Raw genomic sequence first — 144,179 nt, forward strand, 5'->3', positions numbered from 1 at the left:
AGCGGGGCGTAACCATGAGACTTTTGGCGAAGTGGAACGGTCCATAGAAAATGTGTGAAATCATCAAGAATGACTAGAAAGTATTTATTGCCAGAAACACTCAAAATCGGTGAAGTTCAAAGATCACAATGCACTAACTCGAATGGACGAGTGGTACGAGTAGTAGAAGAAGAAAATGGGAAACGTACATGACGTCCTAGTTAACACGTCGCCGAAGCTCGCTTCTACAGCTGCTCCTCCAGTGGTCGATCCCACTGAATACTGGAGTCTCACCAGAGCTCTCCAGTACCTCACTTTTATGCGCCCTGACATTACGTATGCCGTTCAGAGGGTTTGTCTTCATATGCACGACCCTCGTGAGTAGCATCTAGCGGCCATCAAGCGCATCTTGCGCTACGTCAAGGGCATGCTCTCTCATGGCCTTCACCTCTACTCAACCTCACCGGAGTCCATGATCGCCTACATAGACGCCGACTGGGCCGACTGCCCTGACACTTGGCGCTCAACGTCGGGCTTCTGTGTCTACCTCGGTGACAACCTCATCTCTTGGTCGTCCAAGCGACAACACGCGGTCTCTCGCTCTAGCGCTGAAGCTGAGAACCACGCTGTGCCAACGCCTTAGCTGAGGCGAGTTGGCTTCGGCAACTTCTCCAGGAGCTTCATCGACCATCTCCTCCTGCGACAATCGTCTTCTGCGACAACGTCAGCGCCGATCTACATGTCCACGAACGCAGTACAACATCAGCGTACCAAGCACATCGAGAATGATCTCCACTTCATTCGCGATCGTGCTACATGTTCCATCGCCACACCAGTTCGCTGGTATCTTGACGAAGGGACTCCCGTCGCCGTTGTTTCTGGATTTTCGGTCCAGTCTCAATGTCCGCTCTCCTCCAGTTGTGACTGCGGGGGAGTGTTAGACTAATATGTCACGTATCGTGACATATCTCCTAATTCCCTAAATCGAGGAGTATCGATATTATTGTGATCTCCCATTTGGTTAGGATTGTAAATCTGCCTATATATTAACATATAAAGGAAAAGCCCAAGTGTGACAAACATTGCTAAGTCTTTCACTATGCTTTGTTTTCTTTTTAACTACATCGATCGTAGACTCTTAGGTAACCGGCTGGTGGATCAATCCGAACAAACAACTACTCCTGCATGTAGCACGTACTTTTTGTTTATTTGGGAATGTTCCCTCCGTTCCTTGATATAAGGTGTATAGATTTTTGAGAAAAAATCCGAAATATAAGGTGTATTGCAATGCACCACTCGTCTGGATAATGTTTTTAGTGAATTTATTACATTTCAATATATTAGGCTAGCTTCTCTATTTTCTCATGTCAATTAGTTAGGTGTAATCTCGCCTAGAACTTGTGAAATTTTTCCTCCACATGCGTTCTTTAATTTCCGTGCCATCTCTTCGTGCCTGGATCGTCCATCTGTAGTACTTAAGCACGTTATCCCTTCGCGCATGCATCGTTGGATTCTTCTTACAAATCCTACTACGTACCTGACCAGCCAACCTCGAAATAACTAACAACCGTCTAGAAAATCAAGAGACCAGGCGTCGAAACTAGGGCACGTGTACGATGGCCGACGGCGGCGACCAGGAGCTTGAGCAACTGGCAGCGATCGCGACGGCGGAGCCCTAGGAGTGTAGCAGGTGGGCGATCATCTGCATTTTGGGATGCACGGGAGTCATGCTCTTTGGCCTAACCTTCTATGTGATGGACGATTTCAAGAGCTCGCATGCAACTTTCCTCGTCCTCCTCCTCGCGTTTCTGTTTGTCCTCGTGGGAGGCTCATGTATAGCTGAATGCATTATTCTTGTGTTTGAACAATACACCGGTGGCAATGCAGTTGGAGTAATGAACGTAGATAGATTGTTGTCGTGGTAGCCAGTAGCAACTGGTTATCTTGTGTAATAACTGTACTCCCCCGGTCCTTTTAAGTCTACATATAAATCTTGTCCAAAGCCAAAGTATCCCAATATAGCAAGTCATATCTGTAGTGCATGATGTATAATTCATGACATAGTGACTTTTCAAATTTTGTTTGCATGCACTACAACCAGTCATCGTCAATGATTGCTTTCCATAAAAATAATAAATTACTGATCTACCCCTTTGAGTCTTTTTCATTGGTGTAGATGCATGCATTGCAACTTATGGCTTCTCTTAGTTTCTCGGCTTAAAAATACTATGTTCTTATTTTGGATGATATTACACTCATTATTCTGTACCTTCCCCTCCGTGCCAAATCCGATACATGTGCTACGTTCCAACGTTTCTTTGTGTTTATACTAACTCAATTTGTACTCGAAGAGGGCGGCCCCTGCTCGTTTTCGCAGTAGCCGCCATCTTCATCGGATTCGGCGCCTCCCTCCGCTTCCCTTTCGCGACGCCATAAGTAGCTCAGACGAGAGCCAACCCTAGCTGACCTGCAGGGACAAAAAGCACAGTCGCTTCTTCCACCGCCACCTGTGTGCACTGCCACCCCTAGCAAAACCCTAACTCTAGCAGTCCGCCTACCAATCAACGACGCGGTCACCTCTTGGACACTCGTAGGGTTTCCATGGTGGACATGCGTGCCATATGTTACATTTGGAGGGTTGCCTACATGTATTGTGTACTTACATGTCATAGATAATATACATGGTTAATTCAGGCTATATAAATAACTCGGTGTTGGGATAGGCCCTGAAGCAAAAATATTATGGATATCAACAGTTATATGAAAAAAAAATCAACTTTTGTCCTCAGTAACCACATGGATAATAATATTTTTATGGAAGACTCATCACTGACAATGTTGTAATTGCCTATGAATGTGTTCATAAAATCAAGAATACTAGGGCAGGGTAGGCAGTAGGACTTTGTGCAGTCAAGTTGGATATGCATAAGGCCTACGGCCGAGTGTAGTGGATTTTCTTGAGAAGTATGTGTTGGAAATATGCCCTAGAGGCAATAATAATATGGTTACTATTATATTTTCTTGTTCATGATAATTGTCTATTGTTCATGCTATAATTGTATTAATCAGAAACCGTAATACATGTGTGAATACATAGATTGTAATATGTTCCTAGTAAGCCTCTAGTTGACTAGCTCGTTGATCAATAGATGGTCATGGTTTCCTGACCATGGACATTGGATGTCATTGATATTGGGATCACATCATTAGGAGAATGATGTGATGGACAAGACCCAATCTTAAGCGTAGCACAAGATCGTGTAGTTTGTTTGCTAAAGCTTTTCTATAATGTCAAGTATCATTTCCAAAAGTGTCTGTTGGGTTGGCAGGAATCGAGACTGGGATTTGTCACTCCGTATGACGGAGAGGTATCTCTGGGCCCACTCGGTAATGCATCAACATAATGAGCTCAATGTGACTAAGGAGTTAGCCACATGATGATGCGTTACATAATGAGTAAACAGACTTGCCAGCAACGAGATTGAACGAGGTATAGGGATACCAACGATTGAATCTTGGGCAAGTAACGTACCGATAGACAAAGGGAATTGTATACGGGATTGATTAAATCCCCGACATCATGGTTCATCCGATGAGATCATCGTGGAACATGTGGGGGCCAATATGGGTATCCAGATCCCGCTATTGGTTACTGGCCGAAGAGATGTCTCGGTCATGTATGCATGGTTCCCGAACCCATAGGGTCTACACACTTAAGGTTCGGTGACGCTACAGTTGTTATGGGAAATAGTACGTGGTTACCGAAGGTTGTTCGGAGTCCCAGATGAGATCCCGGACGTGACGAGGAGTTCCGGAATGGTCCGGAGTTGAAGATCGATATATTGGACAAAGGGTATTGGAGTCCAGAATTGTTCCGGGGGTACCCGGTGATGAACAGCGTGTCCGAAAGGGGTTTCGGAGGTCCCGACAAGCGTTGGGGGCCTTACAGGCCAAGGGGAGGGGGCACATCAGCCCACTAAGGGGCTGAGCGCCCCTCCCACCCATCTCACGTAACCTGGAGAGGTGGGGGCGCCTCCCCTAGGGAAGCCACCCCTCCCGGCTTGTGGGGGGGGCAAGTTTCCTAGGCGTGGGGGCGCCCAAACCCATCTAGGGTTTCCCCTTTGGCCGGCGCACCTCCCCTAGGGAACCCTAGGGTGCCTCCTCCACCCCCATCCCCCGATATATAGTGAGGGAGAGAGAGGACAGCCGCACACCCTCCCCCTGGCGCAGCCACTCCCCCTCTCCTACACCTCCTCCTCCGTAGCGCTTGGCGAAGTCCTGCCGGAGAACCACGAGCTCCATCACCACCACGTCGTCGTGTTGTCGGAGTTCTCCCTCAACTTCTCCTCTTCCCATGCTGGATCAACAAGGAGGAGACATCCCCGGGATGTACGTGTGTTGAACTCAGAGGCGCCATTGTTCGGCGCTTAGATCGGAATCGACCGCGATCTGAATCGCTGCGTGTACGACTCCACCAACCGCGTTCTTGTAACGCTTCCGCTTAGCGATCTTCAAGGGTATGAAGACGCACTCCCTATCTCTCGTTGCTAGTCTCTCCATAGATTGATCTTGGTGATGCGTAGAATTTTATAATTTCTGCAACGATCCCCAATAGTGGCATCATGAGCTAGGTCTATGCGTAGATTCTATGCACGAGTAGAACACAAAGTAGTTGTGGGCGATAATTTGTTCAATTTGCTTACTGTTACTAGTCTTATCTGCAGAGGTGGGGCTGATGAAGCTATGTACCTAGGGTAGGGTCATGGACCAGTCCAACATACCCTCCCCAAGGACATCTCTACAAAGAATCAGAAGCAGTCGAAGAGAAACCATCATCCACTCGACCGTGGAGACGCGCTCACTCGACCACCTTGAAGACACTCGACCACCAGAAGATGAGGAACCCTCCACTCTGCAACGGTCAAGACTTAAACCATAGCATTATGAGCATTTATGACACTTTACTATAGACGTTACCAGTAATGCCTTTCCTTTATGAGCATTGAACCCTGTGTAACGGAGGGTAGCTGGGGTCCTGGCGCACTCTATATAAGCCACCCCCTCCTCTGGGACAGGGGTTCGCATCTTTTGTAAACTCACACACACACACGTATAATCTAGTCGACCGCCTCAGGGCACCGAGACGTAGGGTTGTTACTTCCTCCGAGAAGGGCCTGAACTCGTATAACTCACGTGTACAACTTCTTCATAGCTAGGATCTTGCCTCCTCATACTTACCCCCGCATTCTACTGTCAGTCTTAGATCCACGACAGTTGGCGCCCACCGTGGGGCAGGTGTCTTAGCGACTTATTGGAGAAGCTGCAATTTTTTCCGATCCCCATCACCATGATTCCAGACGGAGGATTGGCTGAGGGCCGCGAGATCCGTCTCGGCGCGCTCGTGTTTGTCGCCGACGACTCCACTTGGCTTCAGGAGGCACCACTCTACGTCGACGCGCTCCCCGCCCGCAGGGCGACGCACTTTCACGCGTGCGTCCGCGCGTCCTTCTGCGGCAACCGTCGACCCAGTACCAATCGACTCCAACGGCTTTCCGCCTCCCTGCGACCCGCCGGAGCAAGCACACCGGCCGGTCGAGACTTCAACGGTGGGTGAAGCATGCGGTGGCCTGCCAGTCCGCCACCCCTCAAGTCGCGGTGATCGAGCCCGACGAGTCTCTCTACGTCCTATTCGATCTATCGACTGGCTCCGTAGAGCCTGCATCCGAGTGCGGCAGCAACGACTCGGCAGCGGAAGTCCTGGTGGTCAATGGACCACGCGGCCCTCCTGGCTTCGATCGTGAAGACGGAGGCGACGGGAACGCCGATCCGTCGCGCGTTCACGAGGAGTACCGCACCGAGCCTCTCTCCTCGCAGCAGAGAGAAGAACTTCGTCGCCGAAACAAGGATGCCCTGCATACTCCTATAGTTGGAGATACACCCGAGGCCCAGGCCTTGGAGCAGGCTCGCTTGGCCAATCTGGCTGAGCGCACTCGACAGAAGAACCTCCAGCGCGCACTCGACGATCACGCTCGTCAACGTGCTCCTGAGTCCAGCCGATGCCAACTTTTTCCACCTCTGGCTCTGGTATACCGAACACCGATCCAAAACCTAGCAGCTGTTGCCCGGATAGCAGAGTCTATTCAACCTTCCCAGTCAGAAGCTGGCCGAGGTCTGGCGCAGATCAGGGCCTTGCTCCGGGCAGCAGGAGAGCAGAATACGGCCGTGTCTCAGTCGCAGGATAGGATCCATAGCAGATCTGTGGTCGCAGATACGGTCCATTCGGCCCATAGCCCGAGGTCGCCCCCGAGGCGTGAGGGACGTGGAGAGCGGCGTGATCAGTTCAGAAACCAGGAGCAGTATGATCGTCAAGCCGATCGCGATGGTCGCTGTCGAGCGCCCACGCCTCCTCCAAGGAGTGGGTCATACGTGCCACGGCCGCATGAAGACAGGCACCCTAACAGCGTCGGAAGAGGTATTCCAATTGACCCCAGGGAGCCAGGCTTTGATGCGAGATCTATTCTTATGCAGGGCTTGGTCGACAGAAACAGAGCTCACCGAGATGGCCATGACAGAGGCCCGCAAACCAGCAATAGGGTGCATGTCTTTGGCCTAGAGTGCTTCAGCAGAGCTATCAGAGCTGCAGTGATTCCCCCCAACTTCAGGTTGGCAACTGGAGTCAGTAAGTTCACCGAAGAGTCCAAGCCTGACACCTGGCTCGAAGACTACCGAGTGGTTGTCCAGATTGGTGGCGGAAATGATGAGGTGGCCATGAAACACCTTCCTCTGATGTTGGAGGGCTCGGCTAGAGCATGGCTGAATCAGTTGGCACCTGGCAGCATCTATACTTGGGAAGATCTCGCCCGAGTGTTTGTCAGAACGTTTGAGGGTACTTGCAAACGGCCAGCAGGTTTGACATAATTACAGTGTTGCGTCCAGAAACCGAATGAAACTTTGAGAGATTATATCCAGAGGTGGATCACCCTGCACCACATGGTGGAAGATGTGTCTGATCATCAGGCAATTTGTGCTTTCAAGGAATGCATCAGGTACCGGGAGTTGAATCTGAAATTCGGTCGGACAGGAAACATGACTCTGACTCGGATGATGGAAATTGCCACCAAGTATGCCAATGGTGAAGAGGAAGAGCGACTGTGGAGCAGCAAGCACAAAGCAGTTGCCCACGAAGCCAGAGGAGGAAACTCCAGTCAGAAACAAAAACGCAAGGCCGAACCAGCTGCTCCGGGTGAGGCCTTGGCTGTAGTTCAAGGAAAGTTCAAGGGGAAGCCCAAGGGGCCGTGGAACCCCAAGAAAGTAAAAGATCAAGATGGAAATGACGTGTTGGATCTGCCATGCCATATCCACACCAAAAAAGATAAAGAAGGTAATTTAATTTACCCAAAGCATACCACTCGACAGTGTCGGCTCCTGATCCAGCAGTTCCGAGAGAAACAGCCCAAGGAAAAGGAGAAGGAGGCAGACAAGGCTGAGAGTGAAGGAGAAGATGATGATGGTTATCCTCACGTGAATTCCACTCTGATGATTTTTGCTGATGTTGAAAACAGGAGTCGATTGAAAGTCATCAACAGGCAAGTGAACATGGTCGCTCCGGCGACACCCAGTTACTTGAAATGGTCGCAGACTGCCATTACGTTCGACCAGTCTAATCATCCAGCGCACATCGCCACCCCTGGGAGGCAAGCGCTGGTGATCGACACGGTGGTCGAAGGCACTCGACTGACAAAGGTCCTGATGAACGGTGGCAGTGGCCTGAACATACTGTATGCAGAAATGTTGAAAGGAATGGGCATGCCAGCTTATGCACTTCTGGGCAGGCCAGCTTATGCACGATTCATGGCTCGACCTTGTTACGTGTACCTCAAACTGAAGATGCATGTTCCCAGAGGAGTGATCACTATCTCTAGTAATCGGAAAAAGGCGGAAGAGTGTTTCCAGAAGGGCTCAAAGATCGCCGATGCCCAGATGGGCATGGTAGAATTACAAGAATACCAGAAGAATGCAGACCGGAGTGACTTTTTGCGAGCCAAGAAGCCAGCCACGGATTCAGCATTCTAGTCGTCTAGCGAGACGAAGTCTGTTCACATTCACCCGACGGACCCAAATGCAGCTCCGACCCACATTTCGACCACACTCGACTCCAAATAGGAAGAAGCGCTCATCCAGTTCCTCTGTGAGAACTGGGACATCTTTGCATGGAAGCCTTCTGACATGCCAAGTGTTCCCAGGGGACTGGCAGAGCATCGTTTGCGCGTCGACCCGAAAGTGAAACCAGTCAAAGAGCATCTTCAACGGTCCGCCGTCCAAAAAAAAGCAATCGGCGAAGAGGTGGCTCGGCTTTTGGCAGCTGACTTTATCCGAGAGATTTACCACTCTGAGTGGTCAGCCAATGTTGTCATGGTCCCAAAGAAAGATGACTCACTCCGCATGTGCATCGATTTCAAGCATATCAATCGGGCCTGCCCGAAAGATCACTTTCCTCTCCCTCGCATCGATCAGATAGTCGATTCGACTGCTGGGTGCGAGCGTTTGTCCTTTTTGGATGCCTACTCCGGGTACCACCAGATCCGTCTGTACGGACCCGACGAAATAAAGACAGCTTTTATCACCCCGTTTGGGTGCTTCTGTTATGTCACAATGCCATTCGGCTTGAAGAATGCCGGAGCCACATTTATGCGGATGATTCAGAAGTGCCTGCTCACTCAGATCAGTCGGAATGTGGAAGCATACATGGATGACATTGTGGTCAAGTCACGTAAAGGTTCCGACCTACTGACCGACCTCGCTGAAACCTTTGCCAACTTCCGAAGGTATGATATCAAGCTCAATCCATCGAAGTGCATGTCTGGAGTTCCACGCGGCAAGTTACTCGGTTTTCTTGTTTCCAAACAAGGAATCGATGCTAACCTAGAGAAAGTAGGCGCTATACTCCGAATGAAACGCCATGTGCGTGTGCATGATGTCCAGAAGCTCACGGGTTGCTTGGCCGCCCTCAGTCGATTCATTTCTCGCCTCGGTGAAAAGGCGCTGCCCCTTTACCGACTGATGAAGAAATCAGATAAGTTTGAGTGGACTCCAGAAGCTGATACAGCATTCGCAGAGCTAAAAGCCCTGCTTTCCACCCAGCCGGGGCTTGCCGCTCCAGTCAGCAAAGAGCCTCTACTGCTTTATATAGCAGCCACTGGACAAGTCGTCAGTATAGTACTTACGGTCGAGCGGGAAGAAGGAAAAGCGTACAAAGTCCAACGCCTAGTTTATTATATTTCTGAAGTCTTGACCCCATCAAAGCAGAGATATCCTCACCATCAGAAGCTTGTCTATGGAATTTACATGACCACGAAGAAGGTTGCACACTACTTCTCAGATCACTCTGTTACAGCCGTCTGCGACGCTCCATTGTCAGAGATTCTGCCCAACAGAGATGCAACTAGTCGAGTGGCAAAATGGGCGATTGAACTCCTTCCCTTGGATATCAAGTTTGAAGCAAAGAAAGCTATCAAGTCCCAAGCAATAGCAGATTTCCTCGCCGAGTGGATCGAACAGCAACTGCCAACTCAAGTTCACTCTGAGCACTGGACCATGTTCTTTGATGGATCCAAGATGTTGAACGGTTCTGGTGCTGGAGTAGTTCTGGTATCCCCCCTAGGAGACAAGCTTAGATATGTCCTCCAGATTCACTTTGATTCCTCCAACAATGAAGCGGAATATGAAGCAGTCCTGTATGGGTTGCGCATGGCCATCTCACTCGGCACCCGTCGCCTCATGGTCTATGGCGACTCAGATTTGATAGTTACTCAAGTGATGAAGGAGTGGGAGTCAAAAGTCCAGCCATGACTGGTTACTGCAATGCGGTGAGAAAGCTTCAGAAGAAGTTCGAGGGGTTAGAACTCTACCACGTCCCCCGATTGAAAAATCAAGCAGCTGATGAATTGGCAAAGATAGGTTCCAAAAGAGAAGAAATTCCTAGCAATGTGTTCTTGGAGCATGTTCACACTCCGACAGTTCAGGAAGACCCTTTCACTGAAGAGCCCCCGCAACCCAAGAGCGCCACGGATCCGACTGAAGTCAAGGTCCCAGCTGTGGTCGACCTGATCATGGAGGTTCTGGCCATTACTCCTGACTGGACGGTGCCCTACATTGGTACATCCTCAGGAAAGAGCTCCCAGAGGATGAAGAAGAAGCTCGACAGATCGTCCGTCGATCCAAAGCTTTTACTGTGATAAGAGGGCAGCTGTTCAGAGAAAGTGTGACTGGAGTAGGTTAGAAGTGCATAACACTAGAAGAAGGTCGAATGATCCTCAATGACATCCACTCGGGGACCTGTGGTCACCATGCGTCCTCTCGGGCCATCGTGGCTAAAGCATACCGAGCTGGATTCTATTGGCCATGAGCAAATGAGATGGCGAAAGATATAGTCAACAGATGTGAAGGCTGTCAGTTTTACTCCGATATGTCTCACAAGCCAGCGTCAGCCCTGAAGACCATCCCCCTCGTCTGGCTCTTTGCTGTTTGGGGACTGGATATGGTTGGACCGCTGAGAACCGGCTTCACTCACATGCTCGTTGCAGTCGACAAGTTTACCAAATGGATCGAAGCCAAACCTATCAAGAACCTTGATGCTAGCACCACTGTCAGTTTTATCAGGGAATTGACATTCACATATGGAGTCCCACATAGCATCATCACGAACAACGGGTCGAACTTCGATTCCGATGAGTTCAGAGCTTTCTGCGCCTCTCAGGGCACTCGAGTTGACTATGCTTCTGTCGCTCACCCGCAGTCGAACGGACAAGCAGAAAGAGCCAATGGCCTAATTATCAAAGGACTGAATCCCCGACTGATGCGTGATCTCAAACACGCAGCAGGTGCTTTGGTTGATGAACATCCATCAGTTCTGTGGGGTTTAAGGACAACTCCTAATCGGTCGACTGGGAGAACTCCTCTCTTCTTAGTCTATGGAGCCGAAGCTGTTCTGCCAAGTGACTTGCTCCACAATGCACCCCGAGTTGAACTCTTCTCCGAAGCGGAAGCAGAGCAGGCCCGGCAAGATTCAGTCGATCTCTTAGAGGAGGAAAGAGAGTTGGCCTTGATCCTCTCGACCATTTATCAGCGAGATTTGCGTCGATTCCACGCCAGGAATGTGAGGGGTCGGGCCTTTCAAGAAGGATACTTGGTTCTTCGAGTGGATCAGCAGAAACCACACAAGCTCGCTCCAACTTGGGAAGGCCCCTTCATCGTCACCAAAGTTCTCCACAATGGAGGATACCATCTTTATAGTATTGAGCATCAGAAAGATGAGCCACAGGCTTGGAACGCGGAGCTGTTCCGCCCCTTTTATACTTAAACACTCACTCGAATAAAATGTAATAAGCAACACCTTTTGTAATTCATTTATCAAAGACAAGAGCTTACGGTTCTCTCATTCGATTGTGTTGTTCTTATTTACTTTTGAAATCCCCTAGTGGGTGGGCTTAGTCGCGAATCCGTACCGCCTAAGTTCAAAAAAATCCTACCGAGTGGAGAGCAACCCTCCCACTCGGGGGCTTAGCTGCATTCGAGCAGTCTCCTAAGTTCTCTCACTAAGAGACTTAACGGCAGTCGAGCACTCGCCAAAGTTTGAAAAAATCCCACCGCGTGGAGAGCAACCCTCCCACTCAGGGGCTTAGCTGCGGTCGAGCACTCGCCTAAGTTCTCTCACTAAGAGACTCCAAATTAAGTCCCACCGAGTGGAGAGCAACTCCAAATTAACCAAACTAGTATCCAAATTAAGTCCATTTGAACCAAGGGTTCAAATGCCATTTTAGTGTTTCACCTATACAGCAGGTATAACTTGATTTTTCATGCATGAAACTGGTACAGATGGATAGATTGAATTTTTCCGATAATTTTTCATATATAAATTATTTCAATCTGAGCTACGGTTGAATTTCTATGAATCTTTGAAGTTTATATCATTTTCTGGAATTTCCTGATTTATTTTAATAGCAGAAAAGGATTAATTGCGTCAGCACTGCGTCATGCTTGCGTCAGCAAGTCAACAGCGCTGACCATGTCAAACCTGACGTGTGGGGTCCACACGTCAGTGACTCAGTTAGTTAACATGGGGTTTAGTTAGTCTAATTAGGATTAGTGGGCGCCGGGCCCACTGGTCAGTGACTAACTAGGTAACTAACTTAGATTAATTAGTGTTAATTTAATACTAACTAAAGATGTCAGGGGGGTGCCCCACGCGTCAGTGACACAAGGGGGAGGGTCAACCCTGGTCAGCGGGTCAAAGCCACCGGCGGCTTGACGCCGGCGAGCCAGACGCGGCGGAGGGCGTCAGAAACGCGTCTCCGGCGACCAAATGGGCCGCGGAGACCATCTCCGAGGAGCTGGTGCTCGCACGCATCCACTGGTGCCCTCCGTTTCACCGGAGATGGCCAAAATCGACGGCGGCGACCACTTGGGCGGCGGCCGGAGTTCGGGCGCGAGCGGGATCGGCCTGCGGGGCACGGGGAGGCAGGGGAGAAGGGGGGGTTCGACAGCGGGGCTCACAGCGAATCCAACGGTGTCGTCGGCGAGCTCGAGGAAGGCTTGGGGCAGCCGAAGCAACGACGGCGATCTCGTCGGCCGAAGCTTGAAGACGACGGCGATGGCGATGAAGCGGAGCTCGCCCGGGTTGCTCGGTGAGGAGGGAGAGGGGGTCGCGGCGGAGCTGGGAAGCGCGTCGGGGAGGCGAGGCCGTGGCTGTGGGCGCGGCAGAAGTGGCCGGTGGCGACGGTGGCGCTCGGCCGTGAGAGAGAGCGAGGGAGAGGAGAGGACTGGGGAGAGTGAGAGGGGTACGGGGCGGCGCGTGGCGATGTCCAGGTGTTCCAGGGCGACGAGGAGGACACCAGGCAGGCAGCTGCGTGCCAGCGCGCACGGCGTCGGGCATAGCTTCCCCTCTGCCTACTGGCAAGAGGAGGAAGACGGCCATGCCCCTGGTGGGCTGGGCCAGAACAGAGATGGGCCGGCCAGAGGCGCCAGGTAAGAAGCCCAGGTAAGGTTTTTTTTTCTATTTTTGTTCTGTTTTCTATTTATCTGACATTTGTTCTGATTTAGTAATAATACTAAATCAATTTATTTTCTTCTAAAAATTAATGTAGGAACTTAATTGGATTATTCCAAAGCCCCACAGTAGAAATCAGAATTATTGGACAATATTTCATATATAATAAAATATTTCCCCAACGCAAATAATTATTGGATTAACTCAAATGGCCAAAAATAAATACTTCTGAGCTCCCAAAAATATTGGTTGGGATTTTACCTCTGGCCAATATTTTTAGAGAAAATCAGGAACATTTTCTTGGGCCAAATTGAAACAATTTTTATCTGGGTCATTTCCAGAAATGATTTCTGAGGGTTTCACAAATCCCCATTTCAAATTTAAATGGAATTTAAACATGATGCACAACTGACTAGCTGGTCTAGGTCATACCAGAACTAGGGATGTGACACGAGCACTCGCCTAAGTTTGAGAAAATCCCACCGAGTGGAGAGAAATCCTCCCACTTGGGGGCTTAGCTGCAGTCGAGCACTCGCCTAAGTTCTCTCACTAAGAGACTTAACGGCAGTCGAGCCCTCGCCTAAGTTTGAAAAAATCCCACCAAGTGGAGAGCAATCCTCCCACTCGGGGGCTTAGCTGCAGTCGAGCACTCGCCTAAGTTCTCTCACTAAGATACTTAACGGCAGTCGAGCACTCGCCTAAGATTGAAAAACTCTCACCGAGTGGAGAGCAATCCTCCCACTCGGGGGCTTAGCTGCAGTCGAGCATTTGCTTAAGTTCTCTCACTAAGAGACTTAACGGCAGTCGAGCACTCACCTAAATTTCAAAAAATCCCACCGAGTGGAGAGCAATACTCCCACTCGGGGGCTTAGCTGCAGTAGAGCACTCGCTTAAGTTCCCTCACTAAGAGACTTAACGGCAGTCGAGCACTCGCCTAAGTTTGAAAAAACCCCACCGAGTGGAGAGCAATCGTCCCACTCGGGGGCTTAGCTGCAGTCAAGCACTCGCCTAAGTTCTCTCACTAAGAGACTTAACGACAGTCCAGCATTCGCCTAAGTTTGGAAAAATCCTACCGAGTGGAGAGCAATTCTCCCACTCGGGGGCTTAGCTGCAGTCGAGCACTCACCTAAGTTCTCTCACTAAGAGACTTATCGGCAGTCCAGCACTCGCCTAAGTTTGGAAAAATCCTACCGAGTGGAGAGCAATCCTCCCACTCGGGAGCTTAGCTGCAGTCGAGCACTCGCCTAAGTTCTCTCACTAAGAGACTTAACGACAGTCCAGCACTTGCCTAAGTTTGGAAAAATCCTACCGAGTGGAGAGCAATCCTCCCACTCGGGGGGCTTAGCTGCAGTCGAGCACTCGCGGAAGTTCTCTCACTAAGAGGCTTAACGGCATTCCGGCACTCGCCTAAGTTTGAGACCCACCCCCATCCGCAAGGATGACGAGGTGCAGGTCGACTGCAACCTTCTCCTTCGGAGCTGCGGCACAAATACAACGTCCGCTCCCATCCGCAAGGATGACGAGGTGCAGGTCGACTGCAACCTTTTCCGTCGGAGCTGCGGCACAAATACAACGTCCGCTCCATCCTGATCCGCAAGGACGACGAGGTGCAGGTCGACTGCAACCTTTTCCTTCAGAGCTGCGGCACAAATACAACGTTCGCTCCATCCCGATCCGCAAGGACGACGAGGTGCAGGTCGACTGCAACCATCCCCTTCGGAGCTGCGGCACAAATACAACGTCTGCTCCATCCCTATCCGCAAGGACGACGAGGTGCAGGTCGATTGCAACCTTCTCCTTTGGAGCTGCGATACAAATACAACGTCCGCTCCATCCCTATCCACAAGGGCAACGAGGGGCAGTGAGCAAAGTCCATCCGGAGGCAAACACAAGCACATTCGGAGATAAACCAAATTCAAATAAATCCTAAAAGATTCCAAGCAGCAAATCAAAAGTACTCGGGCACCAAGCCCGAAGGAGTTTAACGGTTACAGAAACCACTCGGCATTCCGAGGCAAATTTAAAGCATATCCAAGTTTCACGAGATTATTCACTCGGCCGGAGGAGGGCTGGCAGGCTCCACGAATGAGTCCAGATCGATCCCATCAGCAATCCGAGTGGCGGCAGCAATGTAAGTCTCCATGAAGGACTGGAAGTCGTGCTTTTTGGTGTTAGCAACTTTGATTGCAGCCAGCTTGTCTTCACGAGCCTCCTTGCAATGGACTCACACCAAGGACATCGCCACATCACCACCACACTGGGCGGAGGATTTCTTCCATTCTTGCACTCGGTCCGGGATCTCGTTCAGACGAGTCATTAGAGATTCCAGATCATTCTGAGGCGTCGCCCCCGGCCAAAGCGTCGAGTCGATTCGAGAGACAAACTCCTTCAGGCGTGCAAGGTAGCATGTGGCGCTGGCGATACGGGACTCTAGTCGGAGCATGTTCATCGCAGTTTCATCGCAGACTGGAGAAGCGATAGGGCCCAGACCCGTCTCGACCCTTCCAGTTTCTTCGTCGAAGCCTTGGCAGAGTTATGCAGCCAAAAGCCAGTCCATCAACCGAGCAAGACCCAATTGCAAGCATCAACACAATCGGATTAAAAGAAATACCTTCCAGCACGAGATAAAGCTTCTTGGCGAGGGTCCTCAGATAAGCTTTTGTGTCATTCCTCTTGCGGATCGTAGATTCCAACTTTTCATTCAGGACGACCTTATCCTTCTTCAGGCTGGTCACTTCGCGGTTAGCTTCATTAAGATAAGATTTCAGTCTATTCACCTCTCCTTCAACCGTTCCGACTGAAGCAAGCTTCTTGTGTGCGAGAGCGGTTTTGTCTTGGGCTGCTTTTTATGCGGCGGCGAGGTCCGAGTCCTTCTTCTCCAGAGCGAACTTCATTTTCTCTGCAAAAGAAATAATCGAATCAAAGAAGGGATCAAAGAGATATATTGAAATTCAGTCGGCAATCAGTTACCTTCCATACCTGCGGCCTCATCTTAAGCTTTTTTCAGATTTTGCCGAGCCAATTCCAAGTATAAGTTGAGTTGCCTCTGCTTCTCTTCGAGTTTGGCAAACATGGAGATAAGAGTACAAGACTTCTGCAGGAGGCAAGAGACAGATCAATTGATAGGTTCGAAGACAGATCATTTCCGAGTGAATAAAACCTAAAGAAGTGGGCAACAAGCTGTTCAGACCCCAGTCGACTGCCGGCAGTCGACCGCGGTCTCGGGGACTAGACCCAGTGGGTGCACTTGGCGTGCCCCCACCGGTTCTGATCCGACTCGACCGGCCCGCCGGAGTCGAGTGCAAGGAGTAAAAAAAGGAGAGAAAGAACAATTGCGCCGTCAAGAAAGAAGAACTCAGACCACAGTCGACTGCCAACAGTCGACTGCAGTCTCGTGGACTACACCCAATGGGTGCACTTAGAGTGCCCCCACCAGTTCTGGTCCCACTCGCCCAGACCGAGTGGAGGAGCGAAACTACCAAAAACGACAGCGACACCCAGTGGGTGCTCTAATTCGACGCGAACAACAGAAGATTGTGCAGAAGAAGATTTTTCGAGAACAAAAACAGTCGGAAAGTCTACTCACCTGGATATTGGCCCGAAGGGCAGCACTAGCGTCGTAGGCAGCCTGACTGCTCTCGTGCACTATCTTCACCCGCTCCATCATCATATCAGCCTGTCGGATGGCTTCTGCAGCCGCTTCCGACTGGTTGTCTGGGATGGGGTAGCTGGTGAAAAAGTGTGCAGACGACCCAGGTGTGGCTGCTTGAAGCTCCGTGGTGTGGAGTTGGATAGTTGAAGGAACCACAGGCGCGGTCGACCGCGTGGGATGCCCACTCGGCAAGGGTGCAGTGAACGTCACAGTGGCCTTGCCCGCGTCTTCAGCTTGACGGACGGGAGGCGTTGTAGTTGGTTCTTGCCGAGCCATCCTGCCAGCTGTTACCTTCTTGCTCTTCCTAGGCTTAGGAGCCACATCTTCGTCGTCATCCGAAAGATCAATGATGTTGGGTGGAGCTGCAAGACAGAATATTCGACCCCAAGTGAACCACTCGACCCTAAAAGGATCAAGAATCGAAATAGCAAGAGTTTATACCTAGGTTGGAGGTTACCGCATCCTCCATTTCCTCGTCCCGGTACTGGTATGAAGAGGTCCCTTACGTAGCAGCATTGCAAAGGCCAACATTCAATCGGTTACACCCAGTGGATCGAATCCGCATAAAGGACAAGTCAGATGGTTACACGGAGATAGTAGGAACGGTCACTTTGATCCTGGGCAATGCTTTTGGCAGTTTGGAGGAGATGGCTTTCAACACTTTCGGCGCGGGGGGCGGCGCGACCTTAGATTGCTTTGGAGCCTTCTCAGTCGGCGTCGGGGAAGACGTCCTGGGGCACTTCGAGGACTGCCCGATTGGCGCAGCCACCAAGTCCGGAGCGTTTGCCGGGTCATGAGTGTGCTTGGACCTCCTCTCCCTGCGAGGAGGCGAGTCGGCTTCTTCCTCATCAGTCAATTCATCGATCTCCTCGTCCTCCTCGGCTTCGGAATGCTCCTCGCCGCTCTAGCCCCCGCTCCCTTCTTCTTCAGCGCCTGGGTCCTGCACTCTGTTGGGCATCGAGTACATTTCAATGAGAGCCTGAAAGGATAACAATCAAAGGACATTCAGTCGACCACAAACAGGACATCACATGGTGAATAGGAAAGATACTTGATAAAACAGAAATATACCTGCTCCGGCTGGTGCGAGTTGTCGAATGGAATCACCCTACTGGATCCCCGAGGGTTGTCTTTGTTGCCAGTGATTCCCCTCAACCAGTTCTCCAAGATATCCTCGCTAACCTCCTCCGGGTGGATCCGAGTGGTATCCTCGAGCCCAGAGTACATCCACATCGGATGATCGCGTGCCTGAAGAGGTTGGATGCGTCGACCGAGAAAGACCTCTAGCAGATCCATCCCGGTCACTCCGTCGCGGACAAGCTGGATGTCCCGTTCAACCAGCTCCTTGACCTGCGCCTTCTCTTCCGGAACTACCTTAAGGGGAGCAGACTTCTCCACTCGAGCCAAGGAAAAAGGAGGAAGTCCAGTCGACTGGCCAGGGGTCGGCTGATCCTTGTAGTAGAACCAAGTCGACTGCCAGCCCCAGACCGAGTCAGGAAGGATCATGGCTGGGAAGGTACTCTTGCTCCTCATCTGGATCCCTAGACCACCGCACATCTAGATCACCCGCGTCCTCTCGTCACTCGACTTGGCCTTTTTGACCGACTCGGAGCGGCAAGTGAAGATGTGTTTGAAAAGCCCCCAGTGCGGTCGACAACCCAATAAGTTTTTGCACATGGACGTGAAAGCGGCCAGATAGACTATGGTGTTCGGAGTGAAATGGTGGAGCTGAGCCCCAAAGAAGTTCAAAAAACCCCGAAAGAAAGGGTGGGGAGGCAGTGAGAAACCGCGATCTACGAGGGTGGCGAGGAGGACACACTCACCCTCTCTAGGTTGCGGCTCGGTTTCGTCCCCCGGGAGCCGAGCGGACATGTGAGGGATCAATCCCCCCTCCACCAGGTCGTCGAGGTCACCCTGCGTGATTGCCGAGCGGATCCAGTCGCCCTGGATCCAGCCCGCCGGCAGGCCGGACCTCGACGAGGATCCGCCACGGTTGGTCCGCTTGCCCTTCGCCTTCGCGGTCGCCTTCTTCACGCGTTCCAGCGCCGCCGTCTTCTCCTTCCCCATGGTGGTGGATCGAGCTCGAGCAGAGGTCCGGCGATGAGGCGGAAGCGAGAGTGGCGGAGGGATCCAAAGGAAGAGAAGAGAGAATGGGAGCGTGCGGAGCAGAGGCCTGGCCCGAGACCTTTTATAAGGCCTTTCACCGAGTGGCTGACTAGTGGACCCAAGCGATCTAAACAAACCCGCAACAGTCGCGCGTGTAGTACGTGGCGAAAAAGGTGGCGCGGGGATCGAGGAGACTTGCCTAATCCGTCCCGATAACCTCGGTTCCGCCCGTCTGGCGCACTTCCCAAAATTCGAATCCCGCTAGATCAGCGGAGAGCGGAACAACTTGTCAGACTGAAGACAAACACCTTCTACGTCATCATTCAGAATTTTACCATGAAAATTCACTCGACAACAACCAAGAATGGACCAAGGCGATTGAGAAAGGAGTCGATGTCGTCACCTCAACTCATTGTTCCAGGACAAGGCATATTCATAGCACAAAGAGTGGGTCGGAAGTGTACCTAGGGTAGGGTCATGGACCAGTCCAACATACCCTCCCCAAGGACATCTCTACAAAGAATCAGAAGCAGTCGAAGAGAAACCATCATCCACTCGACCGAGGAGACGCGCTCACTCGACCACCTTGAAGACACTCGACCACCAGAAGATGAGGAACCCTCCACTCTGCAACGGTCAGCACTTAAACCATAGCATTATGAGCATTTATGACACTTTACTGTAGACGTTACCAGTAACGCCTTTCCTTTATCAGCATTGAACCCTGTGTAATGGAGGGAAGCTGGGGTCCTGGCGCACTCTATATAAGCCACCCCCCTCCTCTGGGACAGGGGTTCGCATCTTTTGTAAACTCACACACACATGTATAATCCAGTCGACCGCCTTAGGGCACCGAGACGTAGGGCTGTTACTTCCTCCGAGAAGGGCCTGAACTCGTAAAACTCGCGTGTACAACTTCTTCATAGCTAGGATCTTGCCTCCTCATACTTACCGCCCCCCCCCCATTCTACTGTCAGTCTTAGATCCACGAAATGAAACCTTCAGGAGCGTTATTGTTGTTTTTGCCTATTTTAGATTTTTGCCGAAAAGGAATATCAAACAGAGTCCAAACGGAATGAAACCTTCAGGAGCGTTATTTTTGGAACAAACGAGATCCAGGAGACTTGGAGTGGATGTCAAGAAACAATCGAGGGCGCGCCCTCCACCCTCGTGGGCCCCTCGTTGCTCCACCGACCTACTTCTTCCTCCTATATATATCCATATACCCCGCAAACATCCAGTAGGAGACCACACGCGAGTCACCTTGTACCAAATTGAAGAGGAAAGGGTTTTCCCACGAAAACCAATGCAGTGCTCAAGAGGTAGCAATATGTTTGATTCCATGCAATAGTTTGGCGATATAAAGATGGTAATATTGGAGTCATGCTAGTGGGTAGTTGTGGATTGTAGAAATACCTGTGTTGAGGTTTGTGATTCCCGTAGCATGCATGTATGGTGAACCATTGTGTAACGAAGTTGGAGCATGAGGTATTTATTGATTGTCTTCCTTATGAGTGGCGGTTGGGGACGAGCAATGGTCTTTTCCTACCAATCTATCCCCCTAGGGGCATGAGTAGTAGTACTTTCCTTCGAGGGCTAATAAACTTTTGCAATAAGTATATGAGTTCTTTATGACTAATGCGAGTCCATGGATTATACGCACTCTCACCCTTCCATCATTGCTAGCCTCTTCGATACCGTGCATTGCCCTTTCTCACCTCGAGAGTTGGTGCAAATTTCACCGGTACATCCAAACCCCGTGATACGATACGCTCTATCACACATAAGCCTCATTATATGTTCCTCAAAACAGCCACCATACCTACCTATCATGGCATTTCCATAGCCATTCCGAGATATATTGCCATACAACTTCCATCATCATCATATACATGACTTGAGCATTTATTGTCACATTGCTTTGCATGATCATAAGATAGCTAGCATGATGTTTTCATGGCCTGTCCGCTTTTTGATGTCATTGCTACGCTAGATCATTGCACATCCCTGTACACCACCGGAGGCATTCATATAGAGTCATATCTTTGTTCTACTATCGAGTTGTAATATTTAGTTATAAGTAAATAGAAGTGTGATGATCATCATTATTAGAGCATTGTCCCGAAAAAAGGCCAAAAAAGGAAAGGCCAAAAAAGGCCAAATAAAAAAGGGAAGGCCCAAAAAAAAGAAAAAAGGGGACAATGCAACTATCCTTTTTCCACACTTGTGCCTAAAAGTAGCACCACGTTCTTAATATAGAAAGTCTCTTGAGTTATCACTTTCATATACTAGTGGGAATTTTCATTCTAGAACTTGCCTTCTATATTCCAATGATGGGCTTCCTCAAATGCCCTAGGTCTTCATGAGCAAGCAAGTTGGAAGCACACCCACTTAGTTTCAGTTCGAGCTTCCATATACTTATAGCTCTAGTGCATCCGTTTCATGGCAATCCCTACTCCTCACGTTGACATCAATTGATGGGCATCTCCATAGCCCGTTGATCAGGCGCGTCGATGTGAGAATTTCTCCTTTTTTGTCTTCTCCACATAACCCCCAACATATTATTCTATTCCACCTATAGTGCTATGTCCATGGCTTGAACTCATGTATTGCGTGAGGGTTGAAAAAGCTGAAGCCCGTTAAAAAGTATGAACCAATTGCTTGGCTTGTCATCGGGGTTGTGCATGATTTGGATATTATGTGTGGTGAAGATGGAGCATAGCCAGACTATATGATTTTGTAGGGATAACTTTCTTTGGCCATGTTATTTTGAAAATACATGATTGCTTTATTAGTAGGCTTGAAGTATTATTGTTTTTATGTCAAAAGATAGACTATTGCTTTGAATCACTCGTGTCTTAATATTCATGCCATGATTAGATTATGTGATCAAGATTATGCTAGGTAGAATTCCACATCAAAAATTATCTTTTTTATCATTTACCTACTCGAGGACGAGCAGGAATTAAGCTTGGGGATGCTAATACGTCTCCATCGTTTCTATAATTTTTGATTGTTCCATGCCAATATTCTACAACTTTCATATACTTTTGGCAACTTTTTATACTATTTTTGGGACTAACATATTGATCCAGTGCCTAGTGCCAGTTCCTGTTTGTTGCATGTTTTTTGTTTCATAGTAAATCCATATCAAACGGAATAAAAACGGATGGAGAATATTTTTGGAATATTTGTGAAATATGGGAAGACGAATCAACGCGAGACGGTGCCAGAGGGGGCCATGAGGCAGGGGGCGCGCCAACCCCCTGGGCGCGCCCCTGACCCTCATGGGACCCTCGTAAGGCGGTTGTTGTGCTCGTCTTTGGCCACAAGAAAGCTAATTTTCGGACAAAAATCTGGGTGAAGGTTTCAATCCAATCGGAGTTATGGATCTTCGGATATATAAGAAATGGTGAAAGGGCAGAATCCCAGAACGCAGAAACAGAGAGAGAGAGAGACAGATCCAATATCGGAGGGGCTCTCGCCTGTCCCTCACCATGGAGACCATGGACAAGATGGGAAACCCTTCTCTCATCTAGGGAGAAGGTCAATGAAGAAGAAGAAGGGGAGCTCTCTCCCCCTCGCTTCCGGTGGCGCCGGAACGCCACCAGGGGCCATCATCATCATCGCGATCTGCACCAACACCTCCGTCATCTTCAACAAGATCTCCATCACCTTCCCCCATCTATCTACAGTGGTCCACTCTCCCGCAACCGGCTGTACCCTCTACTTGAACATGGTGCTTTATGCTTCATATTATTATCCAATGATGTGTTGCCATCCTATGATGTCTGAGTAGATTTTTGTTGTCCTATCGGTGGTTGATGAATTGCTATGATTGGTTTAATTTTCTTGTGGTTATGTTGCTGTCCTTTGGTGCCCATCATATGAGCGCGCGCGTGGATCACACCATAGGGTTAGTTGTATGTTGATATGACTGTGTATTGGAGGGCAAGCGTGACAGAAACTTCAACCTAGCATAGAAATTGATGCATACATGATTGAAGGGGGACCAATATATCTTAATGCTATGGATGGGTTTTACCTTAATGAACGTTAGTAGTTGCGGATGCTTGCTAATAATTCCAATAATAAGTGCATAGAATTCCAAGTCAGGGATGACATGCTAGCAGTGGCCTCTCCCACATAAAACTTGCTATCGTACTAGTAACGTAGTCAATTGCTTAGGGACAATTTCGCAACACCTACCACCACTTTTCCACACTCTCTATATTTACTTTATTTCTTCTTTATCTAAACATCCCCTACTTTTTATTTACGTGCTCTTTATTATCTTGCAAACCTATCCAACAACACCTACAACGTACTTCTAGTTTCATACTTGTTTTAGGTAAAGCGAATGTTAAGCATGCATAGAGTTGTATCGGTGGTCGATAGAACTTGAGGGAATATTTGTTTTTACCTTTAGCTCCACGTTGGGTTCGACACTCTTACTTATCGAAAGAGGCTACAATTGATCCCCTATACTTGTGGGTTATCAAAGTCGTACTGACATGGAGCATCGCCGGGTCTCCCTTGCCGTGATGGAGCATCATTGGTGCTACGATGGCCACCGGAGCATCACCGGTGCTGCGATGGAGCATTGTCGGGCCGTCGGAACCCTCATGGGTTCTGCAATGGAGCATCATGTGCGGGCCGCCGGAGCATCGTCTGTGCTATAACGGAGCATCATCGATGTTGCGATGGAGCATATCATCGGGTAGCTGAAGCATCACCGATGCTACGATGGCCACCGAAGCATCATCGGTGTTGTGATGGAGCATCATCGGCCCGCCGGAGCATCACCTGTGCTACAATGGCCACCAAAGCATCATCGGTGCTGCGATGGAGCATCGTCGGGCCTCAGGAACCCTCACAGGTGCTGCAATGGAACATCATGCGGGCCGCCGGAGCATCGCCGGTGTTACAATGGAGCATTACCGGTGCTTTGATGGAGCATCATCGGGCCTCCGAAGCATGACCGGTGCTGCAATGGAGCATCGTGGGATGCCGAAACCTTGCGGGTGCTGCAATGGATCATTACCGGGCTGCCGGAGCATCACCGGTGCTGCGTTGGAGCATTGCCGGGCCACCTGAGCATGGTTGGTGCTTCAATGGAGTATCGCTGATGCTTCAAGGTATGGTCGCAATAGCATGATTGCTGCAACTCGTCGCTACAGCAGTGGTCATGCTTGGCGAGTCGGTCGGCGTTTTTTTGTGAGATGACCGGTGTGAAATGGCTACTGCGGCCTGAGCTGTGGCTGTTGCATGTTGGTCAATTACGATGCTCATCATGCGGGAAGCGAGGCCGCTGTGCACGTACCCAATGGTTGGTTGTGCAGTTACCCGATGGCTGGCTGGAGTGGATGCGGAAGAGATGTGTGCATTTTTGGATAGAAGCATTGGCACGATCAAGCGGCCCAAATCAACGCAAATTAGAGGCTAGCCAGGCAACTGATCTTTGAAAAAGATCAACCAGCTGACGCCTAGTCCAATTTGGAAAATTTCTAAGTGTTAGACTAATGTGTCACGTATCGTGACATATATCCTAATTCCCTAAATTGAGGAGTATCGATATTATTGTGATCTCCCATTTATGGTTAGGATTGTAGATCTTTCTATATATTAACATGCAATGGAAAAGCCTAAGTGTGGAAAACATTCCTAAGTCTTTCATGGTATCAGAGCGATGATGATGCACTGGGTAGTGAGATCCATGCACCGACATCCCTTATGACGAGAAGAATAGCCAGGAAAAATGCAAGCACTCGAACACGACGACAGTTTATGTGGCATAGTAGAGGCGGTGTTGGGATAGCATAGGCAGCCGGAGATGCATAGCGACAAGTAATCGGGATGGGTCTTGTGAAGGGCAAAATATGGAGAAGAGGTGCTGATTGTTTTTGTGGGAAGACGGTTGAGGACGTGAGTGGTGGCGTGAAGTGCTTCGGCCCAAAAATGAGGTGGTAAGCTAGCCTGAAATAAGAGAAAACGCACAATGTCATTAACAGTGCGAATAATGCGTTCGACTTTACCATTTTGTTGGGATGTGTATGGGCAAGAAAAGCGAATATGAATAAGTATGTGGCGACGAGAGAGTGGAGTTTGTTATTGTTGAACTCAGGACCGTTGTCACATTGTATGGACACGAGAGGTAAGCCAAACTGAGTATGAGCGAACACGCGAAAAGCGGAGAGCGGGGCATAAGCATGACACTTTTGGCGAAGTGGAACGGTCCATAGAAAATGTGTGAAATCATCAAGAATGACTAGAAAGTATTTATTGCCAGAAACACTCAAAATCGGTGAAGTTCAAAGATCACAATGCACTAACTCGAATGGACGAGTGGTACGAGTAGCAGAAGAAGAAAATGGGAAACGTACATGACGTCCTAGTTAACACGTCGCCGAAGTTCGCTTCTACAGCCGGTCCTCCAGTGGTCGATCCCACTGAATACTGGAGTCTCACCAGAGCTCTCCAGTACCTCACTTTTATGCGCCCTGACATCGCGTATGCCGTTCAGAGGGTTTGTCTTCATATGCACGACCCTCGTGAGTAGCATCTAGCGGCCATCAAGCGCATCTAGCGGCCATCATGCACGACCCACGTCAAGGGCACGCTCTCTCATGGCCTTCACCTCTACTCAACCTCACCGGAGTCCATGATCGCCTACATAGACGCCGACTGGGCCGACTGCCCTGACACTTGGCGCTCAACGTCGGGCTTCTGTGTCTACCTCGGTGACAACCTCATCTCTTGGTCGTCCAAGCGACAACACGCGGTCTCTCGCTCTAGCGCTGAAGCTGAGAACCACGCTGTGCCAACGCCTTAGCTGAGGCGAGTTGGCTTCGGCAACTTCTCCAGGAGCTTCATCGACCATCTCCTCCTGCGACAATCGTCTTCTGCGACAACGTCAGCGCCGATCTACATGTCCACGAACGCAGTACAACATCAGCGTACCAAGCACATCGAGAATGATCTCCACTTCATTCGCAATCGTGCTACATGTTCCATCGCCACGCCAGTTCGCTGGTATCTTGACGAAGGGACTCCCGTCGCCGTTGTTTCTCGATTTTCGGTCCAGTCTCAATGTTCGCTCTCCTCCCGTTATGACTGCGGGGGAGTGTTAGATTAATATGTCACGTATCGTGACATATCTCCTAATTCCCTAAATCGAGGAGTATCGATATTATTGTGATCTCCCATTTGGTTAGGATTGTAAATCTGCCTATATATTAACATATAAAGGAAAAGCCCAAGTGTGACAAACATTGCTAAGTCTTTCACTAAGCTTTGTTTTCTTTTTAACTACATCGATCGTAGACTCTTAGGTAACCGGCCGGTGGATCAATCCGAACAAACAACTACTCCTGCATGTAGCACGTACTTTTTGTTTATTTGGGAATGTTCCCTCCGTTCCTTGATATAAGGTGTATAGATTTTCGAGAAAAAATCCGAAATATAAGGTGTATTGCAATGCACCACTCATCTGGATAATGTTTTTAGTGAATTTATTACATTTCAATATATTAGGCTAGCTTCTCTATTTTCTCATGTCAATTAGTTAGGTGTAATCTCGCCTAGAACTTGTGAAATTTTTCCTCCACATGCAATCTTTAATTTCCGTGCCATCTCTTTACGCCTGGATCGTTCATCTGTAGTACTTAAGCACATTATCCCTTCGCGCATGCATCATTGGATTCTTCTTACAAATCCTACTACGTACCTGACCAGCCAACCTCGAAATAACTAACAACCCTCTAGAAAATCAAGACACCAGGCGTCGAAACTAGGGCACATGCACGATGGCCGACAGCGGCGACCAAGAGCTTGAGCAACTGGCAGCGATCGCGATGGCGGAGCCCTAGGAGTGTAGCAGGTGCGCGATCATCTGCTTTTGGGATGCATGGGAGTCATGCTCTTTGGCCTAACCTTCTATGTGATGGACGATTTCAAGAGCTCGCATGCGCCTTTCCTCGTCCTCCTCCTCGCATTTCTGTTTGTCCTCGTGGGAGGCTCATGTATAGCTGAATGCATTATTCTTGTGTTTGAACAGTACACCGGTGGCAATGCAGTTGGAGTAATGAACGTAGATAGATTGTTGTCGTGGTAGCCAGTAGCAACTGGTTATCTTGTGTAATAATTGTACTCCCCCGGTCCTTTTAAGTCTACATATAAATCTTGTCCAAAGCCAAAGTATCCCAATATAGCAAGTCATATCTGTAGTGCATGATGTACAATTCATGACATAGTGACTTTTCAAATTTTGTTTGCATGCACTACAACCAGTCATCGTCAATGATTGCTTTCCATAAAAATAATAAATTACTGATCTACCCCTTTGAGTCTTTTTCATTGGTGTAGATGCATGCATTGCAACTTATGGCTTCTCTTAGTTTCTCGGCTTAAAAATACTATGTTCTTATTTTGGATGATTATTACACTCATTATTCTTATACCTTCCCCTTCGTGCCAAATCCGATACATGTGCTACGTTCCAACGTTTCTTTGTGTTTATACTAACTCAATTTATACTCGAAGAGGGCGGCCCCTGCTCGTTTTCGCAGTAGCCGCCATCTTCATCGGATTCGGCGCCTCCCTCCGCTTCCCTTCCGCGACGCCATAAGCAGCTCAGACGAGAGCCAACCCTAGCTGACCTGCATGGACAAAAAGCACAGTCGCTTCTTCCACCGCCACCGGTGTGCACTGCCACCCCTAGCAAAACCCTAACTCTAGCAGTCCGCCTACCAATCAACGACGCGGTCACCTCTTGGACACTCGTAGGGTTTCCATGGTGGACATGCGTGCCATATGTTACATTTGGAGGGTTGCCTACATGTATTGTGTACTTACATGTCATAGATAATATACATGGTTAATTCAGGCTATATAAATAACTCGGTGTTGGGATAGGCCCTGAAGCAAAAATATTATGGATATCAACAATTATATGAAAAAAAATCAACTTTTGTCCTCAGTAACCACATGGATAATAATATTTTTATGGAAGACTCATCACTGACAATGTTCTAATTGCCTATGAATGTGTTCATAAAATCAAGAATACTAGGGCAGGGTAGGCAGTAGGACTTTGTGCAGTCAAGTTGGATATGCATAAGGCCTACGGCCGAGTGGAGTGGATTTTCTTGAGAAGTATGTGTTGGAAATATGCCCTAGAGGCAATAATAATATGGTTACTATTATATTTTCTTGTTCATGATAATTGTCTATTGTTCATGCTATAATTGTATTAATCAGAAACCGTAATACATATGTGAATACATAGATTGTAATATGTTCCTAGTAAGCCTCTAGTTGACTAGCTCGTTGATCAATAGATGGTCATGGTTTCCTGACCATGGACATTGGATGTCATTGATAATGGGATCACATCATTAGGAGAATGATGTGATGGACAAGACCCAATCTTAAGTGTAGCACAAGATCGTGTAGTTTGTTTGCTAAAGCTTTTCTATAATGTCAAGTATCATTTCCAAAAGTGTCTGTTGGGTTGGCAGGAATCGAGACTGGGATTTGTCACTCCGTATGACAGAGAGGTATCTCTGGGCCCACTCGGTAATGCATCATCATAATGAGCTCAATGTGACTAAGGAGGTAGCCACATGATCATGCGTTACATAATGAGTAAACGGACTTGCCAGCAACGAGATTGAACGAGGTATAGGGATACCGACGATTGAATCTTGGGCAAGTAACGTACCGATAGACAATGGGAATTGTATACGGGATTGATTAAATCCCCGACATCATGGTTCATCTGATGAGATCATCGTGGAACATGTGGGGGCCAATATGGGTATCCAGATCCCGCTATTGGTTACTGGCCGAAGAGATGTCTCGGTCATGTATGCATGGTTCCCGAACCTGTAGGGTCTACACACTTAAGGTTCGGTGATGCTAGAGTTGTTATGGGAAATAGTACGTGGTTACCGAAGGTTGTTCGGAGTCCCAGATGAGATCCCGGACGTGACGAGGAGTTCCGAAATGGTCCGGAGTTGAAGATCGATATATTGGACGAAGGGTATTGGAGTCCAGAATTGTTCCGGGGGTACCGGGTGACGAACAGCGTGTCCAAAAGGGGTTTCAGAGGCCCCGGCAAGCGTTGGGGGCCTTACAGGCCATGGGGAGGGGGCACATCAGCCCACTAAGCGGCTGAGCGCCCCTCCCACCCATCTCACGTAACCTGGAGAGGTGGGGGCGCCTCCCCTAGGGAAGCCACCCCTCCCGGCTTGTGGGGGGGGCAAGTTTCCTAGGCGTGGGGGCGCCCAAACCCATCTAGGGTTTCCCCTTTGGCCGGCGCACCTCCCCTAGGGAACCCTAGGGCGCCTCCTCCACCCCCTTCCCCCGATATATAGTGAGGGAGAGAGAGGACAGCCGCACACCCTCCCCCTGGCGCAGCCCCTCCCCCTCTCCTACACCTCCTCCTCCGTAGCGCTTGGCGAAGTCCTGCCGGAGAACCACGAGCTCCATCACCACCACGTTGTCGTGTTGTCAGAGTTCTCCCTCAACTTCTCCCCTTCCCATGCTGGATCAAGAAGGAGGAGACATCCCCGGGCTGTACGTGTGTTGAACGCAGAGGCGCCATTGTTCGGCGCTTAGATCGGAATCGACCGCGATCTGAATCGCTGCGTGTATGACTCCACCAACCGCGTTCTTGTAACGCTTCCGCTTAGCGATCTTCAAGGGTACGAAGACGCACTCCCTATCTCTCGTTGCTAGTCTCTCCATAGATTGATCTTGGTGATGTGTAGAATTTTATAATTTCTGCAACGATCCCCAACAGTGGCATCATGAGCTAGGTCTATGCGTAGATTCTATGCACGAGTAGAACACAAAGTAGTTGTGGGCGATAATTTGCTCAATTTTCTTACCTATACTAGTCTTATCTTGATCCGGCGGCATTGTGGGATGAAGCAGCCCGGACCGACCTTACACGTACGCTTACGTGAGACTGGTTCCACCGACTGACATGCACTTGATGCATAAGGTGGCAGGCGGGTGTCTGTCTCTCCCACTTTAGTCGGATCGGATTCGATGAAAAGGGTCCTTATGAAGGGTAAATAGAAATTGGCATATCACCTTGTGGTTTTGCGTAGGTAAGAAACGTTCTTGCTAGAAAACCATAGCAGCCACGTAAAACATGCAACAACAATTAGAGGACGTCTAACTTGTTTTTGTAGGGTATGCTATGTGATGTGATATGGCCAAAAGGATTTGATGAATGATATATGTGATGTATGAGATTGATCATGTTCTTGTAATAGGAATCACGACTTGCATGTCGATGAATATGACAACCGGCAGGAGCCATAGGAGTTGTCTTAATTTATTTATGACCAGCGTGTCAATGAAAAAGCCATGTAATTACTTTACTTTATTGCTAACTGTAAGCCATAGTTGTAGAAGTAATAGTTGGCGAGAAAACTTCATGAAGACACGATGATGGAGATCATGATGATGGAGATCATGGTGTCATGCCGGTGACTATGGTGTTCATGCCGTGCCTCGAAGATGGAGATCAATGGCGCAATATGATATTGGCCATATCATGTCACTTTATGATTTGCATGTGATGTTTGTCATGTTTACATCTTATTTTCTTAGAACGACGGTAGCATAAATAAGATGATCCCTCACTAAAATTTCAAGAAATATGTTCCCCCTAACTGTGCACCGTTGCAAAGCTTCGTTGTTTCGAAGCACCACGTGATGATCGGGTGTGATAGATTCTAATGTTCGCATACAACGGGTGTAAGCCAGATTTACACATGCAAAACACTTAGGTTGATGATACATCTCCAACATATCTATAATTTTTGATTGCTCCATGCTATATTATTTACTATTTTGAATGTTTATGGGCTTTATTATACACTTCTATATCATTTTTGGGACTAACCTATTAACCCAGAGCCTAGTGCCATTTTTTGTTTTTATCCTATTTTAGGGTTTCGAAGAAAAGAAAAATCAAACGGAGTCCAATTGAACTAAAACTTCACGGAACTCAGTTTTGGAAGGAAAGAAGCCCAAAAGACTTGGAGTGCATGTCGGGGGATCTGCGAGGAGGTCACGAGGCAGGGGGCGCGCCCACACCCCTGGGCGTGCCCTCCACCCTCGTGAGCCCCTCGTGGCCCCCCTGACGTACTTCTTACGCTTATATATCTCCATATACCCTAAAAACATCCGTGAGCACAATAGATCAGGAGTTCCGCCGCCAGAAGCCTCCGTAGCCACCGAAAGCCAATCTAGACCCGTTCCGGCACCCTGCCGGAGGGGGCAATCCTTCTCCGGTGGCCATCTTCATCATCCCGGTGCTCTCCATGACGAGGAGGGAGTAGTTCTCCCTCGGGGCTGAGGGAATGTACCAGTATCTATGTGTTTGATCTCTCTCTCTCTCTCTCTGTCGTGTTCTTGAGGTGGCACGATCTTGATGTATCGCGAGCTTTTCTATTATAGTTGGATCTTATGTTTCTTCTCCCCCTCTACTCTCTTTTAATGAATTGAGTTTCCCCCTTGAAGTTATCTTATCGGATTGAGTCTTTAAAGATTTGAGAACACTTGATGTATGTCTTGCCGTGGATATCTGTGGTGACAATGGGATATCACATGATTCACTTGGTGTATGTTTTGGTGATCAACTTGCGCGTTTCACCCATGAACCTATGCATAGGGGTTGGCACATGTGTTCGTCGTGATTCTCCGGTAAAAACTTTGGGGCACTCTTTGAGGTCCTTTGTGTTGGTTGAATAGATGAATCTGAGATTGTGTGATGCATATCGTATAATCATACCCATAGATACTTGAGGTGACATTGGAGTATCTAGGTGACATTAGGGTTTTGGTTGATTTGTGTCTTAAGGTGTTATTATAGTATGAACTCTAGGGCTGTTTGTGACACTTATAGGAATAGCCCAACAGATTGATTGGAAAGAATAACTGTCGGTGTCAAAACCAGCGGATCTCGGGTAGGGGGTCCCGAACTGTGCGTCTAGGCCGGATGGTAACAGGAGGCAGGGGACATGATGTTTTACCAAGGTTCGGGCCCTCTTGATGGAGGTAAAACCCTACGTCCTGCTTGATTTATTCTTGATGATATGGGTATTACAAGAGTTGATCTACCACGAGATCTGAGAGGCTAAACCCTAGAAGCTAGCCTATGATATGATTGTATGTTGTCCTATGGACTAAAACCCTCCGGTTTATATAGACACCGGAAAGGGCTAGGATTACACAAGGTTGGTTACAAAGGAGGAGATATGCATATCCGTATTGCCTAGCTTGCCTTCCACGCCAAGTAGAGTCTCATCCGGACACGAGACGAAGTCTTCAATCTTCTATCTTCATAGTCTAACAGTCCGGCCAAAGGATATAGTCCGGCTGTCCAGAGACCTCCTAATCAAGGACTCCCTCAATAACTTTGAGGTGGTTTCGTACCCTACCATAATCTCTTCGTTCGTTCTCCGCTATTAGTGACTTTGGAGTGACTCTTTGTTGCATGTTGAGGGATAGTTATGTGATCCAATTATGTTAGTATTGTTGAGAGGACTTACACTAGCGAAAGTATGAACCCTAGGCCTTGTTACCTAACATTGCAATACCGTTTACGCTCACTTTTACCATTAGTTACCTTGCTGTTTTTATAATTTCAGATTACAAATACCTTTATCTACTATCCATATACCACTTGTTTCACCATCTCTTCGCCGAACTAGTGCACCTATACAATTTACCATTGTATTGGGTGTGTTCGGGACACAAGAGACTCTTTGTTATTTGGTTGCAGGGTTGCTTGAGAGAGACCATCTTCATCCTACGCCTCCTACGGATTGATAAACCTTAGGTCATCCACTTGAGGGAAATTTGCTACTGTCCTACAAACCTCTGCACTTGGAGGCCCAACAACGTCTACAAGAAGAAGGTTGTGTAGTAGACATCAGTTGACTTAACGAGCCTAGCATGTACAGACATGGCCTCGGAACATGAGAGACCGAAAGGTCGAACATGAGTCGTATAGTAGATGCGATCAAAATGGAGATGTTCACCGTTGATGACTAGTCCATCTCCCGTGATGATCGGACACGGCCTAGTCGTTTCGGATCATGTATCACTTAGATGACTAGAGGGATGTCTATCTGAGTGGGAGTTCATTGAATAATTTGATTAGATGAACTTAATTATCATGAACATTGTCTAAATTGTCTTTGGAAATTATGTTGTGGATTTATAGCTCGCGCTTTGGCTCTTTGTTTTTTAATACGTTCCTAGAGAAAGACTAAGTTGAAAGATATTGTAAGCAATTGTGCGGACTAGGGCCATAATCCGAGGATTGTCCTCACGGCTACATAGAAGGCTTCTGTCCTTGATGCACCGCTTGGTGTGCCAACCCCTCTGGCGTCGTCTGTGGATGTTGTGAACATCTGGTAGACACGTTATGATGACTACCTGATAGTTTAGTGCGCCATGCTTTACGGCTTAGAGTTGGGGCTCCAAAAGCATTTTGAATGCCATAGAACATATGAGATGTTCAAAGAGCTGAAATTGGTATTTCAGGCTCATGCCCGTGTTGAGAGGTTGAGACCTCTGACAATACCTTTGCCTACAAGATGGAGGAGAATAGCTCAGCCAGTGAGCATGTGCTCAGAATGTCTGGGTACTTCAATCACTTGAATCAAGTGGGAGTTAATCTTCCAGATAACAGAGTGATTGACAAAAGTTCTCCAGTCGCTATCACCAAGCTACTAGAGTTTCGTGATGAACTATAACATGCAAGGGAAGATAATCCCGGAGCTGTTCGTCGTGCATAAGGCCGTAAAGGTACAAATCAAGAACGAGCATCAAGTGTTGATGGTTAACAAGAGCACTGGTTTCAAAGAAGGGAAAGGGAAAGAAGGGAAACTTCTTGAATGGCAAGCCAGTTGCTGCTCCAGTGAAGAAACCCAAGAACCCAAACCCGAGATAAAGTGCTTCTATTAGGGGAACGGTCACTAGTAGCGGAACTGCCTCAAATACTTGGTAGATAAAAAGGCTGTCAACTTCAACAAAATTATATTTGATATATGTGTGTTATTGATGTGTACCTTACTAGTACTCCTAGTAGCACTTGGGTATTAGATACCGGTTCAGTTGCTAATATTGGTAACTCGAAACAAAAACTACGGAATTAACGGAGACTAGCTAAGGGCGAGGTGAGGATGTGTGTTGGAAGTGTTTCCAAGGTTGATGTGATCACCATCGCAAACTCCCTCTACCTTCGGGATTAGTGTTGAACCTAGATAAATGTTGTTTGCATTGGTGTCTGCGTTGAGCATGAACATGATTAGATCATGTTTATTGCAATATGGTTATTCATTTAAGTCAGAGAATAATGGTTATTTTGTTTACATGAATAATACCTTCTATGGTCATGCACCCAATGTGAATGGTTTATTGAATCCCGGTCGTAGTTATACACATGTTCATAACATTGATGCCAAAATATGTAGAGTTGATAATGATAGTACCACTTTCATGTGGCACTGACGCTTATGTCATATTGGTGTAAAGCGCATGAAAGAACCTCCATGCTAATGGACTTTTGAAGTCACTTGATTTTGAATCACATGACACATGCAAACCATGCCTCTTTGGCAAGATGACTAAAACCCCGTTCTCTGGAACAATGGAATGGGCAAGTGACTTGTTGGAAATCATACATGCTGATGTGTGCGGTCCGATGAGTGTTGACGCGCGCAGTGGATATCGTTATTTTCTCACCTTCATCGGTGAATTGAATAGATATGGGTATATTTACTTAATGAAGCATAAGTCTGAAATGTTTGAAAAGTTCAAGCAATTTCAGGCTGATGTTGAGAATCATCGTAACAAGAAGATCAAGTTCCTTTGATCTGATCAAAGGGAAAGTATCTGAGTTATGAGTTTGGCAATCACTAAAGACAAGGTGGAATCCTTTCACAGTTGACGCCGCCTGGAACACCATAGTATGATGGTGTGTTCGAACGTCGTAATCGAACCTTATTGGATATGGTGTATGGTGTCTCTTACCAATCTGCCTCTATTTTGGGGGGTTATGCATTAAACACAATTACATTCACTTTAAATAGGGCACCATCTAAGTCCGTGGATACGACACCATATGAACTATGGTTTGGCAAGAAACCAAAGTTGTTGTTTCTTAAGGTTTGGGGCTACGATGCTTATGTCGATAGGCTTCGGTCCGGAAATCTCGAACCCAAAGCGGCAAATTGTATCTTCATAGAATACCCAAACAAGACGATTGGGTATACCTTCTATCTCAGATATGAGGGCAAAGTGTTTGTCGCTAAGAACAGGTCCTTTCTTGAGAAAGAGTTTCTCTCGAAAGAATTGAGTGGGAGGAAGACAGAACTTGATGAGGCTGTTGAACCTTCACTTCAACCAGAGAGTAGCGCATCACAGAAAGATGTTTCTGTGGCACTTACGTCAGTTGAGGGGAAAGCTAATGATGATGATCATGAAGCTTCAGATCAAATTACTATCAAACATCATAGGTCGACAAGGGTGTGTACAACTTCTGAGTGGTAACCCTGTCTTAAAGGTTATGTTGTTGGACAATGATAAACCTATGAGCTATGAAGAAGCGATGGTGGGCCTAGATTCCAACAAATGCCTGGAAGCCATGAAATCCGAGATAGGATCCATGTATGACAACAAAGTATGGACTTTGGTGGACTTTCCCGATGATCGGCAAGCCATTGAGAATAAATGGATCTTTAATAAGAAGACAGACACTGATGGTTATGTCACCATTTATGAAGCTCTACTTGTCTCAAGGAAGTTTCCGACAAGTTCAAAGAGTTTTCTGTGATGAGACTTTTATCAATCATAGCGATGCTAAAGTCTGTTATCAGTTGCTGCATTTTGCATTTACGAAATGTGTCAGATGGATGTCAAAACAAAGTTTCCTTAACGGTCTCCATGAGGAAAGGCGGTATGTGATACAACTAGAAGTTTTTGTCGATCCTAAAGATGCTAAAAGGTATGTAAACTCCAGCGATCCTTCTATGGATTGGAGCAATCATCTCGGAGTTGGAACATAAGCTTTGATGAGGCGATCAAAGCATTTGGGTTTATACAAGTTTGCAAGAAACTTGTATTTGCAAGAAAGTGAGTGGGAGCACTACAACATTTCTGATAGGTATATATGGATGACATATTGTTGATCAGAAATGATGTAAAATTTCTAGAAAGCATAAAGGGTTGTTTGAATGGAGTTTTTCAAAGGAAGAGCTATGTAAAACTACTTACATGTTGGGTATCAAGATCTATAGAGATAGATCAAGATGCCTGATAAGACTTTCACAGAGCACATACCTTGACATGAGCTTGAAGGAGTTCAAGATGGATCAGTCAAAGAAGGAGTTCTTGCCTGAGTTGTGAGGTGTGAAGTTAAGACTTGATGTGTACCCTATGCCTTAGCCATAGGCTCTATACGATATGCCATGATGTGTACCGTGATGTGCCTTAGTAGCAACATCTACAATATGAAATCGAGATTTGCGAAGAACACACGGATCTGAATGTTGCAAACCCGTTGACTGACACTTCTCTCGTAAGCATAACATGATCAAACCCTAGAACTCATTGAGTGTTAATCACATGGCGATGTGAACTAGATTATTGAATCTAGTAAACTCTTCAGGTGTTAGTCACATGGCGATGTGAACAATGAGTGTTAATCACATAACGATGTGAACTAGATTATTGACTCTAGTGCAAGTGGGAGACTGTTGGAAATATGCCCTAGAGGCAATAATAAAATGGTTATTATTATATTTCCTTGTTCATGATAATTGTCTATTGTTCATGTTATAATTGTATTAACCGGAAACCGTAGTACATGTGTGAATACATAGATCGTAATATGTCCCTAGTAAGCCTCTAGTTGACTAGCTCATTGATCAATAGATGGTCATGGTTTCCTGACCATGTGTCACATCCCTGCTTTCATGTTATGCATTAGGGTTGGCTGAACTTGTGCATCATGTTTAAATTTCTTTTAAACTTGAAATGAGGGCTAATCAACCCCAACACCCCCCTGAAAATGCTAATTTCCAACAATTGGAATTTCAATGAACCCAAAATGCCCTTCATAAAAGCCCACCATTTCTGGTCTTGATTAAAACCTCTGCCAAAAATGGTCTTGCAATTTATGGAGCCATTCTGGATTTTTGAACAAGCCATAAGTATTTGAATTTGGGCATTTTAAATGCTATAAATATTTTAAAGTGCTCAAATAATCTTGGAAGCATTTTTAGGCAGTTGAGAATATTCTCAAATGTGCCTCTGAATATTTCCAGAGTTTTTGGAAATGAAATAGTATTTATTCTATTTCAATACATAGAGCAGGAAATATATAAAAGAGAAAACAAAAAGGACCAGAGACTTACCTGGAAGCCCACCAGCCGGCCCACCTAGCTGGCCGGCCCAGTAGCCGCTCCACGCAGCTGCTTCGCCTAGCTAGCGAGGCGAGCAGGTGCTCGACGGCGAGCACAGCAGTGCGCCACGCAGCACCCTGCCTCCTTGCCTCACTCCCTCGCCGCCCTGTCGACGTGGGACGAACCCCCTCTCTCTCCCCGACCTCACAGACACTCGCTCTCCTCTCTGGCTCCTCTCTCTCGCCCTCCTCGACGTCGCCCGAGACGTCACCGTCGCCGCCACTCGCCGCAGCCGCGTCCAAAGCTGTCCCTGCGCCCTCTCACCATGTCCGGGCGGTTCGCCGTCGTCGACTACGTCGACCAGTCGAGCTGCACGACGCCGGAGCCCCTGCATCGTCCCCGCCACCGCCGTCTTCAACCTTCGGCCGCCGTCGATCGTCGCTTCGATCCGCCACACCCGAGCTTCCCCGAGCACGTTGACCGCCTTCGCAGCTTCCTCGTGAGCTGCTGAACCTCCCCGTACCTTTTGTTTCGCCCCTAGAACATCATAGACGCCGCGCCTCTTGTGCCCGAACGCGCCGCCGCCTGACCACGTCGCCGGTGATGCTCCGGTGACCATTTGGTCGCGGGCTTGTGCCCGTCACACTCCCCGCGCCACGTAGATGATGTAGGCGCTTTCGCCGCATCGCCTAGGCCATCGCAGCCACGAGCACGAGCACACCCGAGCCTCGGCCTCCGACGAGCTCATCGCCGGCGATGCTCCGGCTACTCCCCGGCCACGTTGTCACCGTGGTTGGATGCGGGCGAGCAGCAGCTACCCGTAGCTGCTCTCCGCGCGCCAAATGGTGCCCTGTGGGCAAATCCCACAGCGCGCCGCCGCGTCTGGCCTCGCCGGCGGCTAAACGCCGGCAGGCTTTGCCCCGCTGACCGGCAAGGTTGACTCTGCTGACACGGGTTGAGCTCCCCCTCTCTCTCACTGACATGTGGGCCCCGCCCGACTAATTACTCTGTTAGTGCTAACTAACTAGGTTAGTTTAATTAGTATAGTCACTGACTAGTGGGCCCTGCCCAGTTAATTAGGCTAACTAAACGTAGTTAGTGCACAGAGTCACTGACCAGTGGGCCCCACCAGTCAGGTTTGACCTAGCATGGCGCATTTGACTCGCTGACGTCACAGTGATGCAGTGCTAACGCAATTATTCATTTTCTGGATTTATTTTTATATAGGAAATTCCAGAAAATAGCCTAAACTTCTAAAAATCATAGAAAATAAACCATAGCTCCAAATCAAACAAATTATATATGAAAAATGATCAGAAAAATTCAGTCTATCCATCCGAAATGGTTTCATGCATGACAAAACACTTTAACCTTGCTGTTTAGGTGAAACAAGCTAATACACTTATTATGCATAAGAGCTTAAGCTTTCATTTGAATCTTTGTTTCAAATGGAACCATTTCAACTTGTTTCACATTGCATTAGGCAGGACACATCATTTTGCCATGTCATAGCATGCATCATATTGTTGCATATTGCCATGTGTTGATTATACTCTGTAGTGTCTTTCGTGGTAGGTTCTCCCTCCGAGTATATCTCCGAGTATCCAACTGAAGGGAAGTACCCTACCACCACTCCATCAGGCAAGCAGCCCCATTGATCATATTGATACAATCCCATGTTCTCGCCTCTGCTCTCATTTACTGCATTAAGACAACAACGTTTCAAACTGCTGTGTGCTGCGGTAGTTGAACCCTTATCCTCTGCATGACCTGTCATTGCCACAGTAACTAGATGAAACCCACTAGCATGTGTAGGAGTTGATTGAGCCATGTATGTGTTTCCTACCTTGCTATGCCTGCTATGCTTAGAGTTGTGTCAGGTCTGGTTCATCTGGGTGATGGAGTAGAGTGAAATGATTATGTCGGTAATGTGAGGAATGTGTTGAACATGATTTGGTAAAGGTATCGATGAGAGGCCATGTAGGAGTACATGGTGGGTTGTTTCATTGAGGCCGTCCATAAGAACTGAGATCTGTATGTGTGATTTAAGATTCAGTTACTACCATACATTGGGCCCGAAACCAATGGACCCTCTCAGCTTATTAATCACCCTAGTACTCTGTCCAGGAGTTGCAATTAGTTTCTAGTATTTGTAGGTTATGTGTTGGCGGCCATGCGTAGCGCTGACCCTTGGGGTGGGCTATGTTGCGGTAGATACACCGTGGCCGGGTATGCCGGGCGCCCGTTTGGCGTCTCGGGACCCTGTTCACATCGTTTGGGGCTGTATGTGGAACCCTCGGCCGGACCTCCTGCGGATGGAACCTGGATAGGCGATAAACCTGGACTAGGGACTTGAGTGTTTAGGTAGGTCGTGGCCGACACCCTCATTGGGCTTCCGCTTGAAGGTTGCCGAGTACATGTCGTGTAAACGGTGGTAAGTGGTGAGAGCGTGTATGAAGAAGTACACCCCTGCAGGGTTAACATCATCTATTCGAATAGCCGCGTCCATGGTAAAGGACTACTTGGTTGCCTATACAGTTCATAGACAAGTTAATGGTTACTACTAAAAGACTCAAGATAAGTGTGAGTACCGAGGATGGCTCTCTCGTAGGATGATGAGAGAGGATCTCCAGTGGAGTATTGTGTTGGTGATTAGTGGACTCGTGTGCGAAAACTATTTTACTAGTGGTGTCTCGTAGGATAGCTTAGCCAAGAGTCAAAGCTGGCTTGCTGCAATAACGCCACCACCTTCTTGAGAATGAGCATGTATAGTAGGTTCTGATGTAAGACTTGCTGAGTACCTTTGTACTCATGTTTGATTAATTACTGTTTTCAGACGACAACACCACCCCTCCGATGGGTTTTATGTAGATCTCGACGTCGATGAGTGACTTGCCACCCAGGTGGTGATCCTGGCAATGGAGGGCCCTATGTAGATAGACAGGCTTCGGGAAGCCTTCTTTCTTTCTAGTGTCTGTACTCAGACTATTTGCTTTCGCATGTGCTTGTATGCTTGTATGACTTGAGTATCGGGTCATGTGACCCCTACCTGTATGAACATGTTATGTATGGCTCTCTGGAGCCTTTAAATAAAGTACTTGAGTTGTAGAGTTTTGTTGTGATGCCATGTTGTATTTGCACATATCGAGCATATTGTGTGTATGATTGAAATGCTTGGTATGTGTGGGATCCAACAATCTAGTTGTTTATCCTTGGCAGGCTTTCTTATGGGGAAATGTAGTCTAGTGCTCCTCGAGCCATAGTAGTCCGCTACAGCCCGGTTCACCAGAGTCCTGCTAGCCAAGCACTACTGCTCAGGACACTTGACTGGCAGGCATGTGTTTCACTTCGTTCCTATGTCTGTCCCCTCGGGGAAATGTCACGCGGTGACTTTCGGAGTCCTGCCTAGCCTGCTACAGCCCGGGTTCCCCGGAATCCTGTTAGCCCAGTGCTACAGCCCGGATTCACTCGCTGAAGACCGACTTGCTCGATGTGATTCATGTACGCATGTCTCCATAGGTCTGTGCCGCTTTGGGTTCACGACTAGCCATGTCGGCCCGGGTTCTCTGTCATATGGATGCTAGCGACACTATCATATACGTGAGCCAAAAGGCGCAAACGGTCCCGGGCCATGGTAAGGAGACACCCGTGGGGATACCGTGCGTGAGGCTGCAATGTGATATGAGGTGTTACCGGCTAGATCGATGTGACTTGGAATCGGGGTCCTGACAGCGTTGGCATCAGAGCCGGACTGCCTGTAGGTTCGTTGAGCCAAACTGGTCGATGTCGAGTATAGAAATGCTTTAGTTATATGTAGGGGAATTGATTGTGGGAGGGAACGTAAGGCTCTTTTACTCCTTTACCTTATGCCCTCTGATCTGAGTCATTCTCTTCTCATTCAACGTGGGTTAAGGACTAGGCTCTCTTCTTCTATCAGGTTCACGTGTTACTAATCCGTAGTAGCTTATAGGATTGTTGCTACCAGCCACAGTATAGTTTCTACTACTTTTAGTATGTTACCAGTTGAATCAGAACCTTGATATGATGTTGTTGAGTGGTATTGCAAACTGTTATGGATGTCTCAAATCTTTTTCTGAGCATTTACAGCCGATATGCTGTCCGATTTCCCCTAGAAAATTCTAATGGCTTTGCATTATTCTGTCCTTTCAGATGGCCAATAGTTCACAGAACCAAGTGGTTCATCTGACCCGGTGCCTAGATGTGCCCGGCCACACGGCCATGTTGGTTCGAGTGATGGTCGAGTCAGGCTATCGGTGGTATCTGAAATATACCATCGAGGAGCAGTTCAGAGACTTCAACCAGAGCCAGTACCTCTGTACCGTCAGGATATATCCCTCTTATCCTGGAGCCACTGAGCCCCTTCACTGTTCCTATGGACTTGGGGTCACTGTTGAGATGTCTGTGCAGGATGCAACCTATTAAATGATGACTATCATTCAAGCCAGGACTGCCTTGCTACAGAACACCGATTTCCGTTACATGCCAGCCTCACTTCCTGGAGCACAGGGGTACTATGAGGCTTTGTACTATGACTCTTCACATGAGGAGTCACTACTCCGCACCACTGCCAAGATGCTCGAGGATAAGGACCGCGAAAATTGGGTGTCGGTGTCAAAACCGGCGGATCTCGGGTAGGGGGTCCCAAACTGTGTGCCTAGGCCGGATAGTAACAGGAGACAAGGGACATGAAGTTTTACCCAGGTTCGGGCCCTCTCGATGGAGGGAAAACCCTACGTCCTGCTTGATTAATATTGATGATATGGGTAGTACAAGAGTAGATCTACCACGAGATCGAGGAGGCTAAACCCTACAAGCTAGCCTATGGTATGATTGTTGATGTGTATGTTGTCCTACGGACAAAAACCCTCCGGTTTATATAGACACCGGGTAGGGTTAGGGTTACATAGAGTCGGTTACAATGGTAGGAGATCTGCATATCCATGTCGTCAAGCTTGCCTTCCATGCCAAGGAAAGTCCCTCCCGGACACGGGACGAAGTCTTCAATCTTGCATCTTCATAGTCCAGGAGTCCGGCTGAAGGTATAGTCCGGCCATCCGGACACCCCCTAATCCAGGACTCCCTCAGTAGCCCCTGAACCAGGCTTCAATGACGACAAGTCTGACGCGCATATTGTCTTCGGCATTGCAAGGCGGGTTCCTCCTCCAAGTACATCATAGAAGATTTTGAACACAAAGATAGTGTCCGGCTCTCCAAAATAAGCTTCCACATATTGCCATAGAGAGAATAATATTTACACAAATTAATCTGCTGACGTATTCCATAATGTGACATCACACCACGACCAAGCTTTTATTCGAACCGTTTTACTGTCCCATATTAGCGCGTTATGCGAGGCGGTTTCCTTGGCATGTCTTGTTAAAGCAGAGATCGTGTCCCCTTATTCTGGGATTCTCAACAATACGGGAGTGGGTAACCCAACCGCTTCTAGGACTCCTAGATTATAGGCAAGTCCAAACGGACACAGAGAGGACGCTTGATATTCACCCTCTTTATAAAGGGGACAAGGCTTTTATTTTTTCCTCCTGTGCTCAATCGAATCCTTCCCCCACCTCAAGCTCAAACGCCCGAAGTTCAGGTTAGGCGCCCCGAACCTTCAATCATGTCCGGATCTAGCCTTCAAGGCCGATGGATGCCTTCCTTCGTCACGGAAGAAGACATCAAGAAGTTGAGGGAGGCCAGATATCTAACCGCCGAGATTCTGCATCGGCTGCCTCCTCGAGGACAGGCCGTCCCCACCCCTGAACCCAACGAGAACGTCATGTTCGTTTCCCACTTCCTTCGAGGCCTAGGCCTTGCCCTGGATCCTTTCGTCAGGTGTTTGATGTTTTACTACGGACTAGATTTTCATGATCTAGCTCCTGACTCCCTTCTTCATATCACGACATTTATTATCGTGTGCGAGGCCTTCCTCCGGGTTCCCCCTCACTTTGGCCTATGGCTCAAGACCTTTGAAGTGAAGCCGAAGCTGGTCGAGGGGGAGCATGCAGCGTGTGGAGGTGCCTCAACACGCAAGATGACGGGAGCTCCGTGGCCCAAAGGTTCCACCCCAGAGGTGTCTGAATTGTGGCAACATCAGTGGTTCTACATCACGGCTCCTAGAAGTGTCAAGTGGGCGGCCCCCCTGTTTTCCGCTCGGGCCCCCCACCACAACTGATGTCATGGATCAGCAGAGGTCTGAGCTGGGGTCCAGCCAAGGACGTGCCTATACTGCAAGGCCGCATTCGAGATCTCTTCAATGGAGATGTCAGTTTGGTTGCGGTGATACAAGTTATGCTGGTTCGTCAAGTCCAGCCTTGCAAACGCCAGCCTCTTTGCCTGTGGGAGTTCAATCCTGAGGGACCGTGTGCCATTCAAAATTTTCTCGGCCTGACGCACGAGGAGATGTACAAGTCATTCTTCGGACCTCAGACGGAGTGTCCGGAAATCACCGAGGACGTGGGCCTGAGTAGCAACCGCACCACCGAACAGGTAAGGCATCTTCCGGCCGAACATACTTTCTCTACTTTGTTACGAAGTTATCTCTGAGGGTTCACTTTTTGACCAGGACTGGCTAACAAAAGCAAAGTTGATTCGGTGTTCGGCCCCCCTCCCTGAGGGTTTGGAAATTCCGGTATTGGAAAAGATGCTCCAGACCGCACCTTGACTGGAGCCCTTGAAGGAAGATACTGTGGAGGATAATGCGGGTGGACGCGGGCCCCCAACGCTGCCCACTATAACCGAGGGAGCGAGCGTCTCCATAAAGGAAGGCGACCAGAAGAGGAAAAGGACTGCGCCCAGGGTTTCGGAAGCCGAAGCTTCCAAACGGGAGAAAAAGTCTCCCACAGAGGGTCCTACCTTGGGGGGCGTTGTTGCCGCAGAAAGTCCATGGGGGGATCAATTCTCCCGTGAGTCGTAAGTGACCTAAAATACTTTAACAGTACAGATATGCCATCTTTTTCTTTTGAGAAGATAACCACCGCATATATTTTTGCAATTCGGGCCTTAGCCCCTCTCAAATGAGCTCGTCTTCGGGGGAGCTTCTTCTAGAGATGATGGATAGCAAAACGCCTCCTCTGGACTCCTCCGCTCCGGAAGCGGGCGACCCTGAAGTGCCGTCGCGGAGGGCCTCTCCGAGTCCGGTGAGGCCAGAAGATAATCCCATTGACCCCCAAAGCTCCCAGTGTCCAGCTCCCGAAGAGAGCAGACAAAAGAGTCCAGCACCGTCTAGTGTGCGATGGGATGTTCTGAGGGAGTTGGTGGGGTGAGCAGCCATCTCAGATGAACACCGTGTGCTGATGAATACGGTGATGGAGAGAATATGGTCCGCCGAAAGCGGATTGCATGAAGCTTTTATGAGTCTACTAAGAGGCTTTGAGGTACGTAAAAGAATGTATGGTAGTCCTGCACATGCTCGGTGTGCCCTGTGTAGATAGTAGCCCCTGAGACTCTGGTTGTTGTCGGAAACAACGACGAACAAAGGATCATATTCCCAGGAAATAACCATACTGCCTCTATGTGCAGGTGATGGAAGCTCCGGTGGCTAGCCGGACTAGCGAGTTTGCCCACTTAGAACGGCAGTTGGATGCGGCAGACGCCGACATCGAGCTTGTTAACAAAAGGCTTGACGAGGCATAGGGTAAATGTCATTATCTGGTAAACACCACAATAGGAAGAGCAGTATGATGCCAGCATCTTTAATATGTTGTGACTGCAGACGGAGCTGCCACTGTTGAAGCCTTGCGGGTAGAACTTGCCCGACGCAAGGAACAAGCGAGGTTGGGTAATGCGGCTGCCTTGATGGCGTCCGAAGAGTTGCAAGCCAAGAAGGCCACGCATGGCGAGAGCCGAGACAAGATGGCCAAGATGGCTATAGAATTAAAAGCCGCCGCCGACCGTTGCCGGGTTCTTGAAAAAGAAAACCAGGCGAAGGCATCGGACCTTGAAGAGGCTGCTGCGACGAAAAAGGATCTCCGCTCTGCTATGAGGGCAAAGATGGAGGAGCTGCGGGAAGCCGGGGATATTGTAGCTGGGAAATCCTTTATGTTGCGGAGGAAATTCGGAGATCCACGATATGCCCCTCTGGATCGGTTGTGGAGTTCGGAGGATGTGTATATGGATTTGGCGGCGAGCACTGCCGATGCGGCCAAGTACTTCCAGGGTCAGACGGACCATGGAGTAGACCAGCTGTTTTGGAGAAAATTCCATTCTCCCGAGCATCCACTTTCATTGACTGACCAATTAGCCGAATGGGCCGAACTAAATAGGTTGTCCGGACTCTCCATGAGGTCTATTGTGGATCAGTTATGGTTGGAAAGGTCAAAACCGAACAGCTATTTCAGCTTGGTGCAGGAGTTCCTTAACGTGGTGCCGTGCATTAATGCGATGAAGAGGTCGGCGCGCATAGAGGGCGCACGGATGGCCTTTGCCCGTGTTAAGGCATACTGGGCGGAGATGGATGCTACCAATGTTGCAGCACGGGATTCGGCCATAGGTCGAAAGGCTGCTGAGCACTATTTTGAAGAGTTCTTGAGGGTGCCCGTTTCATAGAGACCTAGTGCTCAAAACATATTATGTTTGAGTGATATGTAATCTCATTGTAAGCGAAATGCTTTTATAAATTTTTATAAGGCTATTTTTATACTTTTTCCTGAAAGTAATATGATGCCTCCTAGGCGGCCGTTTATGTATACATGTGTATAACCTGAAAGATTGCAGTCGTTGGCTTCAGCCCCCACGCATATAATGCGGAGGTGCTCGCAAAAACACGTGTTCACACTTAACCCAACGTCTTGGTCCTATTAAGGAGGTGATAGCAGAGCGAGCGAGGCAACCGAACTATAATGCTTTAGCACTTTCACATAGCCATAGGAGTTTGGCAGTGGGGCTACTAGATAGCCCCTGGTGGCTCCGCACTCTCCCGGTTTCGGGGTGCGTACATGCCTGGCCGGAAAACGGCCCTTCGTTAAGGCGGAGGAATTCTAACATTCCCACAGGTCATTGAGTGGTTGACCAGTCTCACTCTATATCATGACAGTCAGTTTTCGGCTTTCTCTACTGAGGTGCTCGTCCGGATGAACAAGGGCACAATCGCAGTAGTTCTCCTGGTGCTACCTTAGCCGGTAAAGCGGAACGTAAAGCACCAAAACACGGGAGCCGGGCAAACCCAACATTTGACCAAAGACAATGATTCGGAGCTGATGCATATAGGGCCAAACTCACGACGGCGAACACTCCCTAAGGTATTCGGTCTTTGTGGTATAAACCGGGCCTAGATAATGGCCTTTGTAAGAAGCCCCTTGTGTCTAGGTACGTGCATTGTTCTGGCATGGCCACATGCCAAGACGTCAGCATCCTTCTCAACGGTGGATATGTATCAACAAGAGAAGTAAAAAAGGTTTACTCAGGGTCCTAATCTAAAAAGAATCCTTGGAGCGGGTCCCTGCTACACGTCTGCGCCTGTGTCTCTGCTGTGCCGTATCCTGGACGGGTGTAGCACGATGATCGTCTGTAAAAGAGAGGAAGTTAAGTGAAAAAGTTGTCGTGCAAAAAGGATAATTTTTAAAGAAACCATGTGTAATTCAAGATGATAAGAAATTGCCACTTGTCTGCGTGCGTTGAGCCCCTTGTATTGACAAATAGGGGTGTGACCACTTATTTCCGTATAAATAGCGGCGCCGGACTTGATTAGTTGTATCTTAGGTCTTGACGACCTATTAGGTGCTTTCGTTTGTCCGGGCGCTTTTAGTGTGCGGCGGCCAAGGCAGCCTCACTCTCTTCGGCGCGCAGAGATCGCTTGATATTTCCGTGCACTGTAATGATGCCACGTGGACCGGGCATCTTGAGTGTGAGGGAGGCGTAGTGCGGTATTGCATTAAAGCGAGCGAAAGTTTCGCGTCCGAGCAGTGCTATATAGCCACTTTGAAACGGAGCGATGTGGAAAGTTAAATGCTCGCGACCGAAGTTATCGGGAGAGCCGAATATAACTTGTAGTAAGAGGGAGCCCGTACAACGAGCCCCTGGGCCTGGCGTTACTCCTTTAAAGGTAGTATTGCTATGGCGAATTTGTGTTGGGTCTAACCCCATCCTGCGGATTGTATCCTGATATATTAGGTTTAGGCTAGTGCTGCCATCCATCAAGACCCTTGTGAAGTGATATCCACCAATTACTGGGTCTAATACCAGGGCAGCCCATCCTGCGTGTCGGATATTTGGTGAGTAATCGCGATGGTCGAAAGTGATCGGTTGAGATGACCAGTGGCAGGACTTCGTAGTGATAGGCACTTGGGTATACTTTCCTGGGAGTGCCGTATTGTTTTTTCCCTTGATTATGTGTAACACGTTTACTGTTTTGACTTCTGGTGGAAATTTCTTTTTGTTTGCCGTGTCTTGCTTGGGAGGCTCGTCCTCGTCTTCACCTGGTGTATCCTCCCCCTTATGTACGGCGTTGAGCTTGTCGGACTGCTTGCAGACCCAACATTCTCTGTGGGTATGATTAGCAGGTTTACCAGGGGTACTATGGATCTCACATACTTGGTCTAGAATTTTGTTGAGGCTGGACAGTTCATCCCTGGTGCCTTTAGGCGGCTTTTGACCTGGCCGAGAGATTTTGAATCCGGCGTTTACTGTCGCGCCCTTCGTGTCGTCTTCTTTATTTCGGCGTTTGTTATTGCTGTTGCGCCATGATTTCCTGTTTCCATCTCTAACTTCAGATGTACTGGGGTCGCTGGTGCTGCATCTGGCTAGCCAGCTGTCCTCCCCCGCGCAAAAGCGGGTCATGAGGTTTGTTAATGCGGCCATCGTTCTCGGCTTATTTTGGCCGAGGTGTCTAGCGAGCCATTCATCACGGACGCTATGCTTGAAAGCTGCTAAGGCATCGGCATCTGGACAGTCGACAATCTGGTTCTTTTTAGTAAGAAACCTGTTCCAAAACTTTCGGGCTAACTCTCCGGGCTGTTGAGTTATATGACTCAAATCGTCCGCATTCGGAGGTCGGACATAAGTCCCTTGAAAATTTGCCCGAAAGGCATCTTCGAGCTCTTCCCAGCTTCCTATGGAGCTTTTGGGGAGGCCTTTGAGCCAGTGATGAGCTGGCCCTTTGAGCTTGAGGGGGAGGTATTTGATGGCATGGAAATCATCGCCGCGGGCCATGTGGATATGAAGGAGATAATCCTCGATCCATACCGCAGGATCCGTTGTGCCATCATATGATTCGATGTTTATGGGTTTGAAACCCTCGGGGATTTGATGATCCATTATTTCGTCTGTAAAGCAGAGCGGGTGTGCGGCGCCTCTGTACTGGGCTATACATAGCTCCAATGAGCCTTGTCTACTATGTTCAGCCCCGCCGAATTTGTGACCGGCGTGACGGTTACCGTCTCGAGCCGTGGGGCGCCCACACGATCCGTAGATCGATCTTGTTTGCCTTGCCTTGTCCTCCAACATGTCTCGTATGTCCGGCGCATATTCCCGTGCCTTGGTACGGGGTGCGGCTTGAGTGGAGGGCCGAGAGGCCTCTCTGTCGCGACCACGAGGTGGCCGGTCGGCCGCATCAAGTGCTTCCTCCTCTAACCGGGGTAGCAACCTGCGCTTTCGGTAGCTCTTGGAGGGGCGTTTGAGTTTATGCTCTTCGGCCGGAAGGACTTCAGTCCATCTGTCGACTAGCAAATCTTGATCAGCTCTAAGTTGTTGCTGTTTTTTCTTGAGGCTTCTTGCCGTGGTCATAAGCCTGCGTTGAAAACGCTTTTGCTCAATGGGATCCTCTGGCACGACGAATTCGTCGTCGTCGAGGCTTGCCTCGTCTTCGGAGGGAGGCATATAATTATCATCCTCGACCCCTCTGTCTACCGCTCTCTCATGAGGGCTGGTTTCTCCATCCTCCTGTGCTAAATCTTGCTAGAGGGGGTTTTCTTCGGCGCTTTCCGGAGTATTATTATCTCCCGTGCTGGAATCATTGTGTTTGTTTTGGCGGGATTTTGAGCGGTGCCGCTGACGCCGGCGCTTAGGCTGCTTCTCGGAGGGGTCATCCTCCGCTGTTTCATCGCCATCTCCCTCTTTTGGGGTGTCCACCATGTATATGTCATACGATGAGGTGGCTTTCCAGGGCTTAGTAGGCGCTCGTTCTTCATCATCTCCTTCATCGGCGTCCATACCGTCGATGATATCTTTGGAGTCGAAGTCGAGCATGTCGGTTAAGTCGTCGACAGTGGCTACAAAGTGGGTGGTGGGTGGGCTTTGAATTTCTTCATCGTCCGTACCACAACCTTGTTGACCGTAGTCCGGCCAGGGCTCTCCTGATAAACAGAGAGACTTCAGTGACTTCAGGATATCGCCGAAAGGAGAGTGCTGAAAGATGTCTGTGGCAGTGAACTCCATGATCGGCGCCCAATCAGATTCGATCGGTAGCGGCACGGAGGGTTCGGAGTCCGGAGAGGAGTCCGGCTCCTTGGAGTCACGAGTCACGCAGAGTACGGGGCTGGTGCTTGGCTCAATCGTTGTTGAGGTCGCAGCCCCCGAGGTGGCACCCAACCGCCCATCCTCGATAGGCGTAGTTGGCTCCGAATTAAGGGTCGGGGCTGATGTGGGTGCGGCCTCCAGGGCACTGTTCGGCGGAAGAGCTAGATCATGCTCGTCGTGACAGTGCGGCGCACTCAGCAGTGGCTCGAATCCGTCGAAGATCAAGTCCCCGCGGATGTCAGCCGTGTAGTTTAAATTTCCAAATCTGACCTGATGGCCAGGGGTGTAGCTTTCGATCTGCTCCAGACGGCCAAGCGAATTGGCCCGCAGTACGAAGCCGACGAAGGCGAAGATCTGCCCGGGGAGGAAGGTCTCGCCCTGTACTGCATCGATATTGATGATCGTAGGAGCCATCGAGCCCGACGGCGACCACACAGAGGAACTCTCAATGAAAGCACCAATGTCGGTGTCAAAACCGGCAGATCTCGGGTAGGGGGTCCCGAACTGTGCGTCTAGGCCGGATGGTAACAGGAGACAAGGGACACGATGTTTTACCCAGGTTCGGGCCCTCTCGATGGAGGTAAAACCCTACGTCCTGCTTGATTAATATTGATGATATGGGTAGTACAATAGTAGATCTACCATGAGATCGAGGAGACTAAACCCTAGAAGCTAGCCTATGGTATGATTGTTGATGTGTATGTTGTCCTACGGACTAAAACCCTCCGGTTTATATAGACACCGTGTAGGGTTAGGGTTACATAGAGTCGGTTACAATGGTAGGAGATCTGCATATCCATATCGCCAAGCTTGCCTTCCACGCCAAGGAAAGTCCCTCCCGGACACAGGACGAAGTCTTCACTCTTGCATCTTCATAGTCCAGGTGTCCGGCTGAAGGTATAGTCCAGCCATCCGGACACCCCTTAATCCAGGACTCCCTCATTGGGCCTTGCGCATGGAGCTTTTCCACACTCGTTCTGATCATTGGGCCACTTTGACTCGATTTGCACCTGCGGTATAGGCAGGATACATGGACATGAGGGACTTGTACCCTGTACGGTCTGGATTGCCGGATGGTATGGAGTGGCGCGATGTAGGAGGCATCACCCCTCCTCGTGGTCCTCGTCTGCCACCACCTGTGGGACCGAGGCCACATCTGAGTCCCTATGGTCCGTAGGCTCCGCAGGACCGTCTGTTCCCAGATGATCATGTTCCACTTCCAGGCTTTGGTGGCGACTTCTATGAGGATTACTGCGGAGCCGTCTGAGCTAGTAGTAGTATCACTAGTACTGTAATAGTTGTATTCTCCATAGTCCTGCGTGACTGTGGGATACGACTTGGTGTGTATCACTCTCCGGAGGTGTAGAAAAATAATGTATAGGACCTTGGAATGCCTTCGATGAGATGTAATGTCTTTCACCATAGTTGTACTTTAGCATGGGCTTGTACTAAACTATGTACGGTGTGTATGACCAATGGTATATATGTGGCAGTTTCTATATTACCATGTCGTGCAATGAACATCTTAGCATTCCATGTTATCCATTACATTCTGCACTTCCTTGCTAAGTTTGTGCCATCCTTATCTAAACCGTTGTCTTGTTTCCTCCTAGGATGGTCAACACCCGCAGCAACCCAGCTGCCCCGGAGCAGGGGGAAGCCAGTGCAGCTAGGGGTGAAAATCTTCCGCACCCGCCTTCTCTGGCCGAAGTGATGCTGGAGGCGGAAAGAAACAAGCGTGAGACTAACCGCTTGCTAGAGCGGATTGAGCAGAACACTCCACGTCATCAGCGCAATGACTTGGTGTTAATCAATGACATCATCAAGTTGTACCCACCAAAGTTCAATCATTCCGTCGAGCCCCTCGACGCAGATGACTGGCTCCGCAGCATCACACACAAGCTTCGTTCTGCTAACGTAGCCGAAGCTGATAAGGTTACCTATGCGGCCTATCACCTCGAAGGCCCTGCTAGCCTTTGGTGGGAAAACTTTGAAGCTATGCGCCCGGTCGGCCAAATCACTACTTGGGCTGAATTCAGTGAGGCTTTCCGTGAGCATCACATCCCGGAAGGTCTCATAGATCGCAAGAGGGAAGAGTTCTGCAATTTCACCCAAGGAAGACTGACTGTGGATGCATATAGTTGTGAATTTGGGAATCTGGCATGATATGCTCCTGAAGAGGTATCTACCGACGCTAAGAAGAAGGCAACGTTCCGCAAGGGACTTAGCCCTGAGCTTCGCCGCGATCTTCGTCTGCACGAGTGCACCTCCTTTCAGAAGTTGGTCAATAAAGCCATCAGTGCTGAGACATGCCAATCTTACTATGACGCTTCACGCAAGCACTCTCGTGATTTTGGCTCTTCATCCGGCTCTGGATCTCAGAAGCGCCGGGTGTGGATTCCAAGCACGGCACTGCCACACCTAGGTTCATTCTGAGGCCATCCTTTGAGGCGCGTCGTCCCAACCAGCAGTTTGCACTACCCAGGCCCTACGGTGGCCCTGCTACTAATGCTGCTCCACGCCCCAATGTTGTGACATATTTCAAGTGTGGAGATCCGGGTCACTATAGTCGAGAGTGTCCCCAGAACAACAACCCCAATCAGTCTGGAAAGTCCGTTGGCCGTGGTAAGCCAGCGGGAAAGACATTCTACGCCAAGCCGGTCACCACTGCACGTGGCCATGTCAACTATGGCTCAGCTGAGGAGGCTCATGAGGATCCTAACATCGTCCTTGGTACGCTCCTTGTTAATTGCCATCCGGCCTCTGTTCTTTTCGATAATGGAGCATCTCATTCATTCATATCTGAGAGCTATGCTCGATTGCATAACACAACATTCTGTGACATGCCCACTACCATGGAAATTCAAACCCCTGGCTCTAGATGGCAAACTTCTAGAGTAAGCCATGGGAATGAAATTCTTGTCGATAGACTTGTCTTCCTTGCATCCTCAATAGCTCTCAAGTCCTCGGACATAAACATCATCTTGGGTATGGACTGGATGTCAGCTCATTATGCCAAGATTGATTGTGCCACTAGAACCGTTCAACTTACTCACCCATCGGGCAAGACAGTCAATGTCTTAACTCGAGTGGCCAAGCGCCAGCTTTACTCCCTAAATGCCACCCCCCTTCCAGACCTCGAAGATATTCCGGTAGTCCGAGACTTTCCCGATGTCTTTCCAGAAGAACTGCCAGGTGTTCCACCTGATAGGGATCTCGAGTTTGTGATACACCTTGTTCCAGGAACCGTTCTGATTTCTAGAAGACCCTCTAAGATGGCACCCTTAGAACTAGCCGAGCCGAGGAACCAACTCGATGAGTCCTTTAAAAGGGGTTTCATCCGTCCTAGTTCCTCTCCTTGGGCTTGCCCCGTCCTCTTCATCAAGAAGAAGGATGGAACGGATCGGATGGTTGTAGATTACCGACCTGTCAACTTGGTCACTATCAAGAACAAGTATCCGCTTCCCAGGATCAACGATCTGTATGATCAGCTCGCTGGATCCTCAGTCTTTTCCAAGATGGATTTGAGGTTGGGCTACCATCAAATCAAAATCAGAAACGAGGACATTCCCAAAACGGCCTTCGTTACTCGTTATGGCCAATACAAGTACACCGTCATGTCCTTCGGTTTAACCAATTCCCAGCCACTTTCTCTCAGTTAATGAACTCAGTCTTCATGGAGTATTTGGATAAATTCGTCGTGGTATACCTCGATGATATACTCATCTACTCCAAGAATGAAGAGGAACATGCCGAACATGCTCCGGGCAGCAGGAGAGCAGAATACGGCCGTGTCTCAGTCGCAGGATAGGATCCATAGCAGATCTGTGGTCGTAGATACGGTCCATTCGGCCCATAGCCCGAGATCGCCCCCGAGGCGTGAGGGACGTGGAGAGCGGCGTGATCAGTTCAGAAACCAGGAGCAGTATGATCGTCAAGCCGATCGCGATGGTCGCTGTCGAGCGCCCACGCCTCCTCCAAGGAGTGGGTCATACGTGCCGCGGCCGCATGAAGACAGGCACCCTAACAGCGTCGGAAGAGGTATTCCAGTTGACCCCAGGGAGCCAGGCTTTGATGCGAGATCTATTCTTATGCAGGGCTTGGTCGACAGAAACAGAGCTCACCGAGATGGCCATGACAGAGGCCCGCAAACCAGCAATAGGGTGCATGTCTTTGGCCTAGAGTGCTTCAGCAGAGCTATCAGAGCTGCAGTGATTCCCCCCAACTTCAGGTTGGCGACTGGAGTCAGTAAGTTCACCGAAGAGTCCAAGCCTGACACCTGGCTCGAAGACTACCGAGTGGTTGTCCAGATTGGTGGCGGAAATGATGAGGTGGCCATGAAACACCTTCCTCTGATGTTGGAGGGCTCGGCTAGAGCATGGCTGAATCAGTTGGCACCTGGCAGCATCTATACTTGGGAAGATCTCGCCCGAGTGTTTGTCAGAACGTTTGAGGGTACTTGCAAACGGCCAGCAGGTTTGACATAATTACAGTGTTGTGTCCAGAAACCGAATGAAACTTTGAGAGATTATATCCAGAGGTGGATCACCCTGCACCACACGGTGGAAGATGTGTCTGATCATCAGGCAATTTGTGCTTTCAAGGAACGCGTCAGGTACCGGGAGTTGAATCTGAAATTCGGTCGGACAGGAAACATGACTCTGACTCGGATGATGGAAATTGCCACCAAGTATGCCAATGGTGAAGAGGAAGAGCGACTGTGGAGCAGCAAGCACAAAGCAGTTGCCCACGAAGCCAGAGGAGGAAACTCCAGTCAGAAACAAAAACGCAAGGCCGAACCAGCTGCTCCGGGTGAGGCCTTGGCTGTAGTTCAAGGAAAGTTCAAGGGGAAGCCCAAGGGGCCGTGGAACCCCAAGAAAGTAAAAGATCATGATGGAAATGACGTGTTGGATCTGCCATGCCATATCCACACCAAAAAAGACAAAGAAGGTAATTTCATTTACCCAAAGCATACCACTCGACAGTGTCGGCTCCTGATCCAGCAGTTCCGAGAGAAACAGCCCAAGGAAAAGGAGAAGGAGGCAGACAAGGCTGAGAGTGAAGGAGAAGATGATGATGGTTATCCTCACGTGAATTCCACTCTGATGATTTTTGCTGATGTTGAAAACAAGAGTCGATTGAAAGTCATCAATAGGGAAGTGAACATGGTCGCTCCGGCGACACCCAGTTACTTGAAATGGCCGCAGACTGCCATTACGTTCGACCAGTCTAATCATCCAGCGCACATCGCCACCCCTGGGAGGCAAGCGGTGGTGGTCGACACGGTGGTCGAAGGCACTCGACTGACAAAGGTCCTGACGAACGGTGGCAGTGGCCTGAACATTCTGTATGCAGAAATGTTGAAAGGAATGGACATGCCAGCTTATGCACTTCTGGGCAGGCCAGCTTATGCACGTTTCTATGCTCGACCTTGTTACGTGTACCTCAAACTGAAGATGCATGTTCCCAGAGGAGTGATCACTATCTCTAGTAATCGGAAAAAGGCGGAAGAGTGTTTCCAGAAGGGCTCAAAGATCGCCGATGCCCAGATGGGCATGGTAGAATTACAAGAATACCAGAAGAATACAGACCCGAGTGACTTTTTTCGAGCCAAGAAGCCAGCCACGGATTCAGCATTCTAGTCGTCTAGCGAGACGAAGTCTGTTCACATTCACCCGACGGACCCAAATGCAGCTCCGACCCACATTTCGACCACACTCGACTCCAAATAGGAAGAAGCGCTCATCCAATTCCTCTGTGAGAACTGGGACATCTTTGCATGGAAGCCTTCTGACATGCCAAGTGTTCCCAGGGGACTGGCTGAGCATCATTTGCGCGTCGACCCGAAAGTGAAACCAGTCAAAGAGCATCTTCAACGGTCCGCCGTCCAGAAAAGAAAAGCAATCGGCGAAGAGGTGGCTCGGCTTTTGGCAGCTGACTTTATCCGAGAGATTTACCACTCCGAGTGGTTAGCCAAAGTTGTCATGGTCCCAAAGAAAGATGACTCACTCCGCATGTGCATCGATTTCAAGCATATCAATCGGGCCTGCCCGAAAGATCACTTTCGTCTCCCTCGCATCGATCAGATAGTCGATTCGACTGCAGGGTGCGAGCGTTTGTCCTTTTTGGATGCCTACTCCGGGTACCACCAGATCCGTCTGTACGGACCCGACGAAATAAAGACAGCTTTTATCACCCCGTTTGGGTGCTTCTATTATGTCACAATGCCATTCGGCTTGAAGAATGCCGGAGCCACATTTATGCGGATGATTCAGAAGTGCCTGCTCACTCAGATCAGTCGGAATGTGGAAGCATACATGGATGACATTGTGGTCAAGTCACGTAAAGGTTCCGACCTGCTGACCGACCTCGCTGAAACCTTTGCCAACTTCCGAAGGTATGATATCAAGCTCAATCCATCGAAGTGCATGTTTGGAGTTCCAGGCGGCAAGTTACTCGGTTTTCTTGTTTCCAAACAAGGAATCGATGCTAACCTAGAGAAAGTAGGCGCTATACTCCGAATGAAACGCCATGTGCGTGTGCATGATGTCCAAAAGCTCATGGGTTGCTTGGCCGCCCTCAGTCGATTCATTTCTCGCCTCGGTGAAAAGGCGCTGCCCCTTTACCGACTGATGAAGAAATCAGATAAGTTTGAGTGGACTCCAGAAGCTCATACAGCATTCGCAGAGCTAAAAGCCCTGCTTTCCACCCATCCGGGGCTTGCCGCTCCAGTCAGCAAAGAGCCTCTACTGCTTTATATAGCAGCCACTGGACAAGTCGTCAGTATAGTACTTACGGTCGAGCGGGAAGAAGGAAAAGCGTACAAAGTGCAACGCCTAGTTTATTATATTTCTGAAGTCTTGACCCCATCAAAGCAGAGATATCCTCACCATCAGAAGCTTGTCTATGGAATTTACATGACCACGAAGAAGGTTGCACACTACTTCTCAGATCACTCTATTACAGTCGTCTGCGACGCTCCATTGTCAGAGATTCTGCACAACAGAGATGCAACTAGTCGAGTGGCAAAATGGGCGATTGAACTCCTTCCCTTGGATATCAAGTTTGAAGCAAAGAAAGCTATCAAGTCCCAAGCAATAGCAGATTTCCTCGCCGAGTGGATCGAACAGCAACTGCCGACTCAAGTTCACTCTGAGCACTGGACCATGTTCTTTGATGGATCCAAGATGTTGAACGGTTCTGGTGCTGGAGTAGTTCTGGTATCCCCCCTAGGAGACAAGCTTAGATATGTCCTCCAGATTCACTTTGATTCCTCCAACAATGAAGCGGAATATGAAGCACTCCTGTATGGGTTGCGCATGGCCATCTCACTCGGCGCCCGTCGCCTCATGGTCTATGGCGACTCAGATTTGGTAGTTACTCAAGTGATGAAGGAGTGGGAGTCAAAAGTCCAGCCATGACTGGTTACTGCAATGCGGTGAGAAAGCTTGAGAAGAAGTTCGAGGGGTTAGAACTCTACCACGTCCCCTGATTGAAAAATCAAGCAGCTGATGAATTGGCAAAGATAGGTTCCAAAAGAGAAGCAATTCCTAGCAATGTGTTCTTGGAGCATGTTCACACGCCGACAGTTCAGGAAGACCCTTTCACTGAAGAGCCCCCGCAACCCAAGAGCGCCACGGATCCGACTGAAGTCAAGGTCCCAGCTGTGGTCGACCTGATCATGGAGGTTCTGGCCATTACTCCTGACTGGACGGTGCCCTACATTGCGTACATCCTCAGGAAAGAGCTCCCAGAGGATGAAGAAGAAGCTCGACAGATCGTCCGTCGATCCAAAGCTTTTACTGTGATAAGAGGGCAGCTGTTCAGAGAAAGTGTGACTGGAGTCGGTTAGAAGTGCATAACACTAGAAGAAGGTCGAATCATCCTCAGTGACATCCACTCGGGGACCTGTGGTCACCATGCGTCCTCTCGAGCCATCGTGGCTAAAGCATACCGAGCTGGATTCTATTGGCCATGAGCAAATGAGATGGCGAAAGATATAGTCAACAAATGTGAAGGCTGTCAGTTTTACTCCAATATGTCTCACAAGCCAGCGTCAGCCCTGAAGACCATCCCCCTCGTCTGGCTCTTTGTTGTTTGGGGACTGGATATGGTTGGACCACTGAGAACCAGCAAAAGCGGCTTCACTCACATGCTCGTTGCAGTCGACAAGTTTACGAAATGGATCGAAGCCAAACCTATCAAGAACCTTGATGCTAGCACCGCTGTCAGTTTTATCAGGGAATTGACATTCACATATGGAGTCCCACATAGCATCATCACGAACAACGATTCGAACTTCGATTCCGATGAGTTCAGAGCTTTCTGCGCCTCTCAGGGCACTCGAGTCGACTATGCTTCTGTCGCTCACCCGCAGTCGAACGGACAAGCAGAAAGGACTGAATCCCCGACTGATGCGTGATCTCAAACACGTGGCAGGTGCTTTGGTTGATGAACATCCATCAGTTCTGTGGGGTTTAAGGACAACTCCTAATCGGTCGACTGGGAGAACTCCTTTCTTCTTAGTCTATGGAGCCGAAGCTGTTCTGCCAAGTGACTTGCTCCACAATGCACCCCGAGTTGAACTCTTCTCCGAAGCGGAAGCAGAGCAGGCCCGGCAAGATTCAGTCGATCTCTTAGATGTGGAAAGAGAGTTGGCCTTGATCCTCTCGACCATTTATCAGCGAGATTTGCGTCGATTCCACGCCAGGAATGTGAGGGGTCGGGCCTTTCAAGAAGGAGACTTGGTTCTTCGAGTGGATCAGCAGAAACCACACAAGCTCGCTCCAACTTGGGAAGGCCCCTTCATCGTCACCAAAGTTCTCCACAATGGAGCATACCATCTTTACAGTATCGAGCATCAGAAAGATGAGCCACAGGCTTGGAACGCGGAGCTGTTCCGCCCCTTTTATACTTAAACACTCGCTCGAATAAAATGTAATAAGCAACACCTTTTGTAATTCATTTATCAAAGACAAGAGCTTACGGTTCTCTCATTCGATTGTGTTGTTCTTATTTACTTTTGAAATCCCCCAGTGGGTGGGCTTAGTCGTGAATCCGTACCGCCTAAGTTCGAAAAAATCCTACCGAGTGGAGAGCAACCCTCCCACTCGGGGGCTTAGCTGCAGTCGAGCACTCTCCTAAGTTCTCTCACTAAGAGACTTAACGGCAGTCGAGCACTCGCCTAAGTTTGAAAAAATCCCACCGCGTGGAGAGCAACCCTCCCACTCAGGGGCTTAGCTGCAGTCGAGCACTCGCCTAAGTTCTATCACTAAGAGACTCCAAATTAAGTCCCACCGAGTGGAGAGCAACTCCAAATTAACCAAACTAGTATCCAAATTAAGTCCATTTGAACCAAGGGTTCAAATGCCATTTTAGTGTTTCACCTATACAGCAGGTATAACTTGATTTTTCATGCATGAAACTGGTAGAGATGGATAGATTGAATTTTTCCGATAATTTTTCATATATAAATTATTTCAATCTGAGCTACGGTTGAATTTCTATGAATTTTTGAAGTTTATATCATTTTCTGGAATTTCCTGATTTATTTTAATAGCAGAAAAGGATTAATTGCGTCAGCACTGCGTCATGCTTGCGTCAGCAAGTCAACAGCGCTGACCAAGTCAAACCTGACGTGTGGGGTCCACACGTCAGTGACTCAGTTAGTTAACATGGGGTTTAGTTAGTCTAATTAGGATTAGTGGGCGCCGGGCCCACTGGTCAGTGACTAACTAGGTAACTAACTTAGATTAATTAGTGTTAATTTAATACTAACTAAAGATGTCAGGGGGGTGGCCCACGCGTCAGTGACACAAGGGGGAGGGTCAACCCCGGTCAGCGGGTCAAAGCCACCGGCGGCTTGACGCCGGCGAGCCAGACGCGGCGGAGGGCGTCGGAAACGCGTCTCCCGCGACCAAATGGGCCGCGGAGACCATCTCCGAGGAGCTGGTGCTCGCGCGCATCCACTGGTGCCCTCTGTTTCACCGGAGACGGCCAAAATCGATGGCGGCGACCACTTGGGCGGCGGCCGGAGTTCGGGCGCGAGCGGGATCGGCCTGCGGGGCACGGGGAGGCAGGGGAGAAGGGGGGGTTCGACGGCGGGGCTCACAGCGAATCCAACGGCGTCGTCGGCGAGCTCGAGGAAGGCTTGGGGCAGCCGAAGCAACGACGGCGATCTCGTCGGCCGAAGCTTGAAGACGACGGCGATGGTGATGAAGCGGAGCTCGCCCGGGTTGCTCGGTAAGGAGGGAGAGGGGGTCGCGGCAGAGCTGGGAAGCGCGTCGGGGAGGCGAGGCCGTGGCTGTGGGCGCGGCAGAAGTGGCCGGTGGCGGCGGTGGCGCTCGGCCGTGAGAGAGAGCGAGGGAGAGGAGAGGACTGGGGAGAGTGAGAGGGGTACGGGGCGGCGCGTGGCGATCTCCAGGCGTTCCAGGGCGACGAGGAGGACGCCAGGCAGGCAGCTGCGTGCTGGCGCGCACGGCGTCGGGCATAGCTTCCCCTCTGCCTACTGGCAAGAGGAGGAAGACGGCCATGCCCCTTGTGGGCTGGGCCAGAACAGAGATGGGCCGGCCAGAGGCGCCAGGTAAGAAGCCCAGGTAAGGTTTTTTTTTCTATTTTTGTTCTGTTTTCTATTTATCTGACATTTGTTCTGATTTAGTAATAATACTAAATCAATTTATTTTCTTCTAAAAATTAATGTAGGAACTTAATTGGATTATTCCAAAGCCCCATAGTAAAAATCAGAATTATTGGACAATATTTCATATATAATAAAATATTTCCCCAACGCAAATAATTACTGGATTAACTCAAACGGCCAAAAATAAATACTTCTGAGCTCCCAAAAATATTGGTTGGGATTTTACCTCTGGCCAATATTTTTAGAGAAAATCAGGAACATTTTCTTGGGCCAAATTGAAACATTTTTTATCTGGGTCATTTCCAGAAATGATTTCTGAGGGTTTAACAAATCCCCATTTCAAATTTAAATGGAATTTAAACATGATGCACAACTGACTAGCTGGTCTAGGTCATACCAGAACTAGGTATGTGACACGAGCACTCGCCTAAGTTTGAGAAAATCCCACCGAGTGGAGAGAAATCCTCCCACTTGGGGGCTTAGCTGTAGTCGAGCACTTGCCTAAGTTCTCTCACTAAGAGACTTAACGGCAGTCGAGCCCTCGCCTAAGTTTGAAAAAATCCCACCAAGTGGAGAGCAATCCTCCCACTCGGGGGCTTAGCTGCAGTCGAGCACTCGCCTAAGTTCTCTCACTAAGAGACTTAACGGCAGTCGAGCACTCGCCTAAGATTGAAAAACTCTCACCGAGTGGAGAGCAATCCTCCCACTCGGGGGCTTAGCTGCAGTCGAGCATTCGCTTAAGTTCTCTCACTAAGAGACTTAACGGCAGTCGAGCACTCACCTAAATTTCAAAAAATCCCACCGAGTGGAGAGCAATACTCCCACTCGGGGGCTTAGCTGCAGTAGAGCACTCGCTTAAGTTCCCTCACTAAGAGACTTAACGGCAGTCGAGCACTCGCCTAAGTTTGAAAAAACCCCACCGAGTGGAGAGCAATCCTCCCACTCGGGGGCTTAGCTGCAGTCAAGCACTCGCCTAAGTTCTCTCACTAAGAGACTTAACGACAGTCCAGCATTCGCCTAAGTTTGGAAAAATCCTACCGAGTGGAGAGCAATTCCCCCACTCGGGGGCTTAGCTGCAGTCGAGCACTCGCCTAAGTTCTCTCACTAAGAGACTTATCGGTAGTCCAGCACTCGCCTAAGTTTGGAAAAATCCTACCGAGTGGAGAGCAATCCTCCCACTCGGGAGCTTAGCTGCAGTCGAGCACTCGCCTAAGTTCTCTCACTAAGAGACTTAACGGCAGTCCAGCACTTGCCTAAGTTTGGAAAAATCCTACCGAGTGGAGAGCAATCCTCCCACTCGGGGGGCTTAGCTGCAGTCGAGCACTCGCGGAAGTTCTCTCACTAAGAGGCTTAACGGCATTCCGGCACTCGCCTAAGTTTGAGACCCACCCCCATCCGCAAGGATGAGGAGGTGCAGGTCGACTACAACCTTCTCCTTCGGAGCTGCGGCACAAATACAATGTCCGCTCCCATCCGCAAGGATGACGAGGTGCAGGTCGACTGCAACCTTTTCCTTCGGAGCTGCGGCACAAATACAACGTCCGCTCCATCCTGATCCGCAAGGACGACGAGGTGCAGGTCGACTGCAACCTTTTCCTTCGGAGCTACGGCACAAATACAACGTCCGCTCCATCCCGATCCGCAAGGACGACGAGGTGCAGGTCGACTGCAACCATCCCCTTCAGAGCTGCGGCACAAATACAACGTCTGCTCCATCCCTATCCGCAAGGACGACGAGGTGCAGGTCGATTGCAACCTTCTCCTTCGAAGTTGCGGCACAAATACAACGTCCGCTCCATCCCTATCCACAAGGGCGACGAGGGGCAGTGAGCAAAGTCCATCTGGAGGCAAACACAAGCACATTCGGAGATAAACCAAATTCAAATAAATCCTAAAAGATTCCAAGCAGCAAATCAAAAGTACTCGGGCACCAAGCCCGAAGGAGTTTAACGGTTACAGAAACCACTCGGCATTCCGAGGCAAATTTAAAGCATATCCAAGTTTCACAAGATTATTCACTCGGCCGGAGGAGGGCTGGCAGGCTCCACGAATGAGTCCAGATCGATCCCATCAGCAATCCGAGTGGCGGCAGCAATGTAAGTCTCCATGAAGGACTGGAAGTCGTGCTTTTTGGTGTTAGCAACTTTGATTGCAGCCAGCTTGTCTTCACGAGCCTCCTTGCAATGGACTCACACCAAGGACATCGCCACATCACCACCACACTGGGCGGAGGATTTCTTCCATTCTTGCACTCGGTCAGGGATCTCGTTCAGACGAGTCATCAGAGATTCCAGATCATTCTGAAGCGTCGCCCCCGGCCAAAGCGTCGAGTCGATTCGAGAGACAACCTCCTTCAGGCATGCAAGGTAGCATGTGGCGCTGGCGATACGGGACTCTAGTCGGAGCACGTTCATCACAGTTTCATCGCAGACTGGAGAAGCGATAGGGTCCAGACCCGTCTTGACCCTTCCAGTTTCTTCGTCGAAGCCTTGGCAGAGTTCTGCAGCCAAAAGCTAGTCCATCAACCGAGCAAGACCCAATTGCAAGCATCAACACAATCGGATTAAAAGAAATACCTTCCAGCACGAGATAAAGCTTCTTGGCGAGGGTCCTCAGATAAGCTTTTGTGTCATTCCTCTTGCGGATCGTAGATTCCAACTTTTCATTCAGGACGACCTTATCCTTCTTCAGGCTGGTCACTTCGCGGTTAGCTTCATTAAGATAGGATTTCAGTCTATTCACCTCTCCTTCAACCGTTCCGACTGAAGCAAGCTTCTTGTCTGCGAGAGCGGTTTTGTCTTGGGCTGCTTTTTATGCGGCGGCGAGGTCCGAGTCCTTCTTCTCTAGAGCCAACTTCATTTTCTCTGCAAAAGAAATAATCGAATCAAAGAAGGGATCAAAGAGATATATTGAAATTCAGTCGGCAATCAGTTACCTTCCATACCTGCGGCCTCATCTTGAGCTTTTTTCAGATTTTGCCGAGCCAATTCCAAGTATAAGTTGAGTTGCCTCTGCTTCTCTTCGAGTTCGGCAAACTTGGAGATAAGAGTACAAGACTTCTGCAGGAGGCAAGAGACAGATCAATCGATAGGTTCGAAGACAAATCATTTCCGAGTGAATAAAACCTAAAGAAGTGGGCAACAAGCTATTCAGACCCCAGTCGACTGCCAGCAGTCGACCGCGGTCTCGGGGACTAGACCCAGTGGGTGCACTTGGCGTGCCCCCACCGGTTCTGATCCGACTCGACCGGCCCGCCGGAGTCGAGTGCAAGGAGTAAAAAAAGGAGAGAAAGAACAATTGCGCCGTCAAGAAAGAAGAACTTAGACCACAGTCGACTGCCAACAGTCGACTGCAGTCTCGTGGACTACACCCAATGGGTGCACTTAGAATGCCCCCACCAGTTCTGGTCCCACTCGCCCAGACCGAGTGGAGGAGCGAAACTACCAAAAACGACAGCGACACCCAGTGGGTGCTCTAATTCGACGCGAACAACAGAAGATTGTGCAGAAGAAGATTTTTCGAGAACAAAAATAGTCGGAAAGTCTACTCACCTGGACATTGGCCCGAAGGGCAGCACTAGCGTCGTAGGCAGCCTGACTGCTCTCGTGCACTATCTTCACCCGCTCCATCATCATATCAGCCTGTCGGATGGCTTCTGCAGCCGCTTCCGACTGGTTGTCTGGGATGGGGTAGCTGGTGAAAAAGTGTGCAGACGACCCAGGTGTGGCTGCTTGAAGCTCCATGGTGTGGAGTTGGATAGTTGAAGGAACCACAGACGCGGTCGACCGCGTGGGATGCCCACTCGGCAAGGGTGCAGTGAATGTCACAGTGGCCTTGCCCGCGTCTTCAGCTTGACGGACGGGAGGCGTTGTAGTTGGTTCTTGCCGAGTCATCCTGCGAGCTGTTACCTTCTTGCTCTTCCTAGGCTTAGGAGCCACATCTTCGTCGTCATCCGAAAGATCAATGATGTTGGGTGGAGCTGCAAGACAGAATATTCGACCCCAAGTGAACCACTCGACCCTAAAAGGATCAAGAATCGAAATAGCACGAGTTTATACCTAGGTTGGAGGTTACCGCATCCTCCATTTCCTCGTCCCGGTACTGGTATGAAGAGGTCCCTTACGTAGCAGCACTGCAAAGGCCAACATTCAATCGGTTACACCCAGTGGATCGAATCCGCATAAAGGACAAGTCAGATGGTTACACGGAGATAGTAGGAATGATCACTTTGATCCTGGGCAATGCTTTTGGCAGTTTGGAGGAGATGGCTTTCAACACTTTCGGCGCGGGGGGCGGTGCGACCTTAGATTGCTTTGGAGCCTTCTCAGTCGGCGTCGGGGAAGACGTCCTGGGGCACTTCGAGGACTGCCCGATTGGCGCAGCCACCAAGTCCGGAGCGTTTGCCGGGTCATGAGTGTGCTTGGACCTCCTCTCCCTGCGAGGAGGCGAGTCGGCTTCTTCCTCATCAGTCAATTCATCGATCTCCTCGTCCTCCTCGGCTTCGGAATGCTCCTCGCCGCTCTCGCCCCCGCTCCCTTCTTCTTCAGCGCCTGGGTCCTGCACTCTGTTGGGCATCGAGTACATTTCAATGAGAGCCTGAAAGGATAACAATCAAAGGACATTCAGTCGACCACAAACAGGACATCACATGGTGAATAGGAAAGATACTTGATAAAACAGAAATATACCTGCTCCGGCTGGTGCGAGTTGTCGAATGGAATCACCCTCCTGGATCCCCGAGGGTTGTCTTTGTTGCCAGTGATTCCCCTCAACCAGTTCTCCAAGATATCCTCGCTAACCTCCTCCGGGTGGATCCGAGTGGTATCCTCAAGCCCAGAGTACATCCACATCGGATGATCGCGTGCCTGAAGAGGTTGGATGCGTCGACCGAGAAAGACCTCCAGCAGATCCATCCCGGTCACTCTGTCGCGGACAAGCTGGATGACCCGTTCAACCAGCTCCTTGACCTGCGCCTTCTCTTCCGGAACTACCTTCAGGGGAGCAGACTTCTCCACTCGAGCCAAGGAAAAAGGAGGAAGTCCAGTCGACTGGCCAGGGGTCGGCTGATCCTTGTAGTAGAACCAAGTCGACTGCCAGCCCCAGACCGAGTCAGGAAGGATCATGGCTGGGAAGGTACTCTTGCTCCTCATCTGGATCCCTAGACCACCGCACATCTGGATCACCCGCGTCCTCTCATCACTCGACTTGGCCTTTTTGACCGACTCGGAGCGGCAAGTGAAGATGTGTTTGAAAAGCCCCCAGTGCAGTCGACAGCCCAATAAGTTTTTGCACATGGACATGAAAGCGGCCAGATAGACTATGGTGTTTGGAGTGAAATGGTGGAGCTGAGCCCCAAAGAAGTTCAAAAAACCCCGAAAGAAAGGGTGGGGAGGCAGTGAGAAACCGCGATCTACGTGGGTGGCGAGGAGGACACACTCACCCTCTCTAGGTTGCGGCTCGGTTTCGTCCCCCGGGAGCCGAGCGGACATGTGAGGGATCAATCCCCCCTCCACCAAGTCGTCAAGGTCACCCTGCGTGATTGCCGAACGGATCCAGTCGCCCTGGATCCAGCCCGCCGGCAGGCCGGACCTCGACGAGGATCCGCCACGGTTGGTCCGCTTGCCCTTCGCCTTCGCGGTCGCCTTCTTCACGCGTTCCAGCGCCGCCGTCTTCTCCTTCCCCATGGTGGTGGATCGAGCTCGAGCAGAGGTCCGGCGACGAGGCGGAAGCGAGAGTGGCGGAGGGATCCGGAGGAAGAGAAGAGAGAATGGGAGCGTGCGGAGCAGAGGCCTGGCCCGAGACCTTTTATAAGGCCTTTCACCGAGTGGCTGACTAGTGGACCCAAGCGATCTAAACAAATCCCGCAACAGTCGCGCGTGCAGTACGTGGCGAAAAAGGTGGTGCAGGGATCGAGGAGACTTGCCTAATCCGTCCCGATAACCTCGGTTCCGCCCGTCTGGCGCACTTCCCAAAATTCGAATCCCGCTAGATCAGCGGAGAGCGGAACAACCTGTCATACTGAAGACAAACACCCTCTACGTCATCATTCAGAATTTTACCATGAAAATTCACTCGACAACAACCAAGAATGGACCAAGGCGATTGAGAAAGGAGTCGACGTCGTCACCTCAACTCATTGTTCCAGGACAAGGCATATTCATAGCACAAAGAGTGGGTCGGAAGTGTTCTCTACCCCTTCCTCACTCAAACCCTTATCCATTCGGGGGCTAATGATGAAGCTATGTACCTAGGGTAGGGTCATGGACCAGTCCAACATACCCTCCCCAAGGACATATCTACAAAGAATCAGAAGCAGTCAAAGAGAAACCATCATCCACTCGACCGAGGAGACGCGCTCACTCGACCACCTTGAAGACACTCGACCACCAGAAGATTAGGAACCCTCCACTCTGCAACGGTCAGGACTTAAACCATAGCATTATGAGCATTTATGACACTTTACTGTAGGCGTTACCAGTAACGCCTTTCCTTTATCAGCATTGAACCCTGTGTAATGGAGGGAAGCTGGGGTCCTGGCGCACTCTATATAAGCCACCCCCTCCTCTGGGATAGGGGTTCGCATCTTTTGTAAACTCACACACACACGTATAATCCAGTCGACCGCCTTAGGGCACCGAGACGTAGGGCTGTTACTTCCTCCGAGAAGGGCCTGAACTCGTAAAACTCGCGTGTACAACTTCTTCATAGCTAGGATCTTGCCTCCTCATACTTACCCCCCCCCCCATTCTACTGTCAGTCTTAGATCCACGAAATGAAACCTTCAGGAGCGTTATTGTTGTTTTTGCCTATTTTAGATTTTCGCCGAAAAGGAATATCAAACAGAGTCCAAACGGAATGAAACCTTCGGGAGCGTTATTTTTGGAACAAACGAGATCCAGGAGACTTGGAGTGGATGTCAGGAAACAATCGAGGGCGCGCCCTCCACCCTCGTGGGCCCCTCGTTGCTCCACCGACCTACTTCTTCCTCCTATATATATCCATATACCCCGCAAACATCCAGTAGGAGACCACGCGCGAGTCACCTCGTACCAAATTGAAGAGGAAAGGGTTTTCCCACGAAAACCAATGCAGTGCTCAAGAGGTAGCAATATGTTTGATTCCATGCAATAGTTTGGCGATATAAAGATGGTAATATTAGAGTCATGCTAGTGGGTAGTTGTGGATTGTAGAAATACTTGTGTTGAGGTTTGTGATTCCCGTAGCATGCATGTATGGTGAACCATTGTGTAACGAAGTTGGAGCATGAGGTATTTATTGATTGTCTTCCTTATGAGTGGCGGCTGGGGACGAGCAATGGTCTTTTCCTACCAATCTATCCCCCTAGGGGCATGAGTAGTAGTACTTTCCTTCAAGGGCTAATAAACTTTTGCAATAAGTATATGAGTTCTTTATGACTAATGCGAGTCCATGGATTATACGCACTCTCACCCTTCCATCATTGCTAGCCTCTTCGGTACCATGCATTGCCCTTTCTCACCTCGAGAGTTGGTGCAAATTTCACCGGTACATCCAAACCCCGTGATACGATACGCTCTATCACACATAAGCCTCATTATATCTTCCTCAAAACAGCCACCATACCTACCTATCATGGCATTTCCATAGCCATTCCGAGATATATTGCCATACAACTTCCATCATCATCATATACATGACTTGAGCATTTATTGTCACATTGCTTTGCATGATCATAAGATAGCTAGCATGATGTTTTCATGGCCTGTCCGCTTTTTGATGTCATTGCTACGCTAGATCATTGCACATCCCTGTACACCACCGGAGGCATTCATATAGAGTCATATCTTTGTTCTACTATCGAGTTGTAATATTTAGTTATAAGTAAATAGAAGTGTGATGATCATCATTATTAGAGCATTGTCCCGAAAAAAGGCCAAAAAAGGAAAGGCCAAAAAAGGCCAAATAAAAAAGGGAAGGCCCAAAAAAAAGAAAAAAGGGGACAATGCTACTATCCTTTTTCCACACTTGTGCCTAAAAGTAGCACCACGTTCTTAATATAGAAAGTCTCTTGAGTTATCACTTTCATATACTAGTGGGAACTTGCCTTCTATATTCCAATGATGGGCTTCCTCAAATGCCCTAGGTCTTCATGAGCAAGCAAGTTGGAAGCACACCCACTTAGTTTCAGTTCAAGCTTCCATACACTTATAGCTCTAGTGCATCCGTTTCATGGCAATCCCTACTCCTCACGTTGACATCAATTGATGGGCATCTCCATAGCCCGTTGATCAGGTGCGTCGATGTGAGAATTTCTCCTTTTTTGTCTTCTCCACATAACCCCCAACATATTATTCTATTCCACCTATAGTGCTATGTCCATGGCTTGAACTCATGTATTGCGTGAGGGTTGAAAAAGCTGAAGCCCGTTAAAAAGTATGAACCAATTGCTTGGCTTGTCATCGAGGTTGTGCATGATTTGGATATTATGTGTGGTGAAGATGGAGCATAGCCAGACTATATGATTTTGTAGGGATAACTTTCTTTGGCCATGTTATTTTGAAAATACATGATTGCTTTATTAGTAGGCTTGAAGTATTATTGTTTTTTATGTCAAAAGATAGACTATTGCTTTGAATCACTCGTGTCTTAATATTCATGCCATGATTAGATTATGTGATCAAGATTATGCTAGGTAGAATTCCACATCAAAAATTATCTTTTTTATCATTTACCTACTCGAGGACGAGCAGGAATTAAGCTTGGGGATGCTAATACGTCTCCGTCGTTTCTATAATTTTTGATTGTTCCATGCCAATATTCTACAACTTTCATATACTTTTGGCAACTTTTTATACTATTTTTGGGACTAGCATATTGATCCAGTGCCTAGTGCCAGTTCCTGTTTGTTACATGCTTTTTGTTTCATAGTAAATCCATATCAAACGGAATAAAAATGGACGGAGAATATTTTTGGAATATTTGTGAAATATGGGAAGACGAATCAACGCGAGACGGTGCCAGAGGGGGCCATGAGGCAGGGGGCGCGCCAACCCCCTGGGTGCGCCCCTGACCCTCATGGGACCCTCGTAAGGCGGTTGTTGTGCTCGTCTTTGGCCGCAAGAAAGCTAATTTTCGGAGAAAAATCTGGGTGAAGGTTTCAATCCAATCGGAGTTATGGATCTTCGGATATATAAGAAATGGTGAAAGGGCAGAATCCCAGAACGCAGAAACAGAGAGAGACAGAGAGACAGATCCAATATCGGAGGGGCTCTCGCCTGTCCCTCACCATGGAGACCATGGACAAGATGGGAAACCCTTCTCTCATCTAGGGAGAAGGTCAATGAAGAAGAAGAAGGGGAGCTCTCTCCCCCTCGCTTCCGGTGGCGCCGGAACGCCACCAGGGGCCATCATCATCATCGTGATCTGCACCAACACCTCCGTCATCTTCACCAAGATCTCCATCACCTTCCCCCATCTATCTACAGTGGTCCACTCTCCCGCAACCGGCTGTACCCTCTACTTGAACATGGTGCTTTATGCTTCATATTATTATCCAATGATGTGTTGCCATCCTATGATGTCTGAGTAGATTTTTGTTGTCCTATCGGTGGTTGATGAATTGCTATGATTGGTTTAATTTTCTTGTGGTTATGTTGCTGTCCTTTGGTGCCCATCATATGAGCGCGCGCGTGGATCACACCATAGGGTTAGTTGTATGTTGATATGACTGTGTATTGGAGGGCAAGCGTGACAGAAACTTCAACCTAGCATAGAAATTGATGCATACATGATTGAAGGGGGACCAATATATCTTAATGCTATGGATGGGTTTTACCTTAATGAACGTTAGTAGTTGCGGATGCTTGCTAATAATTCCAATAATAAGTGCATAGAATTCCAAGTCAGGGATGACATGCTAGCAGTGGCCTCTCCCACATAAAACTTGCTATCGTACTAGTAACGTAGTCAATTGCTTAGGGACAATTTCGCAACACCTACCACCACTTTTCCACACTCTCTATATTTACTTTATTTCTTCTTTATCTAAACATCCCCTACTTTTTATTTACGTGCTCTTTATTATCTTGCAAACCTATCCAACAACACCTACAACGTACTTCTAGTTTCATAGTTGTTTTAGGTAAAGCGAATGTTAAGCATGCATAGAGTTGTATCGGTGGTCGATAGAACTTGAGGGAATATTTGTTTTTACCTTTAGCTTCACGTTGGGTTCGACACTCTTACTTATCGAAAGAGGCTACAATTGATCCCCTATACTTGTGGGTTATCAAAGTCGTACTGACATGGAGCATCGCCGGGTCTCCCTTGCCGTGATGGAGCATCATCGGTGCTACGATGGCCACCAGATCATCACCGGTGCTGCGATGGAGCATTGTCGGGCAGTCGGAACCCTCATGGGTTCTGCAATGGAGCATCATGTGCGGGCCGCCGGAGCATCGTCTGTGCTATAACGGAGCATCATCGATGTTGCGATGGAGCATATCATCGGGTAGCTAAAGCATCACCGATGCTACGATGGCCACCGAAGCATCATCGGTGTTGCGATGGAGCATCATCGGCCCGCCGGAGCATCACCTGTGCTACAATGGCCACCAAAGCATCATCGGTGCTGCGATGGAGCATCGTCGAGCCTCAGGAACCCTCATAGGTGCTGCAATGGAACATCATGCGGGCCGCCAGAGCATCGCCGGTGTTACAATGGAGCATTATCGGTGCTTTGATGGAGCATCATCGGGCCTCCGAAGCATGACTGGTGCTGCAATGGAGCATCGTGGATGCCGAAACCTTGCGGGTGCTGCAATGGATCATTACCGGGCTGCCGGAGCATCACCGGTGCTGTGTTGGAGCATTGTCGGGCCACCTGAGCATGGTTGGTGCTTCAATGGAGTATCGCTGATGCTTCAAGGTATGGTCGCAATAGCATGATTGCTGCAACTCGTCGCTACAGCAGTGGTCATGCTTGGCGAGTCGGTCGGCGTTTTTTTGTGAGATGACCGGTGTGAAATGGCTACTGCGGCCTGAGCTGTGGCTGTTGCATGTCGGTCAATTACGATGCTCATCATGCGGGAAGCGAGGCCGCTGTGCACGTACCCAATGGTTGGTTGTGCAGTTACCCGATGGCTGGCTGGAGTGGATGCGGAAGAGATGTGTGCATTTTTGGATAGAAGCATTGGCGCGATCAAGCGGCCCAAATCAACGCAAATTAGAGGCTAGCCAGGCAACTGATCTTTGAAAAAGATCAACCAGCTGACGCCTAGTCCAATTTGGAAAATTTCTAAGTGTTAGACTAATGTGTCACGTATCGTGACATATATCCTAATTCCCTAAATCGAGGAGTATCGATATTATTGTGATCTCCCATTTATGGTTAGGATTGTAGATCTTTCTATATATTAACATGCAATGGAAAAGCCTAAGTGTGGCAAACATTCCTAAGTCTTTCATGGTATCAGAGCGATGATGATGCACTGGGTAGTGAGATCCATGCACCGACATCCCTTATGACGAGAAGAATAGCCAAGAAAAATGCAAGCACTCGAACACGACGACAGTTTATGTGGCATAGTAGAGGCGGTGTTGGGATAGCATAGGCAGCCGGAGATGCATAGCAACAAGTAATCGGGATGGGTCTTGTGAAGGGCAAAATATGGAGAAGAGGCGCTGATTGTTTTTGTGGGAAGACGGTTGAGGACGTGAGTGGTGGCGTGAAGTGCTTCGGCCCAACAATGAGGTGGTAAGCTAGCCTGAAATAAGCGAAAACGCACAATGTCATTAACAGTGCGAATAATGCGTTCGACTTTACCATTTTGTTGGGATGTGTATGGGCAAGAAAAGCGAATATGAATAAGTATGTGGCGACGAGAGAGTGGAGTTTGTTATTGTCGAACTCAGGACCGTTGTCACATTGTATGGACACGAGAGGTAAGCCAAACTGAGTATGAGCGAACACACGAAAAGCGGAGAGCGGGGCGTAAGCATGAGACTTTTGGCGAAGTGGAACGGTCCATAGAAAATGTGTGAAATCATCAAGAATGACTAGAAAGTATTTATTGCCAGAAACACTCAAAATCGGTGAAGTTCAAAGATCACAATGCACTAACTCGAATGGACGAGTGGTACGAGTACTAGAAGAAGAAAATGGGAAACGTACATGACGTCCTAGTTAACACGTCGCCGAAGCTCGCTTCTACAGCCGGTCCTCCAGTGGTCGACCCCACTGAATACTGGAGTCTCACCAGAGCTCTCCAGTACCTCACTTTTATGCGCCCTGACATCGCGTATGCCGTTCAGAGGGTTTGTCTTCATATGCACGACCCTCGTGAGTAGCATCTAGCGGCCATCAAGCGCATCTTGCGCTACGTCAAGGGCACGCTCTCTCATGGCCTTCACCTCTACTCAACCTCACCGGAGTCCATGATCGCCTACATAGACGCCGACTGGGCCGACTGCCCTGACACTTGGCGCTCAACGTCGGGCTTCTGTGTCTACCTCGGTGACAACCTCATCTCTTGGTCTTCCAAGCGACAACACCCGGTCTCTCGCTCTAGCGCTGAAGCCGAGTACCACGCTGTGCCAACGCCTTATCTGAGGCGAGTTGGCTTCGGCAACTTCTCCAGGAGCTTCATCGACTATCTCCTCCTGCGATGATCGTCTTCTGCGACAACGTCAGCGCCGATCTACATGTCCACGAACGCAGTACAACATCAGCGTACCAAGCACATCGAGAATGATCTCCACTTCATTCGCAATCATGCTACATGTTCCATTGCCACGCCAGTTCGCTGGTATCTTGACGAAGGGACTCCCGTCGCCATTGTTTCTGGATTTTCGGTCCAGTCTCAATGTCTGCTCTCCTCCCGTTGTGACTGCGGGGGAGTGTTAGGCTAATATGTCACGTATCGTGACATATCTCCTAATTCCCTAAATCGAGGAGTATTGATATTATTGTGATCTCCCATTTGGTTAGGATTGTAAATCTGCCTATATATTAACATATAAAGGAAAAGCCCAAGTGTGACAAACATTGCTAAGTCTTTCACTAAGCTTTGTTTTCTTTTTAACTACATCGATCGTAGACTCTTAGGTAACCGGCCGGTGGATCAATCCGAACAAACAACTACTCCTGCATGTAGCACGTACTTTTTGTTTATTTGGGAATGTTCCCTCCGTTCCTTGATATAAGGTGTATAGATTTTTGAGAAAAAATCCGAAATATAAGGTGTATTGCAATGCACCACTCGTCTGGATAATGTTTTTAGTGAATTTATTACATTTCAATATATTAGGCTAGCTTCTCTATTTTCTCATGTCAATTAGTTAGGTGTAATCTCGCCTAGAACTTGTGAAATTTTTCCTCCACATGCAATCTTTAATTTCCGTGCCATCTCTTCGCGCCTGGATCGTTCATCTGTAGTACTTAAGCACGTTATCCCTTCGCGCATGCATCGTTGGATTCTTCTTACAAATCCTACTACGTACCTGACCAGCCAACCTCGAAATAACTAACAACCCTCTAGAAAATCAAGAGACTAGGCGTCGAAACTAGGGCACGTGCACGATGGCCGACGGCGGCGACCAGGAGCTTGAGTAACTAGCAGCGATCGCGACGGCGGAGCCCTAGGAGTGTAGCAGGTGGGCGATCATCTGCATTTTGGGATGCATGGGAGTCATGCTCTTTGGCCTAACCTTCTATGTGATGGACGATTTCAAGAGCTCGCATGCGCCTTTCCTCGTCCTCCTCCTCGCATTTCTGTTTGTCCTCGTGGGAGGCTCATGTATAGCTGAATGCATTATTCTTGTGTTTGAACAGTACACCGGTGGCAATGCAGTTGGAGTAATGAACGTAGATAGATTGTTGTCGTGGTAGCCAGTAGCAACTGGTTATCTTGTGTAATAACTGTACTCCCCCGGTCCTTTTAAGTCTACATATAAATCTTGTCCAAAGCCAAAGTATCCCAATATAGCAAGTCATATCTGTAGTGCATGATGTACAATTCATGACATAGTGACTTTTCAAATTTTGTTTGCATGCACTACAACCAGTCATCGTCAATGATTGCTTTCCATAAAAATAATAAATTACTGATCTACCCCTTTGAGTCTTTTTCATTGGTGTAGATGCATGCATTGCAACTTATGGCTTCTCTTAGTTTCTCGGCTTAAAAATACTATGTTCTTATTTTGGATGATTATTACACTCATTATTCTTATACCTTCCCCTTCGTGCCAAATCCGATACATGTGCTACGTTCCAACGTTTCTTTGTGTTTATACTAACTCAATTTGTACTCGAAGAGGGCGGCCCCTGCTCGTTTTCGCAGTAGCCGCCATCTTCATCGGATTCGGCGCCTCCCTCCGCTTCCCTTCCGCGACGCCATAAGTAGCTCAGACGAGAGCCAACCCTAGCTGACCTGCAGGGACAAAAAGCACAGTCGCTTCTTCCACCGCCACCGGTGTGCACTGCCACCCCTAGCAAAACCCTAACTCTAGCAGTCCGCCTACCAATCAATGACGCGGTCACCTCTTGGACACTCGTAGGGTTTCCATGGTGGACATGCGTGCCATATGTTACATTTGGAGGGTTGCCTACATGTATTGTGTACTTACATGTCATAGATAATATACGTGGTTAATTCAGGCTATATAAATAACTCGGTGTTGGGATAGGCCCTGAAGCAAAAATATTATGGATATCAACAGTTATATGAAAAAAAATCAACTTTTGTCCTCAGTAACCACATGGATAATAATATTTTTATGGAAGACTCATCACTGACAATGTTCTAATTGCCTATGAATGTGTTCATAAAATCAAGAATACTAGGGCAGGGTAGGCAGTAGGACTTTGTGCAGTCAAGTTGGATATGCATAAGGCCTACGGCCGAGTGGAGTGGATTTTCTTGAGAAGTATGTGTTGGAAATATGCCCTAGAGGCAATAATAATATGGTTACTATTATATTTTCTTGTTCATGATAATTGTCTATTGTTCATGCTATAATTGTATTAATCAGAAACCGTAATACATGTGTGAATACATAGATTGTAATATGTTCCTAGTAAGCCTCTAGTTGACTAGCTCGTTGATCAATAGATGGTCATGGTTTCCTGACCATGGACATTGGATGTCATTGATAATGGGATCACATCATTAGGAGAATGATGTGATGGACAAGACCCAATCTTAAGCGTAGCACAAGATCGTGTAGTTTGTTTGCTAAAGCTTTTCTATAATGTCAAGTATCATTTCCAAAAGTGTCTGTTGGGTTGGCAGGAATCGAGACTGGGATTTGTCACTCCGTATGACGGAGAGGTATCTCTGGGCCCACTCGGTAATGCATCATCATAATGAGCTCAATGTGACTAAGGAGTTAGCCACATGATCATGCGTTACATAATGAGTAAACAGACTTGCCAGCAACGAGATTGAACGAGGTATAGGGATACCGACGATTGAATCTTGGGCAAGTAACGTACCGGTAGACAAAGGGAATTGTATACGTGATTGATTAAATCCCCGACATCATGGTTCATCCGATGAGATCATCGTGGAACATGTGGGGGCCAATATGGGTATCCAGATCCCGCTATTGGTTACTGGCCGAAGAGATGTCTCGGTCATGTATGCATGGTTCCCGAACCTGTAGGGTCTACACACTTAAGGTTCGGTGACGCTAGAGTTGTTATGGGAAATAGTACGTGGTTACCGAAGGTTGTTCGGAGTCCCAGATGAGATCCCGGACGTGACGAGGAGTTCCGGAATGGTCCGTAGTTGAAGATCGATATATTGGACGAAGGGTATTGGAGTCCAGAATTGTTCCGGGGGTACCGGGTGACGAACAGCGTGTGCGAAAGGGGTTTCGGAGGCCCCGGCAAGCGTTGGGGGCCTTACAGGCCAAGGGGAGGGGGCACATCAGCCCACTAAGGGGCTGAGCGCCCCTCCCACCCATCTCACGTAACCTGGAGAGGTGGGGGCGCCTCCCCTAGGGAAGCCACCCCTCCCGGCTTGTGGGGGGGCAAGTTTCCTAGGAGTGGGGGCGCCCAAACCCATCTAGGGTTTCCCCTTTGGCCGGCGCACCTCCCCTAGGGAACCCTAGGGCGCCTCCTCCACCCCCTTCCCCCGATATATAGTGAGGGAGTGAGAGGACAGCCGCACACCCTCCCCCTGGCGCAGCCCCTCCCCCTCTCCTACACCTCCTCCTCCGTAGCGCTTGGCGAAGTCCTGCCAGAGAACCACGAGCTCCATCACCACCACGTCGTCATGTTGTCGGAGTTCTCCCTCAACTTCTCCTCTTCCCATGCTGGATCAAGAAGGAGGAGACATCCCCGGGCTGTACGTGTGTTGAACGCAGAGGCGCTATTGTTCGGCGCTTAGATCGGAATCGACCGCGATCTGAATCGCTGCGTGTACGACTCCACCAACCGCGTTCTTGTAACGCTTCCGCTTAGTGATCTTCAAGGGTATGAAGACGCACTCCCTATCTCTCGTTGCTAGTCTCTCCATAGATTGATCTTGGTGATGCGTAGAATTTTATAATTTCTGCAACGATCCCCAACAGTGGCATCATGAGCTAGGTCTATGCGTAGATTCTATGCACGAGTAGAAAACAAAGTAGTTGTGGGCGATAATTTTTTCAATTTGCTTACCTATACTAGTCTTATCTTGATCCGGCGGCATTGTGGGATGAAGCGGCCCGGACCGACCTTACACGTACGCTTATGTGAGACTGGTTCCACCGACTGACATGCACTTGATGCATAAGGTGGCTGGCGGGTGTCTGTCTCTCCCACTTTAGTCGGATCGGATTCGATGAAAAGGGTCCTTATGAAGGGTAAATAGCAATTGGCATATCACCTTGTGGTTTTGCGTAGGTAAGAAACGTTCTTGCTAGAAACCCATAGCAGCCACGTAAAACATGCAACAACAATTAGAGGACGTCTAACTTGTTTTTGTAGGGTATGCTATGTGATGTGATATGGCCAAAAGGATTTGATGAATGATATATGTGATGTATGAGATTGATCATGTTCTTGTAATAGGAATCACGACTTGCATGTCGATGAATATGACAACCGGCAGGAGCCATAGGAGCTGTCTTAATTTATTTATGACCAGCGTGTCAATGAAAAAGCCATGTAATTACTTTACGTTATTGCTATCTGTAAGCCATAGTTGTAGAAGTAATAGTTGGCAAGACAACTTCATGAAGACACGATGATGGAGATCATGATGATGGAGATCATGGTGTCATGCCGGTGACTATGGTGTTCATGTCGCGCCTCGAAGATGGAGATCAATGGCGCAATATGATATTGGCCATATCATGTCACTTTATGATTTGCATGTGATGTTTGTCATGTTTACATCTTATTTTCTTAGAACGACGGTAGCATAAATAAGATGATCCCTCACTAAAATTTCAAGAAATATGTTCCCCCTAACTGTGCACCGTTGCAAAGCTTCGTTGTTTCGAAGCACCACGTGATGATCGGGTGTGATAGATTCTAACGTTCGCATACAACGGGAGTAAGCCAGATTTACACATGCAAAACACTTAGGTTGATGATACATCTCCAACATATCTATAATTTTTGATTGCTCCATGCTATATTATTTACTGTTTTGAATGTTTATGGGCTTTATTATACACTTCTATATCATTTTTGGGACTAACCTATTAACCCAGAGCCCAGTGCCAGTTTCTGTTTTTATCCTATTTTAGGGTTTTGAAGAAAAGAAAAATCAAACGGAGTCCAATTGAACTGAAACTTCACGGAACTCAGTTTTGGAAGGAAAGAAGCCCAAAAGACTTGGAGTGCATGTCGGGGGATCTGCGAGGAGGTCACGAGGCAGGGGCGCGCCCACACCCCTGGGCGTGCCCTCCACCCTCGTGAGCCCCTCGTGGCCCCCCTGACGTACTTCTTACGCTTATATATCTCCATATACCCTAAAAACATCCGTGAGCACAATAGATCAGGAGTTCCGCCGCCAGAAGCCTCCGTAGCCACCGAAAGCCAATCTAGACTTGTTTTGGCACCCTGCCGGAGGGGGCAATCCTTCTCCGGTGGCCATCTTCATCATCCCGGTGCTCTCCATGACGAGGAGGGAGTAGTTCTCCCTCGGGGCTGAGGGAATGTACTAGTAGCTATGTGTTTGATCTCTCTCTCTCTCTGTCGTGTTCTTGAGGTGGCACGATCTTGATGTATCGCGAGCTTTTCTATTATAGTTGGATCTTATGTTTCTTCTCCCCCTCTACTCTCTTTTAATGAATTGAGTTTCCCCCTTGAAGTTATCTTATCGGATTGAGTCTTTAAAGATTTGAGAACACTTGATGTATGTCTTGCCGTGGATATCTGTGGTGACAATGGGATATCACATGATTCACTTGATGTATGTTTTGGTGATCAACTTGCGCGTTTCACCCATGAACATATGCATAGGGGTTGGCACACGTGTTCGTCGTGATTCTCTGGTAAAAACTTTGGGGCACTCTTTGAGGTCCTTTGTGTTGGTTGAATAGATGAATCTGAGATTGTGTGATGGATATCGTATAATCATACCCACGGATACTTGAGGCGACATTGGAGTATCTAGGTGACATTAGGGTTTTGGTTGATTTGTGTCTTAAGGTGTTATTCTAGTACGAACTCTAGGGCTGTTTGTGACACTTATAGGAATAGCCCAACGGATTGATTGGAAAGAATAACTTTCAGGTGGTTTCGTACCCTACCATAATCTCTTCGTTTGTTCTCCGCTATTAGTGACTTTGGACTGACTCTTTGTTGCATGTTGAGGGATAGTTATGTGATCCAATTATGTTAGTATTGTTGAGAGGACTTACACTAGAGAAAATATGAACCCTAGGCCTTGTTTCCTAGCATTGCAATATCGTTTACGCTCACTTTTACCATTAGTTACCTTGCTGTTTTTATAATTTCAGATTACAAATACCTTTATCTACTATCCATATACCACTTTTTCACCATCTCTTCGCCGAACTAGTGCACCTATACAAATTACCATTGTATTGGGTGTGTTCGGGACAAAAGAGACTCTTTGTTATTTGGTTGCAGGGTAGCTTGGGAGAGACCATCTTCATCCTACACCTCCTACGGAATGATAATCCTTAGGTCATCCACTTGAGGGAATTTTGCTACTGTCCTACAAACCTCTGCACTTGGAGGCCCAACAACGTCTACAAGAAGAAGGTTGTGTAGTAGACATCAAGCTCTTTTCTGGCGCCATTGCTGGGGAGTTTAGCGCTAGAAGGTATATCTTTAGATCTTGCAATCGAGTCTTTTAGTTTCTTGTTTTATCACTAGTTTAGTTTATAAAAGAAAACTATAAAAAATGGAATTGAGTTTGACTCATACGCTTCACATTTTTAATATCTTTCGTGAGTATGATGGAAAGGATAATTGTGCTCAAGTGCTCGAAGAAGAAATCTATAAAATGTTTGGCACTAAATATTAGAATGATGAGCATGATTGCAATGTTGTTAGTACGAATTCTTTGAATATCCATAATACTAATGATGATTGCACTAGTTATGATGAGAATATCTCCTATAAACATGTCAATTTTGTGGAGTGCATTGGGTTTCTAAGTACACACCAAATAGGGAAGATAGATATTGCAAGAGGCATAAGTACTTAGAAACTAAATTGTTGCAAGAAAGTCTTGATGATTGTGCTGAAAAATTCAATATTTTTCGCGCCCCTTGTGAACTTTGCAATGAACATGGTCATTTAAATCTCCAATGCAAATTGTTTCATGACCGAATCGTATCCAAAAATTGTGATAATTTGATTACCCTTGAGCATCATAAAGAGCTTAGTCTTGTTTTAGGGTATGAGGAAATGAAACGTATAACTAAGGGTATTCCAAAGTTTAATCTTGATAAACTTCTTGGATTTGATCTAGAGGAAATTTATATGTATTGTGCGGTGAATTGTATTGAAAATCCTTATATTGCCAACTACATAAAGAAAAGAAAAAAAATATAAGATGAAGAGAATACTAATGAAAGGGAAGAGACTTCCCAATATCCTCCTATTATTTCTTATGATGAATCAGGTAACGAGGAGGAGCCTCCTATTCAAACAATCTCATTAATAAGGAGCTCCAAAAAGAGGATTGAACCCACACATGATGTGGTGAAGAAGAAGAAAAGAAAAAGGAAGAGAGGTAAAAAGATATGTCTTTCAAATAATGCTTCTCCTATTACTATTGTGCCTCATGAAAATATAATTGTGGAAGATAATGGTACTTCTTATGATCTTGAAAATCTTTTTGGCACTTGCTTGGAAGAATATGATAATTGCTATACTATTGGTGCTATCCATACTATTAATTATGAGAGTGATTATGCTTATGATATGAAAAGGCCCAAGCTTGGGGATGCTATGTTTGATGAAGATGATGTTTTTGAGAATATATTTGCTGCAATTAATGTTTGTCCCAAGCTTGGGGAAGCTATGATTAATGAAGATGATATTTTTAGTCTCCCAAGTTTTGATATGCAAATTTATAATGATGATAGCATGCCTACTACTTATGATAATTATTGTGATGGTACATATGCTATAAAAAGTAGTGATTATATTTATAAAACTTGTCATGATTATGATTACCCCTTCTCTGAACATTACTCTAATGTGGAAACAATTTATAATATCCAAGTCTCTTATGATACTTCCACTATCCTGAATGAGAAGAATTTTGCTTATATGGAGAGTAATAAAATTTCTATGCTTGTAGATCATGAAAATAATGCTTTAGGTGCTGGTTATATTGTTGAATTAATTCATGATTCTACTGAAAATTATTATGAGGGAGGAACATATGCTTGTAGGAATTGCAATAATATCAAGTTTCCTCTCTATGTGCTTAAAGCTTTGAAGTTATGCTTGTTTTACCCTCCTATGCTAGTTGATTATTGTTCCCACAAGTTGTTTGCTCAAAAAATCCCTATGCATAGGAAGTGAGTTAGACTTAAATGTGCTAGTAATATTCTTCATGATGCTCTCTTTATGTTTCAATTCTTATCCTTTCTGTGAGCATCATTGAAATCATCATGCCTAGCTAGGGGCATTAAACGATAGCGCTTGTTGGGAGGCAACCCAATTTTATTTTAGTTCCTTGATTTTTGCTCCTGTTTAGTAATAAATATTTCATCTAGCCTCTGTTTATATGTGGTTTTATGCTTTTAATTAGTGTTTGTGCCAAGTAGAACCTTTGGGAAGACTTGGGGAGAGTCTTGTTGATCATGCTGTAAAAAATAGAAACTTTAGCGCTCACGAGAATTGCTGCCATTTTTATTTGGAGAGTGATATTTAGTTAATTCTTTTTGCAGATGATTAATAGATAAATTCCTCAGGTTCAGAAATTTATTTGAGAATTTTATGATTTCCAGAAGTATACGTTTTATCCAGATTACTACAGACTGTTCTGTTTTTGACAGATTCTATTTTTCATGTGGTGTTTACTTATTTTGATGAATCTATGGCTAGTAAAATAGTTTATAAACCACAGAGAAGTTGGAATACAGTAGGTTTAACACCAATATAAATAAATAATGAGTTCATTACAGTACGTTGAAGTGGAGATTTATTTTATTATACTAACGGAGCTTACGAGTTTTTTTGTTAAGTTTTGTTTTGTGAAGTTTTCAAGTTTTGGGTAAGGATTCGATGGACTATGGAATAAGGAGTGGCAAGATCCTAAGCTTGGGGATGCCCAAGGCACCCCAAGGTAATATTAAAGTATATCCAAGAGCCTAAGCTTGGGAAGCCCCGGAAGGCATCACCTCTTTCGTCTTCGTTCATCGGTAATTTTACTTGGAGCTATATTTTTATTCGCCACATGATATGTGTTTTGCTTGGAGCGTCATTTTATTTTATTTTGTTTTGCTTGCTGTTTAAATAAAGTATCAAGGTATAAAATTATTGAATGGGATAGTCTTCACATAGTTGCACAATTATTCGACTACTCATTGATCTTCACTTATATCTTTCGGAGTAGTTTGTCATTTGCTCTAGTGCTTCACTTATATCTTTTAGAGCATGGTGGTAGTTTTATTTTGAAGAAATAGATGAACTCTCATGCTTCACTAAGATTATTTTGAGAGTCTTAAATAGCATGGTAATTTTCTTAAAATCCTAATATGCTAGGTATTCAAGAATAATAAAATTCTCTTATGAGTGTGTTGAATACTAAGTGAAGTTTGATACTTGATGATTGTTTTGAGATATGAGGATGGTAATATTAGAGTCATGCTAGTTGAGTAGTTGTGAATTTGAGAAATACATGTGTTGAAGTTTGTGATTCCCGTAGCATGCACGTATGGTGAACCGTTATGTGATGAAGTCGGAGCATGATTTATTTATTGATTGCCTTCCTTATGAGTGGCGGTCGGGGATGAGCGATGGTCTTTTCCTGCCAATCTATCCCCCTAGGAGCATGCGCGTAGTACTTTGTTTCGATAACTAATATATTTTTGCAATAAGTATGTGAGTTCTTTATGACTAATGTTGAGTCCATGGATTATACTCACTCTCACCCTTCCACCATTGCTAGCCTCTCTAGTACCGCGCAACTTTTGCCGGTATCATAAACCCACCATATACCTTCCTCAAAACAGCCACCATACCTACCTATTATGGCATTTCCATAGCCATTCCGAGATATATTGCCATGCAACTTTCCACCGTTCTGTTTATTATGACACACTCCATCATTGTCATATTGCTTAGCATGATCATGTAGTTGACATAGTATTTGTGGCAAAGCCACTGTTCATAATTCTTTCATACAAGTCACTCCTGCATCATTGCACATCTCGGTACACTGTCGGAGGCATTCATATAGAGTCATATCTTGTTCTAAGTATCGAGTTGTAATTCTTGAGTTGTAAGTAATTAAAAGTGTGATGATCATCATTATTAGAGCATTGTCCCAGTGAGGAAAGGATGATGTAGACTATGATTCCCCCACAAGTTGGGATGAGACTCCGGACGAAAATAAATAAAAGAGGCCAAAGAAGCCCAAATAAAAAAGAGAGAAAAAAGAGGCCATAAAAAAAGAAGGCCCAAATAAAATAAATAACAAAAATGAGAGAAAAAGAGAGAAGGGATAATGCTACTATCCTTTTACCACACTTGTGCTTCAAAGTAGCACCATGATCTTCATGATAGAGAGTCTCATATGTTGTCACTTTCATATACTAGTGGGAATCTTTGATTATAGAACTTGGCTTGTATATTCCAATGATGGGCTGCCTCAAAATGCCCTAGGTCTTCGTGAGCAAGCAAGTTGGATGCACACCCACTAGTTTCTTTTGTTGAGCTTTCATACATTTATTGCTCTAGTGCATCTGTTGCATGGCAATCCCTACTCAATCACATTGATATCTATTGATGGGCATCTCCATAGCCCGTTGATACGCCTAGTTGATGTGACACTATCTTCTCCTTTTTTTCTTCTCCACAACCACCATTCTATTCCACCTATAGTGCTATGTCCATGGCTCAGGCTCATGTATTGGGTGAAGATTGAAAAAGTTTGAGAACATCAAAAGTATGAAACAATTGCTTGGCTTGTCATCAGGGTTGTGCATGATTTAAATATTTTGTGTGGTGAAGATGGAGCATAGCCAGACTATATGATTTTGTAGGGATAGCTTTCTTTTGTCATGTTATTTTGAGAAGACATAATTGCTTAGTTAGTATGCTTGAAGTATTATTATTTTTATGTCAATATGAACTTTTGTCTTGAATCTTATGGATCTGAATATTCATACCCCAATTAAGAAGAATCACATTGAAATTATGCCAAGTAGCACCCCGCATCAAAAATTCTATTTTTATCATTTACCTACTTGAGGACGAGCAGGAATTAAGCTTGGGGATGCTGATACGTCTCCAATGTATCTATAATTGTTGATTGCTCCATGCTATATTATTTACTGTTTTGAATGTTTATGGGCTTTATTATACACTTTTATATCATTTTTGGGAGAGCCCAGTGCCAGTTTCTGTTTTTACCCTGTTTTAGGGTTTCGGAGAAAAGGAAAATCAAACCGAGTCCAATTGACCTGAAACTTCACGGAACTGATTTTTGGAAGGAAAGAAGCCCAGAAGACTTGGAGTGCTCATCGGGGGCTCTGCGAGGAGGTCACGAGGCAAGGAGGCGCTCCCACCCCCCTCGGCGCGCCCTCCACCCTCGTGAGCCCCTCGTGGCCCCCCTGACGTACTTCTTCCGCCTATATATCTCCATATACCCTAAAAACATCCGTGAGCACAATAGATTGGGAGTTCCGCCGCCAGAAGCCTCTGTAGCCACCGGAAGCCAATCTAGACCCGTTCCGGCACCCTGCCGGAGGGGGCAATCCTTCTCCAGTGGCCATCTTCATCATCCCGGTGCTCTCCATGACGAGGAGGGAGTAGTTCTCCCTCGGGGCTGAGGGTATGTACCAGTAGCTATGTGTTTGATCTCTCTCTCTCTCTCGTGTTCTTGAGGTGGTACGATCTTGATGTATTGTGAGCTTTGCTATTATAGTTGGATCTTATGTTTCTTCTCCCCCTCTACTCTCTTGTAATGAATTGAGTTTCCCCTTTGAAGTTATCTTATCGGATTGAGTCTTTAAAGATTTGAGAACACTTGATGTATGTCTTGCCGTGGATATCTGTGGTGACAATGGGATATCACATGATTCACTTGATGTATGTTTTGGTGATCAACTTGCTGGTTCTGCCCATGAACCTAAGCATAGGGGTTGGCACACGTTTTCGTCGTGATTCTCCGGTAGAAACTTTGGGGCACTCTTTGACGTCCTTTGTGTTGGTTGAATAGATGAATCTGAGATTGTGTGATGCATCTCGTATAATCATACCCATAGATACTTGAGGTGACATTGGAGTATCTAGGTGACATTAGGGTTTTGGTTGATTTGTGTCTTAAGGTGTTATTATAGTATGAACTCTAGGGCTGTTTGTGACACTTATAGGAATAGCCCAACAGATTGATTGGAAAGAATAACTGTCGGTGTCAAAACCAGCGGATCTCGGGTAGGGGGTCCCGAACTGTGCGTCTAGGCCGGATGGTAACAGGAGGCAGGGGACATGATGTTTTACCAAGGTTCGGGCCCTCTTGATGGAGGTAAAACCCTACGTCCTGCTTGATTTATTCTTGATGATATGGGTATTACAAGAGTTGATCTACCACGAGATCTGAGAGGATAAACCCTAGAAGCTAGCCTATGATATGATTGTATGTTGTCCTATGGACTAAAACCCTCCGGTTTATATAGACACCGGAAAGGGCTAGGATTACACAAGGTTGGTTACAAAGGAGGAGATATGCATATCCGTATTGCCTAGCTTGCCTTCCACGCCAAGTAGAGTCTCATCCGGACACGAGACGAAGTCTTCAATCTTGTATCTTCATAGTCTAACAGTCCGGCCAAAAGATATAGTCCGGCTGTCCGGAGACCCCCTAATCAAGGACTCCCTCAATAACTTTGAGGTGGTTTCGTACCCTACCATAATCTCTTCGTTCGTTCTCCGCTATTAGTGACTTTGGAGTGACTCTTTGTTGCATGTTGAGGGATAGTTATGTGATCCAATTATGTTAGTATTGTTGAGAGGACTTACACTAGCGAAAGTATGAACCCTAGGCCTTGTTTCCTAGCATTGCAATATCGTTTACGCTCACTTTTACCATTAGTTACCTTGCTGTTTTTATAATTTCAGATTACAAATACCTTTATCTACTATCCATATACCACTTGTTTCACCATCTCTTCGCCGAACTAGTGCACCTATACAATTTACCATTGTATTGGGTGTGTTCGGGACACAAGAGACTCTTTGTTATTTGGTTGCAGGGTTGCTTGAGAGAGACCATCTTCATCCTACGCCTCCTACGGATTGATAAACCTTAGGTCATCCACTTGAGGGAAATTTGCTACTGTCCTACAAACCTCTGCACTTGGAGGCCCAACAACGTCTACAAGAAGAAGGTTGTGTAGTAGACATCAGTTGACTTAACGAGCCTAGCATGTACAGACATGGCCTCGGAACATGAGAGACCGAAAGGTCGAACATGAGTCGTATAGTAGATGCGATCAAAATGGAGATGTTCACCGTTGATGACTAGTCCGTCTCCCGTGATGATCGGACACGGCCTAGTCGATTCGGATCATGTATCACATAGATGACTAGAGGGATGTCTATCTGAGTGGGAGTTCATTGAATAATTTTATTAGATGAACTTAATTATCATGAACATTGTCTAAATTGTCTTTGGAAATTATGTTGTGGATTTATAGCTCGCGCTTTAGCTCTTTGTTTTTTAATACGTTCCTAGAGAAAGACTAAGTTGAAAGATATTGTAAGCAATTGTGCGGACTAGGGCCATAATCCGAGGATTGTCCTCACTGCTACATAGAAGGCTTCTGTCCTTGATGCACCGCTCGGTGTGCCAACCCCTCTGGCGTCGTCTGTGGACGTTGTGAACATCTGGTAGACACGTTATGATGACTACCTGATAGTTTAGTGCGCCATGCTTTACGGCTTAGAGTTGGGGCTCCAAAAGCATTTTGAATGCCATAGAACATATGAGATGTTCAAAGAGCTGAAATTGGTATTTCAGGCTCATGCCCGTGTTGAGAGGTTGAGACCTCTGACAATACCTTTGCCTACAAGATGGAGGAGAATAGCTCAGCCAGTGAGCATGTGCTCAGAATGTCTGGGTACTTCAATCACTTGAATCTAGTGGGAGTTAATCTTCCAGATAACAGAGTGATTGACAAAAGTTCTCCAGTCGCTATCACCAAGCTACTAGAGTTTCGTGATGAACTATAACATGCAAGGGAAGATAATCCCGGAGCTGTTCGTCGTGCATAAGGCCGTAAAGGTACAAATCAAGAAGGAGCATCAAGTGTTGATGGTTAACAAGAGCACTGGTTTCAAAGAAGGGAAAGGGAAAGAAGGGAAACTTCTTGAATGGCAAGCTAGTTGCTGCTCCAGTGAAGAAACCCAAGAACCCAAACCCAAGATAAAGTGCTTCTATTAGGGGAACGGTCACTGGTAGCGGAACTGCCTCAAATACTTGGTAGATAAAAAAGGCTGTCAACTTCAACAAAATTATATTTGATATATGTGTGTTATTGATGTGTACCTTACTAGTACTCCTAGTAGCACTTGGGTATTAGATACCGGTTCAGTTGCTAATATTGGTAACCCGAAACAAAAACTACGGAATTAACGGAGACTAGCTACGGGCGAGGTGAGGATGTGTGTTGGAAGTGTTTCCAAGGTTGATGTGATCACCATCGCAAACTCCCTCTACCTTCGGGATTAGTGTTGAACCTAGATAAATGTTGTTTGCATTGGTGTCTGCGTTGAGCATGAACATGATTAGATCATGTTTATTGCAATATGGTTATTCATTTAAGTCAGAGAATAATGGTTATTTTGTTTACATGAATAATACCTTCTATGGTCATGCACCCAATGTGAATGGTTTATTAAATCCCGGTCGTAGTTATACACATGTTCATAACATTGATGCCAAAAGATGTAGAGTTGATAATGATAGTACCACTTTCATGTGGCACTGCCGCTTATGTCATATTGGTGTAAAGCGCATGAAAGAACCTCCATGCTAATGGACTTTTGAAGTCACTTGATTTTGAATCACATGACACATGCAAACCATGCCTCTTTGGCAAGATGACTAAAACCCCATTCTCTGGAACAATGGAACGGGCAAGTGACTTGTTGGAAATCATACATGCTGATGTGTGCGGTCCGATGAGTGTTGACATGCGCAGTGGATATCGTTATTTTCTCACCTTCGTCGGTGAATTGAATAGATATGGGTATATTTACTTAATGAAGCATAAGTCTGAAATGTTTGAAAAGTTCAAGCAATTTCAGGCTGATGTTGAGAATCATCGTAACAAGAAGATCAAGTTCCTTCGATCTGATCAAAGGGAAAGTATCTGAGTTATGAGTTTGGCAATCACTAAAGACAAGGTGGAATCGTTTCACAGTTGACGCCGCCTGGAACACCATAGTATGATGGTGTGTTCGAACGTCGTAATTGAACCTTATTGGATATGGTGTATGGTGTCTCTTACCAATCTGCCGCTATTTTGGGGGGTTATGCATTAAACACAATTACATTCACTTTAAATAGGGCACCATCTAAGTCCGTGGATACGACACCATATGAACTATGGTTTGGAAAGAAACCAAAGTTGTTGTTTCTTAAGGTTTGGGGCTACGATGCTTATGTCGATAGGCTTCGGTCCGGAAAGCTCGAACCCAAAGCGGCAAATTGTATCTTCATAGAATACCCAAACAAGACGATTGGGTATACCTTCTATCTCAGATATGAGGGCAAAGTGTTTGTCGCTAAGAACAGGTCCTTTCTTGAGAAAGAGTTTCTCTCGAAAGAATTGAGTGGGAGGAAGACAGAACTTGATGAGGTTGTTGAACCTTCACTTCAACCAGAGAGTAGCGCATCACAGAAAGATGTTTCTGTGGCACTTACGTCAGTTGAGGGGAAAGCTAATGATGATGATCATGAAGCTTCAGATTAAATTACTATCAAACATCATAGGTCGACAAGGGTGTGTACAACTTCTGAGTGGTAACCCTGTCTTAAAGGTTATGTTGTTGGACAATGATAAACCTATGAGCTATGAAGAAGCGATGGTGGGCCTAGATTCCAACAAATGCCTGGAAGCCATGAAATCCGAGATAGGATCCATGTATGACAACAAAGTATGAACTTTGGTGGACTTTCCCGATGATCGGCAAGCCATTGAGAATAAATGGATCTTTAATAAGAAGACAGACACTGATGGTAATGTCACCATTTATGAAGCTCTACTTGTCTCAAGGAAGTTTCCGACAAGTTCAAAGTGTTTTCTGTGATGAGACTTTTATCAATCATAGTGATGCTAAAGTCTGTTATCAGTTGCTGCATTTTGCATTTACAAAATGTGTCAGATGGATGTCAAAACAAAGTTTCCTTAACGGTCTCCATGAGGAAAGGCGGTATGTGATACAACTAGAAGTTTTTGTCGATCCTAAAGATGCTAAAAGGTATGTAAACTCCAGCCATCCTTCTATGGATTGGAGCAATCATCTCGGAGTTGGAACATAAGCTTTGATGAGGCGATCAAAGCATTTGGGTTTATACAAGTTTGCAAGAAACTTGTATTTGCAAGAAAGTGAGTCGGAGCACTACAACATTTCTGATAGGTATATATGGATGACATATTGTTGATCAGAAATGATGTAAAATTTCTAGAAAGCATAAAGGGTTGTTTGAATGGAGTTTTTCAAAGGAAGAGCTATGTAAAACTACTTACATGTTGGGTATCAAGATCTATAGAGATAGATCAAGATGCCTGATAAGACTTTCACAGAGCACATACCTTGACATGAGCTTGAAGGAGTTCAAGATGGATCAGTCAAAGAAGGAGTTCTTGCCTGAGTTGTGAGGTGTGAAGTTAAGACTTGATGTGTACCCTATTCCTTAGCCATAGGCTCTATACGATATGCCATGATGTGTACCGTGATGTGCCTTAGTAGCAACATCTACAATATGAAATCAAGATTTGCGAAGAACACACGGATCTGAATGTTGCAAACCCGTTGACTGACACTTCTCTCGTAAGCATAACATGATCAAACCCTAGAACTCATTGAGTGTTAATCACATGGCGATGTGAACTAGATTATTGAATCTAGTAAACTCTTCAGGTGTTAGTCACATGGCGATGTGAACAATGAGTGTTAATCACATAACGATGTGAACTAGACTATTGACTCTAGTGCAAGTGGGAGACTGCTGGAAATATGCCCTAGAGGAAATAATAAAATGGTTATTATTATATTTCCTTGTTCATGATAATTGTCTATTGTTCATGTTATAATTGTATTAACCGGAAACCGTAGTACATGTGTGAATACATAGATCGTAATATGTCCCTAGTAAGCCTCTAGTTGACTAGCTCATTGATCAATAGATGGTCATGGTTTCCTGACCATGTGTCACATCCCTGCTTTCATGTTATGCATTAGGGTTGGCTGAACTTGTGCATCATGTTTAAATTTCTTTTAAACTTGAAATGAGGGCTAATCAACCCCAACACCCCCCTGAAAATGCTAATTTCCAACAATTGGAATTTCAATGAACCCAAAATGCCCTTCATAAAAGCCCATCATTTCTGGTCTTGATTAAAACCTCTGCCAAAAATGGTCTTGCAATTTATGGAGCCATTCTGGATTTTTGAACAAGCCATAAGTATTTGAATTTGGGCATTTTAAATGCTATAAATATTTTAAAGTGCTCAAATAATCTTGGAAGCATTTTTAGGCAGTTGAGAATATTCTCAAATGTGCCTCTGAATATTTCCAGAGTTTTTGGAAATGAAATAGTATTTATTCTATTTCAATACACAGAGCAGGAAATAAATAAAAGAGAAAACAAAAAGGACCAGATACTTACCTGGAAGCCCACCAGCCGGCCCACCTAGCTGGCCGGCCCAGCAGCCGCTCCACGCAGCTGCTTCGCCTAGCTAGCGAGGCGAGCAGGTGCTCGACGGCGAGCACAGCAGTGCGCCACGCAGCACCCTGCCTCCTTGCCTCACTCCCTCGCCGCCCTGTCGACGTGGGACGAACCCCCTCTCTCTCCCTGACCTCACAGACACTCGCTCTCCTCTCTGGCTCCTCTCTCTCGCCCTCCTCGACGTCGCCTGAGACGTCACCGTCGCCGCCGCTCGCCGCAGCCGCGTCCAAAGCCGTCCCTGCGCCCTCTCACCGTGTCCGGGCGGTTCGCCGTCGTCGACTACGTCGACCAGCCGAGCTGCACGACGCCGGAGCCCCTGCATCGTCCCCGCCACTGCCGTCTTCAACCTTCGGCCGCCGTCGATCGTCGTCTTCGATCCGCCACACCCGAGCTTCCCCGAGCACGCTGACCGCCTTCGCAGCTTCCTCGTGAGCTGCTGAACCTCCCCGTACCTTTTGTTTCGCCCCTAGAACATCATAGACGCCGCGCCTCTTGTGCCCGAACGCGCCGCCGCCTGACCACGTCGCCGGTGATGCTCCGGTGACCATTTGGTCGCGGGCTTGTGCCCGTCACACTCCCCGCGCCACGTAGATGATGTAGGCGCTTTCGCCGCATCGCCTAGGCCATCGCAGCCACGAGCACGAGCACACCCGAGCCTCGGCCTCTGACGAGCTCATCGCCGGCGATGCTCCGGCTACTCCCCGGCCACGTCGTCACCGTGGTTGGATGCGGGCGAGCAGCAGCTACCCGTAGCTGCTCTCCGCGCGCCAAATGGTGCCCTGTGGGCAAATCCCATAGCGCGCCGCCGCGTCTGGCCTCGCCGGCGGCTAAACGCCGGCAGGCTTTGACGCGCTGACCGGCAAGGTTGACTCTGCTGACACGGGTTGAGCTCCCCCTCTCTCACTGACATGTGGGCTCCGCCCGACTAATTACTCTGTTAGTGCTAACTAACTAGGTTAGTTTAATTAGTATAGTCACTGACTAGTGGGCCCTGCCCAGTTAATTAGGCTAACTAAACGTAGTTAGTGCACAGAGTCACTGACCAGTGGGCCCCACCAGTCAGGTTTGACCTGGGCTGGCGCATTTGACTCGCTGACGTCACAGTGATGCAGTGCTGACGCAATTATTCATTTTCTGGATTTATTTTTATATAGGAAATTCCAGAAAATAGCCTAAACTTCTAAAAATCATAGAAAATAAACCATAGCTCCAAATCAAACAAATTATATATGAAAAATGATCAGAAAAATTCAGTCTATCCATCCGAAATGGTTTCATGCATGACGAAACACTTTAACCTTGCTGTTTAGGTGAAACAAGCTAATACACTTATTATGCATAAGAGCTTAAGCTTTCATTTGAATCTTTGTTTCAAATGGAACCATTTCAACTTGTTTCACATTGCATTAGGCAGGACACATCATTTTGCCATGTCATAGCATGCATCATATTGTTGCATATTGCCATGTGTTGATTATACTCTGTAGTGTCTTTCGTGGTAGGTTCTGCCTCCGAGTATATCTCCGAGTATCCAACTGAAGGGAAGTACCCTACCACCACTCCATCAGGCAAGCAGCCCCATTGATCATATTGATACAATCCCATGTTCTCGCCTCTGCTCTCATTTACTGCATTAAGACAACAACGTTTCAAACTGCTGTGTGCTGCGGTAGTTGAACCCTTATCCTCTACATGACCTGTCATTGCCACAGTAACTAGATGAAACCCACTAGCATGTGTAGGAGTTGATTGAGCCATGTATGTGTTTCCTACCTTGCTATGCCTGCTATGCTTAGAGTTGTGTCAGGTCTGGTTCATCTGGGTGATGGAGTAGAGTGAAATGATTATGTCGGTAATGTGAGGAATGTGTTGAACATGATTTGGTAAAGGTATCGATGAGAGGCCATGTAGGAGTACATGGTGGGTTGTTTCATTGAGGCCGTCCATAAGAACTAAGATCTGTATGTGTGATTTAAGATCCAGTTACTACCATACATTGGGCCCGAAACCAATGGACCCTCTCAGCTTCTTAATCACCCTAGTACTCTGTCCAGGAGTTGCAATTAGTTTCTGGTATTTGTAGGTTATGTGTTGGCGGCCATGCGTAGCGCTGACCCTTGGGGTGGGCTATGTTGCGGTAGATACACCGTGGCCGGGTATGCCGGGCGCCCGTTTGGCGTCTCGGGACCCTGTTCACATCGTTTGGGGCTGTATGTGGAACCCTCGGCCGGACCTCCTGCGGATGGAACCTGGATAGGCGATAAACCTGGACAAGGGACTTGAGTGTTTAGGTAGGTCGTGGCCGACACCCTCATTGGGCTTCCGCTTGAAGGTTGCCGAGTACATGTCGTGTAAACGGCGGTAAGTGGTGAGAGCGTGTATGAAGAAGTACACCCCTGCAGGGTTAACATCATCTATTCGAATAGCCACGTCCACGGTAAAGGACTACTTGGTTGCCTATACAGTTCATAGACAAGTTAATGGTTACTACTAAAAGACTCAAGATAAGTGTGAGTACCGAGGATGGCTCTCTCGTAGGATGACGAGAGAGGATCTCCGCTGGAGTATTGTGTTGGTGATTAGTGGACTCGTGTGCGAAAACTATTTTACTAGTGGTGTCTCGTAGGATAGCTTAGCCAAGAGTCAAAGCTGGCTTGCTGCAATAACGCCACCACCTTCTTGAGAATGAGCATGTATAGTAGGTTCTGATGTAAGACTTGCTGAGTACCTTTGTACTCATGTTTGTTTAATTACTGTTTTCAGACGACAACACCACCCCTCCGATGGGTTTTATGTATATCTCGACGTCGATGAGTGAGTTGACACCCAGGTGGTGATCCTGGCAATGGAGGGCCCTATGTAGATAGACAGGCTTCGGGAAGCCTTCTTTCTTTCTAGTGTCTGTACTCAGACTATTTGCTTTCGCATGTGCTTGTATGCTTGTATGACTTGAGTATCGGGTCATGTGACCCCTACCTGTATGAACATGTTATGTATGGCTCTCTGGAGCCTTTAAATAAAGTACTTGAGTTGTAGAGTTTTGTTGTGATGCCATGTTGTATTTGCACATATCGAGCATATTGTGTGTATGAGTGAAATGCTTGGTATGTGTGGGATCCGACAATCTAGTTGTTTATCCTTGGCAGGCTTTCTTATGGGGAAATGTAGTCTAGTGCTCCTCGAGCCATAGTAGTCCGCTACAGCCCGGTTCACCAGAGTCCTGCTAGCCAAGCACTACTGCTCAGGACACTTGCCTGGCAGGCATGTGTTTCACTTCGTTCCTATGTCTGTCCCCTCGGGGAAATGTCACGTGGTGACTTTCGGAGTCCTGCCTAGCCTGCTACAGCCCGGGTTCCCCGGAATCTTGTTAGCCCAGTGCTACAGCCCGGATTCACTCGCTGATGACCGACTTGCTCGATGTGATTCATGTACGCATGTCTCCATAGGTCTGTGCCGCTTTGGGTTCACGACTAGCCATGTCGGCCCGGGTTCTCTGTCATATGGATGCTAGCGACACTATCATATACGTGAGCCAAAAGGCGCAAACGGTCCCGGGCCATGGTAAGGAGACACCCGTGGGGATACCGTGCGTGAGGCTGCAATGTGATATGAGGTGTTACCGGCTAGATCGATGTGACTTGGAATCGGGGTCCTGACAGCGTTGGCATCAGAGCCGGACTGCCTGTAGGTTCGTTGAGCCAAACTGGTCGATGTCGAGTCTAGAAATGCTTTAGTTATATGTAGGGGAATTGATTGTGGGAGGGAACGTAAGGCTCTTTTACTCCTTTACCTTATGCCCTCTGATCTGAGTCATTCTCTTCTCATTCAACGTGGGTTAAGGACTAGGCTCTCTTCTTCTATCAAGTTCACGGGTTACTAATCCGTAGTAGCTTATAGGATTGTTGATACCAGCCACAGTATAGTTTCTACTACTTTTAGTATGTTGCCAGTTCAATCAGAACCTTGATATGATGTTGTTCAGTGGTATTGCAAACTGTTATGGATGTCTCAAATCTTTTTCTGAGCATTTACAGCCGTTATGCTATCCGATTTCCCCTAGAAAATTCTAATGCTTTGCATTATTCTGTCCTTTCAGATGGCCAACCATTCGCAGAACCAAGTGGTTCATCTGACCCGGTGCCTTGATGTGCCCGGCCACACGGCCATGTTGGTTCGAGTGATGGTCGAGTCAGGCTATCGGTGGTATCTAAAATATACCGTCGAGGAGCAGTTCAGAGACTTCAACCAGAGCCAGTACCTCTGTACCGTCAGGATATATCGCTCTTATCCTGGAGCCACTGAGCCCCTTCACTGTTCCTATGGACTTGGGGTCACTATTGAGATGTCTGTGCAGGATGCAACCTATTAAATGATGACTATCATTCGAGCCATGACTGCCTTGCTACAGAACACCGATTTCCGTTACATGCCAGCCTCACTTCCTGGAGCACAGGGGTACTATCAGGCTTTGTACTATGACTCTTCACATGAGGAGTCACTACTCCGCACCACTGCCAAGATGCTCGAGGATAAGGACCGCGAAAATTGGGTGTCGGTGTCAAAACCGGCGGATCTCGGGTAGGGGGTCCCAAACTGTGTGCCTAGGCTGGATGGTAACAGGAGACAAGGGACACGAAGTTTTACCCAGGTTCGGGCCCTCTCGATGGAGGGAAAACCCTACGTCCTGCTTGATTAATATTGATGATATGGGTAGTACAAGAGTAGATCTACCACGAGATCGAGGAGGCTAAACCCTACAAGCTAGCCTATGGTATGATTGTTGATGTGTATGTTGTCCTACGGACAAAAACCCTCCGGTTTATATAGACACCGGGTAGGGTTAGGGTTACATAGAGTTGGTTACAATGGTAGGAGATCTGCATATCCATGTCGTCAAGCTTGCCTTCCATGCCAAGGAAAGTCCCTCCCGGACACGGGACGAAGTCTTCAATCTTGCATCTTCATAGTCCAGGAGTCCGGCTGAAGGTATAGTCCGGCCATCCGGACACCCCCTAATCCAGGACTCCCTCAGTAGCCCCTGAACCAGGCTTCAATGACGACAAGTCTGACGCGCATATTGTCTTCGGCATTGCAAGGCGGGTTCCTCCTCCAAGTACATCATAGAAGATTTTGAACACAAAGATAGTGTCCGGCTCTGCAAAATAAGTTTCCACATATTTCCATAGAGAGAATAATATTTACAAAAATTAATCTGCTGACGTATTCCATAGTGTGACATCACACCACGACCAAGCTTTTATTCGAACCGTTTTACTGTCCCATCTTAGCGCGTTATGCGAGGCGGTTTCCTTGGCACGTCTTGTTAAAGCAGAGATCGTGTCCCCTTATTCTGGGATTCTCATCAATACGGGAGTGGGTAACCCAACCGCTTCTAGGACTCCTAGATTATAGGCAAGTCCAAACGGACACAGAGAGGACGCTTGATATTCACCCTCTTTATAAAGGGGACAAGGCTTTTATTTTTCCCTCCTGTGCTCAATCGAATCCTTCCCCCACCTCAAGCTCAAACGCCTGAAGTTCAGGTCAGGCGCCCCGAACCTTCAGTCATGTCCGGATCTAGCCTTCAAGGCCGATGGATGCCTTCCTTCCTCACGGAAGAAGACATCAAGAAGTTGAGGGAGGCCAGATATCTAACCGCCGAGATTCTGCATCGGCTGCCTCCTCAAGGACAGGCCGTCCCCACCCCTGAACCCAACGAGAACGTCATGTTCGTTTCCCACTTCCTCCGAGGCCTAGGCCTTGCCCTGGATCCTTTCGTCAGGTGTTTGATGTTTTACTACGGACTAGATTTTCATGATCTAGCTCCTGACTCCCTTCTTCATATCACGACATTTATTATCGTGTGCGAGGCCTTCCTCCGGGTTACCCCTCACTTTGGCCTATGGCTCAAGACCTTTGAAGTGAAGCCGAAGCTGGTCGAGGGGGAGCATGCAGCGTGTGGAGGTGCCTCAACACGCAAGATGACGGGAGCTCCGTGGCCCAAAGGTTCCACCCCAGAGGTGTCTGAATTGTGGCAACATGAGTGGTTCTACATCACGGCTCCTAGAAGTGCCAAGTGGGCGGCCCCCCTGTTTTCCGCTCGGGCCCCCCACCACAACTGATGTCATGGATCAGCAGAGGTCTGAGCTGGGGGCCAGCCAAGGACGTGCCTATACTGCAAGGCCGCATTCGAGATCTCTTCAATGGAGATGTCAGTTTGGTTGCGGTGGTACAAGTTATGCTGGTTCGTCAAGTCCAGCCTTGCAAACGCCAGCCTCTTCGCCTGTGGGAGTTCAATCCTGAGGGACCGCGTGCCATTCAAAATTTTCTCGGCCTGACGCACGAGGAGATGTACAAGTCATTCTTCGGACCTCAGACGGAGTGTCCGGAAATCACCGAGGACGTGGGCCTGAGTAGCAACCGCACCACCGAACAGGTAAGGCATCTTCCGGCCGAACATACTTTCTCTACTTTGTTACGAAGTTATCTCTGAGGGTTCACTTTTTGACCAGGACTGGCTAACAAAAGCAAAGTTGATTCGGTGTTCGGCCCCCCTCCCTGAGGGTTTGGAAAATCCGGTATTGGAAAAGATGCTCCAGACCGCACCTTGACCGAAGCCCTTGAAGGAAGATACTGTGGAGGATAATGCGGGCGGACGCGGGCCCCCAACGCTGCCCACTATAACCGAGGGAGCGAGCGTCTCCATAAAGGAAGGCGACCAGAAGAGGAAAAGGACTGCGCCCGGGGTTTCGGAAGCCGAAGCTTCCAAACGGGAGAAAAAGTCTCCCACAGAGGGTCCTACCTTGGGGGGCGTTGCTGCCGCACAAAGTCCATGGGGGGATCAATTCTCCCGTGAGTCGTAAGTGACCTGAAATACTTTAACAGTACAGATATGCCATCTTTTTCTTTTGAGAAGATAACCACCGCATATATTTTTGCAGTTCGGGCCTTAGCCCCTCTCAAATGAGCTCGTCTTCGGGGGAGCTTCTTCCAGAGATGATGGAGAGCAAAACGCCTCCTCCGGACTCCTCCGCTCCGGAAGCGGGCGACCCTGAAGTGCCGTCGCGGAGGGCCTCTCCGAGTCCGGTGAGGCCAGAAGATAATCCCATTAACCCCCAAAGCTCCCAGTGTTCGGCTCCCGAAGAGAGCAGACAAAAGAGTCCAGCACCGTCTAGTGTGCGATGGGATGTTCTGAGGGAGTTGGTGGGGCGAGCGGCCATCTCAGATGAACACCGTGTGCTGATGAATACGGTGATGGAGAGAATATCGTCTGCCAAAAGCGGATTGCATGAAGCTTTTATGAGTCTACTAAGAGGCTTTGAGGTACGTAAAAGAATGTATGGTAGTCCTGCACATGCTCGGTGTGCCCTGTGTAGATAGTAGCCCCTGAGACTCTGGTTGTCGTCGGAAACAACGACGAACAAAGGATCATATTCCCAGGAAATAACCATACTGCCTCTATGTGCAGGTGATGGAAGCTCCGGTGGCTTGCCGGACTAGCGAGTTTGCCCACTTAGAATGGCAGTTGGATGCGGCAGACGCCGACATCGAGCTTGTTAACAAAAGGCTTGACGAGGCATAGGGTAAATGTCATTATCTGGTAAACACCATAATAGGAAGAGCAGTATGATGCCAGCATCTTTAATATGTTGTGACTGCAGACGGAGCTGCCACTGTTGAAGCCTTGCGGGTAGAACTTGCCCGAGGCAAGGAACAAGCGAGGTTGGGTAATGCGGCTGCCTTGATGGCGTCCGAAGAGTTGCAAGCCAAGAAGGCCACGCATGGCGAGAGCCGAGACAAGATGGCCAAGATGGCTATTGAATTAAAAGCCGCCGCCGACCGTTGCCGGGTTCTTGAAAAAGAAAACCAGGCGAAGGCATCGGACCTTGAAGAGGCTGCTGCGACGAAAAAGGATCTCCACTCTGCTATGAGGGCAAAGAAGGAGGAGCTGCGGGAAGCCGGGGATATTGTAGCTGGGAAATCCTTTATGTTGCGGAGGAAATTCGGAGATCCACGGTATGCCCCTCTGGATCGGCTGTGGAGTTCAGAGGATGTGTATATGGATTTGGCGGTGAGCGCTGCCGATGCGGCCAAGTACTTCCAGGGTCAGATGGACCATGGAGTAGACCAGCTGTTTTGGAGAAAATTCCATTCTCCCGAGCGTCCACTTTCATTGACTGACCAATTAGCCGAATGGGCCGAACTAAATAGGTTGTCCGGACTCTCCATGAGGTCTATTGTGGATCAGTTATGGTTGGAAAGGTCAAAACCGAACAGCTATTTCAGCTTGGTGCAGCAGTTCCTTAACGTGGTGCCGTGCATTAATGCGATGAAGAGGTCGGCGCGCATAGAGGGCGCACGGATGGCCTTTGCCCGTGTTAAGGCATACTGGGCGGAGATGGATGCTACCAATGTTGCAGCACGGGATTCGGCCATAGGTCGAAAGGCTGCTGAGCACTATTTTGAAGAAGTTCTTGAGGGTGCCCGTTTCATAGAGACCTAGTGCTCAAAACATATTATGTTTGAGTGATATGTAATCTCATTGTAAGCGAAATGCTTTTATAAATTTTTATAAGGCTATTTTTATACTTTTGCCTGAAAGTAATATGATGCCTCCTGGCCGGCCGTTTATGTATACATGTGTATAACCTGAAAGATTGCAGTCGTTGGCTTCAGCCCCCACGCATATAATGCGGAGGTGCTCGCAAAAACACGTGTTCACACTTAACCCAACGTCTTGGTCCTATTAAGGAGGTGATAGCGGAGCGAGCGAGGCAACCGGACTATAATGCTTTAGCACTTTCACATAGCCATAGGAGTTTGGCAGTGGGGCTACTAGATAGCCCCTGGTGGCTCCGCACTCTCCCGGTTTCGGGGTGCGTACATGCCTGGCCGGAAAACGGCCCTTCGTTAAGGCGGAGGAATTCTAACATTCCCACAGGTCATTGAGTGGTTGACCAGTCTCACGCTATATCATGACAGTCAGTTTTCGGCTTTCTCTACTGAGGTGCTCGTCCGGATGAACAAGGGCACAATCGCAGTAGTTCTCCTGGTGCTACCTTAGCCGGTAAAGCGGAACGTAAGGCACCAAAACACAGGAGCCGGGCAAACCCAACATTTGACCAAAGACAATGATTCGGAGTTGATGCATATAGGGCCAAACTCACGATGGCGAACACTCCCTAAGGTATTCGGTCTTTGTGGTATAAACCGGGCCTAAATAATGGCCTTTGTAAGAAGCCCCTTGTGTCCAGGTACGTGCATTGTTCTGGCGTGGCCACATGCCAAGACGTCAGCATCCTTCTCAACGGTGGATATGTATCAACAAGAGACAGTAAAAAAGGTTTACTCAGGGTCCTAATCTAAAAAGAATCCTTGGAGCGGGTCCCTGCTGCACGTCTGCGCCTGTGTCTCTGTTGTGCCGTATCCTGGATGGGTGTAGCACGATGATCGTCTGTAAAAGAGAGGAAGTTAAGTGAAAAAGTTGTCGTGCAAAAAGGATAATTTTTAAAGAAACCATGTGTAATTCAAGATGATAAGAAATTGCCACTTGTCTGCGCGCGTTGAGCCCCTTGTATTGACAAATAGGGGTGTGACCACTTATTTCCGTATAAATAGCGGCGCCGGACTTGATTAGTTGTATCTTAGGTCTTGACGACCTATTGGATGCTTTCGTTTGTCCGGGCGCTTTTAGTGTGCGGCGGCCAAGGCAGCCTCACTCTCTTCGGCGCGCAGAGATCGCTTGATATTTCCGTGCACTGTAATGATGCCACGTGGACCGGGCATCTTGAGTGTGAGGGAGGCGTAGTGCGGTATTGCATTAAAGCGAGCGAAAGCTTCGCGTCCGAGCAGTGCTTGATAGCCACTTTGAAACGGAGCGATGTGGAAAGTTAAATGCTCGCGACCGAAGTTATCGGGGGAGCCGAATATAACTTGTAGTAAGAGGGAGCCCGTACAACGAGCCCCTGGGCCTGGCGTTACTCCTTTAAAGGTAGTATTGCTATGGCGAATTTGTGTTGGGTCTAACCCCATCCTGCGGATTGTATCCTGATATATTAGGTTTAGGCTACTGCTGCCATCCATCAAGACCCTTGTGAAGTGATATCCACCAATTACTGGGTCTAATACCAGGGCAGCCCATCCTGCGTGTCGGATACTTGCTGAGTAATCGCGATGGTCGAAAGTGATCGGTTGAGATGACCAGTGGCAGGACTTCGTAGTGATAGGCACTTGGGTATACTTTCCTGGGAGTGCCGTATTGTTTTTTCCCTTGATTATGTGTAACACGTTTACTGTTTTGACTTCTGGTGGAAATTTCTTTTTGTTTGCCGTGTCTTGCTTGGGAGGCTCGTCCTCGTCTTCACCTGGTGTATCCTCCCCCTTATGTACGGCGTTGAGCTTGCCGGACTGCTTGCAGACCCAACATTCTTTGTGGGTATGATTAGCAGGTTTACCAGGGGTACTATGGATCTCACATACTTGGTCTAGAATTTTGTTGAGGCTGGACAGTTCATCCCTGGTGCCTTTAGGCGGCTTTTGACCTGGCCGAGAGATTTTGAATCTGGCGTTTACTGTCGCGCCCTTCGTGTCGTCTTCTTTATTTCGGCGTTTGTTATTGTTTTTGCGCCATGATTTCCTGTTTCCATCTCTAACTTCAGATGTATTGGGGTCGCTGGTGCTGCATCTGGCTACCCAGCTGTCCTCCCCCGCGCAAAAGCGGGTCATGAGGTTTGTTAATGCGGCCATCGTTCTCGGCTTATTTTGGCCGAGGTGTCTAGCGAGCCATTCATCACGGACGCTATGCTTGAAAGCTGCTAAGGCTTCGGCATCTGGACAATCGACAATCTGGTTCTTTTTAGTAAGAAACCTGTTCCAAAACTTTCGGGCTAACTCTCCGGGCTGTTGAGTTATATGACTCAAATCGTCCGCATCCGGAGGTCGGACATAAGTCCCTTGAAAATTTGCCCGAAAGGCATCTTCGAGCTCTTCCCAGCTTCCTATGGAGCTTTTGGGGAGGCCTTTGAGCCAGTGATGAGCTGGCCCTTTGAGCTTGAGGGGGAGGTATTTGATGGCGTGGAAATCATCGGCGCGGGCCATGTGGATATGAAGGAGATAATCCTCGATCCATACCGCAGGATCCGTTGTGCCATCATATGATTCGATGTTTATGGGTTTGAAACCCTCGGGGATTTGATGATCCATTATTTCGTCTGTAAAGCAGAGCGGGTGTGCGGCGCCTCTGTACTGGGCTATACATAGCTCCAATGAGCCTTGTCTACTATGTTCAGCCCCGCCGAATTTGTGACCGGCGTGACGGTTACCGTCTCGAGCCGTGGGGCGCCCACGCGATCCGTAGATCGATCTTGTTTGCCTTGCCTTGTCCTCCAACATGTCTCGTAAGTCCGGCGCATATTCCCGTGCCTTGGTACAGGGTGCGGCTTGAGTGGAGGGCCGAGAAGCCTCTCTGTCGCGACCACGAGGTGGCCGGTCGGCCGCATCAAGTGCTTCCTCCTCTAATCGGGGTAGCAACCTGCGCTTTGGGTAGCTCTTGGAGGGGCGTTTGAGTTTATGCTCTTCGGCCGCAAGGACTTCAGTCCATCTGTCGACTAGCAAATCTTGATCAGCTCTAAGTTGTTGCTGTTTTTTCTTGAGGCTTCTTGCCGTGGTCATAAGCCTGCGTTGAAAACGCTTTTGCTCGATGGGATCCTCTGGCACGACGAATTCGTCGTCGTCGAGGCTTGCCTCGTCTTCGGAGGGAGGCATATAATTATCATCCTCGACCCCTCTGTCTACCGCTCTCTCATGAGGGCTGGTTTCTCCATCCTCCTGTGCTAAATCTTGCTAGAGGGGGTTTTCTTCGGCGCTTTCCGGAGTATTATTATCTCCCGTGCTGGAATCACTGTGTTTGTTTTGGCAGGATTTTGAGCGGTGCCGCTGACGCCGGCGCTTAGGCTGCTTCTCGGAGGGGTCATCCTCCGCTGTTTCATCGCCATCTTCCTCTTTTGGGGTGTCCACCATGTATATGTCATACGATGAGGTGGCTTTCCAGGGCTTAGTAGGCGCTCGTTCTTCATCATCTCATTCATCGGCGTCCATACCGTCGATGATATCTTCGGAGTCGAAGTCGAGCATGTCGGTTAAGTCGTCGACAGTGGCTACAAAGTGGGTGGTGGGTGGGCTTTGAATTTCTTCATCGTCCGTACCCCAACCTTGTTGACCGTAGTCCGGCCAGGGCTCTCCTGATAAACAGAGAGACTTCAGTGACTTCAGGATATCGCCGAAAGGAGAGTGCTGAAAGATGTCTGTGGCAGTGAACTCCATGATCGGCGCCCAATCGGATTCGATCGGTAGCGGCACGGAGGGTTCGGAGTCCGGAGAGGAGTCCGGCTCCTTGGAGTCACGAGTCATGCAGAGTACGGGGCTGGTGCTTGGCTCAATCGCTGTTGAGGTCGCAGCCCCCGAGGTGGCGCCCAACCCCCCATCCTCGATAGGCGTAGTTGGCTCCGAATTAAGGGTCGGGGCCGATGTGGGTGCGGCCACCAGGGCACTGTTCGGCGGAAGAGCTAGATCATGCTCGTCGTGACAGTGCGGCGCACTCAGCAGTGGCTCGAATCCGTCGAAGATCAAGTCCCCGCGGATGTCAGCCGTGTAGTTTAAATTTCCAAATCTGAGCTGACGGCCAGGGGTGTAGCATTCGATCTGCTCCAGACGGCCAAGCGAATTGGCCCGCAGTACGAAGCCGACGAAGGCGAAGATCTGCCCGGGGAGGAAGGTCTCGCCCTGTACAGCATCGATATTGATGATCGTAGGAGCCATCGACCCCGACGGCGACCACACAGAGGAACTCTCAATGAAAGCACCAATGTCGGTGTCAAAACCGGTGGATCTCGGGTAGGGGGTCCCGAACTGTGCGTCTAGGCCGGATGGTAACAGGAGACAAGGGACACGATGTTTTACCCAGGTTCGGGCCCTCTCGATGGAGGTAAAACCCTACGTCCTGCTTGATTAATATTGATGATATGGGTAGTACAAGAGTAGATCTACCATGAGATCGAGGAGACTAAACCCTAGAAGCTAGCCTATGGTATGATTGTTGATGTGTATGTTGTCCTACGGACTAAAACCCTCCGGTTTATATAGACACCGTGTAGGGTTAGGGTTACATAGAGTCAGTTACAATGGTAGGAGATCTGCATATCCATATCGCCAAGCTTGCCTTCCACGCCAAGGAAAGTCCCTCCCGGACACAGGACGAAGTCTTCACTCTTGCATCTTCATAGTCCAGGAGTCCGGCTGAAGGTATAGTCCAGCCATCCGGACACCCCTTAATCCAGGACTCCCTCATTGGGCCGTGCGCATGGAGCTTTTCCACACTCGTTCTGATCATTGGGCCACTTTGACTCGATTTGCACCTGCGGTGTAGGCAGGATACATGGACATGAGGGACTTGTACCCTGTACGGTCTGGATTGCCGGATGGTATGGAGTGGCGCGATGTAGGAGGCATCACCCCTCCTCGTTGTCCCCGTCTGCCACCACCTGTGGGACCGAGGCCACATCTGAGTCCCTATGGTCCGTAGGCTCCGCAGGACCGTCTGTTCCCAGATGATCATGTTCCACTTCCAGGCTTTGGTGGCGACTTCTATGAGGATTACTGCGAAGCCGTCTGAGCTAGTAGTAGTATCACTAGTACTGTAATAGTTGTATTCTCCATAGTCCTGCGTGACCGTGGGATACGACTTGGTGTGTATCGCTCTCCGGAGGTGTAGAAAAATAATGTATAGGAGCTTGGAATGCCTTCGATGAGATGTAATGTCTTTCACCGTAGTTGTACTTTAGCATGGGCTTGTACTAAACTATGTACGGTGTGTATGACCAATGGTATATATGTGGCAGTTTCTATATTACCATGTCGTGCAATGAACATCTTAGCATTCCATGTTATCCATTACATTCTGCACTTCCTTGCTAAGTTTGTGCCATCCTTATCTAAACCATTGTCTTGTTTCCTCCTAGGATGGTCAACACCCGCAGCAACCCAGCTGCCCCGGAGCAGGGGGAAGCCAGTGCAGCTAGGGGTGAAAATCTTCCGCACCCGCCTTCTCTGGCCGAAGTGATGCTGGAGGCGGAAAGAAACAAGCGTGAGACTAACTGCTTGCTAGAGCGGATTGAGCAGAACACTCCACGTCATCAGCGAAATGACTTGGTGTCAATCAATGACATCATCAAGTTGTACCCACCAAAGTTCAATCATTCCGTCGAGCCCCTCGATGCAGATGACTGGCTCCGCAGCATCACACACAAGCTTCGTTCTGCTAACGTAGCCGAAGCTGATAAGGTTACCTATGCGGCCTATCACCTCGAAGGCCCTGCTAGCCTTTGGTGGGAAAACTTTGAAGCTATGCGCCCGGTCGGCCAAATCACTACTTGGGCTGAATTCAGTGAGGCTTTCCGTGAGCATCACATCCCGGAAGGTCTCATAGATCGCAAGAGGGAAGAGTTCTGCAATTTCACCCAAGGAAGACTAACTGTGGATGCATATAGTCGTGAATTTGGGAATCTGGCATGATATGCTCCTGAAGAGGTATCTACCGACGCTAAGAAGCAGGCAAGGTTCCGCAAGGGACTTAGCCCTGAGCTTCGCCGTGATCTTCGTCTGCACAGTGCACCTCCTTTCAGAAGTTGGTCAATAAAGCCATCAGTGCTGAGACATGCCAGTCTGACTATGACGCTTCATGCAAGCACTCTCGTTATTTTGGCTCTTCATCCGGCTCTGGATCTCAGAAGCGCCGGGTGTGGATTCCAAGCACGGCACTGCCACACCTACGTTCATTCTGAGGCCATCCTTTGAGGCGCCTCGTCCCAACCAGCAGTTTGCACTACCCAGGCCCTACGGTGGCCCTGCTGCTAATGCTGCTCCACGCCCCAATGTTGTGACATATTTCAAGTGTGGAGATCCGGGTCACTATAGTCGAGAGTGTCCCCAGAACAACAACCCCAATCAGTCTGGAAAGTCCGTTGGCCGTGGTAAGCCAGCGGGAAAGACATTCTACGCCAAGCCGGTCACCACTGCACGTGGCCATGTCAACTATGGCTCAGCTGAGGAGGCTCATGAGGATCCTAACATCGTCCTTGGTACGCTCCTTGTTAATTGCCATCCGGCCTCTGTTCTTTTCGATAATGGAGCATCTCATTCATTCATATCTGAGAGCTATGCTCGATTGCATAACACAACATTCTGTGACATGCCCACTACCATGGAAATTCAAACCCCTGGCTCTAGATGGCAAACTTCTAGAGTAAGCCATGGGAATGAAATTCTTGTCGATAGACTTGTCTTCCTTGCATCCTCAATAGCTCTCAAGTTCTCGGACATAAACATCATCTTGGGTATGGACTGGATGTTAGCTCATTATGCCAAGATTGATTGTGCCACTAGAACCGTTCAACTTACTCACCCATCGGGCAAGACAGTCAATGTCTTAACTCGAGTGGCCAAGCGCCAGCTTTACTCCCTAAATGCCACCCCCCTTCCAGACCTCGAAGATATTCCGGTAGTCCGAGACTTTCCCGATGTCTTTCCAGAAGAACTGCCAGGTGTTCCACCTGATAGGGATCTCGAGTTTGTGATACACCTTGTTCCAGGAACCGTTCCGATTTCTAGAAGACCCTCTAAGATGGCACCCTTAGAACTAGCCGAACCGAGGAACCAACTCGATGAGTCCTTTAAAAGGGGTTTCATCCGTCCTAGTTCCTCTCCTTGGGCTTGCCCCGTCCTCTTCATCAAGAAGAAAGATGGAACGGATCGGATGGTTGTAGATTACCGACCTGTCAACTTGGTCACTATCAAGAACAAGTATCCGCTTCCCAGGATCAACGATCTGTATGATCAGCTCGCTGGATCCTCAGTCTTTTCCAAGATGGATTTGAGGTTGGGCTACCATCAAATCAAAATCAGAAACGGGGACATTCCCAAAACGGCCTTCGTTACTCGTTATGGCCAATAAAAGTACATCGTCATGTCCTTCGATTTAACCAATTCCCAGCCACTTTCTCTCAGTTAATGAACTCAGTCTTCATGGAGTATTTGGATAAATTCGTCGTGGTATACCTCGATGATATACTCATCTACTCCAAGAATGAAGAGGAACATGCCGAACATCTAAGGCTTGTATTGACGAAACTTCGAGAGCATCGCCTTTATGCCAAATTCTCCAAGTGTGAATTTTGGTTGCCAGAAGTGACCTATCTAGGCCATGTAATCTCCGGTAAGGGTATTGCTGTCAATCCCGAGCGAGTTCAAGCCATCCTTGATTGGACTCCACCTGAGACAGTCAAGCAAGTTCGGAGCTTCCTTGGCTTAGCGAGCTATTGCCGCCGCTTCGTCGAGAATTTCTCCAAGGTTGCTAAACCTCTAACTGAACTCCTCAAGAAAGATAAAAAGTTTGAGTGGACCCCACAGTGCGAGTTCAGCTTTCAGGAACTGAAAAGACGCCTGACATCTGCTCCCGTACTGGTACCACCAGATTTCTCCAAGGACTTTATTATCTATTGCGACACCTCGCGACAAGGACTGGGTTGCATACTCATGCAAGATCGTCAGGTAATTGCCTATGCTTCACGACAATTACACCCTCATGAGGAAAACTATACCACACATGATCTAGAGCTTGTAGTTGTAGTCCATGCACTAAAAACCTGGCGACATTACCTTCTCGGTAATCGTTGCGAGATCTTCACCGATCACCAAAGTTTGAAGTATATCTTCACCCAAACGGATTTGAATCTCAGGCAAAGACGTTGGGTCGAGTTGATCTCGGATTACGACTTAGAATAACTTACACCCCGGGCAAAGCCAATGTCATGGCTGATGCGCTAAGTAGTAAATCTTATCGTAACAACCTGATGTTACAACAAATTCAACCACTTCTCCACGAGAAATTTCGTAAGATTAATCTTCACATTGTTCCTCAAGGATTCTTATCCACCCTGGTGGCGAAACCTACCCTTATGGATCAGGTCATCAAGGCACAGAAGGTAGATCCAGGAATCTCCCGTATTAAGAGAAACATTAAGAAAGGAGTCGCGAATTGTTTCTCCGTTGATGATCAAGGTGTCGTATACTTTGAAAACCGCTTAGTGGTTCCCAAGGTATGAAACCTGAGGCGCCTAATCCTTAAGGAAGCTCATGAATCCCCTCTCACCATTCATCCTGGTAGTACTAAAATGTATCAAGACCTACGCCAGAGGTTTTGGTGGACTAGGATAAAGAGAGAAATTGCTCAATACATTGCTAGTTGCGACGTCTGCCATCGTGTTAAAGCAGAGCATCAACGGCCTGCTGGCACCCTTCAACCTTTGGCTATTCCTTAGTGGAAATGGGATAAAATCAGTATGGATTTCATTACTGGGTTTCCCAGGACCAAGAGAGGGAATAATTCTATCTTCGTCGTGATCGACCGACTTTCCAAAGTAGCCCACTTTCTACCTGTTCGTGAGAGTATCACCGCTAGCAAGCTAGCTGAATTATACATCTCCCGAATAGTGTCTCTTCATGGTGTCCCATTGGAAATTAACTCAGACCGTGGGAGTCTCTTCACCTCTCGATTTTGGGTAAGTTTCCAAAATGCTATGGGAACTTGTCTCTCTTTTAGCACTGCCTTCCACCCTCAATCAAGTGGTCAAGTAGAGCGAGTCAATCAAATTCTAGAAGATATGCTCCGAGCTTCTGTCATCTCATTCGGAATGGGTTGGGAGAAATGCCTTCCATTCCCGAAGTTTTCTTATAACAATAGTTATCAAGCTAGCTTGGGAAAAGCTCCTTTCGAAGTTCTCTATGGACGAAAATGTCGAACGCCTCTTAACTGGTCAGAAACGGGGGAAGACAACTCTTTGGCCCGGATATGATTCAGGAAGCAGAAGAGCAGGTTCACGTCATTCGTGAGAAATTGAAAACAGCCCAATCTCGTCAAAAGAGCTAATATGATCGTAAACATAAGCTCATGACTTATGAAGTAGGCGAGAAAGCTTACCTTCGGGTTACTCCGTTAAAGGGAACCCATCGTTTCGGTATCAAAGGCAAATTGGCTCCTCGTTACATTGGACCCTTTCGCATTCTTGCCAAACAAGCAGAAGTTGCCTAACAATTGGAACTAGCTCCGCATCTTTCCAGAGTTCACGATGTCTTCCACGTTTCTCAACTCAGGCGTTGCTTCGGGATCCTATCCGTGGAGTGGACCATGAAATGCTTGATCTACAAGATAACCTCTCATATTGGGAATATCCCGTTCATATCCTTGATCAAGCCGAGCATACCACTCGACGCCATAACATCAAGTTTCTCAAGGTTCAATGGTCACACCATTCCGAAAAGGAAGCTACTTCAGAAAGGGAGGATCGTCTTCGACTTGAGTACCCCTCCTTCTTCCCGACGAGTCCTGAATCTCGGGACGCAATTCTTTTGAGTGGGGGTGAGTTGTCACATCCCTGCTTTCATGTTATGCATTAGGGTTGGTTGAACTTGTGCATCATGTTTAAATTTCTTTTAAACTTGAAATGGGGGCTAATCAACCCCAACACCCCCCCTGAAAATGCTAATTTCCAACAATTGGAATTTCAATCAACCCAAAATACCCTTCATAAAAGCCCACCATTTTTGGTCTTGATTAAAACCTCTGCCAAAAATGGTCTTGCAATTTATGGAGCCATTCTGGATTTTTGAACAAGCCATAAGTATTTGAATTTGGGCATTTTAAATGCTATAAATATTTTAAAGTGCTCAAATAATCTTGGAAGCATTTTTAGGCAGTTGAGAATATTCTCAAATGTGCCTCTAAATATTTCCGGAGTTTTTGGAAATGAAATAGTATTTATTCTATTTCAATACACAGAGCAGGAAATAAATTAAAGAGAAAACAAAAAGGACCAGAGGCTTACCTGGAAGCCCACCAGCCGGCCCACCTAGCTGGCCCGGCCCAGCAGCCGCTCCACGCAGCTGCTTCGCCTAGACAGCGACGTGAGCAGGTGCTCGACGGCGAGCACAGCAGCGCGCCACGCAGCACCCTGCCTCCCTGCCTCACTCCCTCGCCGCCCTATCGACGTGGGACGAACCCCCTCTCTCTCCCCGACCTCGCAAACACTCGCTCTCCCCTCTGGCTCCTCTCTCTCGCCCTCCCCGACGTCGCCTGAGACGTCACCGTCGCCGCCGCTCGCTGCAGCCGCGTCCAACGCCATCCCCCCGCCCTCTCACCATGTCCGGACGGTTCGCCGTCGTCGACCAGCCGAGCTGCACGACGCCGGAGCCCCTGCATCGTCCCCGCCACCGCCGTCTTCAACCTTCGGCCGCCATCGATCGTCGTCGTCGATCCGCCGCACCCGAGTTTCCCCGAGCACGCTGACCGCCTTCGCAGCTTCCCCGTGAGCTGCTGAACCTCACCGTACCTTTCGTTTCACCCCTAGAACGCCGTAGACGACGCGCCTCTTGTGCCCGAACGCGCCGCCGCCTGACCACGTCGCCGGTGATGCTCCGGTGACCATTTGATCACGGGCTTGTGCCCGTCACACTCCCCACGCCGCGTAGATGCTGTAGGCGCTTTCGCCGCATCGCCTAGGCCACCGCAGCCACGAGCACGCGCACACCCGAGCCTCGGCCTGCGCTGAGCTCGTCTCCGGCGATGCTCTGGCTACTCCCCGGCCACGCCGTCACCATGGTTGGATGTGGGTGACCAGCAGCTACCCGTAGCTGCTCTCCGCGCGCCAAATGGTGCCCTGTGGGCAAATCCCACAGCGCGCCGCCGCGTCTGGCCTCGCCGGCGGCTAAATGCCGGCAGACTTTGACCCGCTGACCGGCAAGGTTGACTCTACTGACACGGGTTGACCTCCCCCTCTCTCTCACTGACATGCGGACCCCGCCCGACTAATTACTCTGTTAGTGCTAACTAAGTAGGTTAGTTTAATTAGTATAGTCACTGACTAGTGGGCCCTGCCCAGTTAATTAGGCTAACTAAACGTAGTTAGTGCACAGAGTCACTGACCAGTGGGCCCCAGCAGTCAGGTTTGACCTGGGCTAGCGCCTTTGACTCGCTAACGTCACAGTGACGCAGTGCTGACGCAATTATTCATTTTCTTGATTTATTTTTATATAGGAAGTTCCATAAAATAGCCTAAACTTTTAAAAATCATAAAAAATCAACCATAGCTCCAAATCAAACAAATTATATATGAAAATGATCAGAAAAATTCAATCTATCCATCTGTAATGGTTTTATGCATGACAAAACACTTTAACCTTGTTGTTTAGGTGAAACAATCTAATACACTTATTATGCATAAGAGCTTAAGCTTTCATTTGAATCTTTGATTCAAATGGAACCATTTCAACTTGTTTCACATTGCATTAGGCGGGACACATCATTTTGCCATGTCATAGCATGCATCATATTGTTGCATATTGCCATGTGTTGATTATACTCTATGGTGTCTTTCGTGGTAGGTTCTGCCTCCGAGGATATCTCCGACTATCCAACTGAAGGGCAGTACCCTACCACCACTCCATCAGGCAAGCAGCCCCATTGATCATATCGATACAATCCCATGTTCTCGCCTCTGCTCTCATTTACTGCATTAAGACAACAACGTTTCAATCTGCTGTGTGCTACGATAGTTGAACCCTTATCCTTTGCATGACCTGTCATTGCCACAGTAACTAGATGAAACCCACTAGCATGTGTAGGAGTTGATTGAGCCATGTATGTGTTTCCTACCTTGCTATGCCTGCTATGCTTAGAGTTGTGTCAGGTCTGGTTCATCTGGGTGATGGGCTAGAGTGAAATGATTATGTCGGTAATGTGAGGAATGTGTTGAACATGATTTGGTAAAGGTATCGATGAGAGGCCATGTAGGAGTACATGGTGGGTTGTTTCATTGAGGCCCTCCATAAGAACAGAGATCCGTATGGTTCATAGACAAGTTAATGGTTACTACTAAAAGACTCAAGATAAGTGTGAGTACCGAGGATGGCTCTCTCGTAGGATGACGAGGGAGGATCTCCCGTGGAGTATTGTGTTGGTGATTAGTGGACTCGTGTGCGAAAACTATTTTACTAGTGGTGTCTCGTAGGATAGCTTAGCCAAGAGTCAAAGCTGGCTTGCAGCAATAACTCCACCACCTTCTTGAGAATGAGCATGTATAGTAGGTTCTGATGTAAGACTTGCTGAGTACCTTTGTACTCATGTTTGTTTAATTACTGTTTTCAGATGACAACATCGCCCCCTCCGATGGGTTTTATGTAGATCTCAACGTCGATGAGTGACTTGCCACCCAGGTGGTGATCCTGGCCATGGAGGGCCCTATGTAGATAGACAGGCTTCGAGAAGCCTTCTTTCTTTCTAGTGTCTGTACTCAGACTATTTGCTTTCGCATGTGCTTGTATGCTTGTATGACTTGAGTGTCGAGTCATGTGACCCCTACCTGTATGAACATGTTATGTATGGCTCTCTGGAGCCTTTAAATAAAGTACTTGAGTTGTAGAGTTTTGTTGTGATGCCATGTTGTATTTGCACATATCGAGCATATTGTGTGTATGATAGAAATGCTTGGTATGTGTGGGATCCGACAATCTAGTTGTTTATCCTTGGCAGCCTTTCTTATGGGGAAATGTAGTCTAGTGCTCCTCGAGCCATAGTAGTCCGCTACAGCCCGGTTCACCGGAGTCCTGCTAGCCCAGCACTACTGCTCAGGACACTTGACTGGCCGGCATGTGTTTCACTTCGTTCCTATGTCTGTCCCCTCGGGGAAATGTCACGCGGTGACTTCCGGAGTCCTGCCTAGCCTGCTACAGCCCGTGTTCCCCGGAGTCCTGTTAGCCCAGTGCTACAGCCCGGATTCACTCGCTGATGACCGACATGCTCGATGTGATTCATGTATGCCTGTCTCCATAGGTCTGTGCCGCTTTGGGTTCACACCTAGCCATGTCCGCCTGGGTTCTCTGTCATATGGATGCTAGCGACACTATCATATACGTGAGCCAAAAGGTGCAAACGGTCCCGGGCCATGGTAAGGCGACACCCGTGGGGATACCGTGCGTGAGGCCGCAATGTGATATGAGGTGTTACTGGCTAGATCGATGTGACTTGGAATCGGGGTCCTGACACCATGGACATTGGATGTCATTGATAACGGGATCACATCATTAGGAGAATGATGTGATGGACAGGACCCAATCTTAAGAGTAGCACAAGATCGTGTAGTTTGTTTGCTAAAGCTTTTGTAATGTCAATTATTATTTCCTTAGACCATGAGATTGTTCAAATCCCGAATACCGTAGGAATGCTTTGGGTGTACCAAACATCACAACGTAACTGGGTGGCCATAAAGGTGCACTATAGGTATCTCCGAAAGTGGTTTTTTGGTTGGCACGAATCGAGACTGAGATTTGTCACTCCGTATGACGGAGAGGTATCGGGCCCACTTGGTAATGCATCATCATAATGAGCTCAATGTGACTAAGGAGTTAGCCACATGATCATGCGTTACAGAACGAGTAAAGAGACTTGCCGGTAACGAGATTGAACGAGGTATAGGCATACCGACAATCGAATCTCGGGCAAGTAACATACCGATAGACAAAGGGAATTGTATACGGGATTGATTGAATCCCCGACATCGTGGTTCATCTGATGAGATCATCGTGGAACATGTGGGAGCCAATATGGGTATCCAGATCCCGCTATTGGTTATTGGCCGAAGAGATGTCTCGGTCATGTCTGCATGGTTCCCGAACCCGTAGGGTCTACACACTTAAGGTTCGGTGATGCTAGAGTTGTTATGGGAAATAGTATGTGTTTACCGAAGGTTGTTCGGAGTCCCGGATGAGATCCCGGACGTGACGAGGAGTTCCGAAATGGTACGGAGGTGAAGATCGATATATTGGACGAAGGGTATTGGAGTCTGGAATTGTTCCGGGGGTACCGGGTGACGACCAGCGTGTCCGAAAGGGGTTTCGGAGGCCCCGACAAGCGTTAGGTGCCTTATGTGCCAAGGAGAGGGGGCACATCAGCTCACTAAGGGGCTAAGCGCCCCTCCCACCCCATCTCACCTAACCTGGAGAGGTGGGGGCGCCTCCCCTAGGGCAGCCACCCCTCCCAGCTTGGGGGGGCAAGTTTCCTAGGGGTGGGGACACCCAAACCCATCTAGGCACTACTAGGAAAAGGGCTATAGATGAAATTGACACTAATGGCGCATCAGAGAAGTGGTGCGCCACTACTATATATATACTAATGGCGCACCATGTGCCGATGCGCCATTAGTGTGGAAGACACTAATGGCGCACCAGACACAAGGTGCGCCACTAGTACAATTTTTTTTCATTTTTCCAAAGATACTAATGGCGCATCCGGGCAAAGTGCGCCATTACTAGTTCTAACTAGTAATGGCGCACCAGCCATAGAGTGCGCCACTACTGTATTTTTTTGAAAGAAGTCCACATACCCCCCTAGTGTTTCACAAACCGGCTAATTTACCCCTTGAAGTCTAAAACCGGGTATTTAACCCCCTGTCTTTCTCAAAACCATGTGGATCACCCCCTAAACCTGATTAGACTGGTTTTGGTAAGCGGTTTTGCTGACGTTGCACCTCCTTCCCAACCTCCACCCAGCTACACTTGGCCTCGTCCATCCTCAGCTGCACCACATCGGCGTCGCCTGCAACGCATGGATGCCTGACATTAGCATGTAGCTTGCCGGGTCCATTCTTCTAACTCTGTCAGCTTCTCGTGGTGAACCTCAATGTCCAGTTTGTCGTCCAGCCTGCACAACGCTAGCAGAGTCTTGCACACCTCGAAAGCATCGCCTCGACCAGGCACAGCGCGCATCATCGAACCTATAGCTCTGACTAAGCTTGTCGACCATACACGCGTAGTGTGGCAGCATCGACGCGCTGCCGGCCATCACTGATTTGAAGAACATTTCTAGGACTACCACGAGCGTTGAAACATCCAGCTTCCTGCTGTCGAAGCACATCCAACGAACTCCTCAAATGAAATGGCCACGTCCCCATGCTGCGTGTACCCATGGATTGACGAGTTCCAGGACGTCGCGTCACGGCTATCCATTAAGTCAAATGCAAGCCTCGTGGGGGAAGATATTCCCGTCTTCGTCTTCCCTCACCACCAACGTGTTTACACAAGGTGAGTCGTGCATGTTACTATAGCGTCCTCAGCTCCTCGTCGGTCTCGAGGCCAGTTATGCCCCCACTCATGATCAAGACTCATCGCCCAACTCGGCAAGCTAGTTCTCTTCACCGGCCCGAACATGCCGGAGCTGCCGGAGAGCGATCTCAAGGAGGTATGGGCAGAGTGGTTCTCCTTCCTGGACAACGTTGTCATGTTTGCTACCTTCCGGAGAGAGAGACATATATGATTGCAAACATATGGAACGGGGAAGAAAGAACTGCGCCGACCTGTCCCCCGCAACGTTGCTACACCAGCAAAACCACTTACCAAAACCAGTCTAATCAGGTTTAGGGGGTGATCCACATGGTTTTGAGAAAGACAGGGGGTTAAATACCTGGTTTTAGACTTCAGGGGGTAAATTAGCCGGTTTGTGAAACACTAGGGGGGTATGTGGACTTCTTTCTATTTTTTTATTCTTTCTTTTGCAAAACTACTAATGGTGCGCTGTGGCACAGTGCGCCATTACTAGTTTAAACTAGTAATCGCGCACTATGCCACGGTGCGCCAAAACTACTAATGGCGCACGCCAACAGGTGCGCCATTAGTGTGTTGGGTTACTAATGGCGCATGGCTGGGTGGTGCGCCATTAGTAACCTGGACCAGCTAGATATTTTGGACAGCCACACCTACACACTCACTTTCCCCACATCATTCCCTCCACCTCCTTCTCCAAGCTTGTCGGCTGCCTCCTCTTCCTCACCTCATTTGCACCATAGATTCATCAAAATTAAGTGGGGAAATTACCTTTTTTTGATAGGTAAGTAAGGGGAAAGGTATCTTCATGTTGTAGATCTACTTTTTTTCTCCCTAGCTCGCTCCAACAACATGCACATGCACTTTTTGTGGCCTAGCTAGATATATGTATGTTTGTGGTGTTGCATATATGTTTGTGTTTGCAGGTACCGGTATATGAAATGCGATAGTTGCCAATATTTTGCCGGAATGTTGATTCATTTCCGTTTCGGTGAGAATTTTGGCACTATGCATTCTTTTTGGTCCTATTTTTAGGGAAAGTCATGCCAAATTTTTTCTTGGTTCTAAAATATCGTTTTGCTCTACCCCGCAGGCAACCATGGTCCGCACGATGACCGAAGGCATCATGAATAGGTTTTTGAGCTCTGCAAAGGCTGAGATGCTTCAAAAGAACGAGACGTAGATAAGATGTCCGTGTCGAAGATGCAATCTGAAGAGCCTTATTGCGGACTCGGATTCCAGGCAGGTGCGGGACCACCTGCTCTTGCGTGGTTTCATGGATGGCTATCGGTGGCAAGGTGATGAAGATGACTATGAAGTCATCCATGGGGGCCAGGCAAGAAATGAGGAAGGGCAGCAAGGCAACCACCATGGCTTGGGCGGGCGAGAAGACGAAGAATCTCCAGGACATGATCACGACGGTGATACTGTACACAGTCATCATGTAGAAGATGTCGGACATGATGATGAGGAAGATGCCAGAGCAGACAAAGGGCATGATCATGAAGATGAAGATGCCAGCGGAGCAGAGGACGATGGACTCGATGGGCTGGGTGCAGGACCCTCATATTCAAGAGCTGCTTCTCAAGCAGACGGATAACGCAAGAGCTGCCGCCCGAGAGAAAGCCAAGCTGGATCAACTGGAGATAGACGCGGTTACTCCATTGTATGAAGGATGCAGGCCCGAGGACATCCGCCTGAAAGTAACGCTCATGGCTCTGGAGATGAAGGTAAAACACAAAATGATCGACGCATGCTTCGACGAGAACATGTCATTCTGGCACGAATGTCTTCCCAAGGGGAACAAGTGCCCTACCAGTTTCGAGGAGGCGAAGAAAATTGTGTGTCCTCTAGATTTACCGCACGTGAAATGCCATGTGTGCATGAACAATTGCATCATTTATCGGGACGAGCACGCGGAGTCTACCATATGTCCGGTGTGCGGTGTCACTCGATACAAGAAGAGGAAGAAAGCTCCTCGAAAAGTGGTGTGGTACTTTCCAATCACTCCTCGTCTGCAGCGGTATTTCTCGGACCCTAAGGTAGCAAAGCTCCTGCGTTGGCATGCGGATAGGGAGGAGAAGAAGCGAGAAGATGACGCAAATGATCCGAAGATAAATAAAAAGACAAGATGCTGAGTCACCCTAAGGATGGGAGCCAGTGGCAAGCGTTGAACTTCGAACACCCAGAATTTGGGAAGGATCCAAGGAACATCGTGCTGGGTATGAGAACCGATGGAGTCAATCCGTTTGGCAGCCAGAGAAGCACACATAGCACCTGGCCTGTGTTTGTGTGGATGTACAACCTTCCCCCCTGGTTGTGCATGAAGAGGAAGTACATTCACATGAGTATGCTAATTGAAGGGCCGAAACAACCAGGGAACAACATCAATCTATATATGGGGCTGCTGAAAGAGGAGCTAGACATGTTGTGGAAAACGCCAGCCAATATGTGGTACGCCGCAGAGAAAGAATATTTCCCTATGAGAGTCACACTGCTCACGACGGTGCACGACTATCTCGGTTACGGATATCTCGCGGGACAGGTGGTCCACGGATTTTCTCGATGCGTCAGGTGCATGGATGCCACAATGTATCACCAGCTAGATAGAGATCCCGGGTCTTCAAAAACCGTGTTCATGCGACATCGAAGGTGGCTTCACGACGATGACCCGTGGAGGAAATGCAAGGATCTGTTCGATGGTGAAACCGAACCCCGAAGACGCCCGCGTACGAGGAGCGCCAAGGAAAAAGACGAGCTGTTGAAAAATTGGAAATATTGCCCACTGCCGGGAAAGAAGCAAAAGGCGCCAGAGCCGGGAAAGAAGCGAAAGGCGCCAGAGCCACTGCTGAAGGTATGGAAAACGAGGTCTGTTTTCTGGGACTTGCCGTACTGGAAAATCCACCGTGTGCCTCACAGCCTTGATGCCATGCATATCACGAAGAACGTGTGTGAGATTCTGCTTGGTACCCTGCTCAACATGCCAGAGAGGACCAAAGATGGGCCAAAAGCAAGGGCAGACTTGAAATCAATGGGCATCAGGCAGGAGCTTCACGCTAATGAAGTTGATGATGATGATGATGAGGCGAAGCGGGACACCGAAAGTCGTCGCAAAGGCAAAAAGGCCAAGAAGACCGGAAATTACTACCCTCCCGCGTGCTTCACTCTAAGTCAGGAGGAGATCGAGCAGTTTTTCACCTGCCTCATAGGAGTAAAACTTCCTTACGGTTACGCGGGGAAGATAAGCAGATACCTAGACCCAGCGAAGCAGAAGTTCAGTGGGATGAAGTCTCATGACTGTCACGTGCTGATGACGCAGATACTTCCAGTTGCAATCCGTGGGATCATGGACGCACACGTCCGTGAAATGCTATTTGGCCTATGCAACTTTTTCGACGTCATCTCTCGGAAGTCGGTTGGCGTGAGGCAACTTAGAAGGCTACAGGAAGAGATCGTGGTGATACTATGCGAGCTTGAGATGTACTTCCCGCCCGCATTCTTCGACGTTATGGTGCATCTGCTGGTCCATATCATGGAGGATATCATCCAACTCGGGCCGACATTCCTGCGCAGCATGATGCCGTTCGAAAGGATGAATGGTGTTATCAAAGGATATGTTCGCAACATGTCACGTCCAGAGGGAAGCATAGCCAGGGGCTTTCTGACAGAAGAGTGCATCTCCTACTGCACGAATTATCTAGGCATCGAGAACCCCGTTGGTCTGCTCGTCAACAGGCACCTCGGCCGGCTTGCTGGATGGGGTCACCGTGAGGGTCGCCGCGAAATGCATGTCGACTTCGAGGGTCGACTCGCCGACTTTGAAAGAGCAAACCTAGTCGAGCTACAACACATAGACGTGGTCGATCCTTGGGTGGTAGAGCACAAAACCTTTATTGAGAAGACGTACAATGACCGAGGCCAATAGAGGACGGACGGAGATATAAACAAAGAGCACAACTCATGTTTCACGTGTTGGTTCAAGCAGAAGCTTCTGTCATACCCTTTACATGAGGATTCTTCCGCGGAAGAACAACTCATATTCGCCTTGTCATAGGGCGCCGAGCACAACCTGATGACCTATGAGGCGTACGATATCAACGGCTACACATTCAACACCGAGGACAAGGACATGAAGAGCGATGGTTATCAGAACTCCGGGGTAACGATGGAATCCTACACCTGTAACGACAAGGACAGATACTACGGAAGGATCAAGGAGATCTGGGAGCTGAGATACGCTGGAGAGAAGGTCTCGATGTTCCGTGTCAGATGGGCCAAGAGCGTCCTAAAAGAAGACCGGTATTTCAACACCATGGTTATACCCGAAGCCAAATCCAAGACCGCGGGCGCAAACTTCACCGCGAAAAATGAGCCATGGGTACTAGCTTCCCAAGTGGAGCAATGCTTCTTCATTACCGACCCGTCAAAGCCCAATCGTGTTGTCGTGAGGAGAGGCAAAAGGAAGATCATCGGAATGGATGGAGTAGCCAATGAGCAAGACTTCGACAAGTACGGCGACCCGAAGATCGAACATGACGACGATGATGAAGTAGCAGCATACACCACAAGAAGAAGCAGGACTACCCTACCTAAAGGACGTCCATTCCACAGAAGAAGTCCATTTGCGAAAAAGAAGGGCAAGAAGATTGTGAACAGATAGCTAGCTAAGATCAATTGTATTTAAATCGTAGTCTTCATTTCTCGATTGTATTTCATGGGTACTTTTTGATATCATGAATAGTTTAAATTTCATGGGCACTTTTTGAATTCATGAGGACACCCGATCTCAATCCCCCTCTATCTCGATCTCGATTCCCCCTCCATCTCGATCTCGATCCCCCTCCATCTCGATTGCTATCCCCCTCCATCTCGATCTCGATCCCACCCGCACCCTCCCCCACTAGCTCCACCGCCGCCGACGACCCACCGCACCCTCCCCCGCTCCACCACCGCCGACGAGCACCCCCCGCACCCTCCCCCGCTCCACCGCCGCCGACGAGCACCCCCCCCCCCCCCCGCACCCTCCCCCGCTCCACCGCCGCCGACGAGCACCCCCTGCACCCTCCCCCGCTCCACCGCCGCCGCCGATGATATTTTCAAATAACAAATTTGATAATATTTTTTAAAAAATTATTGCTGTTTTTATAAAAAAAATTACTGTTTCATATTCATATTCCTTTAAAAAAATAAAATAAAGTGTAGACTACAATTGTTGTTAAACAACAATTATTACTATTTTTATAAAAAATATTACTATTTCATATTCATATTCATTTTTAAAAAAATAATAATAAAGTGTAGACTAGAATTGTTGTTAAACAACAATTATTACTGTTTTTATTAAAAGAATACTTATGGCGCACTGTCCCGCTGGCGCACCATTGCTATGAAAAAAAACATTCTAATGGCGCACCGATTGGGGGTGCGCCATTAGTAATCTTCCCCCATCCACACACTTCGTCCCTCCCTCATCCCTCCCTCTCGCTAGACTACTTCGTCCCTCTCCCTCCACCGCGCCGCTCCCTCCCTCGTCCCTCCCTCCACCGTGCCGTTTCCCCGACCCACTTCGCCGCAGCCGCCCACGCGCCCCCACCGCCTCCCTCTTCCCTTCCTCCCCCTCGAGCGCCGCCTCCCTGCCGAGCCCCGCCTCCCCCCTCGAAACCCTAGAAACCGCCAGAGATTTGGAGCCTCGGAGCTGTCGGAGACTTGGAGCCTCGGAGCCGCCCCACGTCCACCAGGAGAGGAGGCCCCACGTCCAGCAGGAGAGGAGGCCCACGACCTCCCTGCCGCGACCTCCCCGCCGTCCAGCAGGAGAACAGGGTACGAATCCCTCTTCCCCTTGTCTCTTGCTGGTTTTCTTCTTCATCTCGTCCAATCTCCGACGCGTTCTCATCTATAGCTGTGTTGTGCTGTTGTGTTGTGTGAAGGAAGGAGTTGGTTCAACAGGATACAGAGAAGCTGCTGCTGTGGGTTCGACTTGTTTGGATTTGGTTCCCCTGTCACCAAGGTGACCACTTGTCTCGCCTCTCTCCCCCTCTATACAAGTTCATGGCTGTGGAGTGCTATGGTCGATGCTTGTCTCAGCTGTATGCATTTGATTCCAGACTATATAGCTTGTATATGCAATGTGCATAAGTTTCCGAGCAATGCTGTAGTTTTACTTGCTAGTTTCTTTGGCATGGTTTTTATTCAAGTGAAACCAAACCCTGACAGTAACACATTTGCTTCTTATTGTACATGACTATGTTTATTGTGCCGAAACATCTGTCTGATCTAATTAGAATGTATATGTGAATTAAATAGGTCTGATTTTTGTTTTACGGGGTGGTAGAGGCAGCATCCATGTATTTGGGTAGCTAGTGGCTGTTTTTTGTTGTGTTGCAAGAAAGGAGATAATGTTGGCTGAATGTGCTTGAGGAAGAAAAGTAAAAAAGTGATTGGAATCGCATGCCTAGAATGTTGTTCACTTATTGTCTTCATATTTAAAATCATCTATTTTAAGTAAAGTAGGCTCTGAGAAAAACCTTCCAGAAAAAGCTAAACAGCACAAATATACTGCTCTTGGATCGATGATTTGATTATGTAGCATAACCAGCACAGAGTAAGTGAGAGACGAACATGAGGCTGCACATTTTTGTACCAACAGTTGCACAAACTTGGGGCTGCACAAATTTGGTGCTGCACAAACTTGCTCCTAGGCCAAGAGAGAGATTATGTTAAAAATTCAGTTAAGTAGGCATGGTACTCTTATTTTGAAGTAAAAATTCAGTTTAAAAGTCAGTTAAAAGTCCAGTTTTAGAGCTTGGCTCCTGAGCTGACTATAAAGTGTACTTCAAGCTTATTGCTAGCAAGTTTAAAATTAAGTAAACACATGATTCAGTGCACACTTGAATACACATGATCTGCTTGTGCTTGTGATTGACTTGGACACATGATTCTGACACACATGTATTCAGACACACATAGCATGTCTGAAACCCCTAGGAAATCATTTGCATATTGTCAACCGAGTATTTGTCATTCTGAAGAAAAATGCACTGTATCATGTATTTGTCCATGGTTTATAGATGAAATTTTCCATGGTGCATATAGTAAAAACAATGCCATGATCTGTAAAATACATTTGTCATGCTCCATGAAAGTAAATTGCCATGGTCCAAATGTAGCAGAAGTTTCAAGTAGTGTTTTGTTTTTGTGTTTGAATATGCAGCAAACTTTCTATTCTTTCTATGTTTGTACAGACTTGCTAAACTATTGATGATTTTTTGTTAGGTGACCTATTAGATCTGGAATGGAAGCTCACATAAGTTGAGCTGCTTTTGTCCATATGAAAGTAGAGGACCATATGGTCTGTGGCTGGGTTTTGTCTTCAACCATTGTGTCATGATGAATTTGCAGGTACCCCGAGAGGCCCTTGAGTTTGCTGGAATGTCGATTAACTTCCGTTCTGGCAAATTCGGGTACTCCATATGTCCTATTTTCAGCAAAGGTCATGCTGAAATTTTCCGTGAATTTTAGCATGACTTTGCTAAAAATAGGACATATGGGGTACTTGCGACTAATGCATTGGCCGGGGTATCTTAGTACTTAGTTAAGTAGGATCAACTGCCCCGCCATTCTTGCTGCATTAAACCATAGGTGGCAATAGAGCCAAGTGATTAGGCCCAACTTAGAATTCCCTTAGCATCGGTAAACCCTAGATGATAAACCCAACATAGGTGGCAATAGAGCCAAGTGATTAGTGCCAAGCCATTAGGCCCAACCTAGGGTGCCTCGGCATCGATAAACCCTAAATAATGAAAACTTAACTTGGCTTCTATAGGGTGCCTCGGTGTCGATGAGAACCTAAATGATGTACGCTTAGGCTTTTAGGGTGCCTCGGCGTCAACAAACCCTAAATGATAAAAGCTTAGTGTTTAGGATGCCTCGGTGTCGAAAAACCCTAAATGATGAGACCATGATCTTGTTCCTTGACAATAACCATCTTTTTGACCAAACTTTTTTTCTATTTAGAGCGAAACATGGCCCACAATGATGAGGCCAGCGGTTCGGGCGGCAAGCAATTCTGGGAGCTGTCCCAGGAGTTGGAGGAAGAACCTCACCGCTATGAGGACACCGCGGAAGACACCGATCCTGACTACACAACCCCTAGTGGCGTCGGGGATGACACCACTGATGATGGCGCCGCGGATGCCACCACTGATGATGGCGGCACACGCACAGATGGCAGCCAACCGAAGAGGCAACGGAAGGACCGGCGCCCGAGCGTGCTCGACACCGTTAGGGAGGAATTTACTGAAGTGAACTCCGACGGGCATCCAACGGCGCGCAAACACGTAGTCAAGGGGTACTCGGTTCAGCTCGGGTGCATTCTTCGAAGCACCATCTCGATCAACACCGAGAACCTAAGGCATAAGGACCGAGGGAATTTGCGCATCCTCCTCTTCATGAAGCTGCACGAACGATACAAGCTCCCCACTGAGTTTGCAAACACACGCCTCTCAGGGAATAAAGTGAACGGTGCCGCCCTCACAAGGATCAGCACGGCCCTGTCTACTTGGAAAAGCACGGTGAAGGCAATGATTGAAAAAGGTGATAGTTATGAGAAGATCAAGGCGAAATATCCTTTGATGAGCGAAGATGACTATGAGGACTTCAAGATCAAGTGCGAGAGCAGCGCAACCTCCGAATCAAGTCAGTGGGGGAAAGAAATGTGGAAGTTGAACTTAGGGGTCCACCAACTCGGTCCCGGCAGTTACAGAGTGGCGGAGCCTATATGGGACAAGGAGGACGCGGAGCGTGCCGAGCAAGGCCTACCGCCCTGCTTCGAGAAATACCGTGACAAGCAGACCAGGAACTTTCTCAGGGCCCGGTACAAGGAGGACCCGGTAACAAAGGAGCTTACCACAGATCCGAAGACCAGGGCACTTGAGCTTGTTCTGGTAAGGAATACATCCCCCGCGTAATTAGCTCCATATGGTTGCATTCTAATTAATCCCCAATATTTCTAAAAGGTTCACGTTCCTTCCGCAGGACAATGAAAGCAGTAGCGCGGGGTCGTCTCAGAGCTCCCCTTTCGACACCCCTTTAAATAGGGCGTTGAACGTAATGAAAAACAAGGATAAGCTCAGTAAGCCAACATCAGCTGGTCGTGTAGCCGGCAAAGGCTTGTCCACAAAATGGTTGTCATACTATACCACTGGTGGGCAAAAGGAGGAAAAGACCAGCTCGGAAAGCCAGTCGCGCAAGGTTGAAGCACTCAAGGCACAAGTGGCGCGGATTCCGGAGATTTTCCAAGAGCAAGTGCAACAACAACTGGGAACGACGCTCAACGCCATGGTGCCTACGTTGATTCATGGGCTGACGACGTGGATTCCGGGCGGCCAACAGGGGCCTCCCCCGGTTCCCAGCTTCCCGGCCAGCAACTCGCACAACACGCAGGCGGCGCCATTGGTGTCTTCGGCGATGCCATTGGTGTCTCCGGCGGAGGCGGTATTCTTGTCTCCGGCGCTGGCATGGGCATTGGAGCTTAATGCACCCAAGTGTACGCCGGCCGGCACTTCGCCAGCAAGCGGCACCTCCGTCAGTTGCATGCCCGCCGTTGGCGGTGCCTCGACATTAGCCGAGCTCTACGGCATCACGGTAACTAAGCCTCTCGGCCGATGACTTCATCTCCTTGCCTTTGACACATGTTTTCGCAGGGTGCCGCCGACGTTCCTTGCACTCTGCACTTCGTGGGCGGCGAGTTGGTCGATGTCGCCAAGGGCAGAATCGTTCAACCGGGCAACCCCGTGTTCCACGGTAATCTGATGCCACCCACAGTGTATAGGGTTGAACTGGTTCGGGTGCTTCCAGGCTGCGACGAACTGTTACCTCTGATTCGACCCGCTGGGGCCGATGAAGAAGAAGAGATGACCCTCAGTGTCTACGTAAGCTGGCCCCTGCTTTGGCCGAAGAGCCAGATTAGTTTGGGGGCGGGGGACACCACCGCACAGACAAGAACGCCAGTCGTGCCGGCGCCAAGCCATGGCAAGAATGCCGCAACGCTACCGGACATGCCAGACATCCCTATGGCACAAGATCTGGACATGCATATGGCACAGGAACCGGACGACGACGATAATGACAACGGTACATTTACCAACGTTGATAAGTACTTTGCCGAACATGGGTACGGTGACGAGTTCTGTGGGCCTCCTTCTCAAGAACCCAACCAAGACGACCGCGATCTAGCTGGTACGACGGAGAAACCAAACTGGAATAGGCGTCGTCTGGCGTTCAGTTCTCAAGAGACGCCTCCAACTGCCGCCTTCACCAAGCCTCAGATAGCCGAGGTGCCAAATATTATCAGCCCCAACACGCTCAAGAAGGCGGTCTGTGAGCAGAACTCGGTCCCATTACAGCAAATCAAGAAGGGACGGAAACGAAAGGCTAAAAAGGGCGCCGGTGCGAGCCAGCCGGCACCAAGTATGATCCGTGCTCAGGACGGGCCACCTTCACCTAAGGATATCTCGAGGAGGGTGCATGTGGCGGGTAGGGTGATGCTACCGACAAATATGCTCAATGCTGCAACCGATGCTATGCGGAGTCTGCATGACAGTGTTCTTTCTTTGGAGAAGTGGCGTCTTAGAGAAAATGATGTGGCATACCCGGTTTTCGTGGCCAAGGTGCCAGAGGGAAATGGCTTTGTGGATGGCGCCATCGGGGGTACGATTGTCCTGCAGTTTGATGACATCTTTGCTATGTTTAACCTTCATCCGCTGCACTACACCTTCATTCGGCTGTTTTTGCTGAGTATGGAGATGCGGATCATTAGAGACAAGACCCCGGACATCGTGATAGTCGACCCCTTTTACATGCGTGCCAAGCTCTTGGGCAGCGCTGGGGACCGCCAAGTCACGAGTTCACACCTCGAAGGCGTCATTCTGGCAAACCCAGATAAGGATAACTTCCTCGTGACTTACTTTCCTGAGTAAGTCATCCCTTAACCGCCCCGAAACATATGATTTCTTAGATTCCGATCGTTATTTTTTTAACATTCTGTGTTCTGTGCAGTGACATACATTGCACACTCATCCTCTTAAGCCTGAAATATTCCATGGCCACGTATTTCGACCCGAACCGTGACTCCAAGATGGACTACACAAATATCAAGAAAGTTCTTGATGATGTTCTCCCCGGCTACGCCAAATCTGGAGGCACCTTCACCAGGCCAGTTCGTAGGTACGGCAAGCACGTGTTTGCCCACAGTACTAAGTTCGCCACTACTTGTTCTTCCTCAGTAACAAGACCGGGTTGGTCAGCCATTCTGGGAAGAATACTTCCATGATGAAGCCGGCTGCGAGCAGCCGGGCTATCTCTTCTCCAACAACTCTCCTCTTCTCTTCTGACAAGCGGCGTAAAGACTGTCTGACTGGTTTGGCATTAGATCGGACGTGTAATTTGTGCTCGGCGAATTCCGTAGGGACACCTAGCATGTCCTTGGGGGACCATGCGAAGATGTCTCGATTCTCACGGAGGAAATCGACGAGCTCGCCTTCCTATTTGCTGTCGAGGTTGGCGCCTACGACAGCGTACCTCTCTGGGTGCTCCGGGTCCAAAGGTATCTTCTTTGTTTCCTTGGCCGGTTTGAACGAGCCCTCAGCTTCCGACTATTTGGGATCTGGCGACATCTCTGGTTGCTTGCCTGCCATCGTCACAACTCGATCTAGCAGCCGCTTCTCAGCTGCGATCACAAAGGACTCGGCCAACCGACTGCTCACTGTTGTGCAGGCGGCCGACTTCTTGTAGTCGCCAGTTATGGTCAAAATCCCTTTGGAACTCGGCATCTTCATCTTAAGGTAGGCATAGTGGGGGACGGCCATGAACTTGGCCAGGGCTGGCCGTCCAAGCAGTGCATGGTATGGGCTCTCTAGGTCCACAACCTCGAACCATATTGACTCACGGCGGAAATGATCTTTGTCTCCAAAGAGGGCATCGATCAAGATCTTGCCGATTGGCGAGCAGGAAAGGCCAGGGACTATGCCGTGGAACACCATCCGGCTGGACTGCAGTTGCCTCTGCCTGATTCCCAACTTCTCCATGGTGTCTTTGTACAAGATGTTGATGCTGCTGCCGCCGTCTATCAGGACTCTAGAAAAACGAGCAGCTCGCTTGTCGGTGGCGAAGGTGGCGTCCAAAACCAAGGCATAGGAGCCGGGTCTGGGCATTACTTCGGGGTGGTCAGCCCGACTCCAGCTAATGGGCTTCTCAGACCAGTGCATGAACTCAGGTGTGTCAGAAGCTACTAAATTCACCTCCTCCTACTGCAGCCGTCTGCTGCGTCGATCGTCGGCCACACTGGTGAACACGACGTATGCTCCCTGCTCTTCCGGGTACTCGTCTTGCACTGCGCCGACTGGTCTGACCGCCGGCTGCTTGGGCGGAGGGGGAGGCGGCTGCCCAGCAGGTGGGGGAGGCAAAAGGCCGTCTCCTTTTGCGATCCTGGTGAGCCAGTGGCATTTCCGAGTGGTGTGGTTGGACGGCTTCGTGCCACTGTGGAACTTGCAGGGTCCATCCAGAGTCTGCTCATATGAGAAAGCCGGCTGCCAGTTGGACTTGCCGCCCTTCTGACGTCTGAGGGGAGGCTGCCCTTCTGGCTGTTGGTCTTCAACTATTGCCACCTTCCGACTGGTGGAAGTTGGTGGGAGGGCTTTACGCTTGTGGTCGTTCTGCTATTGACGTCGACTGGTGTCTCCGGCTGGGGTTCGGGGAGCCTGAGGAGCCACTTTGCCGGTTGCACTGACTTGAATCTCCGTCTTCATGGAGGAATCGGCCGTGGCGTATTTGTCTGCTATGATCAGCAGCTTCTCGAGGGTTTCCGGCTCATCACAGAGAAGCCTGTGCTTGAGGAGGGTGCCCTGTCGGCATCCTGCAATGAAGTACTCAATAGCCTGCACCTCGTGCACGCCCTCGCAAGAGTTGCGGAGCTCGGCCCAGCGCGTGAGGTAGTCGCGAGTTGACTCGCTGGGGCCTTGCACGCACAAGGAGAGCTGGCGGGGTTTGGGAGGTCGCTTGTACATGCTGGTGAAGTTGCGGATGAAGGCGTCGGTTAAGTCGACCCAAATGTTGATGCTGCGGGGCATTAAACTGTTCAGCCACGTCCGAGCCGTGCCCTGGAGCATGAGTGGAACATACTTCACAGCAACACGCTTGTTGCCGTTTGCTATGCTGACGGCCGTGGAGTAGTCGACCAGCCAGTCCTCCGGCTTCACGGAGCCGGTGTACTTGGGTGTGTCTCTGGGGAGCGTGAACCCTTTGGGGAAGGGCTCGTCTCGGATGCGGGGGCCAAAACACGGCGGACCCAACTCATCTTCTTCCTCAAGCGCCAGGGATTGCTGGAGACGGTCGATCCGATGGCGGGCGTCGTTCTCACTAACTCCCTCTCGGCGGCCAAGGCGGTCGCCGAGCGTCGGGTGATCAACAGGCGGCGGGGAGACTCGCCTTTCCCTCCGAGGGGGAGGAGGCGGACAGCCGTCCCATCGTTCCACCGTTCATGCGCGGCCGTCTCGGTCGCGCTCTATGGTGATGCGAGTCCGACTGCGGCTGGCAGCCGGCTCCTTGTCTTTTCTTCCACGGACGCCCCCAGTCAGCGTCCGAGACTCCGCGCCTTGGTCTCGGCGCGGAAGCAGGTTGTCATTCCGTCGGCGCAGCGCGTCAGTGTGGCAGTCGTCCTCGTTCTGCTCAGCAGCCGCGTCAAGGAGTCGCTGCACGCGCTCCGTCATCAAGCGATGCTCTTCGCCCTCGAACTTGTCTAGCTCGTCCGCCGCCGCCTGGGCGGCTCGAATATTCTCCGCAGGTGTGGCGTAGACAGGGCGATTCGCCCCGAACAGATTGGGGATAACCGCACCGTGCTGCTGGACCGTGCCAAGGCGGCTAGGCCCAGCTGGAGCCTGCGTGCCGCCCACCGCGCGGTCCATCTCGCGCTGGTAGGCTTCTGACGGGCGTCTCATGCTGGCCAGCTTTTTGGCGCCTTTGACTAGCTGAAGGCGGCGTGCCTCCAGCGTCTCGGCGTCGGCATCTTTAGGGATGGGCGCTGCCAGGTCTTGCAGCGCCGCATGGAGCGGGTCGTAATCACCCCAGCAGGAGTGCTCGCCATGATCGATGACAAGCACTTCCGTGGCGGTGCTTCCGCCGCTCTCCGCGCGAGGAAGCGGGTCGTCGTAGACCACCACGTTGGTGGGGAACGTGTCAAGCGACACGGTGTCGGAGTCGACCAACATCGGATCAGTGGAGCCTACGGACTCCAAGTCCCCAGCTAGCTCGCTGGCGACGTGAAGTTGATCGAGGAGGCCTGCGAGGAGGCTCTTGGGGCTGCCTGTGCCCGCGTCGGACGCGGGCTCGTCGGAGAGGCGGACCTCGCCTACAAGATCGGCGAGGCAACTGGCCGCGCAGGCGATTTCAGCGCCATGCAGCGTGTCGGCGCAGACTCCGTCTGGCGTGCCGGGCTGGCTGCGCTCGCCAGGGAGGAAAAGGGTTCCCGTCTAGAACAGGTCTCCGGACAACGGTGCACCAGGCCCCATGGTGGGCGCCAAATGTCGGGGGTTGGGTGCGACATATGCCAATGGATGGCTTATCATGGTGGGGGCGAGTAGAACGTCGCCGGTGCCTGGAAACGGGATGAGACGTAGACACGAATGCCAGCGGACTTTACCCAGGTTCGGGTCTCTCCTAGGAGATAACACCCCTAGTCCTTCTCTGCGGGGTCTCCGCATGATCACTAAGGCAAAAGTGAGTACAATGGTGCTCCTTGAGTTGTATCTGTGGACAGGAGACTAGGCCAGCCCTCCCCCTTCTCCAAGGTCTGGTCTAGTTCTAATGGATCGGAACCCTTTGCATGGGTGCCTTGGGGGGTTTATATAGGCCTACCCCCAGGGGTACAATGGTAAACCGTCTGGGCGCAGGGCCCAGCCGTTAGTCTCTTCGCCTGCCGGCTTCTCTGCCGACTGCTCGGGCCCGCCGGTTGGTGGGCCCCGCCGACTGGTCTGGTACGGAGCTGACAGGCCGTACCCGCCGCTTGCGGGTCTTGCCGGCTGCCGATTACTGTAGCCGTGCTTCTAATGATGCAGGCTTGGTCATGGGGTCGTGGCTACAGCCCTGCTACCTAGCGAGCGATTACTGTAGCCACTCCCCGTCCCCTCTGGTTAATGGCGCGTGGGACCCATGGAAGGGGCAGGCCGACTTCCGGGGGCCGGCTCCCTTTGGGTCCGACTGGTGGCGCTCTTGCCGTCTTCTAGACTCTCGTTGGCCGGTAGGGCCCATCGTCTGTGGACCGTACCGATAGGCCATCGTGGGTGCAGGACTCCGCCTACTGTTGCTGATGTCAGGGAGGGCACGGCAACAGTGCCTCGCCGGACGGAGATCTCCGCTGGTACGGCGCACTGTGGCCTAGCCTTCCCATGAAAAGGGGAGGGAGTGGGCTTTACTGTGGCCACTCCCGTCCCATTCCCCCTTATGAGGGCATGGGCTTTGTTGGTGTCGTGGGCCGACTTCCCGTGGTCGGCTTCTCTGGGAGCCGCCAGGCGGGAGTCGGCCCGTCTTGACCTCGCCTCCAGGACTCGGCCGCATGCGGGCAGTCGGCTGTTCCTTTAGCCGGCCTCTGGAAGGCGGCTCTCCATCCATGCGTCTTGAGGGGCGCAGTCAGCCCCGATGTCTTAAAAGGTTCTGGGCCTCGGGTTAGCCTACTCGTGGCCCATTACTTCGAAAATAATCTTTCAACCTAGCTATGCTCGCAAAACAATGTTGGAGACTTGTTACTGAACCAAACTCTGTGGTGGCAAGAGTATTAAAGGCCATGTACTATCCTAATGGGAATATATTAAGTGCTACACCAAAGAACGGGTCCTCATTCACATGGAAAAGTATCCTAAAAGGATTGGAAACCTTCAAAAAGGGTACATTTGGAGAATCAGTACAGGAGAAGAAGTGGACATTTGGAAGGGCCCTCGGATTCCTTCTAGCTCGGGTATGAAAGTAATCACGCCAAAGGAACCAAACAATTCTCTCAAGGGTTTGTGAACTTAGATCCAGTGTCCAGCAATTGGGATGAGGACCTTGTGAGAGATATATTCTATGTAGTGGATGCTCGAAGAATACTGAAAATCCCTATTCACCATCAAGGATTCGATGATTTCATAGCATGGTAACCAAACTATTCAGGTTTCTTCTCGGTTCGAACAACTTACCACTTGCAATTGCTGCACACTTTCAGGGCGCATGCAAATAGGATGGAGTGGCCAAGTGGTTCTGCACCTTTTGCAGTATGGAATACGCTATGGAAAATATCAGTGCCACGTAAAGTGTAGGTATTCGGATGGAGGGTTTTTCATGGGATCATTCCATTAAAGGCTATCCCGACGAACAGACATGTCGGCTGAAACGGAGTGTGCCCAATCTGTCATCAGGGGGCAGAGGACATCAGGCACTTATAATTTTAGTGCATTCCACGAAGGATCTTTGGCGTCGGCTGGCCATGTGGGAGCTTATTGAACAATCGATTCCAGTTGATAGATCGGGTTCAATTATATTTGAGCATAGCCTATCGCTACCTGATCATCAATTACCTTTACACCCCGAATGTTAATTTCAACCAAGCCTGGGTTGTAGGGGCATGATAGCTATGGTGGATTAGAAGACAAATTACGCACAATGAAGCAGTCCCACCTTCTTGGAGATGTCCAATATCAATTCTTTCAATTATTCAGAATTTGCAATCATCATCTACTAGGGCATTGGAGTAGCCTCAAACAAAATGGTTAAAACCAAATCCAGGATTCACAAAATTAAATGTTGATGCAACTTTCTTTGCAGATGAAGGAATGGGGGGACATTGGCCATTCTTCGAGATGGAAGGGGAAACTTCATCGCCTGCCAATGCAAATTTATTCCTTTCGCAGCTGATGCGATCACTATTGAAGCTTTGGCAATGAGAGATGGTCTTTTATTTGGTAATTCTCTTGGGTTTAATCGGATAGAGGCGGAGTCCGACTCTCTCCAAGTTATTAACTTTTGCATTGGTCATACACGATGGTGGGACGAAGCAGCGGCAGTGTTTGCGGAGTGTGTGGATATAGTCTCTTCAATTGGAAAGGTTATCTTTAAGCATTGTTTACGTTCTCATAATCAAGCAGCTCATGTGCTAGCGAATTTTAGCTCCTGTAGTAAATACTCTCTTAGTTGGTTGACGAGCCTCCGGACTGTTTGGCTAAGGAGCTTGTGGACAATGTAAACGTTATTTCTATTTAATAAAGCTAGTCATGATAGTCTTTTCTCAAAACAAAAGAATTTTATTGTGCATGTTTTTTTTGGTTATTTTATAAAAGATTCATCTTCCTCGACACCAACTTCGGACCAGGAGAGGTTTTCTAGATGCTTACATTGTGAGCCAAAAAAAGATAAAAGCAGATAAATTTGCATATTTATCTACCACTACCACATCCTGATTCCCGTGCTTTCTATGTTGTGTTTTTTAATGGAACAACATGTAGATGTTTTTTTTCTACCGTTGCAACATACGGACATGTTTGCTAGTAATATTAAAAAAAAGTGTAGAAGAGTCCAGCTATTTTCTTAAAAAATAGTATTACGCCATGGGCTAGCTAGTGTGAATTGGTCTCGGATTGGATTCAATTCAGTATATATTCACCTAAAGTGTAGACAAATCCAAACTGGTTTTTCTAAAATACACTACATCGATCGTAGCCTCGTAGGGTAACCTGCCGGTGGAAGACCAACCCGAACAGACAAGCAGCATCTCAACAAAAAAGAAGCCGAATAACCTACAGGTACATGTAATTATAATATATGTGTACACCTTCCCTTTAAATGTTGTATACGTGGTACGCACTTTATCTCTTCGCGCGTTATAGTACAGGCAATCGTTGGTACCAGACCGAACAACACCAAAATAACCAACCCTAGAAAATCAAGAAACCAGGTACCGAAGCTTAGGACTCGCGTATGATGGCCAACGACGGCGGGCAGGAGCAACTGGTGGCGACGGCGAAGGCGGAGCCCCGGGAGTGTAGCAGGTGGGCGATGATCTGCCTCCTGGGATGCGGGGGCGTCACGCTTGTCGGCTTAACCATCTACCTGATGAAGGACTTTGAGATGCGCCTTTTGCCGTGCTCCTCCTCTCGCTTCTGATCTGCACCGTGGGATTCTTACTTTGCGCTCTTTGCATTGTTCTTGTGTGTCAACAGTTCACCGGCGGTAATCCAGATGGAGACATGGGTGTAGATCGATTGTTGTCGTACTAGCACTAGATTACCTTGTAATATAATTGATGCTCTTGCTTTTGTCTTACCACTGATCATCGACATGCTCTGCATAGAAAATCACATTAGTTAGAAACCGATCATGTGTTGTTTGATGCATTAGTTTGTGCGTCCTATGTGCAGGTTGGCGCAAAACAGTTTACAGCTCAGGATTAATATCAAGCACAAGCACATTGATTTGTATACTGGTGCCGTAAATCAGTTACAGGTTGGGTGAGGATGGTAGCCACTTGTTTTTGAGATGCAAGATGGTGAAGCTAGTATAGCAGGCTTTCCAACTCAAAAGAGGAGACGCTAGCTAGCACTTGTAAGTGTGTCAGCCCATCGGCCGTACCCGTACGTGCTTGATCAATATATATTTGACGCCGGAAACAGAAAAGTGAGACATTATTTTGATACTTTTGCGGGATTGGTGCTCGCCCTAAAAAAGGTCAACAATGGCAATAAGAGGAAGACATCACTACTAGAATCGCCCTCTTTGCCGAGTTCCCCGAGAAGTCCAGAATCAACTAGGCAAAATCTTCACGGAGTCCCAAACTCGGCGAACAACACTCGGCTAGATAGGGCCCGCTTGTGAAGTTCTTTCTATCAGAAACTCGGCGTACATTTAAATAATCTTTGCCGAGTTTCGGCCTTTCCAAGAACTCGGCAGACCACACCGTCAGACGGGACGGGGCGTTAACGGATATGCCATGTGGCACAAAGCTCTGCTGAGTTCCAGTCAGCTAAACTCGGCAAAATGTTTGCCCAGTTTCTGAATCAGCAGTACCCTGACGAGTAAGAAGTTGCCACGTGGTACAAAACTCTGCCAAGTTCCAGCCTGTTAAAACACAGCAAAATTTTTGCCCAATATGAAACGCCGGTAAGAAAATGACACGTGTAATTAACTAAGCTATGCCGAGTTCAAATCAAATGAAACTGGGCAAACATTTTGCCAAGTACTTTACTCGGCAAACATCTGTTTAACAGATTTACCAATTCCAAAGTTTGCCGATCGTAAGTGAATCAAAAACTTCTTGTTATTTTGGGACCGGTGGAGGGGGGAGGTGGGGGGGAGGAGCTGCTTGTGACTCTTCAGTATTCACCTAAAGTGTAGACAAATTCAAATCTTCGGGTTTTTTAAAACTACATCGATCGTAGCCACGTAGGTAACCGGTGGGTGGACGATCAATCCGAACAAACAAGTAGCAACTCAGGAGCATCTACAGCCGAACATAGCAAATATTACCCCTTAAACGCCCGCGGATGAGCCCGGTCAGTGACCGGGCGTGTCCGTTTTGACCCCCTGTTTATCCATCCGCGCAACCACACTCCTCATTTTTCTTCTCATATGTTCGGTCAGTTGCACGTGATTGATGGAGATGAAGAGAGAGAAATAAAAGAATGAATAAAGAAAGAGAAAAGATTGTCTGGGGTGGGCCCGTGTCCTGCGTGGAGGAATGCTTGGGCGCGCCCAGGTATGTCCGCGAGCCCTCATATCCTTCCCATATTTGAGATGGATATGAGGGTTCACGGATAGCTCGGGCGTATGGGGATGATATGAGGGATCCGGTTGGGTCACGTTTTTCCTTCTCTTCCAATCCAGTCACTGACTGGGCGCGTCCGCGGGTGTATAAGGGATGGTTTAAGGCCTCCGGCTGTAGATGCTCTAACAACAAAGAAACCAAACCAAACCGAATAAGTGCGGACGATTCCCCTATGCAGCGGCTAGGGTTACGTATCCTCTTTGGCGACTCACACCGCCATTGAGTTCCCCCGTTCCCATCGTTCCGGCGATCGTGATTCCGTCCCCCTGCGACGTTAGGTCCCTGGCCCAGTTAAGATGGCATCGCCCTCGGATGTGCACTTAGCAACAAGTGCTGGCGGCGGCGGCGTTGTCAAGGGCTCAAGGCCGACCTTGGTGATTTTTTTTATCAATTGGATCTGAACGACGGAGCTTTTGATGATGTCATGATTGATGAGGAAGATCCAGCGTTGAAGGAGAGTGTGCACTGGCTTGCCCTTGCTAGGGTTCACACCGGGAAAAACTTCAGCCAACCTGCCGTTTTGCAGAGAGATGAGGGCTGCTTGGAACCCAGCCCAGGAGATTCGTTTCCACCCAGTTGGCCAACTCCCAACCTATTTGTCGTCCAGGCAGCGTGTCTAGGAGATTGGGAGAGGATCATGGAGTCTGGTCCTTGGTTGTTCAGAAATTGGGCAGTTTTGCTTTGTCCTTATGATGGTTTTAGCCCAGCAGAAGAGGTGAGTACTTGTGCATCTACCAATTTGGTTGGAGATTCATCGTCTTCCGGCTGGTTAATGCAAATATAATCTTGTGGAGAAGCTTTTAAAGAATTCTGGGAAGATATTTGAGATGCGCCTGAATGGTAATTCCAGGGGAGATTATGTGCGCGTCCGTGTGCGTCATGCCGTTCAACAGCCTCTTACAAAGTTCGTCAGTATTGTTAACGGGAAAGAGAGGCAGGTTTTCTTGGTTTGCTATGAGAAGCTTGCTCGTTTCTGCAAAAAGTGTGGCCTCGCTGGCCATGACCACAAAGAATGGGGTCTGGGATTCATGAGGAAAAGGACCTGAAGTTTGGTGACTGGTTGTATGCTGATTCGCCTAACAGACCGATAACGGACAATCCTACTGCTGATCCTAGCAATGGGAAATATGGCAACACGAGAGATGATTCTGCAGTACCAAAGAACAAGCTTGTTAACAAGGAAGTGTTGGATCCTGCGCTATCTGACACAGTGTACAGGCCTAAGAAGAATGCAATTGATTTAATGGAGGTGGACAGGAACTCCCGTCAGCGTTTCAACCTGGATCCAATGGCGAATGGTGCAGCCGGGGCTCCTGTTGGTGTTCTTGCTATTACGGATGGAAAAGGAGGTGACCTTGCTGTGGAGGAGCTGTCAACTAGTTCTAATGGTAAACGTACCAAGACGGACAAGAGTGGAGATAATGAAAATTTATCTGCGGACTCCCGGGATTGGAGCCGCACGGCCCAATGAGTCTACTCTGTTGGAACTATCAGGGGGTGGGGAACCGTCGAACAGTTCGTGAGGTGTTGGCCCTCGCAAAAACCAACATCCCCAAGTTTGTCTTTCTATGTGAGACAAGGCACACTAAAGAGAAGATGGAGAAGCTTAGATGGAGTCTGGGCTTAAAGGGTTTCTGTGGTGTTAGTAGTAATGGAAGAAGTGGTGGTTTGGCCCTTTTTTGGGATGAATCCTTAATGGTGACTGTATTGGATAGTTGTGCACGCTACATTGATGTGCATGTGACGGACAATGGTACTGATGTCAGCTGGCGAGGTACCTTTGTGTACGGCGAACCACGGTGGAAAATCGTCATTTAATGTGGGATCATCTCTCTCAATTACGTGCTATCTCCCAAGGCCCGTGGTTTGTTTGTGGAGACTTTAATGAGGCTATGTGGCAGCATGAACACCTTTCACGCTGCACGAGATTGGAAAATCAAATGATGGAATTCCGGGATTGCTTGGAAGTATGTGAATTGGAGGATTTTGGGTTCTCTGGATTTCCCTATACATATGATAATGGTCAGCCCGGTGATAGAAACATCCAGGTGTGGCTAGACAGGGCGGTTGCAGACGAGGCGTGGCGTGATTTATTTCTGTTGGCGAAGGTGGTTCACCTAGCCTCGCCATGCTCAGACCACTGTCCGGTCCTTGTCCAGCTTCAGGTCGGCGATGAGCCTCGACGATAGCGTCCCCCACCATGATATGAGATTATGTGGGAGCGGCATTCAGCACTTCCTGGAATTATAGCGGAAGCTTGGGCAAAGAAAAGGCCTGCTGGCAACTTGGGGGAGGTTGCATTACTCAAGTCTGTCATGTCCAGTCTACGTACGTGGAGTGCTGAGAACTTTTGGCCACATCACAAAAAAGATTGAGAAACTAAGAGCTTAACTGGATGAGTTGAAACTGAGTTTAGCTGATCGTGTCCTCATTTGTACTAAGATGAATGAGATGGATGAATTACTGTATCGCGAGGAAATGCTTTGGTTGCGGATCACGTGGTTGAAAGAAGGCGATCGTAACACAAAATACTTCTTTCATCGTGTTGTTTGGCGGTCACGTCGTAATTATATTCAGTGACTTCGTCATATGGATGGCACTTGGTGTCATGTTCCGTCATATATGGAGCGGATGGCAACATCATACTTCAAGGAGGTTTATACAAAAGATCCTACACTTTCCCCCGAGTCGGTATTGGATTGTATTCTGCCTAAGGTGTCGGCCGAGATGAATGCTTCTTTGTGTGCGCAATATACGGAGAAAGAAATATCTGACGCCTTGTTCCAAATAGGGCCGCTCAAGGCGCCAGGTGCAGATGGGTTCCCAGCACGTTTTTATCAACGCAACTGGGCTGTGCTTAAGGTTGAAATTATTGCTGTAGTCCTTGAGTTCTTTGACTCAGGAGTTATGCCGGAAGGCGTTAATGACATGGCAATCGTCCTAATTCCTAAAGTTCAACATCCTAAAGAACTCAACAATTTTAGGCCCATTAGTTTGCTTAATGTTCTTTACAAAATAGTTTCTAAGTGCATGGTTAATAGACTACGTCCTTCGCTCATGGATCTTATTTCAGATAATCAGAGCGCGTTTATTCCGGGACGGCTGATTTCGGATAACTCCATTCTCGCTTTCAAGTGTATCCACCATATACAGTCCTTACGGCAGGGTGCCCCTGCTTTATGTGCATACAAATTGGATCTATCAAAGGCGTATGATCGTGTGAATTGGGTCTTCTTGGAGAAAGCCCTCCTTAAATGGGGCTTTGATCCAGTTTGGATGGATCGCATTATGGCATGTGTTTCTTCGGTGAAATATTCTGTCAAATTTAATGGTAAATTATCGGAGTCTTTCACACCATCGAGAGGACTACGGCAAGGTGATCCGTTGTCTCCCTTTTTGTTCCTATTTGTTGCCGACGCACTATCTGCTTTGATTAGTAAGTCAATGACCGAGGAGGGACTAGAAGGGATCAAGATTTGTCGGAGAGCTCCAGTTATTTCACACCTCCTTTTCAAGGACAATTCTTTGTTATTTTTTCGTGCTTCCATGCAACAAGCAACGTTGGTGAGAGGTTTGTTGAACACTTATGCCACGGCATCAGGGCAACTTATAAACCCTGCAAAGTGCTCCATCCTCTTCTCCGACAATTGTTTATCATCTGAGGCCGCCAGAATTAAGTCAATTCTGGAGGTGACTCAAGAGGTTTTTGATCCTAAGTATCTTGGTTTGCATGATCCTAAGTATCTTGGTTTGCATGTACCTGAAGGGAGATTGCATAAGGGGAGATTTCAAATAGTGTAAGCCCGACTTAGTAAGAGACTCTTTGATTGGAGTGAACAGTACATGGCAACTTCGAGCAAGGAACTATTAATTAAATTAGTTGCGCAAGCCATACCCGCCTATGTGATGAGTGTATTACGGCTGCCGATGTCTGTACTATCTTACATGATTAATGCGGCAATATTGGTGGTGTGTGGAGAAAGGAAAGCGAAAGATGGCTTGGGTTAAGTTGGGACAAGATGTGGTTACCAAAGTCCAAGGTTGGTGTGGGTTTCCGTGACATGCGAGCCTTTAACCAAGTGCTCTTCACAAAGCAGGCCTGACGACTCCTTGATAATCTAGAAAGTTTGTGTGCACGATTATTACAAGCGAAGTACTATTCCAAATGGAATTTATTGGACACAGTATTTACAGGAAACTCTTCAACAGTGTGGAAAGGAATTGAACATGGTCTGGAACTGGTTAAAAAAAGGCATCATTTGGCGGGTTGGAGATGGTTCATCGATACGTACTTGGAGGGATCCTTGGATTCCTAGAAGCGATAACTTTCGGCCTGTCACACCAAAAGGGAACTGTCAATTCAACCGTGTGTCTGATTTTCTTGATGATAATGGTGCTTGGATGGTGCAACGCTTGTATGACCATTTTTGGCTGTTGGATGTCCATGAAATTCTGAAAATCTGTACTTCACCGAGGGAACGTCAAGATTTCTTTGCCTGGCATCCAGAGAAGAACAGGTGTTTTTCCGTGAAAAGTGCGTACTACCTGGTGACGGCCGTGGCATGATGAACAGTTCACCAGCGGGGCATCGAGCACTAGTCCCGACGGGAATCGATCCATTTGGAATCTTATCTGGAATTCTTGTGTTCCTATACGCATGAAACAGGCTTGGTGAGCAGCGACCGGTGCGTTGGCTACTACGGCGTGCATGCAGTATAGGCATCTCGTGTCGCGTGGGACGTGCCCCCTCTGCGGCACTATGGAGGAAGATAGCTACCATGCATTGGTTGCATGCAACCATGCACGTAGCATTTGGGAGGCCATGAGGCGCGTCTTGTCGCTCCCCTATGACCAGCTCAGCTCCTGGGAAAGAGTGGTTGCTAAACCTGCTGATTAATTATGATGATGTCAAGCACGACCGTATTCTTATGCTTATATGGCGCGTCTGACAATTACAGAATGATCTTATTCATGATAAAGAGGTTCCCCCGGTGGCTGCTACAGTGGACTTTTTGGAGAGTTATATGCAGTCTATTGGAGATGCTAGTAAGTATATCACAGAAGAAATTATTAAGGGTAAAATGCTGGTTGCTGATTGGACTTTTTTGCCTGAAGTAAGAGTGGTCGCAACTCCTAAGCTTTGGCTGCCTCCTCCCACTGATTACGTTGCTCAGTCAGTGGATGGGTCCTTTTGAGGAGTCTGGTGCAGCGGTGGCAGGGATGATTCTCCGACATAACAATGGATCGGTTATTTTTGTTGCATGTCGGTTTATTTTCAATTGCAACGATGCACTAGAAGCGGAGTTACATGCAATCATGCAAGGAATGGCCCTTGATTTACAACATTCTAACCTTCTAGTCATTGTCCAATCTGATTCAAGTGAAGCTTTGTCTAGTATTACAGGGGATGGACCAGTTCGTTCTCTCTATGGACATCTGGTGGCTGAAATTATGGAGTTGATGAAAGATAGGGAATTTATTCCCCAGAAATTATGTAGGGATCAAAAAAGAGTTGTTGACCGTTTGGCAAATTATAGTCATTTAGAGTGTACCATGGCTGTAACTCTCTCATTATGAAATAAAACTCTTTTTTCCCTGCAAAAAAAACAGAACAACCTACAGGGTGCATGTAATGTAAAAGTACGACTTTTCCCGAAATCACTAATTAAGGAGTACTCGTTGCAAAGAACACTCCACTTTCCCAGATCGCGACAAGTGGCGCACATGCAGCGCGCCGCTTGTCGCAACCTGGAAGTTTTTCCTTTTTTTCGTAGATCCATTTATTCAAAACGTTTTATCTTTTAAACCGTGCGTCCAAATCTCGAACCGTTTTCATCATTGGATTCCTCGCGTCGAGATCTTCAAAACTAGATCCCATGTTGATAGGTTTTGATGAACTTATTTTTCACAAAAAAAACGGACGAAAAAACCGAACCGGGAGCATGGTTTTTTCCCTTTCCGAAAGAGGCACGCCCGTGCCTCTCGCGAAAACAAAACCGTGCCTCTCGTGGAAGAAAAAAAACAGAAAACGTGTTTTTTTTCGTTTCCGAGAGGCACGGCCGTGACTCTCGCGAAAGCACAACCGTGCCTCTCGCGAAAGCAAAACCGTGACTCTCGCGAAAAAAAAACCAAAAAACACGTATTTTTTCCCTTTTCGAGAGGCATGGCCGTGACTTTTGCGTAAGCACAACTGTGCCTCTCGCGGAAGCAAAACCGTGACTCTCACGAAAGAAAAAAACAGAAAACGCGTTTTGTTTTTCCCTTTCCGAGAGGCACGGCCGTGACTCTCGCGAAAACACAACCGTGCCTGTTGCGGAAGCAAAACCGAGACTCGTGAAAGAAAAAAAAAACAAAAAACGCGTTTTCTTTTTGTTTACGAAAGGCACGGCCGTGACTCTCACGGAAGAAAAATCGTGACTTTCGCGAAAGGAATAAAAAAACGCGTTTTTTCGCGCAAAAAAAAATTCGAATTTTTTTTTATCGAAAAGCTAAGAAAGACCGGGGGAAAACCAAAACGTCGAACAAACCCGAAAAAAAACCGTTTAAAAAGCCGAAAACGCGTGAGGAAAAATAAAAAAACAAAATCCGAAGGGAGCGTCCAGAGCACGACACGTGGCGAATGGCTGAGAGCGCGCCAAGTGACGCTAATCGTTGCGAGGCTCCTGAAGGAGTGCTCGTTAACTAGTTGCTCCCGCCTTTTCCTTTAAATGTTGTATAAGTAGTACACACTTTATCTCTTGGCCCATAAAACCTCTGTAGTTGGCCCGTGCCCGTGCGTTTAGAATATCGTACTACAAGCATCGTTGGAGTCCTCTTATAAGTCGGAGGTACGGGTACCAGACCAAACAACGGCCTTTCCTCAAAAAAAAAACAACCCTAGAAAATCAAGAAACCAGGTACCGAAGCTAGGGCACGCGTACAATGGCCGACGACGGGGAGCAGGAGCAGCTGCTGGTCATGACGGCGACAGCGGAACCCGACGAGTGTAGCAGGTGGGCGATGATCTGCCTTCTGGCCTGCGGGAGTGTCACGCTTCTCGGCTTAGCCTTGTACCTGACGGAGGACTTCGAGAGCTGCCCTGCGCCTTCCATCGTCCTCCTGCTCTCGCTTCTGTTGTCCCTCGGGGGATTCTACTTTTGCGCTCTCTGCATTATTTTTGTATTTGAACAGTTCATCGGCGGCAATCCAGCTGGAGTAATGAACGTAGATAGATTGTTTAATTGACTGTCTTATGTAATAATTATTTAATTGTGCATACATGCAATCGATCGATTCTGCACCCGATTGATCGATCTGTTCCACAGGGCGCCCGCGCATTGTCTTGTTTTTAACCGAGAAATCGATCATCAAATAATCCTGTTGCTTAAGGGGTACTCTCTCATGTTTTTTTTAGTTTACACATAAGTTTTATTCAAAGTTAAAGTATCGCTACTTTCATCAAGCTTATAAAAAAAAGTATCAACATTCATAATATCAAATTAAAATTGTCAGAATCATTATGAAATGTTGTTATAAATGTTGATAAGTTTTATTATAAATTTGATCAAAATTTACAAAGTTTAACTTGACACAATTTACTCCCTTCGTTTGGAATTACTCATCGAAGAAATAAATGTATTTAGATGTATTTTAGTTGTAGATACATCTATTATTATGACAAATAGTTCCGAATGAAGGGAGTAATACACAAAGTAAAAAGGATCGAAGAGATTACCATGCTAAAATCGTTACAAACGCCCACCCCGACGGTGGACCTCCGGCCGATCAGGCTCACAGCAAAAGCATCTCATGCCGAGAATAAAAATCATCACGAAGGTTGCACACCATGGCATCATAGGCCATCACTCCTCCTTTGAAGCTGCCCGGGACCCCACACTCGGTCAAAAAAAATCCTATCCAGACGGACATTTTAAACCGGCCTCAATGCCCGGACTAAGCGGCACCCTTCATATCCAGTCGAAATATGGGGAGGCCCGGGCGCGTCCGTCACGTCGGATCCGGCCCATGCTTGCCCACCTGACCCTATATATATCTGTCCCATCCGCTCGCCGGATCAAACCGTAGCCACTCCACTCCGCCACCCAAACTCATGTTCAGTGATATCCGGCCTTCGGCATGGCGGGTAGCGGCGCTAACTCCGACCACTCCGAATTCATCGACTGGGGTGTCGTCCCGTGAGGGTTGAAGAAGACAAGGGTCATCCGCATTGCACTACGCCGCTCCCGGGGGACTGCGCCTGATCAACGGCAGGATCTGTCTGGCACGAGTCCATTGCGTCGGTGCATCGGCTGCTCGGATCCTCCAGGGCTGGGTTATCGTGGTCCCCCAGGAGCCTTCCAATCTTCCTTTCCACATCACCGATCCGCCGGAGGATGAGTGCTACCGGAGCGCTGTGCCGGTCATGGGAAGGAGAGGGTTGAGGGTGGCCGAGGCCCGCCTGCCAGACGACATGGCGGCGGCGCGCACTGCTGATGCGTCTCAAACATATCTATAATTTTGTTTTATTAAAAGATATTATGTTATCACTTTTGTATGTTTTGTATGTCACTTTGTACTATTTTGCTGGATTAATCTATTAATTTAATGCCCTGTGTCTTTTTTTAGGGATCCCAAACTTTACTAACGTGAAACAATATTTAAAGGGATACAAAGAGGGTCATGAGGGAATATCAGCCACAAATAGTGACCCTGTGGGAGCGCTACAGAAAATTTTACAAGATTATGTGATTCCTTGTTCGAATCACTACCTTCCGACATAAAATCACATCTCTCAAAATTGGCTCTTCTTTTTACTAATATGAGGGCCTCCAATCAATTTGTGAATGTCCTCCACCACTGCCTTGCAATCGCACGCGATCATCAAACAGTTCAAAGACAAATCATCAGCTAAAGCCAACGCCTTGTGGCACACTATAGTTTCGAGGACTGTCGGATCATTCACTCTCGCGAGGACAATCGCCGAGGATCCGAGATATTTGCCATATTCATCTCTCCACACCGCAGCTGCTGCACCCACATCGCCATCGCGAGGCATACCTCCATCGACATAGATCTTTGCATGGCCACTTGGAGCAGGCTTCCATGTGTTAAAACTTGTTATCGCATGTGCATGCCTCCGTGGTGTCACTGTTCTTGTAATCATCTTTAGGCTCTCGAACTCTGAAATAAATCTTGCCACAAAAAGATGTGTCGACATTGGACTTTGATAAATTGACTCATGCA

The sequence above is a fragment of the Triticum urartu genome, chromosome 2A, assembly GCF_056163025.1.
Source record: "Triticum urartu cultivar PI428250 chromosome 2A, HENAU_Tu73, whole genome shotgun sequence".
Lineage (NCBI taxonomy): Eukaryota > Viridiplantae > Streptophyta > Magnoliopsida > Poales > Poaceae > Triticum > Triticum urartu.